General features: G+C 42.6%; 1 protein-coding gene and 1 non-coding gene across 2 annotated transcripts; one reads left to right on the forward strand and one right to left on the reverse strand.

Annotated features, from left to right (window-relative positions):
• Window positions 1–4,278: 4,278 nt before the first annotated feature.
• Window positions 4,279–97,286, reverse strand: LOC126259524 (carboxypeptidase B-like). The gene is made up of 9 exons (XM_049956390.1): window positions 97,206–97,286; window positions 80,371–80,580; window positions 72,630–72,726; window positions 60,480–60,785; window positions 49,744–49,831; window positions 43,612–43,757; window positions 22,786–22,842; window positions 22,615–22,699; window positions 4,279–4,601 (listed from the first exon to the last, which is right to left on the reverse strand). Exons 1-9 carry the CDS (start codon window positions 97,280–97,282, stop codon window positions 4,411–4,413), a joined length of 1,257 nt encoding a protein of 418 aa, XP_049812347.1. The 5' UTR covers window positions 97,283–97,286; the 3' UTR covers window positions 4,279–4,410.
• Trnas-uga (transfer RNA serine (anticodon UGA)) lies at window positions 23,576–23,650 on the forward strand. Its single transcript has one exon. It is a non-coding gene; the product is annotated as a tRNA-Ser (tRNA).
• Window positions 97,287–108,720: the final 11,434 nt, after the last annotated feature.

Raw genomic sequence — 108,720 nt, forward strand, 5'->3', positions numbered from 1 at the left:
ATTGGCACTTAGTAAGCATACATATGACGTCTACGCTATACAATGTTGTTCAGCACACATTAAGTTGTCTAGACGCCTGCCGAATTTACTTCTGAGAAACGCTTGTCTGATGTCCTCCACTGTCTCTTTCGACACACTACGACGTGCATTACCAGAATATTTCAGAACACTTACAGATGTCGGTAACTTACAGTATAATTCCTTAACTGTTTTACGTTAGGTGAATCACATCCATACAACCTACGATAATTTCTTTGTACGATAATCGGCAATTTTGTTTCTGCAAACTATACTAGTGCTTGCTCGCGCTGCTGCTGAGTCGCCGTTTTCACGTTATGCGACCATGCTGCACTCTGGCGACGATAGCTGGCAGTCTGATTGATAATCTAAATTGTTTGAGATTGTCTAACTTATGGTGCACTTTATTATCATATCTACTGTAGATTTTTTTGTGGACCTTTGAAATGTACGTGGTTTGAAATCGACACCATGTATTATTCCAATACTTGTAGAAATACTACTGACGGAAAAAATTCAATCATCAAAAAGTAACTAATGAAGAGTAATAAAATTTCTAAAATATATTTGCTTAGGTAACATATTTAAATGATTAGCACTGCAAGTTCACGAGTTAATGTAAGAGCGAGAAAAGCCATTGCAAATGTGAAATGCTGGTGCATCAATAATTTGTGAACCGCCAGAATATTCAATGCAAGCATGCAAGTACATATGCATTGTGTCATACAAATGCCGGATGTCAGTTTGTGGGATGAAGTTCCATGCCTGTTGCACTTGGTCAGTCAATACAGAAACCTTTAATGCTGATTGTGGACGACGCTGGAGTTGTCATCCGATGATGTGTAATACATGCACGATTGGAGACAGATTTGTTGGAAAGTACCATAAGAATGCTGTTCATGAATTCCAGCAGAGTAGATCGAATCGCCAGACTGATTCACAGATTTTCAGTCAGGGTGCTTGCTATAACAACGAGAGTACTCCTACTGTCATTCATCACGCTCCAGACTATAACTCTAGGTGTATGCCCAATATGTCAGGCAATCATTGTGGGCCACACCACCCCCTCCTCCTGCCTACTGGATCTCTACCACACCATCTATGGTCGCCCCATTGCCCTCACTCCCATCCTCAAGTACCTTGGCATCACCCTCGACCGCCACCTTTCCTGGACCTCCCATCTCCAGACAGTCCAAGCCAAGGCACGTAATCTTCTCAAACTCCTCTCTGGTCGAACATGGGTATTAGACCCTTCCACTGTCCTTCATACCTATCAGTCCCTCATCCTCCCCACTCTATGCTGTACCCGTCCCACTTCGATCTCTGCCCCCTCCCCCCTCCACACCTACTACAAGTCCCTCTCATCACATCCGTTTCCTGTCCCTCACGCGGATCCTCTATGATTTGATACCCTTCCCCCATCTCCTCCTGTTCCTTGAATGAACACGAATCCTATAAGTCTCCTGCAAACTGGATCCTCCCAATCCTTTGGTTTCCCCCGTCCTCTCCCACCCCAGCCCACTGCTACGCCTGTACCACAGTGTCCCGCCTGGTCTCCATCTTCACACGCTCCATACCCTTGCCCAAGGTGGCTTCCGCCAACTTCCCCTCCCAGATAATGTCCTCCCGCCTTCCATATACCCCTCCTACTAGCTTTTATGTCCCCTTCTTCCCCCCTCCTCAGGGCATCCTCTCTCCCACCCACTCCCCCCTTCCCTTCTTTCTCCTTTTCCCCTGCCACCTACCTTCTTTCTCTGTTCCCCCCCCCTCCGGGCTTCTGGCTCCTTTCCTTCTCCCCTCCACCGCCTCCTCCTCCCCCTCCTGGTTTCCTCCTGTCTCTCCTCCTCCCTTTTCTTCCCCCCTTCCCTTCAAACGGTGATAGGTCCCCCTCTTTGGTGCAGTGATTAAAAATCCTTTTTTGTTGTGGTGTCAGTGTTTCTCCAGTGCCGTGTGCAGTGCTACGTTACATCGCCACCAACAGTGTTACTTAATTGTGTTCCCACTGTGGTCCTTCTTTGTTTTTGCTTCGGTCTACAGTGCTCATTCTCCGCATATGTGTGTGGCTCTCGTCTGTTTTTTAATCTACATTTCATACTCGTCTGTCTTTGTTATCGTTTATTCGCCCATTTTTACCATTCTCGTTTATGTATTCTTTTCTCATGTGCTTATGGTTTTTGTAAATCTCTTGGCTGAAGAGCGGAGTGTTGTGTTGCTGCCAGCCCACCCCATTATGGGGAGTGAAATAACAATAAAGAAAAAAAAACAATATGTCTGGGCTTCAGACAGTTGGTTGCAGGCTCTCGTCTGGCCATCCCTGGCAACGAGGCAGAATCGGCTATCATCAGAAAGCACAACAGACCTCCACTTTGTCCTCTAATGAGTTATTATGTGACACTACAGCTCACGAAGTTTCAACGATGTTGTGTAATAGGGAGTTGTTTATACCCCCTCTCAATTTCAGCTACTATTTTAAAATATTGAATTTTATTTTTTTATATTCCTATGTATTTTTAAGTATTTATGTTTCAAACTGGCACTTTTTCCAACATTTGTTGAAGGATAAAATTGTTACACTTAATTGAAACCATTATCCTGAGAGATACAGGTTTTTATTGTTAAAAAAACATTATTTCACTTCATCAGCAATAGCTAATGTTGTCCCCTTGGGCTTTATCAAATGACATCACAAACAAATAATGTTACATGTCCATTTCATATTGTGATGCACGTAGCGATGTGGAAGAACACCATGTGATGGTTGCTTTACCAAGAATTCAGCATAATCGAAATACGTACAGGCCCAACTGGTTGTTTCGTTGGTTTGGGGGAGGGGATCAGAGTCGACCGTGCCATTTCAAAGGAACCATCCCGGCATTTTCCTGAGGCGATTTACACAGGCAGAACTATCCTAGATGTAGTCTGAAAAAATTACAACCTATAACCTATAAGAGGGTGTTATTAGCGTTCCAGCATACACACAACCTTAAATTAGGTCAGCCTAACTGTTGAACGGAAAGCACACAATATTTTAAAAACAAATGGGATACATGTCAACGAATTTACTATTACTATTTTTGGGGAAGGAAGTTTGATAACTTGTTGTATTCATGTGACGTAGTACTCAGTGTTTATGCACAAACCATTGTGTTAGAAATTAGTTGATGTGGCAGCAAGTGAACGGGGATGGAGACGTGCTAGAGAAAAGGAGGCGCACTAGTGAATGATGAACAAAACATATTGGTATAAGTTGGAAACTTTAAAGTAAAACGAGGACATTTTGTCCAAATGTATTATTTTAACACTGCTACTTTTCTTGTTCGAGTACGTCTGACAACTATCATCATCGACATTATAGATTAGCCCCACTGAATTGTTCCGCCTGAGAGCTATTCACGCCACCTTTTTAAAGAATTGACAGTGTTCTTTTTTCCTCTACGATTACATTGCATGCAAGCTTTGTGGCTGCGAGGGGTAGCCGCGCGGTCTAAAAGCACCTTGCCACGGCTCACGCGCCTCCTCCAGTCGGAGTTTCGAGTCCTCCGTCGGGCATGGGTGTGTGTGTTGTCCTTAGCATAAGTTCGTTTAAGTTAGATTGAGTAGTGTGTAAGCCTAGGGACCGATGACCTCCGCAGTTTGGTGCCATAGGAACTTACCACTACAATCACCAAGCTTAGTGATTCTATTGTTTTCCTTACGTTGAACATGATCAGCGACAAGAATCGTAAGTATTTCCACATTTAATTTAGAGCTTAGTACGATCTAGGTGTGATTATCGCGACATACATCGTGAGAAATCTCATTTAAGACCGTTCAATTTGTCTTATTTGCTCAAACGTTGGACCCCAGCTTTTGCTTCATACAACAATAACGGTAGAGCAACGATCGGTTTTCCGTTCGAACCTTACGTTTAAAAGTTCGTTGCATTTTGCCACAAAAATGCATACATCTTTCAAACTTGATTTCAACATCATCTGATTTTGTATGCTTAAGGCAATACCTCAAATATTTAAATCCACTTATTCTTTCCATTAGTTACAAACAGTTGCTCCGATTGACGATTTGAGGTCGGTCAGACTGACCATGATAACGAGACTCACGAAATAAGTAGTGACTGTTAACACAACTTTTTGTACGTTGAATAGATGCTATATAACAGTTAACTTATCAACTAATATCTCGGGTCCATAATACAGATAATGTTTATTTACCTTTACTTAGCTTGCTAACTAGGGTGAGTCAGGAGAAATGTGTTACACTGTAGACGGGGTGGCGAAAGCTGCGTATAATTTATTATTTGCCTTTACACTGACAACGAGAATATAATACAGGAAATTTTATTTATCATAAAGAATCATATCTCACTCATAGAAACTGCTTCAGATACGATCTCCGTCATCCATAGTTGTCAGCAACATATTGGCCGAAGACGCGTATAGCCTCAAAGAACGGTGTCACAATGCTGAGGATGTCGGATGCTGGAGGATCGAAACCCTCGTCCCCGCCACCAGGCAGTTCAAGGGTGAAGGAGAGGTTCACTCCAGCCACACCTTTCACCCAGTCGCTGCTCACGCCAGACGCCGTGTCTGCGAAAACACAGGTAGTCCCATCATTTGGAAACATATATGCCAGTCCACAAGAATGGAGAACAAAATCTTAGAAATGAAAAATAAAAGCATAGTCTTAAAAATCGTGAGGCTCTAGACTCTCGTGTTCAACTACATACATCAAAAATGTTTTGTGTCACCCCGGTTCTCAGAACTCCTGAAGATAGACGTTGACTGTGGATGTTGGATCACAGACACAGTCCCTTTGACTGTTCAGAGATGTCACTAAACCCGCCCAAAAATGTAAACAACAGTACATGAGCAACACCTATCAGACGGAGGGGATCCGACAGCCAATCAGTTGCAGTCATTCCACAAGGAGGGAGGAACACGGCTCGAGTTGTCCATAGTTCAACGATGCCTATACGGTCAATACCGCGGTTCGATTGCGTCCGCATTGTTACTTTGTGCCAGGAAGGGCGCTCAACAAGGGAAGTGTACAGCTGTCTCGCAGTGAACCAAAGCGATGTTGCTCGGACATGGAGGTGATACAGTGAGACAGGAACTGTCGATGACATGCCCCGCTCAGGCCGCCCAAGGGCTACTACTGCAGTGGATGACCACTCGCTCCGGATTATGGCTCTGAGGAACCCTGACAGCAACGCCACCATGTTGAATAATGCTTTTCGTGCAGTCACAAGACATCGTGTTACAACTCAAACTGTGCGCAATAGACTGCATAACGCGGAACTTAACTCCCCAGGTCCATGGCGAGGTCCAACTTTGCAAACCACGACACCATGCAGCGCGGTACAGATGTACAGATGGGCTCAGCAACATTGTGAATGGACCGCTCAGGATTGGCATCACGTTTTCTTCACCGATGAGTGTCGCATATGCCTTCAACCAGACAATCGTGGGAGACGTGTTTGGAGGCATCCCTGTCAGCGTGAACGCCTTAGACACACTGTCCAGTGAGTGCAACAAGGTGGAGGTTCCCTGCTGTTTTGGTGTGGCCATTACATGGGGCCGACGTACGCCGCTGGCGGTAATGGAAGGCATCGTAACGGCTGTACGATACGTGAATGCCATCCTCCGACCGGCAGTGAAACGATATCGGCAGCATATTGGCGAGGCATTCGTCTTCATGGACTACAATTCGCGCCCTCATTGTGCACATCTTGTGAATGATTTCCTTAGGATAACGACATCGCTCGACTAGAGTGGCCAGCATGTTCTCCAGATCGCTCGACTAGAGCAGCCAGCATGTTCTCCAGACATGAAACCTATCTAACTATCTAACATGTTTGGGGTAGATTGAAAAGGGCTATTTATGGACGACGTGACCCACCAACCACTCTGAGGGATCTACGCCGAATCGCCGGTGAGGAGTGGGACAATCTGAACTTGTGGATAGTATGCCACGATGAATACGGGCATGCATCAATGCAAGAGGACGTGCTACTAGGTATTAGAGGTACTAGTGTGTACATCAATGGTACAACATGCATTGTGTGGTTTTCATGAGCAATAAGAAGGGCGGAAATGATGTTCATGTTGATATCTCTTCCAATTTTCTATACAGATTCCGGAACTCTCGTAACCGAGGTGATGCAAAACTTTTTTTTTTAATTTGTGTATTAAGTAATAAATGAGCCTTCATTCGCGTGTACTTCTTGATCTACGTTTACTTATGTATTCCAGAAGTCACTGCACTGTATTAAAAATTCTTCCTTTACTGGCAAATGGAGGGCATGAAAAATACGAAGGTTAGTCATAAAATTTTAATTACGACATCCGAAAAATAAAGTAACATTTTCTTTTTAGTTTCAGCCGCATTCCTAAAGTCCTGGTACACCCTGTAATCCCTGTGCCATAGTACCGTACTATACTGATAGCGGAAAAACAAAAATGGCCTAGGGCATTGATAAAGTGTATTATCGTTTGGCAGTTCGTTTCCTGCATTGGAAGGGACACAATGCCACAGCAGTTGATGAAAGTATGCAGCAGGAACTGTTGGGCTAGGTCAAATGATAGATAACTTTGGAGTTTTAAGTAAGTATTTTGAAAAAGAGGATCCTACTATGATTCTCGATGGACCTGAAAACAGTTTGAACTGGGATATCGCATATGTAGTAGATGACTACCTGGACAAGATAGTTTCCCTGATTCGTGACATCAATGTTTACTTTGTCGAGCTGTTCCGATGTCATGGTCGGCTATGCCTCAATGGAGCTTTGAGCCGAATTAATGAGTTAGGAACTACACTGTTGGCAGCCGACATTGCGCATATTGCTCTGGTAACACTCGGGACTATCGATAGATGGGATTTAACTAGTCACAGCCGACACCTAAACTGGACTGGGAAGGGAAAATTGGTACAGCTGATTCATGGGAGTGTTGGGGGTGGATCTCGGGCCATGCGTAGCCAATACCTGTTGTCATTGGTAGCAGAAGTAGATCCTTTTTAGAATAAATTCAGATAACAGGTTACTCTGCCTAAAGAGTATAATCAGCATCTTTAAAAATTCTGCTATAAGCACTGACAATATAGATCTTAACACAGCAAACGGTACACATACTGCCTGTAATAAAGGAAAAGAAATTATTGGAAAAAGTAATGGGAACATTTCATAGACTTAGCAACTCGCCATCAAAATGTAAAGTCAATAAAAAAAAAATATAGCAATGTACTGTTGACATCCAATGCAAAGAAGAAATTCAATGCACTCTGTGATATCATGAGACAGTAAACAGGGGGATATAAACAACACATAAAAACAACAACACATAAAAACATACTGATAAGGATGGGGATAAAGCAATAAGTGATCCATACACCACCTAGCAAATTAGGTGACTGACCATTTTTCAAGTATTACAGAGAAATTACAACAAAATTACCAAAAACAATTACAAACTCTAAAAGTAATTGTGCAATGGAGTTACTACCAACCACAGAGCATGAAGTCATAAAAGCTGTTGAAAATCTAAAGAATAATAAGTCAGTAGACTTAAATGAAGTTCCAATGTGGGTGCTGAAGCAATGCATTAGGAGTTTACAAGCTCTCTTAACAAACATGATAAATGAGTAATTCACACCATGGAAATTTCCAGAGTAATCAAAACAGGAAACAGTCGTGTTTTTGCTAAAGAAAGATATCTCAGAAGCTCTCAGTGGCTCGGCATTCGTTTGCTGGTTTTGGGTTGGTGACGTTGGTGCTCCTGAGCTGAGGCTTGGTACGCGCCGCCAGTCCCCTGTCACTGTAAGCTCTGGGCATGCTTCAGCGATCACTGTACGGTGCGGCGGTGGAGTATTGTATGGCTTGATTGCCCGGATCCCGAGGATGGCAGAAACCTCTATGAAACCCTCAATCTCAAGGTGCACTGTGACCCGATGAGAAGAGGCGGAAAGTCATTAGCCGGCAAAATCTGAGGAAACTACCCGACCTCAGTTGTATAAGCCTGACACACGCAAGTGGGACTGTGTCTCTGTGGACCCTTATTTCCCTACCTGCTCCAGTAAAGGCAGTCAGTTACCTATAGCAGTGTTGTTGAATCAGGGGTGTTGAATCAGGGGTGTCATCCTGTTCAGTAGGAAGTCACTGAGGACCTTCATTCGAGTGACCACTCCCCTCTCCAGATTCACCTACTGGATGAAGCTCTCTCTCAACCTATACAGCCATGAAGGATGGTTAACAGAGGCAATTGGACTTTGTTCATCCAGCCAGCTGTTTTTGGAGGCCGCAACAGCGCCAGTAGTAGGTGGACCACATCAATCGAGTGGCATACTTGTGGTATGACACCTGATCATGACTAAATCCGGTACATTATTCTGGTGGCTTCTCCATCTCGAAGTACTCAGGTCATCTTGGTGTACTGATGAGTGCCTTTTAGTAACTCAGGTCTGGTGAGCGGGTCTGCGACGGTTTAAGTGCCGCCCTACAACGGAAAACCTCGCACCCATTCGATTAGCGAGGACCAAGGCACGACACGTAATTAAGGAGACTAAGAATAGGTCATGGCAAGCGTTCATGGATTCTCTAAATCGCTCCATTTGTTCTACGAAAGTATGGAAAACCATCAGGAGGATTTCCAGTAAACGCAGTCGGTTACCTATAGCAGTGTTGTTGAATCAGGCGTGTCTCAAAACAACACCTGGAGACATCGTGCAGGCAGTGGCAGAGCATGCTGGCTACTGCCACTGCCAACCAGGCTTCGGTATTCTGTCGTTACCGTGCCACCATGCGGAGTGTCGAATCAGACTTCTGGTCCATCAGTTAAGAGTCCTACAGCTGCCCATCCTTGCTATGGGAGCTAGATTCGGCACTGTCCGACGCTCGTGATGTGGCACCTGGTCACGACTAAATCTGGTACAGCATGCTGCAGTTTTTGCATACGGTGTCAAAGGACACCCCCTTACAATATTTTAATTCAGTATGGCTGTCAGGTGAATTTCCCGACTCGTGGCGGGGGGTAATTTTGATACCACTCCTCAAACTAGTAAAGGACCGAACATACCCCAATAGTTACCGGAGCATCGTCTTAACAAGCTGTGTGGGAAGGGCCGTAGAGTACCTGGTCATCCATTGTCAAGTCTGTATATTGAAAACCAGGCAGCTCCTCAGTATGGATTCAGGTGATGTTGATCAACTGTCGATGTCCTGGCCCTGCAAGAGGCTAAAACCCAGCAGTCTTTCCTCCGTTAGCAGCGTTATCTAGGGGTATTTTTTGAGTTCAGTAATGAGTACGGTACTACTTGGAGGCTCAATATTCTCAGACAGCTACACCATGGAGCTTTCGTGGTCACCTTCTCATCTTCACTCGGTCCTTCCTCTCAAGATGCCTTTTTAGGTACAGAGTTACTGATACACGGTCAGATAGTTTTGCGTAGGAAATGATGTTCTACAAGACAGTGTTTTAAATGTCACCCTCTTTTTCCATAGGTATTAACAGTGCAACACCCACTGAAGACATCCTGTTCAGTGCTCCTTATTTGTGGACGATTTTTTAGTCTTCTGCTCGCCCTCTAGTATCGCAGTAATGTGTCATCAATTGCAACTTACGGTAAAGAAGTTGGAGGTGTGTGCTACATAGATTGGTTTTACACTTTCTGCAAAGAAATGTGTGTGTGTGTTCATTTTCATCGTTCTCATCGTCTTTTTACCTTACCTGAGTTACGTATGTGGGACACCGTTCTCCCTTTTAAAGATACTGTGAGGTCTCTTGGCCTTAGTTTTGACTCCAAACCGTCGTGGTTACCGGACCTAAAAGACCTGAAGGCAAGTGCCCAGAAGGAACTGAATTTCTTGTTGTGTCTTAGCCACAGGTCTTGGGGAATGGACAGGGCATGTCTGCTCCAGTTTTATAGGGCCCTCTTGTGATCGCAGCTGGACTATGAGTGCACAGTGTACGGATTAGCGAGGCATTCTTACCTGACAATCATGAGGAGATCTGGCTGGCCATAATCGCTTTCAGGACCAGCCCCATACCCAGTCTCTGTGCCTAGGCTGTTGAACCACCACTTACCGTCCTACGCCGGTGGTGCGTCCGACGTGCAAGTTCCTCGCTACGCTCAATTCACCAGCATACGTTACGGCTGCTCGTCCATTTATGGAAAGTCTCTTTATCAATCGTCCATGAGAAACGAGATAATTTGGGATCTGCATGAAGTTATGCTGACGTCCCTTGGTGTGGATCACAAGATACATCACAAGACATCCCAAATCCAAGGTTTCAATGCCTGCAACACTGGTTACTGTAGAGGCCCAGGGTAATTTTAGATTTAGTGCACTGCAGTTAAGGTTGCACCTCTGCATATGTATTTAATAAATTCCTTTATAACATTTTAACTGCGCTCTAAAACTCTAAATTGCAGGAGGCTCCGTTGGTTACTCTCTTGTTTCCCGCGATCGTGTCCTCAAGATCCGACTGAACCCAGACTTTAGTGCCATCGACGCAGAATTATTCACGAACTTCCAGGCACTGAAGGAGATGAAGTGTATTTAGAGTCCTAAATTCGCTCTCTGCTCTTATTCCCTTCACTCTCTAAAATGCTTGTACCCAGCAGATAGGTAGTTCAGAATATCCAAACGTCCTCCTCCAGCTCCAAACGCTGGGCAAGGAGGTGTCTTTTTGTTGCGTGTCGAGTCACTCGGCTACTGCAGGGAACGAAAGGACAGATGTAGCAGCCAAGGAAGACTGTAGCGGTCCTCAGTTAGTTCAGTGTGCTGTCCCCGTGCATACTATCATCTCGCTGTTGAATTGCCGAGTCATGTGTGGGCGGGAAGCAGAGTAACTGGAAGTGACAGATGCGTCTGGTAAAGCCTACATCGCGGCCATGGTGCACCTCCTTCTAGCCACGCAGTCGGGATGAGCTTCTTTTCACCCATCTTCATATAGAGCACAGATCTTGGGCGCATGGCTTCTTGTTCTGGCGGGAGCGTCCTTCGATGTGTGGTGCCTGTGGCGTACAAATCACTGTGCCCCACATTTCGCTACACTGAGTTTTTTTTTTTTTCGATCCAGAGGGCAGCGGCAGATTTGCCGACAGATCTGGCCTCTATTTTAAGAGACATTTAAACAAATGTGATTAGAGTTTTAACGTTCTGTGATGTGTTTGCTAAAATTTGAGGGAGATGTCGTAAATGTTTTAACAGAGTTGTTGGCTCACCCACTGTTTTTGTAAGTAGTCAGCCAGTGCTGATATTTTAGCTCCTGTGTCATTTTACTTACGTTTTAATCCCACGTTTAACACCATTCGCTCCCCCTCTTGTCGAAGATGAGTGTGTCAAAGGCATATTTCTAGAGCTTTCTAAGGCTTTTGGTACTGCTCACTGTAAGATTTTACTAAGTTAGCTGGAAACACTAGGAATAAGAGGCGCAGAGTGACTGTGTGGTCATCACGAGTGAGGTGGCAGTGAGTGAGTAACTACGAGGGCAGTTCAATAAGTAATGCAACACTTTTTTTTTCTGAAACAGGGGTTGTTTTATTCAGCATTGAAATACACCAGGTTATTCCCCAATCTTTTAGCTACACAACACTATTTTTCAACGTAATCTCCATTCAATGCTACGGCCTTACGCCACCTTGAAATGAGGACCTGTATGCCTGCACGGTACCATTCCACTGGTCGATGTCGGAGCCAACGTCGTACTGCATCAATAACTTCTTCATCATCCGCGTAGTGCTAGTGCGTCCCACGGATTGCGTCCTTCATTGGGCCAAACATATGGAAATCCGACGGTGCGAGATCGGGGCTGTAGGGTGCATGAGGAAGAACAGTCCACTGAAGTTTTGTGAGCTCCTCTCGGGTGCGAAGACTTGTGTGAGGTCTTGCGTTGTCATGAAGAAGGAGAAGTTCGTTCTGATTTTTGTGCCTACGAACACGCTGAAGTAGTTTCTTCAATTTCTGAAGAGTAGCACAATACACTTCAGAGTTGATCGTTTGACCGTGGGGAAGGACATCGAACAGAATAACCCCTTCAGCGTCCCAGAAGACTGTAACCATGACTTTACCGGCTGAGGGTATGGCTTTAAACTTTTTCTTGGTAGGGGAGTGGGTGTGGCGCCACTCCATTGATTGCCGTTTTGTTTCAGGTTCGAAGTGATGAACCCATGTTTCATCGCCTGTAACAATCTTTGACAAGAAATTGTCACCCTCAGCCACATGACGAGCAAGCAATTCCGCACAGATGGTTCTCCTTTGCTCTTGATGGTGTTCGGTTAGACAACGAGGGACCCAGCGGGAACAAACCTTTGAATATCCTAACTGGTGAACAATTGTGACAGCACTACCAACAGAGATGTCAAGTTGAGCAGTGAGTTGTTTGATGGTGATCCGTCGATCATCTCGAACGAGTGTGTTCGCACGCTCCGCCATTGCAGGAGTCACAGCTGTGCACGGCCGGCCCGCACGCGGGAGATCAGACAGTCTTGCTTGACCTTGCGGCGATGATGACACACGCTTTGCCCAACGACTCACCGTGCTTTTGTCCACTGCCCGATCACCGTAGACATTCTGCAAGCGCCTATGAATATCTGAGATGCCCTGGTTTTCCGCCAAAAGAAACTCGATCACTGCCCGTTGTTTGCAACGCACATCCGTTACAGACGCCATTTTAAGAGCTCCGTACAGCGCTGCCACCTGTCGGAAGTCAATGAAACTATACGAGACGAAGCGGGAATGTTTGAAAATATTCCACAAGAAATTTCCGGTTTTTACAACCAAAATTGGCCGAGAAAAAAAAAGTGTTGCATTACTTATTGAACTGCCCTCGTATGATTTCGTTAGTTTACTTCTAACTGTATGACAACTTTTTTAGCCATTTTCTCCATATTCATCTCTTTTCACATTTGTAAGGGCGCTGATAACCTCTCCGTTGAGCGTACGTAAACTTCACACACACACACACACACACACACACACACACACACACACACACACACACACACACACACACTCATACAAATAGGGAAAACATCGGCCAGTTTCCCTACTGACATCAGTCTTAAAAATAATGGAATCAGTTACGAAAGACAAGTTAATGAATTGCTTGAATAAATATAGCCTTGTAAGCAAATCAAATTTTAGTTGCTGAAGCGGTAAAATTGCCGAATTAGCTATAGTAAAATCCACAAAAGTGGTTCTTGATGCTATTGTCGAGGAAGAGCATGTCACAGCAGCATTTATAGATGTTTGACCATAAGATTCTACTAAATAAGTTAGAATCATTAGGAGTAAAAGTAGTAGCTAATGACTGGTAACTATTAGATAGAGAACAAATAGTAGAGAAAACGCATATCTCAGATAAGACAAATGTTTCAGTGAAACAGTTATGAGAACCAAAATACCTTAATATGAATTTCTCAGGATAGCAGATTAGGACTAATACTGTTGTCGATACACATCAACGACTTTCCCTACAGTGAGAGCCACGGGGAGAAAGTTCTCATTGCTGATGACAGCAATATTATAGTCACTAATAAAACTGGAAAATTCCTTGCAGTGAAAGCAAATGTAACCCTCAAGGAAGTTAACGGTTTGTGAATATGCAGTAATTTGACACTGAAAAAGAAAACAAAGACAGGAATTTCAGTTTGAGGAAGGGAAACGACACTGTTCAGTTGAATGTAGGTGGACCTCTGTAGAACATATACCAAACATAAAACTTCAGGGAATGAATATTGATTCTCAGTTGAAGTGGTATGAACACACTAAGATGGCTGCAAACAGAATGTCATAATTAAGTTATGGCGTTATATTCCTCTCATCAGGCTATAACAGCTACTGTGTTTTAATCACATACTATTAATATGTATGCTCAACTCCTAGATAGGGAGTGTTTTCCTGGTGAACAAGTGCACAAAATAGGAACACAGTTTTCAAACTACACAGAAGGATCAAAAGAATTATAACAAAAAGTAGCAGCCGAGCTAGTGTAAGGATTTGTTCAAGAAACTGGGGATTTCAGCTTTATAATTTGAGTAAATTTATCAATTATTTGTGCCCATCAAAAATAACATTCACAGTTACTGAACAAGCAGCTCTGTCCTTGGCAATGAAACACGAACTAGACTGAACTTACATTCACCAAGATAGATTACAAATAAAACGCAAAACAGCCTTTTTACCAGGGAACAAAACTGTACAATAAATTGTCTGTAGGGATTAAAGAGATTACTAAAACGAAATTCTTTAATATGGCTGATAAAAAGTAACTGTTAAGCAGTACATTGAATAAAGTGAAAGATTACTTAGACAACACAGAGTAGTGATTCGGTAAAAAACGTAACATAAATAAATAATGATAATAATAATAATAATAAAACCGTGGAGGCCCGGGAAAAGAATAGGCCTCCGGTATGTTCTGCCAGTCGTAAAAAGCGACGAAAAGAACAAACCACTAATAGGGCTAACCCCCCTTTTAGTGTGATTAGTTGGTTCAGGACAGACCTAAAGAAGCCTCGGACAAGTGCCGTCATGGTCGGGGACGATGTTTGAACTCTATGCCCGCCCACAATGGTAACGACACTGCTAGCCAACTGGAAAATGATTTAAATCCAAATAGAGGTGTGTTGCAGGATATGCTTCCTGCAACCACCCTAGAAGGAAAACAAAGACAGAGGATGAGATGGTCAGATGAAGTTAATCGACACGTCATGTTCTGTTATTTTCAAGCAACAAACCTAGGAACCAACACAACTGGATACAGATCACAAGTATACACAACATTTATTATCAGATACCCAGAATTAAAATTTTTAACAGAACAACGACTAGCTGATCAGATCCGTGTAATAATAAAAAATAACAGGCTACCCCAGTCAGAATTAGAAAACATCAAACAACAAGTACAACAAATACTGGAACAAAATAATGTGCAATCAGAAGAAGAAGAAAATACAGTAATGGACTCAAACATCCCAGAGCAAACAAACAAAGAACAACACGCATCAATTAAACAATCAGAGGAAAACTAAATCTTAAGACAGCCACCAGAACAAGCACAAATAGAACTCGAAGTAACACACATGTTAGATATAGAAGAAAAATTTCAGCTGACATATATAGAATACAAAGACACAAATACAGACATTAGACCATTCTTGCATAGACCGCCAAATAACCCACAAGTCGAAACAACAATAAAAACTATCAACACAATCATACACAACAAAATAAATGAAAACACAACTATGGAAGAGTTACAACTACTGGTTTATATAGGAGCACTCACTACACTAAATATACACACTAGGCAGAGATCAGAACCAACCAACACACAGAAGAAACCAACAAAACCAGCATGGCAACACAGGCTACAGATCAGAATAGAAAAACTGAGAAAAGACATCGGACAGCTAACACAATTTATAGGAAATGAAATGTCAGAAAAAAAAACGAAAAAGGTTAAGTAAAATCTCACAGCAAGAAGCGATAGAGCAATTAGATGAAAAGAAGCAGAAATTACAAGCATTGGCCAAACGACTTAGAAGATACAAAAAAAGTAAAAATAGAAGGAAACAAAACCAAAAGAAATTTTACCAGACAATAGATAACACACACATTAAAATAGACAATCCACCAAACATAACAGACATGGAACACTTCTGGAGCAACATATGGTCAAATCCGGTACAACATAACAGGCATGCACAGTGGATACAAGCAGAAACAGATACATACAAGATGATACCACAAATGCCTGAAGTGATAATTTTGCAACATGAAGTCACCCAAGCAATTAATTCTACTCACAATTGGAAAGCCCTTGGAAAAGATAAAATAGCAAATTTCTGGCTGAAGAAGTTCACCTCAACACATTTACATCTAACTAAATTATTTAACAGTTACATTGCAGACACATACACAGTCCCTGAAACACTTACACAAGGAATAACTTATCTGAAACCTAAAGATCAAGCACAGCAAACCCAGCTAAATATCGTCCCATAACATGCCTACCAACAATATTCAAAATATTAACTTCAGTCATTACACAGAAATTAATGACACATACAACACAGAACAAAATTATAAATGAAGAACAAAAAGCCGGTTGCAAAGGAGCACGAGGATGTAAAGAGCAACTGATAATAGATGCAGAGGTGATATATCAAGCTAAAACTAAACAAAGGAGGCTACACTACGCATACATTGATTACCCAAAAGCTTTTGATAGTGTACCCCACTCATGGTTACTACAAATATTGGAAATATACAAAGTAGATCCTAAATTGATACAGTTCCTAAACATAGTAATGAAAAATTGGAAAACCACACTCAATATCCAAACAAATGCAAATAATATCACATCACAGCCAATACAGATTAAGCGTGGAATATACCAAGGAGACTCATTAAGTCCTTTCTGCTTCTGCCTTGCTCTGAACCCACTATTCAACATGCTAAATAATACAAATTATGGATACAATATTACTGGAACACACCCACACAAAATCACACATTTGCTATACATGGATGATCTAAAACTACTGGCAGCAACAAATCAACAACTCAGCCAATTACTAAAGATAACAGAAGTATTCAGCAATGATATAAATATGGCTTTTGGAACAGACAAATGTAAGAAAAATAGCATAGTTAAGGGAAAACACACTAAACAGGAAGATTACATATTGGATAACCACAGCGACTGCATAGAAGCCATGGATAAAACAGATGCCTATAAATATCTAGGATACAGACAAAAAATAGGAATAGATAATACAAATATTAAAGAAGAACTAAAAGATTAATATAGAGAAAGACTAACAAAAATACTGAAAACAGAATTGACAGCAAGAAACAAGACAAAAGCTATAAATACTTTTGCTACACCAATATTGACCAACTCATTTGGAGTAGTGAAATGGAATAACACAGACCTAGAAGCACTCAATACACTTACATGATCACAATGCCACAAATATAGAATACATCACATGCATTCAGCAACTGAAAAATTCACATTAAGCAGAAAGGAAGGAGGAAGGGGATTTATCGACATAAAAAACCTACATTATGGACAGGTAGACAATTTAAGAAAATTCTTTATGGAACGAGCAGAAACTAGCAAAATACACAAAGCAATCACTCATAAATACATCAGCTACACGACTGCAATTTCATAACCACTTCTACAACCCTTTAGATCACATAACATCAACAGATACGAAGAAAGTAAATTGGAAAAAGAAAACACTACATGGCAAGCACCCGTATCATCTAACACAGCCACACATCGATCAAGATGCATCCAACACATGGCTAAGAAAAGGCAATATATACAATGAGACGGAAGGATTCATGATTGCAATACAGGATCAAACAATAAACACCAGATATTACAGTAAGCATATTATTAAAGATCCCAGTACCACAACAGATAAATACGGACTTTGCAAACAACAAATAGAAACAGTAGATCACATCACAAGCGGGTGTACAATACTAGCAAATACAGAATACCCCAGAAGACATGACAATGTAGCAAAAATAATACATCAACAGCTTGCCTTACAACATAAACTTATAAAACAACACGTTCCCACATACAAGTATGCACCACAAAATGTACTGGAGAATGATGAGTACAAATTATACTGGAACAGAACCATTATAACAGATAAAACAACACCACATAACAAACCTGACATCATACTCACCAATAAAAAGAAGAAATTAACACAACTAATCGAAATATCCATACCCAATACAACAAATATACAAAAGAAAACAGGAGAAAAAATTGAAAAATACATCCAACTGGCTGAGGAAGTCAAGGACATGTGGCATCAGGATAAAGTTGACATACCAATTATACTGTCAACTACAGGAGCCATACCACACAATATCCACCAGTACATCAATGCAATACAGCTACATCCAAACGTATATATACAACTACAGAAATCCGTAATTATTGATACATGTTCAATTACCTGAAAGTTCCTAAATGCAATATAACATATACCGTACAGTTAAAAGGAAGTCACGCTTGATCAAGGTCCGCGTCACTTTCCATTTTTGACCAGACATAACGTCTGAGAAAGGAAATAATAATAATAATATAACGATAATCATACATTTCACATAACGCCTTCACATTACGATTTTTCTCTCTTTTCTTTGAAACCATACCCCCAAACCTACGCAATGTATCGAGATGTTTTCCATGTCGAAACGCATTTTGAACAATCATACTCCAGACTTCTACAAACAATTCTTGTGTTGTTGGGAAGAATCAAGTGTCCCATTGAAATGTCAGTATATAAAGGAAAGTAACACCATTACCATGTTTCACGATATGAGCTTGATTTTTTTTTTTAATTTTTGAGGTGAGAATTACAATGTCATGGCTACCCCTCGTAGATCACCTGTGGGATGCTGCAAGAAGGCGTATGGAGGTTTTTTAATCGTGGAGTAGATACCAGTATCGTTCGCCGGTGAGAGATGATGGGAGAAATATACACAGGTCTCTGCTAATCTAAAGGAAGAAAGTGACTTTCACATGGTGTGTCATTGCTAAGTAACATAGTTCGATGAAACGTCGTCCATACGTAGAAAGAGCTACTAGAGTGTATTACAGAAGGTAACTGAAACAAATATGTAATGAGACGAACAGGAATGGCAGGTTTATTCGAAGACAATAATTACACTCAAGTCATCGCAATTCGTAATATTTCCTTGTGCATTAGAAAAGGCGGGACGTGGTTGACAGTAGGGTATGTGATTACCACGGACGACAATGCATACTCTCCACTTGCTACAATGGTTACCAAAAGGTTGTTAAGTAGTTCTTGTGGTAGGGCGTTACATTCCTCCATCATCTACATCTACATCTACATTTATACTCCGCAAGCCACCCAACGGTGTGTGGCGGAGGGCTCTTTACGTGCCACTGTAATTACCTCCCTTTCCTGTTCCAGTCGCGTATGGTTCGCGGGAAGAACGACTGTCGGAAAGCCTCCGTGCGCGCTCGAATCTCTCTAATTTTACATTCGTGATCTCCTCGGGAGGTATAAGTAGGGGGAAGCAATATATTCGATACTTCATCCAGAAACGCACCCTCTAGAAACCTGGACAGCAAGCTACATCGCGATGCAGAGCGCCTCTCTTGCAGAGTCTGCCACTTGAGTTTGCTAAACATCTCCGTAACGCTATCACGCTTACCAGATAACCCTGTGACGAAACGTGCTACTCTTCTTTGGATCTTCTTTGTCTCCTCTGTCAACCCGACCTGGTACGGATCCCACACTGATGAGCAATACTCAAGTATAGGTCGAACGAGTGTTTTGTAAGCCACCTCCTTTGTTGATGGACTACATTTTCTAAGGACTCTCCCAATGGATCTCAACCTGGCACCCGCCTTAGGAACAATTAATTTTATATGATCATTCCACTTCAAATAGTTCCGTACGTATACTCTCAGATATTTTGCATAAGTAACTGCTACCAGTGTTTGTTCCGCTATCATATAATCATACAATAAAGGATTCTTCTTTCTATGTATTCGCAATACATTACATTTGTCTATGTTAAGGGTCAGTTGCCACTCCCTGCTCCAAGTGCCTATCCGCTGCAGATATTCCTGCATTTCGCTACAATTTTCTAATGCTGCAACTTCTCTGTATACTACAGCATCATCCGCGAAAAGCCGCATGGAACTTCCGACACTATCTACTAGGTCATATATATATATATATATATATATATATATATATATATATATATATATATATATATTGTGAAAAGAAATGGTCCCATAACACTCCCCTGTGGCACGCCAGAGGTTACTTTAACGTCTGTAGACGTCTCTCCATTGAGAACAACATGCTGTGTTCTGTTTGCTAGAAACTCTTCAATCCAGCCACACAGCTGGTCTGATATTCCGTAGGCTCTTACTTTGTTCATCAGGCGACAGTGCGGAACTGTATCGAATGCCTTCCGGAAGTCAAGGAAAATGCCATTTACCTGGGAGCCTGTATCTAATATTTTCTGGGTCTCATGAACAAATGAAGCGAGTTGGGTCTCACACGATAGCTGTTTCCGGAATCCATGTTGATTCCTACAGTGTAGATTCTGGGTTTCCAGAAATGACATGATACGCGAGCAAAAAACATGTTCTAAAGTTCTACAACAGATCGATGTCAGAGATATAGGTCTATAGTTTTGCGCATCTGCTAGACGACCCTTCTTGAAAACTGGAACTACCTGTGCATGGTTGACAACTGATGAATGGTCAATGGTGCATGTGGACGTGCTTCAATACGTCTCTCCAAAGCATCCCACACGTGTTCGATGGAATTTAAGAGGGAGGAACAGGCAGGCCAGTCCATTCGCTGAACATCCTCTCCACCTAAGAACTCCTCCATGTGCGCTGTTTGTTGTCACTCACTGTCATCCATAAAGATGAAAAGCAGACACGTATTCCCTGGTCATCAGGACTCAACTCGACGTGAAGGTCATAACTGGAAGCAAATCTATTCAATTCAATGGGATTCCGGGCCAAAGACGTATCAGAAGAGTGGTGGAATACCAACCTGACTGTCGCCCACCATATGGCTCGACAACGAGGAGTGATAGTTGACACGTAACAGTCTAATAGAAACTTATTAAAAACGTAAATTTTAACCATAAACAGTAATTTCTGACATAGAGGTGAATGGAAATATGTACTTGTGAGAAAGTTACGAAGAAAACAGTTACGGAATCTTAATTACACTAATGTGTAGAAGTCCGTTAATTGGTAGGAACATTTTATATGATATGAATCTTCTGTAATTAGTAAATATAACAAGTGTATTGTTAACATTTGACACCTAAGCATTTATACACGATACAATTAGTATATAGACTAGAATTAACTCATGTGTTTAATATATAAGAATCTAGGTAACCATTGAAATGTGTCATTTGTTTTAGGATGAGAGTTTTAGTTGTTAATTAATGAAATAATAATTTTAAACAATGCCGAGGATTGTTCGGGATTGTTCAGTAAGTATAAATAGTTAAGCCATTTTGGCAAAGGAAGTCAGTCTGGTTTTGGATTTTGAGCAGTGAGCATGTAGCTGCTCCTTTTGTATTGTAAGTATTGTTTGTCTTTGTAATAATGCTTTACTTTGTTTTGAAAGTATAATAAAAATGAAGAAGCTTAACACAAGATTAAACTAAATTAACTCTCCAGTAGTTAAGTTACAATGGCTGACAATGTACTCAGGACGACGGCTGAGGCATACCATGAGTAACTATATACAACCCCATTATTACGAGTTAACACAAGTTATATAGTCTTGGGTGCCATTTCTTTTCATAGCATGACCGCTTTGGTTGTCATCCGTTGCACACTAACAGAGCAGCGGTACGTCGACGATATTCTACAGCGCGTTCCGTTCACCCTCAGGGCAAGCCATCCTGTGCTTGCATTTCAGCAAGGTAACACCCACCAGCACACGACTAGAGTCTCTACTGTTGTCTTCAAGCTTACCAAACCATACCTTGGCCAACTAGGTCGCCAGTTCTCTCTTTAATTGAGAACGTTTGGCCGACCTCTGTGACAGAGCCGTTCTACGCGCTTCAGTCCAGAACCGCACTGCTGCTACGGTCGCAGGTGCGAATCCTGCCTCCGGCACGGATGTGTGTGATGTCCGTAGGTTAGTTAGGTTGAAGTAGTTCTAAGTCTATGGGAATGATGACCTCAGATGTTAAGCTCCATAATACTTAGAGCCATTTGAAACGTTTGAGAACATCTGAACCATTACGGTCAGAGCCCTCCAAGCAGCTCGGCATTTTGACGACGTAACGCGCTAATTGGACAGAATTTGGCATGTTATCCCTCAGGAGGACATCCGGCAACTCTGTCAACCAATGCAAGTCGAATAAAGGCTCGAATAAGGGCCAGAGGTGGACCAACACGTTGCTGATTTGCTCAATTTGTGAAGCTCTTTGCCTTGAATAAATCATGCACTTCTTCTGAAATTGTAATAATTTGTTTGTCTGAACGTCTGTGTCACATCTGCCGATTTCCGTCCCATTGAGATAATTTTTCCTTAGTGCGTCTTTTCTTTCTTTGCGTTAAAGCGCAAATGGTGCCCTCCAGAATGTCAACTCCGTCGCACTGCGAGTATCCAGAATATCAAGGAGCAGTTACAAAAGCTGTGGACCAGTTTGCCTCAGGAGAGGATGCTACGGAATCACCGAATCAGTACGTGCATCCAGGCCAGAGAGTGTGCAACGTCAGACTGATAGTTGGACACATATTGCAAAGCTCGTTGTATATTTTATTCAATTTTGTTATCACTGAAGTGACATCACATACCCTCTCAAACAGTGAAGTTTCATTCAGTTCTCTCCTCGCCTTCTGGATGTTTCCTTTCTCTGTGAGGCAATCTATTAGTTCGCTGGTGCTGGGTCTGATGCACAGTGTTTCAACCTGACCGTAATAGTGAAACATCGATAGAGAAAGTTACATATAAAAAGACTATCGCGAGTAGCCCCAGTTCCCTACATCAGTGCTGTTCGAAATAGGTGGCTGTAGGTCTACTCACACAAGACGTTGTTGAAGGTGCCAATGGTGTACTCGGGGCCTCCCGCTGCCAGCTGGGCTGCATTTGCATCTTGGGCCAAGGCGTCCTGTGGAAGTAACGGAATTTAACATCTCAGTTCACAAAATCATTTAAAACAACTACTGCTTAAAAAGTACGGTAAGTTTAGCTTACCAGAGTTTCCCAGTCGTCAGGCAAGTCGCCGGTGTAGCCCCAGGGATAAAGTACGTACTGAAAAGAAATTACGCGTTCATTATTAATCTCTACTGAAGACACAGAGTGTATTGACACTCTGATAGTACTTTAAATAAACGTAAAGTGAAAGCTAGAACTATATTAATCACCAGAATGAGATTTTCACTCTGCAGCGGAGTGTGCGCTGATTTGAAACTGCCTGGCAGATTAAAACTGTTCGCGGGGCCGAGACTCGAACTCGGTACCTTTGCCTTTCGTGGGCAAGTGCTCTGCCATCTTTTTTCTTCTTTTTCTTTTTAATCTTATTTTGTTCGTTGCATCTGCTCGGGGCGGACGTCGTAAGACATCCATTGAAGTTCGTTGTTGATCGATTACCTCAGTTTTTTTATTGCAGAGGGTAGTTAACCCTCTGACCGAACACGCCGAGCTACCGTGCCGGCGCCATCTGAGCTACCCAAGCACGACTCACGCCCCGTCCTGACAGCTTTACTTCTGCCAGTATCTCGCCTCCTACCTTCCAAACTTTACAGAAGCTCTCCTGCGAACCCTGCAGAACTAGCAGTCCTGAAAGAAAGGATATTGCGGAGAGATGGCTTAGCCACAGCCTGGGGGATGTTTCCAGAATGAGATTTTCATTCTGCAGCAATATCCTTTCTTTCAGGAGTGCTAGTGCTGCAGGGTTCTCAGGAGAGGTTCTGTAAAGTTTGGAAGGTAAGAGGCGAGGTACTGACAGAACAGAAGTAAAGCTGTGACGACGGGACGTGAGTCGTGCTTGGGTAGCTCAGTTGGTAGAGCACTTGCCCGTGAAAGGCAAAGGTCCCGAGTTCGAGTCTCGGCCCGGCACACAGTTTTAATTTGCCAGGAAGCTTTTTATATTAATCACATTTTCTAAACACAACATGTAATTTCGTCTCAGTAATTTGCAGGTAAATATTGTCTAAATATCACGTCACTGATTAGCAGGAGCTCTCGTTCCATGCACAGTGAGGGCAATCTCTGCCAACACCTGACGTGTCTTCTCTAATTTACGCCCAGGAACACACACATGCAAACATAAGAGTACGGAAGTGTAAAAAAATTCTATTCACAAGGTTGGCAATACAACCTACAGAGTAAACGAATGAATAAATCAAAATACTGTGCTGACTGTGGAACACGTGAAACTACAGTGTTATTTCTCTTGTGAAGTTTACAAGAGTAAAGTGAAGTGGAAAAAACGCAAATGCAGGATAACAAAAAGCAGATTCATAAATGTCGAAAAAATTGTTGAAAGTCAATGTGTAACCCCGTTTGACTTCAACCTCCGCTAACGACGAGGGAAAAAGCAATGCACTTCAGAATATGTAAACAACAGCGTAAAACCCCCCTAATTGTACGCCAAATTTAAAGAGAAATACTGTTTTTAATCTATAAATAGCAAAATTTAGAGGCATATTTTGTATACCATTTCCAGAATCATCACTGATATTCTTTATAAGAGGGGCAGTCAATAAGTCATGGTAACTATGGTATATCGTGCGGACGTGTGCTATCACCGTAATCGTAGTTAATACACTCGAAAGCGGGGAGCAAACACTACCGAAATCAAAGGGCAGATTGCGATCGCATGAGAAGATGACTCCTTATCAGTTCCTGAATCATTCAGTATGAGAATGACAGTGCTACATGATGGATCCCGCCACACCACCCTATTCACTCGACCTCAGACCAGGAAACCATTGCGTGGGAGCGGTTTGCAAGCAGGGCGAACGTCCTCACAGCATTTCGGTGACAGGTGGCACACACTGATGGCATTCAACGCCTTCTGCATCTTTGGCAACATTGTGTTTATATGCACTGGAGGACTATTTTGAAGCGCAGTTGTTGATTTAGAACCAGTTTTGCTCCGTTTGTAGTCGTGCACAGTAACTTTACACAAAGTTCCAATGCGTGTGTTTCATTTCAGCCTGTACCGTAACGTCCTGTACTGGAACCCTATTTTACGTTGGTATTCACATAAACACGACCGTACCGGTTCAATAAACATCTCGGAATTCTCATGTTGACTCACTATTGCATGATATAGTTGGCACTACTTTCGGAACGACCCTCGTAAATACAAGCGCAACGCGGCTGATGAAGAACACTCTTGAACTTCTGTAAGCTTAAGACGAAGAAACCCGTAATAACTGATAGTAATAATGTTTATCATGTAGATAAGAAAAATTTGTGTTTTGCAACTAAATGTTTGTTTTGTTTTCAAAAAAATATGCTTGTCTAGTCATGCTTGACATCACCAGTGGTCCAAAACGTAATGAAAATTATTTACTTATACATATTTTTATGAGTTCTATAGTGTTTCCTGGCTTTGCATTTAAATTATCTAAATATTTACAAATATATGGTTGTGATAAGTGCCTTACTTTCAGTTTTCTGTTCCTTTCGTGTGTCCACTGGTTCCTCTGAAGGCACTATAGGAGCGCACTACAGATTTTCAATTGACAATTTCTCTCATTTATACATTTCACCACACACAACCTTTTCTGCCGCGCAATGCACATACTGCAAAGTTAAATGAGGGATCGTGGGAGCTCGGACAGTTACTGCCAGGTATTTTACGGTAGTTGCCGTTTCCAGAGCTCTCTCGTAAGCAGTGTAATCGAATAGTAGTTGATCTCCTCGCCCGCCAGTTCATGCTCCAATAATCAATCCTCTGTATCTCTCCCTGCAATTCGCTATAGACTTCTGCCACAGGCACCTTCATACAGAAAACTGCATCGTCTGCGAATTGACTCGCGGGGCCTTCGAGACTATCCGCGCCTCAGTACACTACCATCGTTTAATATACATTATAACACCATCTTTATTTTGGCAATTCTAAAACAGAGTTTCTTCTTGTATATTTTCAACCCTTTTATCATGAATATCATCCCGTTTCATTCAAAATTAATGTGAGGTACTGGCACACAGAACGAGTACTCTGTGAGAAATTTACACTACTGGCCATTAAAATTGCTACACCACGAAGATGACGTGCTACAGACGCGAAATTTAACCGACAGGAAGAAGATGCTGTGATATGCAAATGATTAGCTTTTCAGAGCATTCACACAAGGTTGGCGCCGGTGGCGACACCTACAACGTGCTGACATGAGGAAAGTTTCCAACCGATTTCTCATACACACACAGCAGTTGACCCGCGTTGCCTGGTGAAACGTTGTTGTGATGCCTCGTGTAAGGAGGAGAAATGCGTACCATCACGTTTCCGACTTTGATAAAGGTCGGATTGTAGCCTATCGCGATTGCGGTTTATCGTATCGCGACATTGCTGCACGCGTTGGTCGAGATCCAATGTCTGTTAGCAGAATATGGAATCGTTGGGTTCAGGAGGGTAATACGGAACGCCGTGCTGGATCCCAACGGCGTCGTATCACTGGCAGTCGAGACGACAGGCATCTTATCCGCATGACTGTAACGGATCCTGCAGCCACGTCTCGATCCCCGAGTCACCAGATGGGGACGTTTGCAAGAAAACAACCATCTGCACGAACAGTTGGACGACGTTTGCACCAGCATGGACTATCAGCTCGGAGACCATGGATGCGACTACCCTTGACGCTGCGTCACAGACAGGAGCGCCTGCTATAGTGTACTCAGCGACGAACTTGGGTGTACGAATGCCAAACCGTAATTTTTTCGGATGAATCGAGGTTCTGTTTACAGCATCATGATGGTCGCATCCGTGTTTGGCGACATCGCGGTGAACGCACATTGGAAGCGTGTATTCGTCATCGCCATACTGGCGTATCACCCGGCGTGATGGTATGGGGTGCCATTGGTTACACGTCTCGGTCACTTCTTGTTCGCATTGACGACACTTTGAACAGTGGACGTTACATTTCAGATGTGTTACGACCCGTGGCTCTACCCTTCAGTCGATCCCTGCGAAACCCTACACCTCAGCAGGATAATGCACGACCGCATGTTGCAGGTCCTGTACGGGCCTTTCTGAATACAGAAAATGTTCGACTGCTGCCCTGGCCAGTACATTCTCCAGATCTCTCACCAACTGAAAACGTCTGGTCAATGGTGACCGAGCAACTGGTTCATCACAATACGCCAGTCACTACTCTTGATGAACTGTGGTATCGTGTTGAAGCTGCATGGGCAGCTGTACCGGTACACGCCATTCAAGCTCTGTTTGACTCAATGCCCAGGGGTATCAAGGCCGTCATTACGGCCAGAGGTGGTTGTTCTGGGTACTGATTTCTCAGGATCTATGCACCAAATTGCGTGAAAATGTAATCACATGCCAGTTCTAGAACAGTATATTCGTCCAATGAATACCCGTTTATCATCTGCATTTCTTCTTGGTGTAGCAATTTTAACGGCCAGTAGTGTATATAAAATAAATTATATAATACTAACTTAACGCTGGATGTTTCGCTCGTTTAGACTGCATGGCCTGCACAATTTCTTTGTTTTTATTTAATCGAATGTTTATGTTGTTCACAAATTGCTACATCTAAGCTTTTCACGGTAATTAAGGTCATATAAGCATGACCTTTTCTGAATGTATTTGCGAACAAAATACGACTCTGGTAACTGGAGTCCAAAGTTTTCGTTAATCATGCCTTCTGCATTCTTGTGGAGATACTTCCATAGCAAGTTTCATCCCCCCACAAATATTTATTTATATCTAACAGAAAAGTGAAATACCAATGTTCGTAAATTTAGCTTTCAAATATTTTCTTAAAAATTTTCATCCCTTATTGCACTCCCTTAGGGGTTAAATTTTCAGTAATACTGCACTGCAACACGTATTTTTTTATTTCTTACCCAGAAGCCAGATACAATTTTTCACAGATGTAGCCCTAAAAGTACTTTATTAGTTCATTAGCAATTATTTATTTTCAAAAATCTATCACCCACTATTTTACCCCATTAGTGGTTGAATTTCCAAAAATGCTGAAATACGGATTTTTTATTTTCTAGCTGAGAAAACAAATACCAGTTTTCGTATTTGTAGCTTCAAAATCTCCTTTTTAGCGACACACTTTCAAATAGCCTTTTATCACTTCTTTCACGCCCTTAGGAGTCGAATTTCGGACAATATGTTTTTAAACGAAGCCTACAGTATAAGATCCACACCTTCTCCAAACATCAAGTTTCTATCCTATGGGGTTTGGGCTGGGCGATGGTGAGTCATTGAATCAGTCTGATCCTACTTCATCCCCTTAGGGGTTGAATTTCCAAAAACAGTGAAACACGTATTTTTTCATCTCTAACCGAGAAGCGAAGTTCCAATTTTCAAACATTTATCTTTAAAAATGCTTTCACAATGAAATACTTTCATAAAACGGTTCACCCCTATTTCACCACTTTATGGGTTGAATTTCCAAAAACAGTGACATGTATATGTTCTAATTCTAGCAGAGTAACCAAATAAAAGTTTTCATAGATTCAGCTATAAAAATACTTGCACAATGAAATGTTACCTCAGAAACTTTCATCCCCCCTTTCACTCCCACAGGGGTTGAATTTTCAAAAACGGTGAAACACGTATTTTTTATTTCCAAGTGAGAAGCCAAATTGAAATTTTCATAGGTTGAACTTTAAAAAGGCTTTCATAATAAAATATTTTCATAAAGAACCTCATCCCCTATTTCACCTCCTTAGGAGTTCAGTTTCCCAAAACACTGAAACAAGCTATTTTTTATTTGTGTCCGAGAAGTCAAATACCAATGTTCATAGACGTAGCTTTAAAAATACTTTAGTAGTTCATTAATAATGATATATTTTCAAAAAAAAAAAAAAAGCTTTCGCCCACTATTTCACTCTCATAGGGTTCAGTTTCCACAAATCCTGAAACATGTATATCTTTATTTCTGACAGAGTAACCACATTAACCAAATACCAATTTTAGTAGCTCTAGCTTCAAAATTGCCTTAATAGCGAAGGTGTGGTACAGGTACGTCGATGATACTTTCGTGGTGTGGAGCCATGGTGAAGAACAGCTCGGTGAATTCCTGAGACACTTGAACAGCCTCCATGCCAACATAACATTTACCATGGAGGTAGAAAAGGACAGGAAACTGCCATTTCTAGATGTGCTGGTCACAAGGGACGGCGAAAACCTGGGACACAGCGTGTATCGAAAACCGACACACACGGACCGATACCTGCACAAACTGTCAAACCACCACCCGAGCCAGAAAAGAGGCATGATTAGTACGCTCGTAACGAGAGCAGGACGAATATGTGAGCCTCAACACCTCAAACGAGAAATGCAACACCTGGAAACAGTTCTGAGGAGCAATGGGTACTCCACAAATTACATTAGAAGTGTAACAGAGCTAAACACTCGGCGAAGTAAGGAACCAGAAAAAGAAATGTCGGGTACGGCCTTTCTGCCATACATTCCCAGAGTGACGGACAGAATCGGCCGTATATTGCGCAAACACGGCGTAAAGACGATTTTCAAACCGACAAGGAAGATCAAAGAGTGTCTTAGATCGGCGAAGGAGAAAAGAGACCCACTTGCAATGTCGGGAATATACCGTATACCTTGCACATGCGGAAAAGTTTATGTCGGAATGACTGGACGATCCATTAACACCAGGATCAAAGAGCATAAGCGACATTGCAGGTTGGGGCAGGTGGAGAAATCGGCCGTGGCAGAGCACGCACTGAATGAGAGCGACCACGTAATAAAATTCGCCGACACGGAAGTTCTGGCTGTAGAGAAGCACTATCACACGCGCTTGTTCAGAGAAGCTGTAGAAATCCAAAAACACGCGAACAGTTTCAACAAGAAAGAGGAAAGCCTTAAGGTAAACGGATCCTGGCTTCCCGTACTGCAGCGAACGACCGCCGCAGGTAGCAAGAGGAGAACCGCACCGGAAATGACCGCGGAGAAGCCCTCGGACGTTGGCGCGCCAGGTACATATAGTCTGCGGCCGCGAGCTCGCCTCCGGGCACCAGAGCGGCCTGAGCTGGCGAGGTGAGCGCATCGCTGGTGTTGCGCGCTTCGCTTACTCGGCCGCTGAGAGCTCGAGAAGAGGTTTTCTGTGCTGTGGGCGCTGCGGAGAGCAAATTGTCGTGCGTTGTTTTGACAACGCGTGCAAATTGTCGTGTTCCGCGCCTCGCAGCATGGGAAAGAAGCGTACGCAGAGGAAACCTGCCGCTACGATGGGTCCTTCGGTTGTGCAACTCACTGAGTCTGCCGACCGTGCAAGGAACTCCAGAGAAGACGAGTCTTAGTCTGTCCCCCCATTGTACGTCAAGTGCAAAGGCGGGTGGACAGCGCTGTTCGACACCATGACGAGCTGCGCTCGGAACGAGGTGGTCTACGAGTCTGTCGATACAGACTCGCTGATCTGCGTTCGAGCCGCAAACGTGGCCGACCACAGGGCGATCAAGGTCGCAGTGGCCGACCACATCGTCGACGCGCCGCCGGCGCGTGAGAAGGCACCTTCCGTAGGAAGGATGAAGACGACTAAGGCACTCCTCCGGGGGTTGCCTTGGTGCTGTGATGAGGCAGCGGTCCGGGAAGGGCTGCTGCGAGCCGGGTTTGGTAGTGCAGCCGCTAGGTTGCACAACCGAACCAACAGGAAGAGGGCGCCGCTCTATGCCGTGACCGTGCAAACGGTCGACGGCGGGAGCGACATCTTCGACTTGCGGAAGTTGCTGGGCTTCCCGGTTACGACGGAGGCTCTCCCGACCGCCATGGATCCTCAGCCCCAGTGCTTCAGGTGCCAGGGCGAGGGCCATGTAGCGAAGTATTGCCGCAACGCGGCGCGGTGCGTCAAGTGCTCAGGAGAGCACGACAGCCGCGCCTGCGACCGCGGCAGCAACGCTCTGCCGACTTGTGTCCGGTGTGGCGGCCCGCACGTCGCCAGTTGGCGCGGCTGTGCGGCTTTCTCAAGCCGCAGCCGTGCCGGGGGCGGCGAGGCGGCCGCGGCCGCACCGACGCAGCAGCAGAAGAGAAGACGACGTCGGAAACGGCGTAGGGCGCAGAACAGCCCGGTGCAGCTGAGGGAAGGCGCAGCAGCAGATCCACCTGCCAGGGGCGGGGACGGCCGCTCGGAAACGGGTAGCCAGGACGCAGCTCGCCTTCCTGCGAAGAGATGTGACCTCGAACTCGGCACCGCCGTGAAGGAGGCCACAGCAGCCCTCAAAGCCGTCATGACGGCGGAGAGGGCTGCCTTCGCAGCCGCCGTGGCTGCAGAGAAGGAAGAGGCCTTGAGGCAACTGCGTGCAGTTTTCGCCCAAGGCCTCAGTGCAGTCGTACCTGCGAACACTCCTGCGACCTCGCAGAAGGATGTTCGCGCGCCTATCCCAGCTCTTGTTCCAGCAGCAGCGCGGGTGAGAGGCGCAAAGAAGAAGAAGACAACCGCCGCCGCAGAGGAGCCGCTGGCGACGCCGACTGCTACGGGACCAGGCTCCGCAAGGGGACGAGGTGCCAATAGGCCAGTCTTCATTGCAGAAGCGTCGCCGCCCTGCCGCGCCGAATTTGTATGTTACAGGGAGTAAGCCACTGCGGCCGGCCCAGGAGACTACAAGCGAGCCCAGCCGCAGCACCGGACTGCCCCAGCTGACAACCACGCAGTACATAGGTAACGTTGCACGATACCTCACGCTAACCCCCCTCACCTTGCATGCTCTGTCGCAGCTAGCAAGCCGCTACTGCCCTTACCACCCGTCCTACTGTCGCAGAGGTTTTTTTTCCCTTGGCGCTGGCCTTGGCACTTTTTTTTCCTCTGCTCTTAAAACCGCTACCCTTCGATCGTTTTCGACCACTACTATCTCCTGATGGACCATGTTAATGAGTAGTCTTACCCAGACGCATGGATAACATCACAGCCTGCATCCTGTGACGTCTGATTCAAAACTAACATGCTTACGGAGGTGACAGTAAAACTTTTGTGTTGGTCACCACGTTGGTGCGGGCGTGGAGGGGCCCCATCCTTTACGAAAAAAAAAAAAAGCTCGCCTCCAGTTCACCACCGGCAATGGAGGGTGAAGCTTTGACAATGCCAGCCACTCGTGCTGGCGAAACGTCAGAAAAATCATTAGATGAACGTCGGCCGAAGAACCCGAGACAGAAGCCAATAGGCAGTTTGTTAAGTATGACGTGTTTGTAAGACGCTAACTCCCAGAGCGAAAGTTGGACATACACATGTTGTGTGGTGAGTGTAAGAAATGTGCTTTTCATTCGTGTACCATGTACTCCAAAAGAAATGCCAGTAGACGTCAACCTCTTAATCTTTTCAAACAATGCAGATGATGTGATGCGGCTTATTACTGCTGCCTGCGTTGCAATTTCCGCTCAAATGCTAGCATCTGTAAAGCAGTCGTTGCTTGCCAGAATGCAGGCTTGTACTGCCGCTAGTGATCGTCACTTTGAGGACAGGTTTTGAGGCTACGTTGGTTTTTTCGTGTCAGTCCTCACGGAGGTAGCGCATTCACATTTTTTTGTCTTTCGTTTGGCCTAGGCAGTGCCCTGTTTAACAAAACGACACAATTGGAGACGTATGAACATCTGTTTAGGGCTGCACATATGAAGCCTTGTGAAATTCACATTCGTTTGTACTACCACATGGAACAAACAACTATCGCTGTTTACAGTCTTAAAGCTGCGATATCTAGTAAACTACTTGCACTAGACTCCTGCAACAGACACAATTGACATTGTAATTTAGTTTACTGTCATTGTGGTCCTGTCAATGGGTAGTGATCCACTGAAATACTTTTACCTTTGCTAAATAAAAACACGTTCGAAACTTATAACACTCTATTTAAGAGCTACAGAGATGGGTCCCTGGTCACATTCCAATCTGTGAAATCCGCAAATCATCAGTTGCTTCTTCCATTATCAAAATACCGGGTGATCAAAAAGTCAGTATAAATTTGAAAACTGAATAAATCACGGAATAATGTAGATAGAGAGGTACAAATTGACACACATGCTTGGAATGACATGGGGTTTTATTAGAACCAAAAAAAAAAAAAATACAAAAGTTCAAAAAATGCCCGACAGATAACGCTTCATCTGATCAGAATAGTTATAATTAGCATAACAAAGTAAGACAAAGCAAAGATGATGGTCTTTACAGGAAATGCTCAATATGTCCACCATCATTCCTCAACAATAGCTGTAGTCGAGGAATAATGTGAACAGCACTGTAAAGCACGTCCGGAATTATGGTGAGGCATTGGCGTCGGATGTTGTCTTTCAGCATCCCTAGAGATGTCGGTCGATCACGATACACTTGCGACTTCAGGTAACCGCAAAGCCATTAATCGCACGGACTGAGGTCTGGGGACCTGGGAGGCCAAGCATGACGAAAGTGGCGGCTGAGCACACGATCATCACCAAACGAAGCGTGCAAGAGGTCTTTCACGCGTCTAGCAATATTTGTTTTTTTTTGTTCTAATAAAACCCCATGTCATTCCAAGCATGTGTGTCAATTTTTACCTCTCTATCTACATTATTCCATGGTTTATTAAGTTTTCAAATTTATACTGACTTTTTGATCACCCGGTATTTGCGGTGCAAATTTTAAGCGATAAAAGACACTTCGGATCAGTATCTGACAACGTCAAAGGTAAGTTCATGCACATTGTGTGGCAATGCTGTTCATCATTACTGGAAATCAAACCAATAGCTGTGTTTCATTCATATGTGTTTATTTGGGCTACAAATGAAAAAGCTAATCTCCTCATTCATTGGTAATAAAAACAATTATATAACCTCGGACATCAAAATAAACATTGGCTTACACATCTGCACCAAAAGTATATCAAAAATGTAAATACAAATGCCCATAAATTATATTTCCAAAGTTATACTTCAATGTCTTTAGAACTGTGCTACGTAATAACTGGTTTTCAATACGCTGCGAGGGAAGTCAAGGGACTTTTTAATATATGAATTAAACAGGTGCCGCAAATCTGCCTATAAATGCGGGCGCCACAGTGTAAAAGCTCTGGTCCGCAGAGACAAAGTCCGACAACCAGATGCAACGAAACATCACAACACAGTGTGGAAGAGAATCACCGTACCGACCACTATTCAGGCTTGGGACGTCATTTATTGAAACAATTGTGTTTTCCATAAACGGGAGGCAGGTCGCCCATCCGTTTGTTGTGAGCAAGGAGTCCGATAAAGCCACTGCGTATGGCTGCCAGGGAGTTGGTAATGCCACGATCAACAGTGCACGGAGTCCTATGCAAGCAGTCACGTCTTTATGCCTACAAGGCGCAGCTGCTACAGAGACTGAAGCCTAAGAGTAAACCTGAGCGCGAAGGAGTTGGAGTGGATATGCTGGCCAAGATAAATGCAGAAACGTTTTTTTGGGAAGAGTCGTTTCCCCGAGTGTCCTCATGTTAGACTTGAAACAGAAATGTCAGCGTGTGATGCGGATTTATGCTCAGCTGCATCACTGGTCTCTTTTTTTTTTTTTTAACGAGATGTTTAGCTGGACACGCCACAAGAGTATATTTAACTTACATTCGATGAATCTAGCAGCCCATACTGCTGCTTCTTGCTTTTCATAAGTAATCGTTGGGATACATATTCCCAAGGGAACCACTGTATATTTGTTTCACCCTGCACCATCCTGCAATGCGTTCTATGTTCTGTGGATGAATGAGCAATTACAAACTGAATAGTAACTAAAGGATCGGGGTATCATCTCTTATTATTTCTTTTTAGAGGTACAGTAATGTTCGGTTGGCCTCTTGTTTTCGGACATGGCGTATGGTCTGGACTGCACAGAGCCTACGCAGCATCTCGCTTCTTAAGAAGTACGAGCCGTAATTAGCCGACTTGAAAAGAGCGGGGGTTTTTGAGAAAAGTTCCACTGAGTCACGCACCGCTTAAATTGTCCATCGATAGCTCACATATTATAGTTGAATAGTGTGACCAACACCTTAAGTTCCTTCATGTATTCATATAGTCTCTCAGTCTAACCAATAGAATATCTCAAAAGCAGTTCAGATAATACCAAGTCGTACTCTACCCACTCACAGATGTTAGAATCTCAAATGGCTGCCAGCTTCTACGTTCAACCCACTTGTCAGTAGCGAATTTTATTAAGTTCCTGAAATTGACAAAGTATCGTACAGCCACATGCCGTCCTATACCTATCACTCTGCAAGCTCAGATCAGCCAGAACAAACCTTCGTGTACAAGTTACCTCCTAATGGCTCCAAACACAATGACCATGAATGGCCAGATGCAATCCCTTGTATGCCTTTTTTAGCGGTTCAAAATGTGTGATTTGAACAAACTGGAGTACCATTTAAAACACACACAACTGACAGGTGATATGTACATATTGAGAGGAGTGCCTCAGTCGTTGATCCTTCTCAGGCCACACACATTATTTTTAGCCGCATAGTTTAGTCACAAATAATTTAAATACAAATTATGTGCACGTGTACTCAACATTCACAACAGAGAAAACATGGCAAATAATCAGTTAACAGTAAACACAGCGTGTTCATAAGAAGCACCTTTTGGAGTTCTATCCAATGATGGTGTAAGCATTTACATATGTAGCATATGTACATGTATAGTTTGCCAGATCGTGGATGATGGAGTGTAAGAAAATAGGTTTGTGACCTGCTATATGCTAATATTTTTTTCGTCTTATCGTTTGTAACATATTTTGGGACTTTCTTTTATGAAACATATTGATTATCAGCCAGACGAGTATTTAATTAATTAAGCAATAAAGCAGTCTAAAAACTATACATACATTATGTTGAAAGTGGGGAATTATTCAGGGTACAACATGCTACTTTCGTATTGAGTATTATGTAGAGGAATCGATCTTCTGACAGATTTGTGTATTTAAAATAATTGAAACATGATATAAGAAAGTGTGTAAAACAGTGATGTGCGATCTTCTGCGATGGTAGCTGGCATGCTCAACTATCGTCAAACACCTAGACTCTAAATATCGCTCGAAGTGTTTGTGAGATATTTATTTTTAAAGGTTTAAGTATTATTGTTTATATGTTGTTCTGGCATAAAAATGGTTGAAATGGTTCAAATGGCTCTGAGCACTATGGGACTTAACATCTGAGTTCATCAGTCCCATAGAACTTAGAACTACGTAAACCTAACTAATCTAAGGACATCACACACATCCATGCCCGAGGCAGTATTCGAACCTGGACCGTAGCAGCCGCGTGGTTCCGGACTGAAGCACCTAGAACCGCTCGGCCACTGCGGCCGGCTGTTCTGGCATAAGTTCCATAATTTTACAATACAATTACTGTTAAAACAGTTTCCTGATCACCAAGATTTACTTATATTTTTGTTACGACATTTCTGTGAATTACTATACAATTTCATAGTATTCCGATGTAGCCATTACCTGACATACTGTGAAGTCTGCTATCTTTGACGTCTGCACCCTTTGTGCCCTATGCTAACCATTTCACTTCACTTCTAGCATTCTGGGTAAACCAGGAGTTCTTATATACTGAACATACAATTCATCCCCACCAAGGAAGCTCGCTATGCTACGAACCAATGAGCATCTACTCAGGCAAAGAGGTTCTGTAGCAAAAACTTCTGTGTACCAGGAGAAGCTAGCGCCACATTCGACTTGTGAGGAAGTGACGTCAAAACGACATGTCACTCAATCCATCCACGCGACAGACGCCAAACTGATTTGTCGTAGTCCGCAGTGTTGGTATTATAACTTTCAGACTGCCATATCAAGACAATGGAGCATTAAAGATTTCCCACAAAAATGTCACCCTCAGCTGGATTTCTTACAATTAAATGGCAATAATAATGTACCAGTAGCAGAAGCCTCAAGAGACTAGAAGATAAACAATACTGATGTTCCAACCTGAAAAGCCCCGACATAGCGTAACAGTAGTTTGTCAGATTGTGAATGATGGAGTGTAAGAAAGTAGGTTCGTGTCCTGCTTATGCTAATATTTTTTCATCTTAGCGTGTGTAACACAGTTTGGAACTTTATTTTATTTGTGTAATAGATGTATGAATTGCAGTGTTCTATGTCTAAGGTTGTGCTCTCTCGGGAATGGATTACCCATATTTTGTGACTTCCGTCTGATTAGTAAACAAAGAATGAAATCGCTTCGGGTGGGACGACCAGCAATGACATTCCCATTCTGGATTGTCACAAATATTTGGCCGACTTTTTACAATATGTCGCGACTCCTGAGGGTTTGGCTGGGAACGAACCCAAGAGTGCAGCTTAAGATGCTGCAAGTGAAACGAACAACAACGACATATATGTTCTTTGCTTGTCAGAAATATTTGGTTGTTTATTTGCGAATATGACGCAATTTATGACCGTGTGATTAGCCAGGAACCTAAGAGAACAGATAATCTATTGCAAATGCGTATACAGGTGCAGATTCGTCTGTCAGTAGGACTACGTCACGTCGTAAAATGTTTTATTTCTTCAAAATGGTACGTCCTAGTGAGTAGTTTTGGTTGTCAAAATGTATCCATAGGCAAAATTTTGAGTTTCAGTCCGTTTTAGCTCTTTGCCACATAGAAATAGCGAGTATCTTTGCCTGGAAACATTTTACTGCTTGGAAAGTAAGCGCACTTGTAAAACCACCCACACAGGTTCATATTTATGCGTTACCGTCGCTATCTCCTGGCTGTTCTCCGACAGAAACAGGACTACACTCACCAACAGCTCGTCAAAGGAGGTGTTACCTCACATGAGTATTCCCAAGTACCTAATCTATGGTACGGTGCTCATTTCAGTTACACTTATCCCTGATGAAAACATTTTCAGAACCGCTAGCATAAAACGAAAGTTCTATAACCAGATTAATATTTAAATTAGAAACATACAGTACAATCGCTTGGTTCTTTAAAGCTTTTGAGAAGTTAGTTTCATTATTCTGCTGAAAATTTTATGATAAATGAATTTCGTTCTAAACAAAGCAGTTCACTGAAGAGCCGCTGTGGAATGTACCGATGACGTTCGATGGCTGGTCCTTGTTAATGAAGAGGAACGAAACTAAAGTAATATAAAATACGAGGCGTATTCGGAAAGTAAAGAAAGTTTGCATATACACTGTCTGACAAAGAAAAAAAGGAAGCAGCCAGAATACCTGGTCGGATGGCAATGTGATTTCGAACATGTAAACACTACTGGAGGGAACGCAACTGAGTAGAGGTGCAATTCCCAGTGACAGGTAGAATGGCCACCAGAGTGCGTAAGTGCTGTTACCAGGGCTGGTGGGGTATATGAGGGGCGTGAACAGCGTCAGATATTGAGTGACCACTGTGAAGAACAGGGTAATGCCGCAAACTCACGTGAGACAGCGTTATCAGCACCTGATAGAGACTGAAAGGACCATTTGGCAGTCTCGTTAAATCGTGTAATATCCAGATCTGTGGGAAATTCAGTCATGACAGCGACTCGATGTAGGACTGGTTGGGAGTATGAGGGCAGGCATACATATAGCGCACCAAGCGCATCTTAAACCTTTTATGTCTGTGCCTGCCATCTGATAACAATTAATGGACTCGCTGCAATATTATGTGTCGTCTGGCACATTTGGTCAGAGATTATCAGCCTATGAATAGGGAATAACTACCCTCAAGCGCAGGCTGTCGTTAACACTACAACACAAACGTCTGCGTCTGGAGCTGTTCTGTAACTAGGAAGAATAGACCGTTTCTGAATAGCGTTACACTGAATTCAGTGATGAATCACTGCGCTATTGTGGATGACCATCGTCGGAAAATTTGGCGGCAACCTGGGGAGAAGAACCATTATTTCAATATTTTGGAGAGATACAGCGGTGTTAGTCCTAGCGTCAGGTTGTGGGGAGCCATCAGGAGTAACTTCAGTTGTCTGGTTGTAATTGAGGGAACTCTGACTGCACAACAGTATGTCAAGGACATCCTACGTCCTTTCGTATTGTCCCACATGTGACAGAATTGTGGTGCCGTTTTTCAACAGGACAATGCTTGTCCACAAATTGAATGTGTCTCTATAAACAGTCTATTGGACGTTGAGATACTCTCAGGGCCAGTAGTATTCGCAGATCTGTACCCGACAGAACATGTGTGGAATCAGCTCTATTCCACTGCCAGCATCCAGGATATCAAGGACGATTTACAATAGTTGTGGTCTAGCTTGTCTCAGGAGAGGATTACAACAGCTTTATGATACCACTCCGTACTGAATCAGAGCATGCATCCAGACCATGAGTGTGCAACGAAAATCTAATAAGTAGCTGACACTCCTAAGTTTTTTCGAAGTTCGAACGATTTTCTAATCATTAAAATCTCACGTAACGTCTCCTATTGCGTGTTTCAGAAAATGGTTCAAATGGCTCTGAGCACTATGCGACTTAACTTCTGAGGTCATCAGTCGCTTAGAACTTAGAACTAATTAAACCTAACTAACCTAAGGACATCACACACATCCATGCCCGAGGCAGGATTCGAACCTGCGACCGTAGCGGTCGCTCGGTTCCAGACTGTAGCGCCTAGAACCGCACGGCCACTCCGACCGGCTCTCGTGTTTCACTTTTTTTTGTCAGGCAGTGTAGTTAACTCAAGGCAGGTCAGAATAAAATACAACCAAGACATCGAAAATGCATGCCGTAATTCGACTTTGGTGTGTATAAGGACCTTCTGCACTACGACGTGGGACCATAGACTTTTTGCTGTGCCAGTGACAATATTCAGTATTTCCGTTGGAAACTCTTCGACCGCCCACCCTACAGTCCTGGCCTAGCACCCAGCTATAGCTGCACGTGAAACAATGGGTTGATGGGCAAAGTTTTGAAAATGGCGACAATCTTCTATGGTGAGGGACTAAAGTAGATATTTGCAACGTTACGGAAAGTGCTTGGAAGTGAATGGTGAGTACGTGGAAGGACCCTAACTTTCCGAATATATTTTCTAAACCACGATCAACCTCAAGTCTTTGCCTTCCGTGGAGAAGGCTTTCAGAGTAGTGCCTGCATAACCCATGGAATAAAGGGTCTGAGAAATTTAGAGCAAAGTTCGGGATCCAGGTCAATACACAATTTAATCTGTCATGGACCATATTATGCTAATAGTTCACTAGAAGCAAAATATTCAAACCAAGATATGATATTTTTATTGTGTGTCTGGATAGCCACGCGTGGGATTCGGGCAGGTGAGTTGGGTCGAATTCTGCCTACGGATTAACATCAAGGAGCAGTGTGCCGGACAGCCAGTATGTGGTATATAACATCCGTCCAAAGAGATCCGAGACATTTCATCCTGTCGTATAAGTGACGTCAGGGCAGTAACTGTTGTGGCAACGTTAACTAACGACTATCAACAACAGATGTGCAATCGACCAGTCGCTTGTGAGCAGACAGTGTTAGATAGCGGATGTGTGAATGCAGTGTGTCAGCTTCGTTGTGTCACAGTTCGAAATGGAGCAACGAACTGAACATCTCAAAAGGTAGGTAAGTGTGTACAAAGTTTGTCCTACACATCTGGACTACCAAACTAAAACAACGGTGGGTAGACACCGGCCATGACTAGATTGAAATGAAAATGTGGACACCTGTTTATGGAAGTAACCATCCTCGTGTTATCAGTACGAATCTACCACAAAACAACAAGATGCAGAAATTCTCACGAAGTTACAGGGTCTTATGACGTAACCAACGTGTAAGCCAGTGTGACAAATGAGTTGAAAAATATCCCAAAGCAGGTCTTATCTGATATTTCACGTTGTTCTCAGGTGAAGGGACATCTGAAGCATTAAAACCATTATCTTCAATTTTCTCTATTTTTTATTAATTTTATTAATCCAGTTACTTATTTTAAGTTTTGTACTTATGGGGTATGGTGAGCTGTTTCATTTATTCTGTCTCAGCTACAGGCTTTTAAAATTCAATGGTATTCTAGAAATAATACTGATTGTAATAAAATAAATTTTGTCAAGTTGTAAAATTAAATACAGTACGTCGACTCAGTACTTCATGGCTATCTGACAATAACCGACGAGTACTCGATTGAAACATTGTAGTAACTTACAGATTTGACAGGTCTGGGAACTCGAGCAAAAAGAGGGTGGGAAACAGAAGTTTCTAGCTTGGCAGATGGTGTATACATAATTCACTTTGGGACTGTTTGCGATACTTTTGTACTAAATGCATGTTGCTAGATGGCGGATATTTCGTCGCTTTTTGAATCATCGCGCTCCAAGTCAAAATACAATCACACGATAGATTACAACTTTTAGAATAACAGGAAACAAAGTCGCCAGGTCCCGAGAAAATATCATGAAGAAGTGGAAATATCGCCATTGTGAGAGAAGCAATCATCATTACGCCAAACCCCAGCACACGTCAACATGTACACTGTCCTTGGGTAATGAGCTGAGTCTGTGAGAAAATTGTTGCATTTGAATTTGTAAATGTTGAAGTCTTCTAATATAAACACTTTATTTACCAATATCACAACTATTTGTACAGTGATGACTAGTTTGGCAAATTTTAATTGCCATTTTCAAATCTGAAAATGCATAAGATGTAAGCTAAAAGAATTTGTTCGACATGACTATGTAATATTACATGACAGAGAAAGAAGTAAAAGAATTACATACCAAATTACTACAAGCAGTAGCTTCCACATTCAAGTCGAATATTCACCAGCATGTTGTATCTTATGCATCTACATGTTTGAAGACGGCAGCTCAAATTTACTGAAAATAGTCATCACTGTAAAAACAATTGCGATCTTCCCAAATGAAGTTTGCGTATTAGAAGACTTCAGCATTTACAAATACATATCGGCTTCTACAAGGCTGATTACGTTAGGTAATTGAAATTTGTGTTGTAGGAAATCTCCAAGATACGGGTGAAAAAGAACGCCCCCGCCCCCCAAGTCGGCCAATATCACCGTGGACTGGAGCAACTGAACATATCCTTCGCCAGGGCTTTGATTATCTCTCATCATGTATTGAAATGAGGGGTATCCTATCCAAGATCCTCCCCACCCCTGCTAATGTGGTATTCCGCCGCTTACCCAACCTAAAGTACATCCTATTCCTTCCCTAATTCACTCCCACTCTCAATCCCTTGGCACAGGGATCTTTCCCTGTCGCAGACTAAGGTACAAAACAATGTCCAATCCACCCACCCAGCACTTGCTACTACAGTTCCGTCACAGGCTTATCCTACCCCATCAGAGGTTGGGCTACCAGTGAAAGCTACCATGTCATATACCAACTCTGTTGCAAACAGTGCACAGCTTTGTCAGTGTCACTACCAACCACCTGTCCACCAGTATGAATGTCCAGTTTGTTGCAGAGAACAAAGATGACCACCCAGTGGTACAACATGCAACTGAGCATAACATGCTCAGTTTTGATGGCTGCTTCGCAGCCTTGATCATCTTAATCCTTCCCTCCACCACCAACTTCTCTGAAATATGCAGGTGGGTGTTATCCTTACAACATAGCCTTCACTCTCATAATTTTCCTGGCTTCCCCTTCCTTCATCAAGTCATCCCCTCCCAGTTCACATCCCATGTCTCCCACAGTGTGCACTGCTTCCCAATGGCTTCGACAGCCATGCATCACGTGCCTAGTCTGTATACCTGCCACTCCTACCTCTCTCATTCCTAGCTGGCATACTGACTGCCTCTCTCCCATGTGCTAGCCACCTACTCTCAATACCTCTGCCTGCTTCACACTTTCCTCTCCCTCTACCCACCACAATCGACGCTATCTGCACCATAACCTAATCCATCTGCTGACATGCAGCACTGTCGCTTTCAGTCCAGCTGGGAACACTTAGAGGCATAGGTGTGTGTATGCATCTAAAAGTATTTACATGCGAATTTAAAATTCCATCCTGATGAAGCACTGGTGGCTCATCAGATGAAAGATAGGAAGTTTCATTAGTTACACAAATACAACATTGTTTATGAGTAATCGGTGCACCTTCACATAACTGAGTCAGTTAATTAACAGAATTATCGTTTTTACTCCCTGAACAGCCTTGTGGTGTACTCCCCACAACTAACGCTGTGGTGTGTTGCTGCTGTTGGTAACGTAACTGGAATCTTGGAGGAGGACTACACAACAGTGACACTGTGCTCAGAAAACGTTATATACACGTGTCGAACACGGCAATTAAAATTTGCTGAAAATAGTCATCACTGTAAAACCAATCTTGGCAAATGAAGTGTGCGTATTAGAAGACTTCAGCATTTACAAATACAGATGGCGGCCAGAATTGCGGATGTGACTGATGCACACAGAACTTTTTGTTTTGAGAAGGATGCATCCTTGTCGATTGTGAGTAACATTTTCCGTGGACTCTTCATTACTCGTTTAGGTGAATCCAATTGTGGCTTGTTCATTTTTTTTTTGGGGGGGGGGGGGATTTGAAATGGTTTGTCTGTGTTCACAAATCCAAAATTTAGTGGAACTAAAAGCTAGTATTAAAAGAAGTAGTGTGTTAGATTGATCAATGATTATTTGCTTGAGTTGTGAGCAACTTACGGCAGAGAATTGAAAATTGTGTTCAGGATGACAGTCGACACTTCATCGACATAACTTTTCTTAAGTGACACTAGAAATCATATATATACATAGATATATAATGTTTTTTCTTGAAAAAAAAAAATCTACTGCTGTTTATTTGAAAACTGTCCATTCCCCCCCCCCCCCCCCCCCCCAGGTCACTTATTTTTTATTTACGTATAAAGTATAAAGACTGTTCATTTTTTCAGTATTAAATTAAAATATACTGTTTACCAAGTGGTTCGTTACATGTCTTTGGAACAGTAGTTCATTGATTACTTACGGCACCATAGCTGTGGAACGTAAGGTAAAGCTTGATGCGATCTATGTTTCTGTTGATGTGGTTCCTCAGATAACTGGTCTCCACCTCGGAGAAATCCATAGGCCCGGCATAAGTGTCAGAACAGGGGTCGTTACTGGAGCCTGTCTCTGAAAAACCAGAAATGTACAGCTCACAGATTAATACATATCATTCAGTGTGGTCAAGAAAAATCTAATTCGAGTCCACAGCCTATGTCACAAAGGTTATCTACTGACCTGGCTCTGAGCTGGGAGTACACTTGTTTGAATTCTGCTGTGGAAGAAAATGTAGTCAGCAGTAACTGGCCAGGAATGGGAGGAGATAATGACTTCCATATGACCATTCAAAGAGTAGAGGGAGTCTTTGTGTATATGTGTACATACGAGGAGTAGCCACACGGTTTTTATTATTGCTCAAAAAGGTCATGTATTCATCTTTTCCATGTTGATGCTCTTCTTTCTTCCTGTGCTTGCTCAGAAAAATTAGAGAGATATTTCACGTTATGAAGACAGTGTCTCTTTAGTTTTACTTTACCCAAACATATTTCAGCACCTTCGTGCTATCTTCAGTGATTTTTTTTATTTTTCAATCAGAAAATTATTGTGATGTGATAACATTTGCATTTCAGCTTAAAATTAATCGTATTTTGATATGTTAAAGAGTGATAACCAGGCATCAGTTTTTTCATTGATTTACATATACAATTAATAACACACGTTATGTAACTAATACAAGGTATATTATATGTTTATTCTGTGTCGAAAACTACGTCTAGAATACTAGAGTGAACAACAAACATTTATATAGTTTCACTCATCCCTTACATAATGATAAGGAGTTATTTTGGGTTGATAGCTGCACAACTACCATAAACAACAAACCGCTTTCTATTCTTCTACTCCAAAATTCGTTTCCTACCGAAAATCGCGTTATTTAGCATTTTCCTTATGTTTTCGGGTTCTGTAGACTTGTCTTCATTTATTTTTGATCTGTTAATATACTCATTGCCTCTGTTACTGGAAGTTGTGCTAGTTAGACATGCGTTTTTGTTCATTATGTCCAAAAAAAAAAAAAAAAAAAAAGATTTCAATGGACATTTAACATGTTAGTGTGTAAGTATGATGCTTATTTGTTTCATTGTGGGCTTATTAGATGGCCGGCGCTTCAGTTTCTAAGTACTGTTGTTATTCAGGGCACTTACTGTACATGTCTGTGTACGTGTAATGTGGCTAGTTGAGGTGGTGGGAAGCTGAGGTTATTTATATAGTTCTTCTACTCCAGGAAATATTGCTTTACTGTATTACAGAGTGATACTTATTCATTCAGTATGTTTTTCTGAGGTTCATTCTCTTCTGCTGTCAATTTTTGGAGTAAGTTATTGCTAGCATCAAGAACTGTCAGATCTTTTTCTATGATTTTAGGGTGGTTATTCTGTGTCATTAAGTGCTTTGCAAATGTTTGGTGAGAGCTGTTAATTTTTAATGATCTTAGATTTTGTGTCCATCTGGTTCTGAAGTTCCTACATGTTTCGCGCACATATGCAGAATGACAATAATAGCAGGTTTACTGATAGAGACCAGACTGGCTATCTTTATCATTGTTAGTGGTTTATCTTCCAAGTTTGTTCTGTAATGTGCTGCTAGTTCTATATGCTATGATGTGCCCCTCTATGTTTAGTATGTTTCCTACCCAGTACGTGAATTGGTTCTTCTTTGTCATTACGTGCAATTTGTAGCTTACTGTCTGCTAATATGTTGCGTATTGTTTTGTGTCTGTCTGAGTGCATGTTTCATGATAAAATGTTATTCGATTATATACTTTGTTGTTTACTTTATCTACTGTTTTCGTATCACTGCTACTCTCTAGTACCATTTGGTTTAGTTTGTTTAGTTCATCTGTGTAGTCATTATTATTCCTAGGTGTTCAGACAGTGTGGGAAGCGTGTGAAGCTGGGCTGTTAAAATGTTTTGTGTGACTAGATGGTTTGTGTACAGTTCTGTCCAAGATTTGATTTTTTTATGGTTCATAAATATGTTGAATCTTTGACTGGGCTTTGGAATGTACGCCCTGCAACAACCGTCGGAAGGGTCTAGGCTGATTCGCATTCCTTGGTTTATTTCCTCATTCTGGAAGGCATAATGGATCAACACAGGTATGTATCTGTCCTTGGGGAACAAGTCCACCTATACATGCAGTTTGGTTTTTCTTGGCACGATAGCACCTACCAGCAGAATAATGCGACATACAGCTCACAGTGTACATGTCTGGTTCGAAGAGCGACAGGATAAGGTTACTGTACTCCCCCAGCGAGTATACTCCCTAGATTTAAACCTAATGAAGAGTCTATAGGACCAGCTCCATCGCTCTGTTCACGCAATGGATGCTCAACCGCGAAACCCAGTGCAGCTGGCCACAGGCCTGCAGTCGCCAAGGCCCCACATCCTTGTCAGTATGGTTTAGCTTAAGTATTTCCTGTCATTATTTTCAGTTACATCTCTTACTCTGTTTTAACTCCACCTTCCTTATGTACAACGTTTTTAAGCTATTTCTCACTATTGTTAATTTGTATTTGTTTTATTTTATGTTATTAAAATGGTTAATTTCATCTAATTTTTATACATCTACATCTACATCTATACTCCGCGAGCCACCTTACGGTGTGTGGCGGAGGGTACTTATTGTACCACTATCTGATCCCCCCTTCCCTGTTCCAATCACGAATTGTGCGTGGGAAGAACGACTGCTTGTAAGTCTCCGTATTTGCTCTAATTTCTCGGATCTTTTCGTTGTGATCATTACGCGAGATATATGTGGGCGGTAGTAATATGTTGCCCATCTCTTCCCGGAATGTGCTCTCTCGTAATTTCGATAATAAACCTCTCCGTATTGCGTAACGCCTTTCTTGAAGTGTCCGCCGCTGGAGCTTGTTCAGCATCTCCGTAACGCTCTCGCGCTGACTAAATGTCCCCATGACGAATCGCGCTGCTTTTCGCTGGATCATGTCTATCTCTTCTATTAATCCAACCTGGTAAGGGTCCCATACTGATGAGCAATACTCAAGAATCGGACGAACAAGCGTTTTGTAAGCTACTTCTTTCGTCGATGAGTCACATTTTCTTAGAATTCTTCCTATGAATCTCAACCTGGCGCCTGCTTTTCCCACTATTTGTTTTATGTGATCATTCCACTTCAGATCGCTCCGGATAGTAACTCCTAAGTATTTTACGGTCGTTACCGCTTCCAATGATTTACCACCTATGGCATAATCGTACTGGAATGGATTTCTGCCCCTATGTATGCGCATTATATTACATTTATCTACGTTTAGGGAAAGCTGCCAGCTGTCGCACCATTCATTAATCCTCTGCAGGTCTTCCTGGAGTACGTACGAGTCTTCTGATGTTGCTACTTTCTTGTAGACAACCGTGTCATCTGCAAATAGCCTCACGGAGCTACCGATGTTGTCAACTAAGTCATTTATGTATATTGTAAACAATAAAGGTCCTATCACGCTTCCTTGCGGTACTCCCGAAATTACCTCTACATCTGCAGATTTTGAACCGTTAAGAATGACATGTTGTGTTCTTTCTTCTAGGAAATCCTGAATCCAATCACAAACCTGGTCCGATATTCCGTAAGCTCGTATTTTTTTCACTAAACGTAAGTGCGGAACCGTATCAAATGCCTTCCTGAAGTCCAGGAATACGGCATCAATCTGCTCGCCAGTGTCTACGGCACTGTGAATTTCTTGGACAAATAGGGCGAGCTGAGTTTCACATGATCTCTGTTTGCGGAATCCATGTTGGTTATGATGAAGGAGATTTGTATTATCTAAGAACGTCATAATACGAGAACATAAAACATGTTCCATTATTCTACAACAGATTGACGTAAGCGAAATAGGCCTATAATTATTCGCATCTGATTTATGACCCTTCTTGAAAATGGGAACGACCTGCGCTTTCTTCCAGTCGCTAGGTACTTTACGTTCTTCCAGAGATCTACGATAAATTGCTGATAGAAAGGGGGCAAGTTCTTTAGCATAATCACTGTAGAATCTTACGGGTATCTCGTCTGGTCCGGATGCTTTTCCACTACTAAGTGATAGCAGTTGTTTTTCAATTCCGATATCGTTTATTTCAATATTTTCCATTTTGGCGTCCGTGCGACGGCTGAAGTCAGGGACCCTGTTACGATTTTCCGCAGTGAAACAGTTTCGGAACACTGAATTCAGTATTTCTGCCTTTCTTCGGTCGTCCTCTGTTTCGGTGCCATCGTGGTCAACGAGTGACTGAATAGAGACTAATAGGCTGTTTTATCCCGTCTATATCAACTCTTCTTCTGCTGACCATAATGTTTTGCTCATGTTGTCCTCCACTCTCTCTCTCTCTCTCTCTCTCTCTCTCTCTCTCTCTCTCTCTCTCCCCCCCAAACCACACACTCACACACACACACACACACACACACACACACACTTTTTTATGTTTGGTCTTAATGTTTTCCGTGTACATTTTCTTTATATTTACAAAACATTTAATTTTAACGTTTTCAGTTAAGTCACGATTCCAACACCAAAGAAGAGATTTACTTTATATTTGCAGCTCACTCTGCAAGTGTAATATATTTTTGAATATTGTTCAGCAGTAATATATACTATATGATCAAAAGTACCCGGACACCCACAAAAACAAATGTTTTTCACATTAGGTGCATTGTGCTACCACCTACTGCCAGGTACTCTATATCAGCTACCTCATTAGTCATTAGACATGGCGAGAGAGCAGAATCGGGCACTCCGCAAGACTCACGGACTTCGAACGTGGTCAGGTGATTGGGTGTCACTTGTGTCATACGTCCGTACGTGAGATTTCCACACTCATAAACATCCCTAGGTCCACTGTTTCCGATGTGATAGTGAAGTCGAAACGTGATGGGACACGTACTGCACAAAAGCGTACAGGCTGACTTCGTCTGTTGACTGACAGAGACCGCCGGCAACTGAAGAGGGTCGTAATGTGTAATAGGCAGACATCTATCCAGACCATCACACAGGAATTCCAAACTGCATCAGGATCCACTGCAAGTACTATGACAGTTAGGCGGGACGTGAGAAGGATTTCATGGTCGCGAGGCTGATTATAAGAGAAACATCACGGCGGTAAATGACAAACGACGCCTCGTTTGGTATAACGAGCGTAAACATTGGACGATTGAACAGTAGAAAAACATTGTATGGAGTGACGAATCACGGTACACAATGTGTCGAATCGATGGCAGGGTGAGCGTATGGCGAATACCCTGTAGTGAACGTCATCTGCCAGCGTGTGTAATGCCAACAGTAAAATTCGAAGGCGAAGATGTTATGGTGTGGTCGTGTTTTTCATGGTGGGTGCTTCCACCCGTTTTCGGTTTGCGGGACACTACCACAGCACAGACCAGAATTGATGTTTCAAGCACCTTCTTGCTTCCCACTGCTGAAGACCATTCGGCTATTGCACCTTTCAGCACGATCGAGTACCTGTTCATAATACACGGCCTGAGGCGAAGTGGTTACACGGCATTAACATCCCTGTAATGGACTGGCCTGCGCAGAGTCCTGAACTGAATCCTTTGGAACAACTTTAGAATGTTTTGGAACGCCGACTTCGTGCCAGGCATCACCGACCGACATCTATACCTCTCCTCAGTGCAGCACAGCGTGAAGAATAGGCTGCCATTCCCCAAGAAACCCTCCAGCACCTAATTGAACGTATGCCTGCGAGAGTGGAAGCTGTCATCAAGGCCAAGGGTGGGCCAACACCATATTGAATTGCAGCATTACCGATGGAGGGCGCCACTATCTTGTACGTAATTTTCAGCCAGGTGTCCGGATACTTTTGATCACATAGTGTATCTTGTTTGAAAATGACAGCCAGTTAAGCTCTGACAGTCGTTTTGTAAGTGGAAAACAGGTTAACGCAATAAATTAATGCTGTACATTATCCACAATTTTGTGCTTTTCATTTGTAAAGCCAACAAAGAATTCCCCCTGTGGTCCATAGAATTAGTGTTTAGTGTGTTTGAGTCGTAGGGAATAAAATGAAAATTCAATATGCTGTATGAAATTGCTCTTACCATTCCAGTGAAAATTGAAGTTCCTGTTACCGTCCACTCCAACGCATGTTACGATTTCGGTCGATCGGGTCTTCCTCCACATACGCTCCTGCGACAATAAAAATGCAAGTAAGTAGAGATACGTATATAAGTCTACGGGGCGTGATTAGAAGCAGTTGCGCTCACTAATGGGGAAATTTTAATGCATTTTTCTTATAAAATACTGATATTCACTATAGAAGGAAATATAATTACAAACGTTGCTCCAGACCTTAGGATAGATTTATGCAGTAGCAGCCTTTTTTTATGATTACAGCGTGCCCAAGGCGTTCAGTAACGGCGCTACTGATGTAAATAAACAGGGTTAATAACTGTGATTGCTTGCTGTTTTCTTCTTTTCAAGAATGAACTTGTATTTTGTACACAGCCATTTTCTCAGAAAAGTGGTTTCGATAAAATAAGTTTTTATTGCAAATGCTACTGATACTGAGGCGCTACGTTTCTTTGTGATAGTACAAATACAGAAATAAAGCATTAGGTTTTTGACAAGTAGAACTGTAGTCAACAAAAGACACTTTTAATATCTTATAAATTGGACTCCAAAGAGAAGCTCAGTTTGACACGAAGGCCATGAGCGAGACTAAGGCATGTTTCAATGGATTTCTCCATGGTTTGGCACCTGGATCAAGTCTGGAAACATGCAACAGAGTTCCGAGAACACAATAGCACTGAACACGAGTAAAAAAGGCTCCTAGAATGTTTTTCGTTTCTACCCTTCATACGTATACAGATAAACATACAATCTTGGTGGAACACGATCATGTTTCCAGCGACCGACCCATTATCTGAATGGTCAGCGCGTCTAACTGCAATGCAGCGGGCCCAGGTTGGATTCCCGACCAGGTCCGAGATTTTCTCCTCTGGGAGACTACATGTTTTGTTGTGCTCGTCGTCACTTCATCATCATCGACAAGAAAATCGTCCTTGTGACGTCAACTGAAAAGACTTGCAACCCGGCGGTGTAACTTGTCAAGGTGGGGACTTCTGGCCACCGATGTAAGACGATCATTTCATTTCGTGATTTACTGGCGTGATAAGAAGAATGTCCAACATATCGGGTCAAAATTATACAGACGCTAGAGAATCCTAAACTGAAAATTTTCATACAGGAAGTCAATAGTTTAAAATTAACATTTCAAAATGACGTCTTGAATGACGAATGCATATGGGACACGAGCATGTAAAATGCGTAATTTTATAGTAAACAAATCCCTGCCTGATCGACGTTGGTAGTGCTGTTTAGTGAAATAGTAATCACGAATCTGCGATGGAGATCTACAGTAGCGACTGATTGTCAAAGACTCGTTACAGAAATCTGTAAACGTGCGTTTAATGTATGATGGGGATGTAGCTCCAGGAAAACAGCAGGAATGTGTTTTTGTTATCAGTCTTCTCAATGGTTTGTTGCGGCCCGCCACGAATTCCTCTCCTGTGCTAACGTCTCCATCTCAGAGTAGCACTTACAACCTCCATCCTCAATTATTTGCTGGATGTATACCAATCTTTGTCTTCCTCTACAGTTTTTGCCCTCTACAGCTCCCTCTAGTACCGTGGAAGTCATTCTCTCATGTCTTAACAGATGTCCTGTCCCTTCACCTTATCAGTGTTTTCCACATACTCCTTTCCTCTCCGATTCCTTACCTTACCAGTCCACCTAATTTTCAACATTCGCCTGTGGCAATACATCTCAAATGCTTAGATTCTCTTCTGTTCCGGTTTCCCCACAGTCCATGTTTCACTCCCATACAATGCTGTTCTCCAGACGTACATTCTCAGAAATTTCTTCCTCAAATTAAGGCCGATATTTGATATTAGTAGACTTCTCTTGGCAAGGAATGCCGTTTTCGCCATTGATAGTCTGCTTTTGATGTCTTCCTTGCTCCGTCCGTCATTAGTTATTTTACTGCCTTGATAGCAGAATTCCATATCTTCATCTGCTTCGTAACCATCAATCCTGATGTTAAGCTTCTCGCTTCCCATTACCTTCGTCTTTACTCCCATTCCATACTCTGTACTCATTAGACTGTTCATTCTGTTAAGCAGATCATGAAATTTTTCTTCAGTTTCACACAGGATAGCAATGTCATCAGCGAATCGTATCATTGATATCCTTTCAACTTGAATTTTAATTCCACTTCTGAACATTTCCTTTATTTCCATCATTGCTTCCTCGATGTACAGATTGAACAGTAGGGGCGAAAGGCTACATCCTTGTCTTACACCCTTTTTAATATGAGCACTTCGTTCTTGGTCGTTCACTCTTATTATTCCCTCTAGGCTATTGTACATATTGCATATGACCTTTCCCACCCTATAGCTTATCCCTATATTTTTCAGAATTTCCAGCATCTTGCACCATTTTAATTGTCGAACGCTTATTCCAGGTCGACAAATCCTATAAACATGTCTTGATTTTTCTTTAGTCTTGCTTCCATTATTAACCGCAAAGTCAGAATTGCCTCTCTCGTGCCTTTACCTTTCCTAAAGCCAGACTGATCGTCATGCAGCGCATCCTCAATTTTCTTTTCCATTCTTCTGTATATTATTCTTGTAAGAAACTTGGATGCATGAGCTGTTCAGCTGATTGTGCGATAATTGTCAGCTCTTGTCGCCTTCGGAATTGTGTAGATGATGCTTTTCCGAAAGTCAGATGGTAAGTCGCCAGACTCATAAATTCTACACGCCAACGTGAGTAGTCGTTTTGTTGCCACTTCCCCCAATGATTTTAGAAATTCTAATGGAATGTTATCTATCCGTTCTGCCTTATTTGATCTTAAGTCCTCCAAAGCTCTTTGAAATTCCGATTCTAATACTGGATCCCCTATCTCTTCTAAATCGACTCCTATTTCTTCTTCTATCACATAAGACAAATCTTCCCCCTTATAGAGGCTTCCAATGTATTCTTTCCACCTATCCGCACTCTCCCCTGCATTTAACAATGGAATTCCCGTTCCACTCTTAATGTTATCACCATTGTTTTTAATGTCACCGAAGGTTGTTTTGACTTTTCTGTATGCTGAGTCTGTCCTTCCGACAATCATTTCTTATTCGATGTCTTCAAATTTTTCCTGCAGCCCTTTCGTCTTAGCTTCCCTGCGCTTCCTATTTATTTCATTCCTCAACGACTTGTGTTTCTCTGTTCCCGAGTTTCCCGGATCATTTTTTTACTTCCTCCTTTCATCAATCAACTGAAGTATTTCATCTGTTACCCATGGTTTCTTCGCAGCTACCCTATTTGTGTCTATGTTTTCCTCCCAACTTCTGTGATGGCCCTTTTTAGAGGTGTCTATTCCTGTTCACCTGTACTGCCTACGCCGGCCGCGGTAGTCTAGCGGTTCTAGGCGCTCAGTCAGGAACCGCGCGACTGCTACGGTCGCAGGTTCGAATCTTGCCTCGGGCATGGATGTGTGATGTTCTTAGGTTAGTTAGGTTTAAGTACTTCTAAGTTCTAGGGGACTTATGACCACAGATGTTGAGTCCCATAGTGCTCAGAGCCATTTTTTTGTACTGCCTACTGAGCTTTCCTTATTGCAGTATATGCAGCCTTAGAAAACTTCTTTGCGTATTGATTCTTCCTGTCTTAATCCTCAGCCTAATCTTCATCACTACTATATTGAGATGTGATTCTATAGCTGCTCCTGGGTACGTCTTACAATGCAGTATCTGATTTCGGAATCTCTGTCTGAACATCATGTCATCTGACTGAAATCTTCCCGTATCACTCGGCCTTTTCCAAGTATACCTCCTCCGCTTGTGATTCTTGGAAAGAGTATTCGCTATTACTAGCTGAAACTTGTTACAGAACTCAATTAATCTTTCTCGTCTCTCATTCCTTGTACCAAGCTCATACTTTCCTGTAACCTTTCCTTCTATTTCTTCCCTTACAACTGCATTTCAGTCGCCCATGACTATTAGATTTTCATCCCCCTTTACATACTGTATTACTCTTTCAATATCCTCATACACTTTCTCTATCTCTTCATCTTCAGCTTGCGACGTCGGCATGTATACCTGAACTATCGTTATCGGTGTTGGTTCGCTGTCGATTCTGATAAAAACAACCCTATCACTGAACTGTTCACAGTAACGCACCCTCTGCCCTACCTTCCCATTCAAAACGAATCCTGCTCCCGTTATACCATTTTCTGCTGCTGTTGACTTTACCCAATACTCATCTGACCAGAAATCCTTGTCTTCTTTCCAATTCACTTCACTGACCTCTACTATATCTAGATTGTGCCTTTACATTTCCCTTTTCCTTTTTCTTGCTTCCCTACCACGTTCAAGCTTCTGACATTCCACTCCCCGACTCGTAGAATGTTATCCTTTCGTTGATTATTCAATCTTTTTCTCATGGTTACCTCCCCCTTAGCAGTCCCCTCCCGGAGATCCGAATGGGAGACTATTCCGGAATCTTTTTCCAGTGGAGAGATCATCTTGACACTTACAGGTCATGTGTCCTATGAATTCAAGTTACGTGTCTTTAATCCGATGGTTGCCATTGCCTTCTGCATGTTCATGCCGTTGATCATTGCTGATTCTTCCGCCTTTTGTGGCAGTTTCCCACACCTAGGACAAAAGAGTGTCCTGAACCTCTGTCCGCTCCTCCGCCCTCTTTGACAAGGCCGATGGCAGAATGAGGGTGAATTCTCATGCCAGAAGTCTTCGGCCGCTAATACTGATTATTAATCAAATTTTAAGCAGTGGCGGAATTCGAATCCTGGACCGTAGACGTTTTGATTATGAATCAAAGACGCTACCCCTAGACCACATTATTTTACGTACAGTATTATTTAAGATGGTGTCGCATCGCGTGGAAGAAGATTCATTAACAGCACGCATCGAAAAATAAAACCGAGCGAGGTGGCGTAGCGTCAGCACATTTCGGGAGGATGACGGTTCAAACCTTCCACCTGAATTTAGGTTTCTCGTGATTTCCATAAATATCTACAAGCAAGTGCAGTGGTGACTCATTTGAAAAGCGCACAGCAGGTTTCCTTTTGTAATCTGAGCTTGTGTTCCTCCTATAATAACCGGATTGTCGACGGTGCGTTACACTCCATTCAGGCCACCTTTCCTGATTACGAAAAATACTGCGTGCAGAGTACTATTGGAGTGGCCCGTCCGGCTAGCCGGTCAGTCTAACGCGCTGCTTCCCTAGCGGGAAGGCGTGCCGGTCTCCGGCACGAATCCACCCAGCGGATTGGTGTCGAGGTCCGGTGTGCCGGCCAGCCTGTTGATGGTTTTCAAGGCGGTTTTCCATCTACCTCGGCGAATGCGGGCTGGTTCCCCTTATTCCGCTTCAGTCGGCGATCGCTGCGCAAACACTGTCTCCACGTACACATACACCATAATTGCTCTACCGCTCGAACATTTGGGGTTACACTCGTCTGGTATGATACATTCTCAGGAGGGAGAGGGGGGGGGTGGAGTATACTGGGGCCGAACCGCACAGTAACGCTGGGTTTGGTGTGGGGTGCGGGTGGGGTGGGTGGACTGCTGTGGCGTGTTGTGGGTTTGTGAACCACTGAGGGGTACGGCGGGACGAAGCCTTTCTGTCGTCTCTAGGCCACTGGTTTAAATACACAATACTAATGGAGTAGCAACTACACCCTGTCATAAGCACCTACATCCACATATTTACATACATATTCTGAATCCACTGTGAAGTGCATGACGGAGAGTACTTAGCATGACACTACACTGATGAGCCGAAACATTATGACCACGTGCTTAATAGCTTGTTTATCTATCTTTGGAACAAAATACATCACTGATTGGTCTGACAGTTTGATGGTAAATTTGTGGAGATATGTGACATTAGATTTCTACCCACAAGTCACGTAATTCGCGTAAATGACGAGCCGCTGATTTGCGCACTTGGTACTGGCAGCCGATAGCGACCCAGAAGCGTGTTATAGGATTTACGTCAAGCGAATTTGTTCACCGAGACATCAACGTGAGTTCATTATAACGCTCCTCAAGCCACTGTGGCACAGTCTCTGGCTCCGAGACACAGATAGTTGTACTACTGAAAGATGACATCGCCGTTAGGGGAGACATCAAGCACGAAGGCATTTAGGTGGTTCGCAGCTGTCAGCGTGTATTCGATTACTACCACAGGTCGCATGCGGGCGTAGGAGAATGTCTGCCACAGCATAACGCTGCTTCCAACAGCCTGCGTCCTTGACGCGCTACACGTTTCGAGCCGCCGTTCTCCTCGATGATGGCGTTTGCTGAGACGGCCAGCGACCTAGTATAGCAAAACTGTGATTTACCAGAAGAGCTGACACGTTTTCATTGACTGACAGTCGAATCCCAATGCTCCCTTGCCAACTGCATTCGTAACTAACGATGTCGTTAGCTCACTGTTGTGTACATAGTTCCGCATAGTCAGCGCGTACACAACTTTCCCAATAGAGCGCGCCCCGCTAAGCACAACAGCGCAGGCGCAGCGCTCGTCCGTCTCTGCACTACGAGATGGCGCTGTCTTAGAGACGGACCAAATTCTGCTTCCGCTGATCCGCGTATTAATATGTAACGCAGCCAATGAGATTGCTGCTAACGTAGAACCTTTTCTCCTCGCGGATCACACTCGCACAGTGATACCTGAACGCTCGAGGTATTATAACGGGTGTACAGACCTCCGATTAGTCAGTCTGCATTAGTCTGTAGTCAAGTTTCAGTCTGCACCTAATAAGATTATCATATTCCTGTACATAGCCATGAAGATAAATGAATAAACACTTTGTCAAGTATCAGAGATATGTGAGAATAAGATTAACGTACCAAGACCAAAGGAACTTCAGATTGTCAATTGTAAACAGCATCCAGAATCAAGTTAAGTAATTTCTATGCTTTTTATTATTTTAATATATGTGTGTGAAAATTAATCAAGTTCTGTTTAAAGGTGGTCACCGTCAGTCTGCTACTCTAAGCGTGCAAGTGGCATTTCTATCATCTGACCTAACGGCAGAAGATAAACACGCCAGGAAAGACCACGAGACATATTGCTGACACTCGCCTACTTCGTTAGAGCGACAAGTCAAATAATCTGATGGTGTGTGTACCGAAGGTCTTACAGTACGCACCCCACACTCACCATGTGTGCAGAGAGCTCCACGTTCAACAACGTACGATGAACGGCGTGCTCCGAAACACTTGTGCGCGCACCAGCTTTGTGCTCTATCGGCAGAGATGCCACAGGTCACCACCTATCCTACTTTACAGAGCAGACAAGCCTTGGAACACCACTTTCTGTGAAGAGTCGTGGTAGTCTACATCTACGTGATTACTCTGCTATTCACAATAAAGTGCCCAGCAGAGGGTTCAATGAACCACCATTTAGCGCCTAGTGGTAGCTTCACTGTCCTCCTATCTCTGTCCATAGATGATCACGACAGTAGCACGTTAACATTCCACTAGCTTCGCCGTTTTCGAGATACTCGTTCCAGGCTTTGCGTTACTCGTTCCAGGCTCTGCGTAATGATAATCTGCCCTTTGTCGGAGTCGTTTGTTTTAATGGATTTCCCGGTTGCAGCCCATACCTTTGCTAGGGTGATCCACCGTCCGTGTCACCTCTGCTTACATGTTTTTGTGTCACGAGCCCTCAACGCCACCAGGCGGCATCCAACGTCGCGATGGGCAGTGGTCGAAATGTTTTGTCTGATCAGTGTCTGTGCTTTGGTTCCTTCCCGTTGCTGTCGTGTTTTTGAGCGTGGTAAGGATGACTGTTTAAATGTCTCTGGGTGTACTGTAAGAGGTCTCACCTTGTCTTCACGGGAGCGATAAGTAGGGGATAAAGAGAATACCTGTACTTTTCGCTCAGTACTGGTTTTTGAAACTTTTTAAATAGACGTTCGCGGAAAAATTTGTATCTTTCTTCAAGCGTGTGCCAATTCAGATTTTCCAAAGTTTCCGTGACGTTCTATCGTTATTCAAGCAAACGATTCATGTCGCCGTTATTTGCATACTTGTAATATTTCCTGTTAGTCCTATATAGTAAGGGTTCCACGTACCTGACGAATATCCTAAGATCGGACGCACAATTGATTTGTAAGTATATTGCAAACAGAGTCTGACACGTCCTTTACATGCAATTAAGCCTATGTGTTTGGTCCATTTCATATCCATACGAACCCTTTCCCCCAGTTATTTACATGGGCTGTGATACATTGATATTGTAAACACCTTATACCACACTCTAATACAATAAATAAATAAATAAATAAAACAATTTTTAAGGGATATCAAATTCGTCGTTGACTTTAGAAGCTATTATTATCACAATTGCCATTTCGGCCTTTAGGCCATTTTCAAGTGGAAGTGCAAAAGAGTTTGCTTCACCACATGACAGACTTATCCTATATAGTAACATCAGACGAGTATTTCTACAGTGAAAAGCCTATTTTTGACGATGACATGTATACATGACGGAGGCTTTTAAAGTTTGCCATGTGTTGAAGCCAGATCTTTTGCAGTACCACTTGAAAATGGCGCAAAGGCCGAAAATCCGATTGTGAAATAAATAATTTCTACAGTCAACGGTGAATATGATGTCCTTTAAAATATTCTAGAAGAATTTGGACCGCGACCATGAGAAAAAAGATGATTTTCGGCAGTATGTACCACCTGACCGATTTACGTCATGCCACATTGGCAATAGATCTGAAAATCAGATTAATTATAGCGTGCACAGAGGAGCTTTAGCGGTCATTTCTCCCGCACGTAGTACTCAGTAGGAATACGAAGAAAGCATAACATTCAGTACGATGCTAATTACCCTCATCCATGCACTTATCTGTGTTTTACGGAGTGAGCATGGAGACGTAGGTACAAATGTCATTCCTAATGGAATCTTCTAGGAAAATTATCGTCTGGGAAGACACTCTTTTCTGAACAGTTTGTATAATGGGAAAACCGTAAATTTCACTGTAATTGCACTAAACAAACATTGATTATCAACTATGCACCACCGTCTACGAAACTTAAAAAAAGAAAAGAAAGAAAGAAAGAAAGTCCACGCACCACCAAGGAATTATCCCTATGGGACGGAAATCGGTAGATGTGATGTATTTGCACAGGAAACAAATTATAACAGATACGAAAAAATTGGATGATTTATTTAGTTTATTCAAAAGAAAGAGCTTCACAAATAGAGCAAGTTAATAACGGATTGGACAACGTCTGCCCCTTATACAAGCATTTATTCGGCTTGATGATGACTGACATGAAGTCAACGGATGGCCTGTCGAGGGATACCGTGACAAAGTAGGACCAATTTGAGCGTTAGATCATCAAAATCTCGAGATGGTTGGAGAGCTCTGCCCATAATGATTCAAACGTTCTCAATTGGCGTAAGACTTGGCGACCTTGCTGGCCAGTGTAGGGTTTTAGAAGCACGAAGACAAGCAGTAAAAACGCTCACCTTGTGTAGGCGGACATTATCTTAAAATGTTTGAAATTTACTCAGTGATAAAAAAATTTGTTAAAATTAAAATATAAAACAGTCTTGATAGCAATTTTTTTTATTGGAGTGAGTGACCGGTTTCGACTCTTTCATAGAGTCATCTTCAGACTCTGTAAAGATATATTGCCAAAGTAGTGTAGACGTTATAATAAGCATATAAAAGATGTATAAAAATAAGATAAGTAGTAATAAATTATACCCAGATCGGTGGATGGACACTGCCAGACGAGTTTCGTCGACCCTCGACGCTCGTATAACTGCTGACTGTTCATGGAAGGAACGGGTATTAATAGGCCTGGACACACACACCGTTCTGAGTATGACATCATAAGTAGCCAACCAAAAAACACGTGCGTGTGTCCAGGCCTATTAATACCCGTTCCCTCCAACAACAGTCAGCAGTTACACGAGCGTCGAGGGTCGACGAAACTCGTCTGGCAGTGTCCATCCACCGATCTGGGTATAATTTATTACTACTTATCTTATTTTTATATATCTTTTGTATGCTTATTATGTCTACACTACTTTGGCAATATATCTTTACAGAGTCTGAAGATGACACTATGAAAGAGTCGAAACCGCTCACTCACACCAATAAAAAAAATTGCTACCAAGACTGTTTTAATTTTAATTTTATGACATTATCTTGCTGAAATGTACGTGCAGGATTGTTTGTCACGAAGGGCAACAAAACGGAGCACAGAATATCGTCGACGTACCGCTGTGCTGTAAGGCTGCGAGTGACAACCAAAAGGATCTTGCTATGGAAAAAGAATTGGCACTATAAATCATTATCCCTGATTGTCGGGCTCTATGGGGGTGACATTCAGGTTGGTATGCCACCGCTGCCTGTGGCGTCTCCAAACACGGCTTTGCTGGTTATAAGCAGGTCCCTCCAACCATCTCGGCCTTTGACGATCAAAAGCGCCATTTCAAAATAATTTGGCACGATACCCTTCAGGAGGACAATCAACAACTCTATCGATCAATGCCAAGCCGTGTAACTGCTTGCGCAAGGGTCAGAGATGGACCAACCCGTTATTGACTTGCGCAATTTGTGTAGCACTTTCTCTTCAGTTAATGATCCAAATTTTCTGAAATTGTAATCATTTGTTTGTCTGTGCACGTACATCACATCTACCGATTTCTGCCCCATCGGGATAATTTCTTCGTGACGCCTCTTAAAGTGTATAAATATAAGTTCCCCTATAATTTATGGAGTCTTTACCGTTGTGAAGGTGTACTCGTAACCATCAGGGTTGATCACGGGGATGATGTGCCAGTCGACGCTTTCCGTGAGGGCGCTTTCTTCAGCGTTCTCGACCAGCTGGTTGATGACGTAGAGGGCGGCAGCAGGCGCGATCCACTCTCTGGCGTGGATGCCCGCGTCGATCAGGATGATCGGCCTGGTGTCGTCACCTCCGGAGGATATCTTGATGATACCCAGGTCGCGGCCCGCATAGCTATTCCCGATGGACTCTACTGTCACCGTGTCGGAGTAGTTGGAAGCCAGATCCGACAGGTATTGTAGAATCTGTAATGCCATGGTGCAGAACCGAAACCACTCAGTGTTAAATTAGAGTTTAATATCTGATTAAAGAGGTGTTGTTCGATTGTAATTATGCTATTTGTGTTGGTACATAACCACAGATCTATGTTATTCTAAGACATTGCAACGAAACATTGTTGCTTATTACGTATGAATACTGTAATGTTAGCCAAATAGCCATAAAACATCACACGTTAAACTTATAATCATAGGAGCAATCGACACAGTTCTTTCCAACTAATAAACAGACATGCAACCAAATAAGATGAGGGAGTGCAAAGCTCGTTGCCTTCAGTGAATAATAAGAGAATGATCGTTGAGTTTTTCCACTATGGACAACTATAATACCGTCACAGTGAGATCAATAAGCTTAGGTGTGCAACTGATTATACTTATTATCTGTGGTTGCCTAACAACGGAAAAGTTGTAGGACAGTTTAAATAATCAAGGCCGAGAATAACAGATTTTCATTTGCTCCAGTTATTGGATATCGGTACAATGCACATGTAGTTTAACAGGGAGCATCATTTTCTAAAAATTTGGATGAATGCACTCAAAAAAGACGCTAACACTGTTGGGAAGTACGAAATTATATGGTAGACTGCATGGGGAAAACGCAACAATTTACCGTTTTCTGGGCAGCTCACAAGTTCAACGTCCATGTGACAAAATCATAAATTGTAATCAAATGGGCAATTCTAGGTGAGTGCCAGAAAAGTAAGAAGCTTGCTGCTCAGGGTACAGATTGTACAACTGCAGAAACTTACGTTTCGCCAAAGTCATCAAAGCATGCACCTATCAGCAGCAGATGGCAGGGGGGGGGGGGGAGGGGTGCCAAAGCCGAAGCAATGGAAATGGAAATGAACGTTTGGCGTCATTGGCGGGGAGGCCCCTTACGGGGCAGGTTCGACTGCCTTGGTGCAGGTCTTATTACATTCGACGCCACATTGGGCGACCTGCACGCCAGATGGGGATGAAATGATGATGAAGACAACACAACACTCAGTCCTTCAGCGGAGAAAATCCCCGACCCAGCCGGGAATCGAATCCGGGCCAGTAGGACGGCAATCCGTCACGCTGAGCACTCAGCTATCGGGGCGGACAAAAAGCCGAAGCAATAAGAACACGAATGTCTTGGAACTTCGTTGTCTGTCCTCAACCCTCTACTTTCAAAAAACTCTCCATGGAGTTGGCAATGTGATGGCTGACAATATCGCTTATTTCATGAAAAAAAAAAAAAAAAAAACCAAGGAAATGCAGCAGAAAATTTGTGCCCTCGGTGTACAAAACCTACATTAACAAACATAAGTTTGTTAGTGGCCAAGATCAGCGTCTTCTTAATTGGTCGCCCTCTTTGTACCAAGCACAGTGGCGGGTCTACTAAACCCAACTGACTGAGCAAAGTTTTGGAGCAAACAACCTTCTTTTTCACACTGTCTGGCTGGCGCCATGGCGCATCGACCTTCAATGTTTGTCCAGACAAGGTAAAAACATCATACTCAGTTATTCTCAGCACGGTATGCGCTGCCCTCAGATAGGCCTTTCACTGGCTCTGCCCATCTGCCCGTCTGGGCAAGCTCGCCCCTCCTAATAAAATTCACTGACTACCTTCTGCCGACAACAGGACTCTTAGACCACACTTGGAGTGCGCCTAGCCAGCGCGAAAAATGCAAAGCGTTCCTCCCAAACCCTACATGTCCAGTACTATCAATAAAATAATCACGAAAAAGTGGTGGAAAATGAAACAATATAGCTTATCTATATGTGGCAGTAATGTCACAATGTGCTCCGTACGTTCTATTGACGCCTTTGACTTGCAGATCAATGTGGGAATCGATGAATATTAATTGTGAATGGTGGTAAATCGTATTTTACATCATTTCTGAGAGAAAACTCAAAACTATTTGATTTATGCTGCAGATGTGTGACAGGCACTCAGTCGTTAGCCTTATATAGACATTATAACACACAAATAGTCAAAGAAAAGTTTTCATTTCATGCCCATGGTCATTAACCCAATCCTAGATATTTCCAGCCAAACGAGCGCTGGTGATATTATGTTGGAAGATGCAAACCGCAACTGAGTAAAACTTCCGCACCAATGAGAGACCTTTTTGAGTGGCCAAAGTTTATATAAGTTTACAACGAAAAATCTTGCTATCCAGTTTTAAGTAGTAACATCAATAACAGAAAGAATATATGTAACATTAACGTTCAGGTTGAGTTCAATATTTATATGGCACTGGTAACTGCATAAGTTTCCGAACAGTAAATTCATTCTACATAGTTTTTTTGTCAGTTTTATTAGTTAACGTTCCAGACGGATTTTTGTATACGTATTAAGTATTCATCAGAACAGCGTACACCTGTTACATATCGAATTAGGAGGTTTGCTATAAGACGACAAGTTCTTTACCACAACGTTTTTCACGGATTCGATGTCTCACGAAGACGGAACAATGTCTCTATAGCACCCACATCTGAGCCTGCCCTCTGATCAAAACACAAACCTTTTGTCTCCTGCTCCCTGTTACTGTCAGTTGATCTCCTTGTAGCATCGTCTTAGTTTCACTCACTCTTTCCTTTTACTGTGGGTGTTTGCTGTTTATATCATTAAAGTCTTCCGTTGTATTTTGTTGGAGGGATGCCTTCAGGTTAATTTTGATACCTTAAATATTTCCTGTGTTGTCGTTTTCAAAACCGGTTTGTACTATTGTTTACATATATCCATTTGTTTCAGTACGACAGCGCACTGGTGGTGAATGCTCGGGGTAGCGATGAGTAGATGTCAAACACTGTTGACAGCTTTTGATGACCGAAACAAAGACCGTTGTTTTTTAATGTCAAACAAAACAGCGCTCCAACTCTTACTTAAAGGATATCCATTATCTATGTTAATAATATTGTCAGATAGCTGTATTTCAATAACTTCTTTTATTACACAGTCCTAAAAACACGATACAGGGGCAACCACCTGTTTCTTATCACACAACATCTTATGTCCTTCAGTAAGCCATATTTGTAATTTTTCCTTTATGAATGGTCAGTTTTCCGAGCGATTAAAGTACTCAGCAGTAAAGCCGCCTTATAAAAAGGGAGAAAGGGATAATGTAGATAATTTTAGTCCTACTTCTATGTCATCAATTTTTGCAAAAGTTATTGAAAAGGTTGTCTATGTAAGAATAATTGATCATTTTGTATCACACGATTTGCTATCAAATGTACAGTTAGGCTTTAGAAGTCGTTTAACAACTGAAAATACTGTATTCTCTTTACTCTGTGAGGTACTGGGTGGGCAAAACAAAAGGTTTCGAACACTTGGCATATTTTTTGATTTAACTAAGGCATTTGATTGTGCTGATCACAAAACATTGCTCCAGAAGTTGGACCATTACGGCATACGGGGAGTAGCTCACAGCTGGTTCATCTCTTACTTTAGCAACAGGCAGCAAAAGGTCAATATTCACAATGTTGATAACGGCTGTGATGTGGGGTCTGAGTGGGGTACTGTCAAGCGTGTGTGTGTGTGTGTGTGGGGGGGGGGGGGTTGTCCCAGGGAGCAGTGTTGGGGCCACTCCTGTTCTTTATTTATATAAATGATATACCCTCTAGTATTACGGGTAACTCTAAAATATTTCTGTTTGCTGATAACACTAGCTTGGTAGTAAAGTATGTTGTGTGCAACATTAGCTCGGTTTCAAATTGTGCAGTACATGACCTTCTCATGGGTCACTCCTCCTATTCTGACAAGGAGCTTCTTGAAAAATTAAGCTGATTCTTATTGTATTGTTGATTGCGTTTATTTAAATTTATGGATTGACTTTTTTAGGCTTGTAGAAAATAAACTAACGTTAGATCACAGTAAGACTAAGTATTTACAGTTTCTAACAGACAATTCAACAAAACCTAACGTCTTAATTTCACAGAATGGGCATATGATTAGTGAAACTGAACAGTTCAAATTTCTAGGTGTTCGGGTAGATAGTAAGCTGTCGTGGAAATCCCACGTCCAGGATCTCGTTCCAAGGCTGCCATTTTTACTATTCGAACGGTATCAGAAGTGAGTGATCGTTCGACACGAAAATTAATCTACTTTGCTTATTTTCATTCGCTTATGTCGTATGGTATTATATTTTGGGGTAACTCTTCCCATTCTAAAAGGATATTTTTGGCTCAGAAACGAGTGGTTCGGGAAATAAGTGGTGTAATTTCACGAACCTCTTGTCGACCCCTGTTCACTAGTCTTGGTATTTTGACATTGCCCTCTCAATATATATATTCCTCACTCAGTTAATACTCGGCAGAAATCAAACCTGCATTAGGATCGGACTTCCTTAACTCTTGTGCAGAAAGGTGTGCAGTATACTGCTGCATCCATTTGCAGTAAGCTACCACTCGAGTTCAAAAAAATTAGGAGTAATCCATTCGCTTTCAAATCGAAACTGAAGAGTTCCCTCATGGGTCACTCCTCCTAGTCTGTCAAGGAGCTCCTTGAAAAATTAAGCTGATTCTTATTGTAATGTTGATTGCGTTTATTTAAATTTATGGATTGAATTTTTTGGGTTTCATAAATATTTATTTTTATCTGTTATTACTTTTATGTTGTAATTTCATGTACTGACACGTTCCACGTCCTTGGAGATTTGCTCCTCAATTTGGTCCTACGGAACTTGACGTGTAAATAAAATAAATAAATAAGACAATGTTCCGCAACCGCAGATTTTTTAGGCTGAAATGAGCGCGTGTGAAGACGGTGCACCACGCATTGGTTCTGGACCATGCGAATCGTTTGTCCAGTATAATCTTTCCCGCAGTGGCAGGGCATTTTCTAGACATCGAGTTTCCTCAAACCAAAATCATCCTCCACTGATCCAAGCAGCGATCTAATCTTAGCTGACGGAGTACACTTTTAATATTAAATCTCTTTAAAATTCTTCCTAACGTTGAAGATATGCTTCCAGTGAAAGGTAGGAACGCCACCGATTAGTTTGTGTCTTTTGTTGGTTCCCGCGAAGGTCTGATCTGTAGAGCACGACGGATCTGATTGTCGGTATAACCATTTTGCTTGAACATTGCTGTTAGATGATCCAGCTATCGTGTCAAACTATCTGCATCTGAGATGGCATAAGTAATTTTTACTAATGTATGTGGAACCCCTTTGGGTTGGTACAATGGATGACAACTTGATGAAGGAAGGTACCAGTCCATATGCGTGGTCTTAGGTAAACACTGTGTCCTAATGCCACATCATCCCTCCTGTTGACCAAGATATCTAAAAACAGAAGTTTTCCATCCTTTTCAACATGCATCGCGAACTTACTATTGGAATGCAGACATTTGAAATGATCTAGGAAACGACGCAGAACATCCCTCCCTTGTGGCCATACCATAAACGTATCGTCGACGTATCACCAAAAACAAGTAGCTTTTAAGATCCCCGTCTTCAGTACTGTGCCCTCAAAATCTTTAATAAACAAACTGGCGATTAAGTGGGATAACGAACTCCCCTTAGTTATTCCGTAAGTTTGTTCAAAGCATTTGTCATTAAATAAAAGATACGTCGACGTCAACACATGGCAACAAATCTTAGTTGTTTCTTCACCCAATTTTTCAGCAAATAACTGCAAATAATCATCAAGAGGATCTCTGGTAAAAAGTGATACAGCAGCGAAACTAATGAGCAGATCCGTGGGACTGTCACGTGGGACGCAGCCACACATTTGGGCTGAGTTAGAATGTCGCCTCCGCTCCGGACCCCAACATCCACCATCACTTCTTACTCTGATTCCGGTTGTTCAGTAAGAACAGGCTGCCGTACGCCACAGAGTTTCAGAGACCTCGCAGAAAGTGTCCCCAGCAGAGTTCAGGCGGTCATAAAGGCGATGGGTGGACACACCCCATATTAATGCCCACTAACAGGTGTCCGGATACGTATGATCTAATAGCGCAGTTTTACAGGAATTTCGCCAGAGCATGGGAAACGTCTGCGATGATGTTGGGATTCAATGCATTTTGTATATTGAACTGAAACTTAGAACTGGGATAAATACTACTAGTAGCAAGAAGTCTAAGGTTTGGAGATAACCTTGTCGCCATTGGTATAGCTTGTCTGTGTTTAGTATCATCTTTTCTTATAAGTGTTTCAACAGTATTAAACACTAGTTCGAAATAACGATTAAAGATTTTAAACATCTTATTCCTTCCATCTTTATGCTTTCCATCACAAACTCACACACAATACGGTAAAGATTTTAAGCATCCCAGTACTTGAGCTCGTTTCTACAATTTTGCCAGTCTAGAAATGTTTCGACTACGGCGACAATATCTGCTGGCAAATTGGACATATTGATCACTGGAACAGAGTGCGTGGTTCTATCTGGATGTGAAAGAAATAACGCATGTGCACATGACGAGAAAGAGGGATGCGGCTACATGCTTGGCTCTTCTCGAGAGTGCGACGAAAACAGAACACAGGTGCGCAACGACTAGGCGCAAGGTGCACAAGTGCAAAACCGAGGGTCAACTCCAGGATCTTTGAGAAAGTCTCGCGGATGAGCTTTAAAAGAAAAAAAAGAAAAAATGGTGGGTATTCTTAGTGTAAAGATGGTTAGAATGCCTGACAAAAAATGAAGCACCCAGAAGACATGGTCAGATATTAATGTAACTTGGTACACTACACGGTAGTGGGCATGTAAATAATAAGAGTTGCAGTTCTCTGTGACAGGAGAGACGTCTACAGACGTTAAAGTAACCTCTGGCGTGCCACAGGGGAGTGTTATGGGACCATTGCTTTTCACAATATATATAAATAACCTAGTAGATAGTGTCGGAAGTTCTATGCGGCTTTTCGCGGATGATGCTGTAGTATACAGAGAAGTTGCAGCATTAGAAAATTGTAGCGAAACGCAGGAAGATCTGCAGCGGATAGGCACTTGGTGCAGGGAGTGGCAACTGACCCTTAACATAGACAAATGTAATGTATTACGAATACATAGAAAGAAGGATCCTTTGTTGTATGATTATATGATAGCGGAACAAACACTGGTAGCAGTTACTTCTGTAAAATATCTGGAAGTATGCGTGCGGAACGATTTGAAGTGGAATGATCATATAAAATTAATTGTTGGTAAGGCGGGTACCAGGTTGAGATTCATTGGGAGAGTCCTTAGAAAATGTAGTCCATCAACAAAGGAGGTGGCTTACAAAACACTCATTCGACCTATAATTGAGTATTGGTCATCAGTGTGGGATCCGTACCAGATCGGGTTGACGGAGGACATACAGAAGATCCAAAGAAGGGCGGCGCGTTTCGTCACAGGGTTATTTGGTAAGCGTGATAGCGTTACGGAGATGTTTAGCAAGCTCAAGTGGCAGACTCTGCAAGAGAGGCGCTCTGCATCGCGGTGTAGCTTGCTCGCCAGGTTTCGAGAGGGTGCGTTTCTGGATGAGGTATCGAATATATTGCTTCCCCCTACTTATACCCCCAGAGAAGATCACGAATGTAAAATTAGAAAGATTCGAGCGCGCACGGAGGCTTTCCTGCAGTTGTTCTTCCCGTGAACCATACGCGACTGGAACAGAAAAGGGAGGTAATGACAGTGGCACGTAAAGTGCCCTCCGCCACACGCCGTTGGGTGGCTTGCGGAGTATAAATGTAGATGTAGATGTAGTAGAGTCACTATATTGCATTAGTGTTACTCGTGTCTAGTGTTGAAGAACCATTGTTCTACTGTTTTGAGGAGACATGAAGGAGATATTCCTGGCGACATGGTGTGGGGAATCATCTTGTATGATTTCAGGTCACGAGTGGTAGTGACTGAGGGACCGCTGACAGCGTAACGGTAAGTGATGAACATTGTCTGTACTCATGTGTTACCTCTCATGCCACAATATCGTGGTACGATTTTTCGACATGACAATGTTCGTACACACTTGGAACGTTTCTCTATCGACAGTCTGCCTGATGTTGAGGTACTTCTGTGGCCATCAAGATTCCCAGATCCATCTCAAGGATAACATATGTGGGACCAGCTCGTACATCAACACCACCTCATTGCCAGTTTTTTGGATATCGAGGACCAGTTACACCAGTCTCTGTTGGTCTATCATGGACAGAAGACACCGGCTGGTTAAGTAATTGTCAGTGTCAATGAAATTCACCAACAGCCGTGTAACTTAAGATGTTATTTTATTTTGAAGGTTACCAGTTTCAGCATTTCATTATGCCATCTTCGAATGAAGGACTAGTGTAACGATTGAATTCATCACATCCAGAGATTTATGACTCCATATCACATCTTCGTTTGCTCAGAGGGTTTAGGTTAGCATCTCACTTTTGTAGAGCAGAACTGGAGAAAGGAGGAGTTGCCACATTCATCAGGAAGCGTCATAAATTTGTGAACATAGACGTTCATACATTTTGCCTAGAACAGCATATGGAAGGATGTGCAACAGAAGTAGAATTTCACAAAAAATCTTCATAATATTAAGTGTATATCGAGCACCTGCACGTAACTTTAATCTGTTCATAAACCTCCTTGAAGCTGTACTGGACCATTTAACAACAAAAAACAAAGAAATAGTGGTTGCTGGTGATTTCAATGTAGCTTTCCTTAAAGACTCTCCCAATAAGAGCTTATCTGAGTTAGTAACACTATCATTCAATTTAATTCCCACTGTAAAGTTCCCCACTAGCGTAGCCAATTGCTCACAAACAGCCATTGATAACATCTTTGTAGAAAACTCCAATGACCAAAATTATATTACAAAACCAATAGTCAATGGCCTCTCTGACCACGACGTGCAGTTCCTTCTGTTAAATGTTAATATCGAACAGTATATAAAATCTGTTCAATCTGAGCTCAAGAGGATAATCGATAAGCCAAAAATTGATTATTTTAGGACACCTCTCAGAGACATTCACTGGAGTGATGTTTACCTTGCTCATGGCATGAATGAAAAATATAACACTTTTGCTGATAAAGTGCTTACCTTATTTGAACATTGTTTTCCCCCAAAACTAACCAAGGTTAGAGCAAAGTCTACAAAGAAGCCATGGGTTACTCAAAGAATAGTGGTATCTTGTAAAACAAAAAGAAAACTCCATCTGTCAATACGAAACAGTGCTGATGTTGATGTTGTAGCACATTACAAGAAATACTGCAAAATATTAAAGACTTGCAAGGAAAAGATAGTCATATCAGATAACAAAATAAAGACAATATGGGATATAGTGAAGGAGGAGACTGGTAGAACCAGATATGAAGAGGGACAAATAGCATTAAGAGTAAATGATACGCTGGTAACAGACGTGTATAGTGCTACAGAACTTTTTAACATTTTATAACTGTTACTGAAAAGATGGGGTTGTCAGGTTCTGTAGATGCTGCTATGCAATACCTCAGACCACACAGGACCGATAACCGTAGCAGTCTGGTCCCTTTAATCCCCCAAACCAACCAATCAGACCAGACATTTCAAGTGACTTCCATAATATGAATTTGATCCTCAAAACTCCAGCAGAAATAATGTCCATCATAAAATCTTTAAAATCTAAAACATCTAGTGGGTATGATGAAATATCAACAAAGTTAATCAAAGAATGTGATTCTGACTTAAGTTATATATTAAGCTATCTGTGTAGCCGGTCGGTTATCAGTGGAATATTTCGTGAATGGTTGAAATATGCTGAAGTTAAGCCACTGTTTAAGAAGGGAGATAAAGAAATAGCATCAAATTTCCATCCAATTTCACTTTTGCCAGCATTCTCAAAAATTTCAGAAAAAGTGATGTACAATCGGCTTTATAACCATCTTATGTCAAATAACATACTGCCAAAGTCTCAGTTCGGATTTCTAAAGGGTTCTGATATTGACAAGGCTATCTACACTTACAGTGAAAATGTGCTTAATTCATTAGACAAAAATTGCAGGCAACTGATATATTTTGTGATCTGTCAAAGGCATTTGACTGTGTAAATCACAATATCCTTTTAAGTAAATTAGAATATTATGGTGTAACAGGAAATGCTGCATAATGATTCAAATCTTATATCTCTGGCAGGAGACAACGGGAAAGAGATATGTATTAAGCTATCAGGCATCATCCAACTAGGAACTAATTACATGTGGGGTCCCACAAGGTTCTATTTTAGGGCCCTTACTTTTTCTTGTGTATATCAATGACCTTTCATCAGCAACTTTACCAGATGCCAAGTTCGTTTTGTTTGCCGATGATACAAACATTGCAATAAATAGCAAGTGAAATGTAGTCTTAGAAAGATCGGCTAATAAAATGTCAGCTGACATTAATCGCTGGTTCCTAGCCAATTCTTTGTCACTAAACTTTTAAAAAACACACTACATACAGTTCAGAACTTGTAAGGGGTGTCCCACGAGTATATGCCTAACATATGATGACAAGTAGATAGAAGAAGTGGACAGTGTTAAATTCTTGGGATTACAGCTTGATAATAAATTCAACTGGGAGGAGCACACCACAGAACTGCTGAAGCATCCTAACATATCTCTATTTGCAACGCGAATTGTGTCAGACACAGGGGATATAAAAATGAAAAAGCTGCTTACTTTCATTCCATAATGTCATATGGGGTTATTTTTGGGGTAATTCATCAAGCCAAGCTAAAGTTTTCCAGGCACAAAAACGTGCAGTACGAGTTATATGTGGTGTGAACCCAAAAACATCCTGCAGAAGCCTATTTAGGGAACAAGGATACTAACTACTGCTACCCAATATATTTATTCCTTAATGAAAAAACATTAAAATATATCACTTTTTCAAACCGACAGTTCAATTCAAGGAATCAATACTAGAAATAAGAATAATCTTCACAAGGATTTGAAGTCACTTACTCTTGTACGAGAAGGTATGCATTATTCAGGAAATAGGTGTGCATTATTCAGGAACACACATTTTCAATAACTTGCCAGCAGCCATAAAAGGCTTAACAACCAATGAAATTCAGTTTAAGAGAAGCCTAAAGGATTTATTGGTGGCCAACTCCTTCTACTCCACTGATGAATTTCTCAGTAGAACCAACTTCTGCACAATTTCGGTGAAGTAATGTGTTCATTGTAAATAAGTATTATAGTAGTTCTATTACGTGTTTATTACCTTATAAATAAAAAACTTTTTATTTTAAATTCAGTTTATCAGTGTTTGTAAAATGATTTTTTCATATAGTGGTCATTAAAAAAATGACGATCATTCCACTTGGTTTCTGTGGAATGGTACATTAGCTTATTTGTTTGAGCTGTAAATATTTGTTACGTATTGTTGTTGTTTTGACATGTTCTACATCCTGGAGGACCTCCTCACTATGGATCAACTGGAATGAAAGTAAATCTAATCTAATCTAACTAATGTATATGGGGCATAATGAAATGCCGAAACTGGTAGCGTTCAAAATAAGATAAAATAACATCTTAAGTAACACGACTGTTGATAAATTTCATTGACAATGACAGTTACACTAATAGTTGGCCAGCTTGCTTCAGGAAAGATACGACGGTTTTATGACACATTTCCCAACTGATCAGTGCACGCATCCAGCTAGATGGGGAGCAACATCATTATGATAAGAGGACTTATATTGCCATATTCTTTGTACAATACACTCGATTTCGTGATCACTGAATAACATCACATACCTTTTTCTCCAGGGAAGATTCATTTGGTTTTTTCCTATGTTTCCGGGTGCATCACTTTTTTGTCAAGTAGAGTAATTTAAGTTACCCACGTTAACGTAGCGGCACACTACTGCGTAAACTTGTGATTGTGAATTTGTACTTTTGCCTTGTGGTAACATACCTCATCATACTGAAGGTACTCGGTGAATGATATGCGAGACTCGGGGTTTTTAGAGACTGCTCTGGTCTGCGCCCGTTGTCGCTCCTTTTCGAAGACCCTGCAAACCGACACTGAAATGTTATACACAGACTACAAATCGCTTGATGCAAAAATTGCATCGGAAATGATAATTTAATCATAATGTCTACGATACCTATATAGAAACACCATAGCCCTTAAATGACGATTATACATAGAGGACACAGGTCATTAATATCCAAATTCGAGGTGAAAATTTCCTGTTAAAACATTATAGGTCCAGTCTTTGCCAATCTTGACGTTCCAGTCTGGGCTGCGGGGAAATTATCCTACTGAAGGGAAGACATTGCCTGACGTACAATTGGTTGGTTGGTTTGGGGGAGGGAACCAAACAGCGAGGTCGTCGGCCCCATTGGTATAGGGAAGGATGGGAAAGGAAATCTGCCGTGCCCTTTCAAAGGAACTATTCCGGCATTTACCTGAAGCGATTTAGAGAAATCATGGAAAACCTAAATCAGTATGGCCGGACGCGGGTTTGAACCGTCGTCCTCCCGACTGTGAGTCCAGTGTGCTAGCCACTGAACCAGCTCGCTCTGTCCTTATGTACGATCGGCAGCAAGGCTGTTACCTGACCTAGCTCCATGACGCTTCACAAATAGATTTTCAGTTTAATGATGGTCACGAATACATGTACTAGTCATCAGGAACACCATTGCCTCGTCTGGCGAAATTACGTTAAGAAAATGTTATCAACCATCGAGATACCGGTCTCCCGGGGAAAGAATTGGCCTAAATCGTGGAACGCTAAAACCAGCTAACTCTAACTGGCAATGAGAATACTGTTCTCCTGTTCTCTAGAATCATCAACATAGTCTGTGGAAGTATAGCTAGTAATGTCGTTAACTCCCTAGTCCGGAAATCATGTAAAATTATCTAATTTGTTACGTCACTCAGTCGTCATGTTTCAGAACACTATTTATATGGGTGAGAAGCAAACTATCGTTAAAGATACAATATGGTTTTTGCGCTCAGATCATTATCTAGATTATCGCAATAATTTTGAAATTTGCAATATGTATATGAGCTGAATTAAATACATTATAAGCATGACAGAAATATAATACAGCATCTAGTACAATCGCTTTTGAACCGTATAAATGTCCGTAACAGTCATATCATCCTCTATCATATTTTGTAATTGCACAAAGAACTGGAAGACCAGTTGAACGGAATGAAGTCTCTCCATCTATCGCTCCCGCATGGATCGAGAGGACCAGATCAGATTACTTACAGCGCACACAGAGGCATTTGAACATTCTTGTACGTGAATGGAACGGGAGGAAGCCCTAACATCGGGTACAATGGGAAGTACCCTCTGTCATTCATTTCACAGTGATTTGCACTGCATGCATGTAGAGCTAGATCTAAATCAAGAGTATTGGGATGTAGTGGAATATAATCTGGTGAAGGCGAGTGAATTGGATCAGAAACTGAGATACTAGAAGTAGTAGACGAGGTTCGCTACTTGAGCATCAAAATAGGTAACGATAGCAGACGAGGAGAGGACGTAAAACGTAGAATAGCAAGAGCAAGAAAAGAGTTTCAGAACGAAAAAGAGACATTTGTTCACACCGAATGCAAATTAAGTATTTCTTCGTCTTTTCTAAAGGCATTTGTCTGAAGTGCAGCCTTATACGGAAGTGAAAGGCGAACGACAAGCAGTTCAGACAATAAGAAAATAGAAGCATTTAAAATGTGCTACCACAGAAGAATGGAAAGTGTCAGATGCGTAGCTCGAGAAACTAAGGAGGAGGTACTTATTCGAATTGAGCTGTCAAAAAAATTTGTGGGACAACGTGTACAAAAATGGGGATCAGTTGATAGGATACATATTGATGCATCAAGTATTCGTCAATTCGGAAATGGAGGAATGTGTGTGCGGGAGAGGGGTCAAAATTTCAGTCGGAAACCAAGGCTAGACTAAAGTAAGCACCTCTCCAGCAGTTATTCAGAGATGGGGAGGCTTCCACAGTGTAGACTAGCGTGGAGAGCTACATGAATCGTTTTTCGGACAGAAGACGACTCCAACAACAGTTCTACAATCTAAAGAATATAGATAAATAGATTGTTGACTCGAACATCCACGAAGCGTTTTTAACGCAATGAAGAAGGTGTAATAATTCCTATATACGGCTGGGCAGGTAATAAAAAGGATGGTTGTTTAATAACGGAAGAGTATCAGCTCAATTATTATAAGCGTATTTACATTCCATTGGCCTGAAGAAATGGGAAACGAATATACAGTAACCTTCCTTCGTCTGTTTCTTCCGTTGAGAAAAGGAAGATAGTGTAGGAACGGACGCATTAATAAAATTGCCATCGGAATTGTGTAGCGAATATACCTGAGAAACTTTTTTTATAAAAATTATCTCAGGTGTGTGTGTGTGTATTGAACCGGGGCCTAGAAACGACAGAGAAGCTTCGTCCCACCATAGTCCTCAGTGGTTTACAACCCCACAACAGGCCACAGCAGTCCACCCACCCCATCGCCGCACCATACCGAACCCAGGCTTATTGTGCGGTTCGGCCCCCAGTGCCCCCCCCTCTTTCCACTCCCCCCCCCCTCCCCACCTCCCGGGAACCTCACATACCAGACGAGTGTAACCCCAAATGTTTGCGTGGTACAGTAATTATGGTGTGCGCGTATGTGGAGACAGTGTTTGCACAGCAATCGCCGACATAGTGTAACTGAGGCGGAATAAGGGGAACCAGCCCGCATTCGCCGAGACAGACGCAAAACCGACTTAAAAACCATCAACAGGCTGGCCGCCACACTGGACCTCGACACTAATAAGGCGGGCGGATTCGTGCTGGGGATCGGTAGACCGCGTGGCTAGCCGGGCGGGCTATTTTCTGAGTTACTTCATGTTCAGTTGAAGTCAGTTCTAATGGTTTAAAGATCTTCCTACGGTTGTAGAGAACTTCGAAACAACTAAGAAGATTGTGAAGCATAGGGACGAAATATTAAGAAAAACCTGTGCATTTATCACAGTGTAAAGACACTTGTTATCAGATTTCTCACTTATAGTAATTATACTCTGACATGGCGTTTCTAATCTAGCTCCACTTGTTTGAATGTATGCGTTGCATAGCCTAAAGTTTGTGTCATGCACTTGCGTTTGATCAGCGTCGTCAATTTGTCATTTATAACACTTATTTCCTGAGGTGAGTTGTTGCACTGTAGCACCATTTGTTTGAAAGCACTTCCTGTGTGTCTAACGCTTGTTTAAAGCAAACATATTTGAACCGGTTCGAAAATGTGAATTACGTGATATGATTAATGGTCTACATGTGTCGGAAAGAGAAGCTGTTGTACTTAAATATGGAGAACAAGGTACCTATTAAGTTGGATAAGGCTACTCTGCCGATCTGACTGCATCTATAAAGATGTGATTAAGAGCTATTCACTACGACAAGACCAATTTTAAGGTTTTCCCCAGCTATACGGTATGTGAACTTCAACACAATCATCACATATTGTATAAACTGTAGAATGACTTCTTCTGCATCTGACGATAATCTGTGTTATTTTATATTCTTTATTTGCGCCCATCTAAATTTAACCTACTACCTAATGATTAGGACGGGTTTGTTTGCACAATTTTAAATTGTACACATACTTAAAACGAAGCTAGTTTCGTTTTTTCATATTCTAACATGTCTTACCAGCAAAAGGAAATGCTTAAAATTAACGATTTATGTATTAAGAATGTAGGAAGGTAGGAAAGAGTTCATATTTGTAGACTACCACCACCAGCGCTGCCTAGGAGGGAGTACTCAAGAAAAAAAAGACATTGAGCCTCTCGCTCCTGGGCAGCAACTGCCCGATCTGCTGCAACTGCTCGCTGTTCTAGGGCGAGAATCACAGGTAGCGCGGTTCCCCATCTAGGTTAGTTATATTGTCGAAATACTGTCCCAAGAAGGCAGTCGGGCAACTTAGCCTAGTGTCGCTTATGTAGGATGACCTGTGGGATCTTCTTCTATGTTAATATTACAGCTGATCGCATCCAAAGCGCACATTTTTATCTTCACATGCGATTCAGGTGATGTACATTCTCACAAGTCAATATTTTCAAATATGTTTCATTGCTGCAAATAAAGCACAGTACGCACCTTATATGTTATAAACTATATGAGGGTAAACAGATTACATTCTCTTCTAGGGTTCATTTCTGGAACAGACTGTACTTTATGAACCAGTGTACAAGATCTACACAGCCCAGAATTAAAAAGTTAAGCACCCAGAAGACTCGGTCGGCTGTCGATGTAACTTCGAACACGTACTACCCATCGGCGGATGTGTAAATGATTAGAGTTGCAAGTCTCTGTGACAGACAGAACGGGCACCAGAGTTAACTAATGTTGTTCGTGTTTAGCGTTGTTACCAGACCTGGGAACATGTGTAAAGATGTATGAGTGTCGGGATAAACACCAGACGTTTTGATCACGGTGAAGAACAGGGAGACATCGCCTACTCGTGATAGACTGTGTCATCAGCACCTGACAGAGTTTTGTGGGACTTTCGTATGTGGCACTGGCCTGATGGTGAATTGCATGGAACTTGCGGGCAGGTATAATCGGAGTCAAGATTGCAATCGTTCACACCTGACCACCACAAGGCTGGATCACCTTGTTGTGCACAAAACACAAGTTATCCCTCTGACGTCTGCGCCTGTCATCCAAGAAGAAGTAATAGACTCCCCATAAGATTCTGGGTCATCCTGCACCATTGGCCGGAGCCTAGCGGCAGCCAGACTAGAGAACAACTGTGCCACCTGTTGGCTGCTGTAAACACAACACAAACGGCTGCGGTTTGAGTGGTGTCATGACCGGGACCCAAACACTGTTGTTACATGGCGCCGCACCGTGTTCAGCGATGGACCGCGGTTTTTGCATACCCCAGATATCCGTTGGTGAGTATGACGGCAATCTGCGGAGGGGTCCCAGGGGTCCAATGTTTTGAAGCGGCGAGGAAGCACAGCGGTGTTTCTTCAGGTACCATGGTGACTTCAGTTCGCTATTGGTAGTGATTAGGGGAACAACGGTAACTAATTGACACCATGTGTCCTCATTTATTGCCTTTCATGCGACAGTATCGTAGTGCCATTTTTCAACAGGACAATACTCGTCCGCACATGACACACATCTGTCTGAACTGTCTGTGTGACATTGGGGTACTTCTGTGGCCAGTAAGATGGACAGTCTGTCTCCAACAGAACATGACACAAAAGCCCCAGGATTGTCGATCTTTTACAGAGCGGGCTTCAGTGCAAGATGTTTATAATTGTTCCCACAACGAAACTTTATCTCGACACCAGACATAAAATCCAAAGAGATTCTGGTCATATGTAAAGTATACTACCGGCAGGGCGCAATCAATGTCCTATCTGCGTGATTGGAGTGGGAATAATATCGATGACAGTATTGCTAAAGCAGAGCTACTAAATAAAGCTTTCCGAAATTCCTCCACCAAAGAAGATGAAGCAAATACTCCAGAATCCGAATCAAGAACAGCTGCTAACATTAGTAACTTAAAACTTGATATCCTCGGAGTAGTGAAGCAACTTAAATCACTTACTGAAAGCCAGCCTGTATACCAATTAGGTTCCTTCCAGAGTATGCTGATGCAATAGCTCCGTACTTAACAATCATATTCAACCGCTCGCTTGATGAAAGATCCGTATCCAAAGATTGGAAAGTTGCACAGGTCAGACCAATATTCAAGAAAGGCAACAGGAGTAATCCACTAAATTACAGGTCCATATCATTAAAGTCAATTTGCAGCAGGATTTTGGAACGTATTTTGTGTTGGAAAATTATGACTTACCTCGAAGAGAACGGTCTTTCACTGCCTGTCAACGCGGATTTAGCTAACATCGTTCTTGTGAAACGCAACGAGCTTTTTACTTCCACGAACTGTTGAGTGCTGTTGACAAGGGATTTCAAATTGATTCCGTATTCTAGATTTCCAGAAGCCCTTTCCACTGTACATGACAAGCGACTTGTAATCAAATTGCATGCTTATGGAATATCGTCTCAGTTATGCGACTGGATTAGCGACTTTCTGTCAGAGAGATCACAGATTGTAATAACTGATGGAAAGTCATCTAGTAAAACAGAAGTGATTTCTCGCATTCCGCAAGGTAGTGTTATAGCCTCTCTGCGTTCCTTACCTATATAAACGATTTAGGAGGCAATCTAAGCAGCCGTCTTAGGTTGTTTGCCGATGATATTGTCGTTTATTGTGTAGACAAGTCATCAGAAGATCATACCAAATTGGAAAACGATTTAGAGAAACTATCCGTACGGTGTGAAAATTGGAAACTGACCTTAAATAATGAAAAGTATGAGGTCATGCAAATGAGTGTTAAAAGGAAGCCGTTAAACTTCGGTTACACGATAAATCAGTGAAACATAAAGGCCGTAAATTCAGGTAGATTCTTAGGAATTAAAATTACGAACAACTTAAATAGGAAAGAACGCATAGGAAATGCTATGGATAAAGCGAACCAAAGAGTGAGATTTATTGGCAGAACACTTAGAAGATGCAACAGCCTACACTAAGCTTGTCCGTCCTGTTTTGGAGTACTGCTGCGCGGTGTTGGATCCTTGCCATACAGAATTAACGGAGTACATCGAGAAAGTTCAAGGAAGAGCAGCACGTTTTGTATTATTGAGAAATAGAGGAGAGGATTTTTGTTTAGACATCATTAAAACAAAGGTGTTTCTCGTTGCGGCCATATGTTATCACTAAAATTCAATCACCAACTTCCTCCTCCGAGTGTGAAAATATTCTGTTGACGCCGACCTACATAGGCAGAAATGATCTTCGTAATAAAATAAGGGAAACCAGAGCTCGCACGGAAAGATGTAGATGTTTGTTTTCTCCTCGTGCTGTTCGAAACTAGAATAATAGAGAATTATTGTGAAGGTGATTAGATGAACTCTCTGCCAGGAACTTAAGTGTGATTTGCAAACTATCCATGTAGATGTAGATGTAGATGTAGATGTGTGGAATCAGCACGGACGTGAACTCCGTCCGAAGACTGACATCCACGATACCAAGGACCAGGTACAACAGTTGTGGGCCAGCTTGCTTCAGTAACAGAGCCACACAAACGACATATTACTTGGTTCTCCGTACTCTCCCAGTTTTCCAAACAACTGATGTTTCACCCATACATTAGTTACCGTCCCCTGCACTCTTGGTAAGAACTTTAAAAATTAATATAACCTTACTGAGCAAAGAGATCCATTGTTTTCGCTACTAATTACGATACAGAACCTGTACAAATTATGTACTATGGGCGCCTTTGGCATCCCCTCGTCCTGGCGCCCCAAGCGGCTAGCTGTGTTGCTTGGCCCTTAAACCTTCTCTGCTTAGGTGAGGATACGCCGGCTTCGTGACACCCTTTCAAACCGAATGCATGCATTCAGGCCAGAGTGGGGTACAACGTTGCACTGATAAGTGGGCTCGTGCTGCTAAATTCTTTGTAAATTTGATTCTATTTTCCAATCATTGAAATAACTTCACATGGTCACTTAACTTGTAAAATTTCATTTTTTCCTCCCCTTCTGGGTATTCCACATTTTTTGACAGGAAGTGTTGTGAACAATCTCAATCTGTCGGATGAGAGCGAGTGTGAGAGAAAGGAAAACTCACTGTTCGAGGTCGTTGATCAGCAGCTGGTGCTCCACTCTGTGGTGGTAGAGATGCGCCTGGAATTCTTGCTGCAAGTGTGGGGGGACCCTCACGTCCACAGGGTGGCCGGCGAGGTGCGCCTTCGACCAGAAGTCGATGCCAGCACGCTGCCGCCACTCTGCCACGACGGGCAGCTGCTCCTCCGTGGGCACCAGTCGGTACACTTTGTGTCTGTACGAAGAACACAGCCATTAGAACAACGTTCAAACGCTAAGCACGATGAAGAATTTAAGGAATATTTCTGAACAGCGAAGAGACACAAGGTAAACATAGCACACTTAATATTAGTCACCACGAGGACTAGGTTCAAATGGCTCTGAGCACTATGGGACTTAACATCTGAGGTCATCAGTCCCATAGACTTAGAACTACTGAATCCTAACTAACCTTAGGACATCACACACATCCATGCCCGAGGCAGGATTCGAACCAGCGACCGTAGCGGTAGCGCGGTTCCAGACTGTAGAGCCTAGAACCGCTCAGCCACTCCAGCCGGCCAAGGAACAGACTCCACTAGTTTTTTCAGGTATACCATATCCATTTGAAGCCACAGATTCATTACTAGAACCAGTGACGCTGCCAAATTGTTGTAGTATTGGTTGCTACGTTTCACTCGCTGTTACAAATAGCCCCCGAAATTTTCTGTGATACTGAGATCAGACGATTTAGCGGGCCCGTCGACTTGCGAGAGGGTGCCTGAATGTCCGTCAAACCGGGAACGTATAGGTGTTGCGCTTTAACACTCATGTTGTCGTCCTGGAACATCGCACGGTCCACAGCTTACTCGTCACGGGGATGTAGAAGTAAAGACAACATTTGGTCACCTGGAAAGGTGGGTGAATAGGACCAAGTCATGATAGGAAAAAACACCCCAAAATGTCACTTTAACAACTCCGGTCAGACCAACACACATACACACTGCAGGTTAAATTTATCTTTGAGTGGTCGATACTTTCCACGTCTTACATCTCTAGAAGAGGAAAGTAGTCAGACCAGACTATATGCCAACAGCTAGCTACTGTCCAGCTGACGTGTTGTCTGTTTCCGCCGAGGCCGATGTGAATGGGTAATGTGACTAAAAAAGAAGGAAACACGCAACAATTGCGCTCTTGGAAAGTCACACACAATGCTGCGGACCTCATACATGTACCTCCGTCCGTTAACCCCTTTCCTTCAACCACCACCTAAACTGTCAGTCGCCAGACGTTGATCCGTCTCGATGCTCCCTTACACCAGGTCTCCAACATCACCAAACTACAATCTTTCAACGGTATTATGGCGTACCAGGTGGTATGTAACTTTGATTCCTGTCTCAGTCATCACGAATCATATGTCAGGGATAGTCCTGAGACGTGGTTGCTCACTGAGCTAAAGAAACTTTCATGGAGGGTCTATAAGCTTTACAGCAGCATCGTCCCCATGACAGAGTCAAAGGAGAATTATGATTTGTACAAGAACGCTGTTGACTGTCATATTTGTGGGTTGACATTAGATTGGAAAGCGTAAACTCCCCATAAGGACCATTGCCACCTAACGGCAGCTGCAGTGCAGCTCACAATGCATGCAACCTGAAGTATCAATTACAACTGCACATACCAGTTTTCTTCGATAATTTGAGTGGCTATGATGCTCGCTTTATTATTGAGCACTTCGCCGATTTTGGTGTGAAAAGTGAGCATCAAGAAATATATATTATTCTCCAAACAAATGACGTCTAGAATTATGATGCACTTCCTCGGGTCGCTACGTTCTATGCAGGTAACAATCCAGAAACTGGTTGAAACAATGTATCAAGGTGATATACACATGATTCAAGGTGCATTTCCCTATGATACAAAGTTTCAGCTTGCGACTAAGAAGGGGATTTTCCCTTACGAGTATCTGGATAGTATGGCAAATTCGATGAAACAAGACTATCCGGTATAATTGTATTTTCCAGTAATCTCTCGGGTAATGTCATAACGGATATAGAGTATTAGCATGCTGTGAATGTCTGGAAGGAATTTCAACTTTGGGTGAATACGCGAAGCTGTGCATGGACAAAGACGTACATTTGCTTATGGACGTTTCTGTAAAATTCCGGAGTGTATGCATTACCACATACAAACTCGAATTTGCCTTTTATTACACAGAACTGAGGTTTTCTTGAGATGCAATGCTCGAGAAAACGAAGGAAACCATCAGACTATTGATCGATGTGGACATGCTTCTTTCCTTTGAGCGACGGATCCACGGGGGGTTTGCCAATCTGTCCATATGCACACCAAGACAAAAAACCCACAGATGGGTGAGATGTTCAGTGCATCCATTGAGTATAGTTATATCACGTACTTGGATGCGAATAACTTAACACGCCATGCAACAATCGCTGCCAATTGGTAGGTTTCAATGGATGCCTGAAGAAGATCTCAGTGGACTACGTGAGATATTTAGAAACGGGGCACGTCAGATGATTCTGATGTAGGATATGTTGCGGACGCAGACCCCGCATACCCTGTTAATATGCACGATGCATATGCTGATTTGCCCTTGTGTCCAGAGTGACTAGTTCTGCGAAGCACAGGTTCCATCTCGAAGCTGATGACAACGCTGGGGACCATGCAGAGGTATGTTATTCATTACTGTAACCTTCAGCAGTATCTTCGGTTACGGATGGTTCTGGCTGGACTTAGATATGTTAACTCCTTCAACCAGTGACGCTGGCTGAAGGAGTGATGATGAAGAGGTCCCATACTCTGAGGAGCATTGGGGACGATGCGGGAGACCCGCACCGCCGACTAGGCAAGGTCCTAGCGGAGGTGGTTTGCCATTGCCTTCCTCCGACCATAATGAGGATGAATGATGATGATGATGAAGACGACACAGCAACACCCAGTCATCTTGAGGTAGGGAAAATCCCTGACCCCGCCGGGAATCGAACTTCCTCCGACCGTAATGGGGATGAATGATGATGATGAAGACGACACAACAACATCCAGTCATCTCGAGGCAAGGGAAATCCCTGACCCCGCAGGGAATCGAACCTAGGACCCCGTGCACAGGAAGCGAGAATGCTACCGCAAGACCACGAGCTGCGGAAGGAGTACGTTGATCTAATTACCACACCGAGGGCTCCCGTGGCGTATGATTTTGAAAAAGACTTTTTTAAATTAATGAACAATGCAGTTTTTGGCAAAACTATGGTGAATTTAAGAAATCACTGAGATATTCTAAATAGGACAGCATGGGAAGGGCGCTATGGCGTAAGGGAATACATCGCCAGACCAAATTTCAAATGGGTCAACATATTCAATAAGATCTTTTTTTCTGTGGAGATGGCGAATGTTGCTGCAGAATTCAAAAAAGTTATCTTTGTGGTAATGTGCATACTGGAGCTATCCAAACTCCACGTGTACCGTTTTCATTATGAGTTAGCGAAAACTCATTCAGATAGTATGAAATTATTTTATATGGATACATCTATTGGGTGAACAACGGCAATCCATAAGAAGTAATTATGTACCACGTCAATGAATTCGACACATTCTTACACACAGCCGATAAACATTATGGTATTGTTCCAAGGAACAAGAAGGTTATCAGACTAATGAAAGGAATTTTGTAAACGCTCGGGTTTACACATCGATAAATTCTACATAGAGCAAACCAGTAGAAACTCCAACATAAGATATAAAGAGCACACCAAAGAAAGTGAAAACAATCCACTCACATTTTTTCAATATTTACAAACAGAAAAACACAACATAAAATCCATAAACGAAACACTAGAAATTCTCCATATTAAGGAAAAGGGGGTCATCATCAACATCCTCGAGGAAATAGAGACATATTGAAACGCATACAGCAACCCCATATATTTACTGAACGAAAAAACTGACATAAAGAACAGAAAGTTCACAGAAAACTTTATTCACATTAAAAAATAAGAAGACGGGTAAGGAGATAAATCAGAGACACTAAATAATACATCCCCATACTAACAGCGATAACAGCATGAATAGTATACAACGAAGACATAACGGTAAGAAAACATTACAAATCATAGACAGTAACAAAATTATTACAGAAAAATAAAAACGTAATACAAAAATCTCAGCTAAATCCAAAACAAATTTCAGGAAAGACATAATTAGAACAAAACATATAAAAATTATAAAAAAACAACCAATATCCACACACCACTTACTTGCAATGGTAACTATGAAACATGTAATATCGCTGATCCACTGTCATCCAAGTTGTTAAAAGAAAAATAGTATACATAAAAACCGACTAAAGTGGGATATACATCTCCAACTTACATCTAAGCAGAAACTAAAAATTCTACAGAAAGGCAGTACATAGCAGCAACGATATTACGTGTAAGGTAAAAACACCAAACGAATTTAAGTCTTTAGAGGACATATTTTGCACTGTAGGCCCCAAGAACAGAAGTCTTCTTCTTGAGTCGATGTAGAGCAAGGTACACTTTGAATTCCACATTTTGAATAGCATAAAACATGAAGATTCAACGCATCCACATTACCTCCTCGCCTTTGACATAGCTGAGGGTGTTCGTGTGGTCAAATAATCGAAGCATTGCCACCATATATTTTAGGGTATATCATGATCATCCCAGTGAGTTCCATGGTAGAAATGTTTTAACCACTTTGCACTCCTCCATATCTTAACACACTCCACATCGCCGCTGCGCGGAGCGGCCCCGCGGTTTGAGGAGCCATGTCGCAGATTGCACGCCATCTCCTGCCGGAGGTTCGAGTCCTCCTTTGGGCATGGGTGTGTGTGTTGTCCTTAGCGTAAGTTAGTTTAAGCTAGTTTAAATAGTGTGTAAGTCTGGGGACCGATGTCCCAGCAATTTGGTCCCTTAGGAATTCACACACATTTGAACATTAGAACTTCACATCCTTGAAAGACCTTGGTGATGGAATGCATGCTGAGAATGTCTCTGTTATACCAGCATCTTCTGTGCACACTACGAATGAAACATCTGTAAATATGAACTGTCCATTCTCTTCATCACAGAAATTCTTAAAGTCCTCATTGATGTTTACATCTTGAGATGCCATGGTGTAATACTTCAGGTATGACACAGCACTTGCTCATTGATACAGCTCATCGCATAACACCAGTGATTGGGCAACGGTTAATCACACTCTACTCTGGTCCGGCAGAAATTTTCACCTGTTACCATTGATACATTTCAATTCCCAAATGTGACTAACATCATTGAAACCTTTGAACAAAGACTGATTTATCAGCCACTACATCTGCTACCTGCGGACTCTGTGTATGGTAAGACACTCCCAAGAGCGAAGTGAAATTTAGGGAAACTCGAAGTTTATATAACTGTGTTCAATAATTCCAATCCTTATTTCGAACACTTATTTGCAGTCAGAAGTTGAACATGTTTTCAACTCTGGTAACAGATGCACACACATATCCTTCTGTAGTATTTTAGATCTCTATGAACTAACCCACGCCATTCACAGTATAGTCTCCGCAAATTTAAATGATTTGGTCACATATGCATCAACATCGAATACCCAATCCAAATTCTTTATGCTGGTTGTCAATATCTTAGTTCATTGATTTCAGTTATTGTTAAATTTGTTTCTTGAGAGATCTGAATACTTCCAAATAATAAAGTGATGTAATTGGTCTCCGTCTGATTTAGTGGTCAGATTCATTCCTTAATCATTGATTTGATGAGTGATAGTGTACTGCTACTAAATATTGCAGGGCCACATTCAGTCATTTAATTAAAGTATCCACTTAAAGAACTCCACCCACTCATAGGCAAAGACAACAACCCATGTACATGGGCCATCAGTCTACTGACTGGTTTGATGCGGCCCGCCACGAATTCCTTTCCTGTGCTAACCTCTTCATCTCAGAGTAGCACTTGCAACCTACGTCCTCAATTATTTGCTTGACGTATTCCAATCTCTGTCTTCCTCTACAGTTTTTGCCCTCTACAGCTCCCTCTAGTACCATGGAAGTCATTCCCTCATGTCTTAGCAGATGTCCTATCATCCTGTCCCTTCTCCTTATCAGTGTTTTCCACATATTCCTTTCCTCTCCGATTCTGCATAGAACCTCCTCATTCCTTACCTTATCAGTCCACCTAATTTTCAACATTCGTCTATAGCACCACATCTCAAATGCTTCGATTCTCTTCTGTTCCGGTTTTCCCACAGTCCAAGTTTCACTACCATACAATGCTGTACTCCAGACGTACATCTTCAGAAATTTCGTCCTCAAATTAAGGCCATTATTTGATATTAGTAGCCTTCTCTTGGCCAGAAATGCCTTTTTTGCCATAGCGAGTCTGCTTTTGATGTCCTCCTTGCTCCGTCAGTCATTGGTTATTTTACTGCCTAGGTAGCAGAATTCCTTAACTTCATTGACTTCGTGACCATCAATCCTGATGTTAAGTTTCTCGCTGTTCTCATTTCTACTACTTCTCATTACCTTCGTCTTTCTCCGATTTACTCTCAAACCATACTGTGTACTCATTAGACTGTTCATTCCGTTCAGCAGATCATTTAATTCTTCTTCACTTTCACTCAGGACAGCAATGTCATTAGCGAATCGTATCATTGATATCCTTTCACCATGTAAGACCTGAGTTTCTCCTGGCGCATACAACTTTCAAATAACTTCCGGGAATTCAGCCAGGTAACACTTTCAGCGACCGCCGATATTTCGGCGGGAGAACACCCCGCCATTTTCAAGGCAAACTGCCTTGCCTTGAAAATGGCGGGGTGTTCTCCCGCCGAAATATCGGCGGTCGCTGAAAGTGTTACCTGGCTGAATTCCCGGAAGTTATTTGGAAATTTCACCATGTATTTTAATTCCACTCCTGAACCTTTCTTTTATTTCCATCGTTGCTTCCTCGATGTACAGATTGAAGAGTAGGGGCGAAAGGCTACAGCCTTGTCTTACACCCTTCTTAATACGAGCACTTCGTTCTTGATCGTCCACTCTTATTATTCCCTCTTGGTTGTTGTACATATTGTATATGACCCGTCTCTCCCTATAGCTTACCCCTACTTTTTTCAGAATCTCGAACAACTTGCACCATTTTATATTGTCGAACGCTTTTTCCACGTCGACAAATCCTATGAAAGTGTCTAGATTTTTCTTTAGCCTTGCTTCCATTATTAGCCGTAACGTCAGAATTGCCTCTCTCATCCCTTTACTTTTCCTAAAGCCAAACTGATCGTCACCTAGCGCATTCTCAATTTTCTTTTCCATTGTTCTGTGTATTATTCTTGTAAGCAGCTTCGATGCATGTGCTGTGTTAAGCAGATTGTGCGATAATTCTCGCACTTGTCAGCTCTTGCTGTCTTCGGAATTGTGTGGATGATGCTTTTCCGAAAGTCAGATGGTATATCGCCAGACTCATATATTCTACACACCAACGTGAATAGTCGTTTTGTTGCCACTTCCCCCAATGATTTTAGAAATTCTGATGGAATGTTATCTATCCCTTCTGCCTTATTTGACCGTAAGTCCTCCAAAGCTCTTTTAAATTCCGATTCTAATACTGGATCCCCTATCTCTTCTAAATCGACTCCTGTTTCTTCTTCTATCACATCAGACAAATCTTCACCCTCATAGAGGCTTTCAATGTATTCTTTCCACCTATCTGCTCTCTCCTCTGCATTTAACAGTGGAATTCCCGTTGCACTCTTAATGTTACCACCGTTGCTTTTAATGTCACCAAAGGTTGTTTTGACTTTCCTGTATGAGTCTGTCCTTCCGACAATCATATCTTTTTCGATGTCTTCACATTTTTCCTGCAGCCATTTCGTCTTAGCTTCCCTGCACTTCCTATTTATTTCATTCCTCAGCGACTTGTATTTCTGTATTCCTGATTTTCCCGGAACATGGTTGTACTTCCTCCTTTCATCAATCAACTGAAGTATTTCTTCTGTTACCCATGGTTTCTTCGCAGGTACCTTCTTTGTACCTATGTTTTCCTTCCCAACTTCTGTGATTGCCTTTTTTAGAGATGTCCATTCCTCTTCAACTGTACTGCCTACTGCGCTATTCCTTATTGCTGTATCTATAGCGATAGAGAACTTCAAACGTATCTCGTCATTCCTTAGTACTTTCGTATCCCACTTCTTTTCGTTTTGATTCTTCCTGACTAATGTCTTGAACTTCAGCCTACTCTTCATCACTACTATATTGTGATCTGAGTCTTTATCTGCTCCCGGGTACGCCTTACAATCCAGTATCTGATTTCGGAATCTCTGTCTGACCATGATGTAATCTAATTGAAATCTTCCCGTATCTCCCGGCCTTTTCCAAATATACCTCCTCCTCTTGTGATTCTTGAACAGGGTATTGGCTATTACTAGCTGAAACTTGTTACAGAACTCAATTAGTCTTTCTCCTCTTTCATTCCTTGTCCCAAGCCCATATTCTCCTGTAACCTTTTCTTCTACTCCTTCCCCTACAACTGCATTCCAGTCGCCCATGACTATTAGATTTTCGTCCCCCTTTACATCCTGCATTACCCTTTCAATATCCTCATACACTTTCTCTATCTGTTCATCTTCAGCTTGCGACGTCGGCATGTATACCTGGACTATCGTTGTCGGTGTTGGTCTGCTGTCGATTCTGATTAGAACAACCCGGTCACTGAACTGTTCACAGTAACACACCCTCTGCCCTACCTTCCTATTCATAACGAATCCTACACCTGTTATACCATTTTCTGCTGCTGTTGATATTACCCGATACTCATCTGACCAGAAATCCTTGTCTTCCTTCCACTTCACTGACCCCTACTATATCTAGAGTCAGCCTTTGCATTTCCCTTTTCAGATTTTCTAGTTTCCCTACCACGTTCAAGCTTCTGACATTCCACGCTCCGACTCGTAGAACGTTATCCTTTCGTTGATTATTCAATCTTTTTCTCATGGTAACCTCCCTCTTGGCAGTCCCCTCCCGGAGATCCGAATGGGGGACTATTCCGGAATCTTTTGCCAATGGAGAGATCATCATGACACTTCTTCAATTACAGGCCACATGTCCTGTGGATACACGTTACGTGTCTTTAATGCAGTGGTTTCCATTGCTTTCTGCATCCTCATGTCGTTGATCATTGCTGATTCTTCCGGCTTTAGGGGCAATTTCCTACCCCTAGGACAAGAGAGTGCCCTGAATCTCTATCCGCTCCTCCGCCCTATTTTACAAGGCCGTTGGCAGAATGAGGCTGACTTCTTATGCCGGAAGTCTTCGGCCGCCAATGCTGGTTATTTGTCAAAATTTAGGCAGTGGCGGGGATCGAACCCGGGACCGAAGACGTTTTGATTGTGAATCAAAGACGCTACCCCTAGACCAAGGGTACTACCTCGCATTTGCCCTAATTCTGTAAAAATGCGACATGACTACCAAAATGAATAAAGATTTTTTTTAAAAAAGGCACCTTTGTGTTTCTCATGTAACTTTCGACCTGTTTTAAATGTCACAAGACCTCCACTTGAAAATTACGAGATAGACCCAAGATGGTGGCTTCCGAAGTAGTCACCATGTTGGTAACATAGACTCACAGTTGTTTGGATTTCAGGTCCGCTTGTTATGCAGACAACTGTTTTTTTTATCAAAACCCAAACATTTCTCAGGACGTTTATACTGTAGTCAGAGGGTTCTATTTATTCAGTTATGTAAAATGTACTTATGTTTTAAACAGTAATTATTCTAACGAAAGAAGATAATAGAATATGAGGAGACCGTGCGATGCCGACACTGCCATGCAATGACGTCTGGACAAACGGTCACAATGGCCACTACTTGTGATCACAAGCAGCTGTCCACCACGCCACCAGTTCCAGCCAAATGGAGCCCACAATCTGAAGATGGCCCATTAAATGTGCCCAAGTCGGTCATTTTAATAAGTGAGATATTCTGCGATCTTGACTGTTTTTCCTAAATGATTCACTTGTGTTATCTTTTTATCTAAAATGCTGCAACGATGGTAGGTTTAGTGGTCTGCAGTCAAACGATAGAGATAATAGTTATCATTTGCTGAGCACCTTTTATCAGGACGAATACGGCAATTAACAGCATTACTGAGTACAGCTTCTTACAGCTGGCCTACAGCATTTAATAGGTTTTGAGGACAATTACAACAATGACTTGGTTATAGCAACTTTTGCTCTTTGTATGCAATGAGACCCGTGGTCTAGGGGTAGCGTCATTGACGTCTTCGCCCACGGCAATTAACAGCATTACTGAGTACAGCTTCTTACAGCTGGCCTACAGCATTTAATAGGTTTTGAGGACAATTACAACAATGACTTGGTTATAGCAACTTTTGCTCTTTGTATGCAATGAGACCCGTGGTTCAGGGGTAGCGTCATTGACGTCTTCGCCCACGGGTTCGCACCTTAACAGTGCTTAAATTTTGAATAAAAATCGTCAGTAATGGCGGCCAAAGACTTCCGGCTTAAGAAGTCGCCATTATTCTGTTAACGGCATGTCAAAGAGGGAAGAGGAGCGGACAGAGGTCCAGGGAAGGCTCTTGCCCTTGGGGTGAGAAACTGGCCCTAAAAGGCAGAAAAATCAGCAACGATCAATGGCATGAGGATGTAGAAGGCAATGGAAACACTGCATTAAAGTCTTGTAATGTATATTCACAGGACATGTGGCCTGTAACCGAAAAAGTGTCATGATGGTATCTCCAGTAGCAAAAGATAATGGACTAGTCGCCCTTTCGGATGTCAGGGAGGAGCTGCCAAAGGGGAGTTGACCATGAGAAAAAGTTAGAATAACCACCGAAAGGATAACGTTCTACGAGTCGCGGCATGGAAGAAGTTGAAGGTGGTAGAGACTCTAGAAAACGTGAAAAGGGAAATGTTAACGCTCAATCTATACATAGCGGGGATCACTGAAGTGAAGTGGAAAGAAAACATGGACCTCTGCTCACATGAGTATACAGTGATATCAATAGTAGCAGAAAAAGGTATATCAGGAGTAGGATTAGTTGTGAACAAGAAGATAGGGCAGAGACTGGGTTATCAGAATCGACAGCAAACCAACACTGAAGGCAATAATTCAGGTTTAAATTCCAGTGTCGCAAGCTAAAGATGAAGAGACGGAGAAAGTAAACTAGAATATTGCATGGGTAGTTCAGTAAGTAAAGGGATATGAAAATCTAATAGTCAAGGGGGATTGGGTTGTGGAAGAATATAGGTTGATAGTAGGAATGAGAGAAGAGAAAGACTAATTAGCTTCCGTAATAAATTTCAGATAGTAGTAGCGAATACTCTGTTCAGGAATGACTATGGGAGGAGGTATACTCGGAAAAGGCCAGGAGATACGGGAAGAGTTCAGTTCGATTAGGCATACATTCAGGTCAAGCAGCGATTCCGAACTCACATACTGTATTCAAAAGCGTTCCCAGGAGTAGATTAAAGCACAGATCACAATTTAGGAATAATGAAGAGTATGCTGAGGTTTAAGAGACTAGTCAGAAAGGGTCAATGTTCAAAGCAGTGGGATACGGAACTACTAAAGAACGAGGAAAAACGCGTGAAGTGTATATACAGCGATAGTGAATATTTCCTTAGGCAGTTCAGTTGAAGCGAAATGGACGTCTCTAAAAGAGCAATCACAGAAGTAGGAAAGAAGAACTTAGGTACAAGGAAGGTAACTGTGGAGGAACCATGGGCAACAGAAGAAATACTTGACTTCATCGATGAAAGAAGAATGTGCAAAAATGTACAGGGAAATTCAGGAATACAGAAATACAAGTCACTTTGGAATGAAACAAACAGGAAGTGCAGGGAAGCTAAGGCGAAATGGCTGCATGAAAAATTTGAACTCGAAATGGAAATAATCATCGAAAGGACTGTCTCAGCATAAAGATAGGAGAAGAAACAGCAGTCGGTAGGGTAGAGACAGTCGATCCATTATTAGAACCAGAATTTAAAAGAGGTTTGGAAGACTTAAGGTTAAATAAGGAACAAGTGACAGATAACATTCCATCGGAATTTCGGAAGTAACGGGGAAGTGACAACAAAACGACTATTCATTTTGATGCGTAGAATGTGTGAGACTGGCGATATACCATCAGAATTTCGGAAAAGCATCATTCACTCCATTCCGAGGATTGCAAGAGACGACAAATGCGAGAATTATCGCACAATTAGCTTTGTAACTCATGCATCCAAGCTGCTGAGAACAATAACATGCAGAAGAATGGAAAATAATATTGAGGATCTGCAAGATGACTATCAGTTTGGTTTTAGGAAAGGTAGTTCTGACGTTGAGATTGTTAATGGAAGCAAGAATGATGAAAAATGAAGACACGTTCATTGAATTTGTCGACCTGGAGAAAGCTTTCGACAATGTGAAGTGGAGCAAGATGTTCGAAATACCGAGAAGAATTAGTGTAAGTTATAGGGAAAGACGGATAGTATACCGTATGTACAAGAACCGAGAGAGAACAATAAGCCTGGATGATCAGGAACGAAGTGCTCGGTTTAAAAAAGATTGTAAGATACGGATGCAGTCTTTCAGCACTACTCTTCAGTCTATACCTCTAAGAAGCTGTTATGGAAATAAAAGAAAAGGTCAATAATGCGATTAAAAACAGAGGTGAAGGGTCATGTATGATAAGATTTGCTGATAACATTGGTATCCTCAGTGAAAATGAAGAAGAATTACAGGATCTGTTGAATGAAATGAACAGTCTAATAAGCACAAAATATGGACTGAGAGTTAATCGAAGTAAAATAAAGGTAATGAGTAGTATCAGAAATAAAAATACCGAGAAACTTAGCATCAGAATTGGGGGTCACGAAGTAGGTGAAGTTAAGGCATTCTGCTACCTAGGCAGCAAAACAACTCATGAGTGACAGAACAAGGAGAACATAAAAAGCAGACTAGTACTAGGAAAAAGAGGCACAAAGGGCAGTCCTGGCCAAGAGAAGTTTGTGAGTATCAAACATAGGCCTTAATTTGGGAATGTACGTGTGGAGCACAGCATTGTACGGCAGTGAAACGTGGACATGGACTATAGGAAAACAGGGACAGAAGAGAATTGAAGGATTCGGAATGTGGTACGACAGAAGACAGTTGAAAATTAGGGGACTGATGAGGTAAGGAATGAGGAGGTTCTGTACAGAATCCTCGAGGAAAGGAACCTATGGAAAACACTGACAAGAAGAAGTGGCAGGTTGACAGGACATGCGTTTAGGAGTCAGGGAATAACCTCCATGGTATTGGAGGGAACTGTAGAGGGAGACAGAGATTTGAATACATGCAGCAAATAATTGAGGACGTAGTTTGCAAGTGCTGCTCGGAGATGAAAGTTGACACGGGGGAGAATAATATTGTCGGAGCTAGCTCTAAGGTGTGCCTTAGAAATACAACCAACGACCCAGTATGGCTGAATCTTGTTTCATATGATTTGCTAGCTTCGACCACAGTAGTATAACACATGTTATAATCCACCTGTACTCAGTTACGAGATTGAAATACTGCTACTCCACTCTTCATATACATCCCCTGACACAAGCACGATAACCGTTGCATCTTGGTGGTTCTCCACAGTTGTAAGAGACACTGTGAGCTTGAAGGCCGTCAGTTTGGCTAGACAGTTTGCTCGTGAAGCTATTGAGACTCTCTCGTATAACGAGAGATGGAAAAGTTTTCGGTGCGACAAACGTAACCAAACTGTTAGAATAGCGGTGCGGTTGAACCTGAAAAGTATACTGGTCATGTCAGACCCTGAAGATCTGTCTTTATAAATGTCATAAAAATATTTCAAAAAAATCAAAGAGTGAAGACTAAAGTATGTCAACAAAAAGGAACATCAACACATGAGAGGAATACGGCTCACATTTTAGCAGCGATAACACCCAGGCTGCATGTCGCTTCGAGGAAACTTAATGTGCTAGTGGGATCAGGCATGCGAGTGTTCTGTGAATACTACACCCCACTGAATTTCATCCTATCCACATTTCGCTCCATGCAAAGCTCCGTGATAGTGAACTTCTAAACCTGTTACAGTTCTCCGATTGCCGTCTACGACAAATGCGAAGTGATGCAGCGTTCCTATATTAGATTTTTTTGCGCATGAGACATTGCGTACAAACCATGATCATATTAATCTTCAGATCAGTTGAAACTGGCTTAGAGAAGTGGATAAACAATGACCTCCGAGCGTTAACGTGTAATATAAGTTTTTGAATAGGTGGTTTCTTATTTCATTGATGGGACTCTAAATAACAAGTAGCTTCAGGTCCTAACAGACACGCTGCTGCAGTATTGGAAGACATCCACTGTGCGTAAGGCAATCCTTGAGGTACAAGCATATAAGATTGCTCATGCATTACGCGCAGATAATTAGAGACCATGCGTACAAAGTTTTGACATCGTTTGGTCCATCGTTCGGGAAACACAAAATCGCCTACACTTCTGGACTTTTATATGTAAGAAAACCTAACAGATCTAGAAGGAAACGTAGACGACTTCCGATGATGTGAAATATGGTGAAACACTGCTGTGATCCGCGAGTACTGTCTGTCCGAAATCGCTTTCAGAGGGTATCAATGACCCAGATCAACAATTTGAGCATTTGATGTGTCAGTCGTAATAAGAAACACAATACCTGAATTACATATTGTTCACATTTAGAACAGTAGCACAGATTTTTGTGAGACAATTTTTGCTGACAATGAGACAGGGCTGCGGCACTATTACCTTGCTGCTATTCAGTCAAGATCTAGACATAGTAGGCCCATAACTCCTCTTCGAAGGCTCCTATCAGTGCAACAGGAAACGTATACAGTTCCATGAAAGAAGTTGAGCGTACTTCGGCCGCTATAAATTCGCGATACTCTCCGCTGTAAGTTATCTAAAACCACAGCTAAAAATATTTAATCGTTTGGGATGTGTTTTGAGAGTCTATCCTAGTTGCATTAACATACGAGTACTTCTTCTTTGACCCATTGTGCGTAGAACGCATCACTTAGCTGCCCTGTTAGGTGGATACCTTTCCGGTCACCTCGAGTGCGGAGGCAACAGAACCCGAGGCGTATAGCTGAAAATTTTCTGTTAAATGTCTTTCGTTAGTAATGGGGACGAAATGTGTGTTTCATGTTGCGTTAGTGATCACCCGCTTGTAACCAGACCAAGAATCTCATCGTTATAAAGTATTTCGGAACCGTTGGTTTACTCTCTTCAACAACGCGAAAGAACTAGAACTGGAAGGGTGCAATGCAAGGAAAAAGTGGCAATTAATATAGCAGTTATATTAAGCATATTACACGGAAGCACTCAGAATGAACTTTCTGGAGGAAAACATGATTTATTGTTTAAGAAATGCATGAAACTCTTTTCACACAATAACCTCATTTTTAAACAGCATGGGTATATCTCTTCTCTTCACACATTACAAGGATCTCGTTGCGATGGCTGATAGCAGTATCTGAATCGATAGAAATCAAACGATATCAATCGGTGTCGACTTGCCCCTGATCGTTGTCACCGTTAAATAGCAGAAGACGCTGGGTTTAAGGTGTCGTCTGTTAGCTAAATTTGTCAGGTAGCGAAAACCAATCAAAGTTAGTCGATTTGAATAGATTCAAGAACTCCCATCAGCCATTTGGCTGAGAATATTCTTTGAAGGTACGAACAGCAACGAAGTGTGTCTTAAGCCAGTTTTACGCGAGCGACTTCCTGACTAAAGTCAACTCACAGTACTTGCGCCTTTCGTGCTTGCGCGTAAATCGGCAACCAACAACGACAAGAATGTGTCTGCGACTTCAATGAACTATAGATAGTGCCGAGTGTGGAGTTCTAAATTTTCGAGTATGCTGAACACTGTGCATGCGCAGAGACAAGGGACTACGCCGGCGTCTGCTAAGTTCGAAAGTTATAACGTATTCTGGTAGAGCTCACGCCTATTATGGAAATGGATTTTATGCTTTTTGGTCTTCTTAATTTTTATTGTGTTGTTTGCTGCGTTTTCGTGGCACATTGAAAAGTTACACAAGTTCCTGTTCTTTTTTTCTTGTTTGTTTTTTTCCTGCGAGTGTTCTTTCTACAAGAGAGACGACGTGTCTGGAAGCAATTTTATTTACATTTTACAGAGAAAGAAACCTACACTACGCATAAATAAAAACGTAAACAGATACACATGTTTGAATGACAATTATTTTGACAGCGAGAAAGTTAGTTATTGGACGAGAAATATAATGTTCGTTGTTATTTGGCATTTAGCAAGGAAACATGATACAAAGGTTAAAGCAAACAGGTGCTTTTTAGTGAATTCTAGATATTATCTGATGTGTTTGTAAGTACATGTTTTCTCGAGTAATTACGTGTATATGTTCTGAAATGTTTGGATGACACTTAACCTATTCTTTTAGTTCTCAGGAGAGTGAACAATTTACCAAACAATCTTTGATAAGAACTTCCACAACGAATTTTTCTTTGGTCATTAATAAATTCTATTGCCATTGCTTGTTCCTACATTTTATTTCTAAGTTTCGATTTTTCCGCAGTAAGATATCCCCTCATAACCTCACTTTCACCATTGAGTTGCCGAAGTGCACAGCAGACAGCTCTCGCAATATCGGCCATTCGGGTGCAGACTTGTAAACGAAACTGACTACTCAAAACAGACGAGACTCAGTAGAGGAATAAAACGGCAGGGGCGCTGCAGTAGACGCACATGTCTCGAGAAGTCGACTGAGATAAGAAAGTCGATAGTGTAAGAGGGGCTTTAGACGGACCGCCGCTGCAGGTAGCATAACATTTGCGAGACTCACCCGCTGTATGAGACGGCTGCCAGCGCAGGCGCTAGAAGCGCAGCCAGCGGCAGCAGACACAGTGCAGAGGCGCGCATCCTGTCGTGTGGTTACCTCGCCGCCCGCTCTCCACATATATACCCATCCTTATCTCGTTCCTAGCCTCTAATTATCCACTTCATTTAGTGCTATATTTAAGAACTCTCAACAACTGATGCAAACCCTCTTCGTATTTTGTATATAGCGATGAGCCGAAACATTATGATCACTTTTCAACGCGAAACTGCGGCCACGCATGGGGAAATCCACTGACCGATGGTTATGACCATCGCTTGCAAACGAGCACCTGGATACGAAGAATCTGTTCCGCTGTTAGTGAGCTACAGTTTTAAGCTTCTGTGGAAAATGGGTGAAGGACTGTGAAACCATGTCTGTCTTCCGATCCTCCTCACAGAACATGGGTGTCGGAGGCTTGCCTGCTCTATAAAGAAGTATGGGCATCGTTTGTGACATACCTGCCGGCAGAGTAGAATTTTGGTGCAGTCACGTTTCAGAGAACACCGGACAGCGCACATGAACATGGATCTACGCATCAACGACTCCTTAAAGTTCCCATGCTCACTCAGCGTCATCGTCAATGAGGACTACAGTGGCCGCAGGATCATCGAGAGTGGACCACAGATCAATGAAAACGAGTGGCCTGGTCGGACAAATCACATTTATAGTTATACCACACTGATAACCGTGAGCGGACACTGCCTCTTTCAGATGAATGGCTTCTTGAGACAATATATTGTGGTACAGACACACGCTGATGTGGATGGTATACTGAGGTGACAAAAGTCATGGGACAGTGATATGCTCATATACAAATAGCGGTAGTACCACGTACACAAGGTATGTCATTTCTACTGAGATAATTCATGTGAAAAGTGTCCGACATTAAGATGGCCGCGGAAATTAACAGACTTTCAAAGTGGGATGGAAGTTGGAGCTAGACACATGGGACATTCCACTTCGCAACTCGCATTCGGGAGGACGACGGTTCAATTCCGCGTCCGGCCATCCTGATTTAGGTTTTCCGTGATTTCCCTAAATCACTCCAGGCAAATGCCGGGATGGTTCCTCTGAAAGGGCACGGCCGACTTCCTTCCCCATCCTTCCCTAATCCGATGAGACCGATGACCTCTCTGTCTGGTATCCTTCCCCAAACAACCCAACCCAACCCCACTTCGCAACGTTAGGAAATTCAATATTCCAAGATCCACAGGGTAAAGAGCATGCCGAGAATACTACATTTCAGGCATTACCTCTAACCACGGACAAAACAGTGGCCGACAGCTATCACTTAACGACCGAGAGCAGCGGCGTTTCGTACAGTTTTTATTGCTAACTGGGTGAAATAACCGCAGAAATCAGTGTGGGACGTACAACGAACGTGTCTGTTAAGACAATATGGAGAAATTTGGCCTTAACGGGCCGTGGCAACAGACGACGGACGCGAATGCACGACATCGCCTGCAGCGCCTCTCATGACCTCCTGACGTGTATCGATTGGATCATAGACGATTGGAAAACCATGGCCTGGTCAGACGAGTCCCCATTTCAGTCGGTAAGAGCTGATGGAAACGTTCGAGTGTGGCGCAGACTCCACAAAGCTATGGCTCTGTGCAAGCTGGTGGTGGCTTCGTGATGGTGTGGGCGCTGTTTACAGGTAATGGACTGGGTCCTTGGAGACCATTTGTAGCTATTCATGGACTTCATGTTCCCAAACAATGATGGAATTTTTATGGATGGCAATGCTCCATGTCACTGGGCCACAGTTTTTTGCAATTGGTTTTAAGAACATTCTGGACAGTTCGAGCGAATGGTTTGGCCCCGAGATAGTCCGGCATGAAGCCCATCAACTTTTATGGGACACAATTGAGAGGTTAGCTCGTGCACAAAATCCTGCACCGATAACACTTTCGCATCCATGGACGGCTGTAGAGGCACGATAGCTCAGTATTTCTCCGGGGAAATTCCAGTGACTCATTGAGTCCATGCTACGTCGAGTTGCTGCGCTACGCCAGGCAAAAGGATTTTTTTATTTTTTTTTATTTTTAATAGATGTGGAGCCCCTCCACGCCCACACCGGCATGATGGCCAACACAAAAGGTCTACTGCCATCTCTGCATAAGGGTTAGTATTCACTAAAGTGAGGTGTCGCAGGATGTGGGTACTGCGATGTTTGCGTACGTCTGGTTAGGATTAACCATTAATACGCGCTCATCTGGAGATAGATTTGTCGAAGTCTGACGAAGGGTAGCGGTTTGAAGGGCAGAGGAAAAAAAGTGCCAAAGCAAGAGCCAAGGGAAAAAAAACCTCTGCGAAAGTTAGGTCGGGCGGCAAGAGCAGTAGCGGTTGTCTTGCTGCCTGCGATAGGTTGTGCAAGGATAGGCTTTGTAAGTAGTGGGTATCATGCATGTCGATACCCTGACGTTGTGCGTTTGTGCTGCTCGGCGGCTGGCGCTGGTTGCTGGTACAGAGTCGTCGTTCAGCGTCCTGCAACCTGCAACAGTTAGGTTTGTTATCGGTCTTGTGTCCGATAGGTCATATACCGGAGGCACAGTGTGAGGGAATGTTGGCAGCTTGTTCGTGCGTCTGTGGGCGAGCTCGTCGGTGTTCCTGCTGTGGCCTGTTGGTCGGCTCTAATAGCAGCTGGTAGTTGCCAGTCAGTGTTGCTGATATGCAGGGGCTTACCGACGTTTGTCGCTGTTTGCGTATGTTAGTTTACCATAGGTGGTTATGCCCTAGCTAGCAGTGTCTTTGGCCGCTTGTGTTTCCACCTGTGGTTGTGAGGCAAAAGGAGGTCCGACACGATATTAAGAGGAATCCCATGACTTTTGTCACCTCAGTGATACGCTGTCATCCAGCTGAACGGCTGTTTGAGACGTACACTATGTGATCAAAAGTATCTGGACACCGCCAAAAACATACGTTTTTCATATTAGGTGCATTGTGCTGCCACCTACTGCCGAATACTTCATATCAGCAACCTCAGATGTCATTAGACATCGTGAGAGAGCAGAATGGGGCACTCCGCGGAACTCACGGACTTCGAACGTGGTCAAGTAATTGGGTGTCACTTGTGTCATACATCTGTACGCGAGACTTCAACACTCTTAAACTTACCTCGGTCCACTTTTTCCGATGTGATAGTGAAGTGGAAACGTGAAGGGACACGTGTAGCACAAAAGCGTACAGACCGACCTCGTCAGTTGACTAAAGGGGATCGTAATGTGTAATAGGCAGACATCTATCCAGACCATCGCACAGGAATTCCAAACTGCATCAGGGTCCACTGCAAGTACTATTACAGTTAGGCGGGAGGTGAGAAAACGTGGATTTCAGGGTCGAGCGGCTGCTCACAAGCCACACACCACGCCAGTAAATGCCAAACGACGCCTCGCTCGGTGTAAGCAGCGGCCGGCCGAAGTGGCCGTGCGGTTAAAGGCGCTGCAGTCTGGAACCGCAGGACCGCTACGGTCGCAGGTTCGAATCCTGACTCGGGCATGGATGTTTGTGATGCCCTTAGGTTAGTTAGGTTTAACTAGTTCTAAGTTCTAGGGGACTAATGACCTCAGCAGTTGAGTCCCATAGTGCTCAGAGCCATTTGAACCATTTTGTAAGCAGCGTAAACAGTGGACGACTGAACAGTGGGAAAACGTTGTGTGCAGTGAGGAATCACGGTATACAATGTGGCGATCCGATGGCAGCGAGTGGGTTATGGTCAATGCCCGGTGAACATCATCTGGCAGCATGTGCAGAGCCGGCAGTAAAATTCGGAGGCGGTAGTGTTGTGGTGTGGTAGTGTTTTTCATGGAGGGGGCCTCCACCCTTTGTCGTTTTTTGCGTGGCACTATCACAACACAGGCCTACACTGATGTTATAAGCACCTTCTTGCTTCGCACTGTTGAAGAGCAATCAGGGATGGTGACTGCATATTTCAGCGCCTGTTCATAATGCACGGCCTGTGGCGGAGTAATTACACGATAATAACATCCATGTGATGGACTGGCCTGCATATAGTCCTCACCTCTATCCTACAGAACACCTTTGGGATGTTTTGGAACGCCGACTTCGTGCCAGGCCTCACCGATCGACATCGATACCTCTCCTCAGTGCAGCATTCCGTGAAGAATCAGCTGCCATTCCCGAAGAAACCTTCCAGCACCTGATTGAACGTATGACTTCTGGAGTGGAAGCTGTCATGAAGGATAAGGGTGGGCCAACACCATATTTAATTCCAGCATTACCCATGGAGTCGCCACCAACTTGTAAGTCATTTTCAGCCAGGTGTCCGGACACTTCTGATCACATAGTGTATATCGTGCCACAGAAACTTTCTGATGGGGGTACTGTTTACTATGTGGGACAGTTACATGGACTTCCGGGGAACCTGTGGTAGTAATCGAAGGCACTATGAAAGATGAGAAGCGTGTAAACACTATTGCGGACCACCAGCATCCCTTTACGCTTGATGTCTCTCTCGTCGGCGATGACATCTTCCGGCAGGATATCTGTCAGTGTCACGAGGCCAGAGTCATGCTACAGTGCTTTGAGGCTCATGATAATTAAGTCGCGTTGTTATCCTGGCCACCAGACTCGCCTGATCTTTATGCCCTGGAATAGATCTTGCACGCCATGCAGAAACCACCGGTCTATATTTATGGGAACTGCGTGACCTGTGCGGTGACATGTTACGCCACGTACCTCCGGATACCTGTCAGGGAGTTGTCGAGTTCATGCCCGCAGAATCGCTGTTTTACAAAGTTGGATATTTACGCTATTATTAACCCTTTGACTACCAACGGGACGTATGTGCTCCACGATAAGTTACCAGAGAACCAAGTGGAATTTGTTGCATGTTGTTGCTAGGTATGTGTCCCACTTTTAAAGGGAAGCCTACTATTGGCTAGCAGATTTTTTATACACTCCTGGAAATGGAAAAAAGAACACATTGACACCGGTGTGTCAGACCCACCATACTTGCTCCGGACACTGCGAGAGGGCTGTACAAGCAATGATCACACGCACGGCACAGCGGACACACCAGGAACCGCGGTGTTGGCCGTCGAATGGCGCTAGCTGCGCAGCATTTGTGCACCGCCGCCGTCAGTGTCAGCCAGTTTGCCGTGGCATACGGAGCTCCATCGCAGTCTTTAACACTGGTAGCATGCCGCGACAGCGTGGACGTGAACCGTATGTGCAGTTGACGGACTTTGAGCGAGGGCGTATAGTGGGCATGCGGGAGGCCGGGTGGACGTACCGCCGAATTGCTCGACACGTGGGGCGTGAGGTCTCCACAGTACATCGATGTTGTCGCCAGTGGTCGGCGGAAGGTGCACGTGCCCGTCGACCTGGGACCGGACCGCAGCGACGCACGGATGCACGCCAAGACCGTAGGATCCTACGCAATGCCGTAGGGGACCGCACCGCCACTTCCCAGCAAATTAGGGACACTGTTGCTCCTGGGGTATCGGCGAGGACCATTCGCAACCGTCTCCATGAAGCTGGGCTATGGTCCCGCACACCGTTAGGCCGTCTTCCGCTCACGCCCCAACATCGTGCAGCCCACCTCCAGTGGTGTCGCGACAGGCGTGAATGGAGGGACGAATGGAGACGTGTCGTCTTCAGCGATGAGAGTCGCTTCTGCCTTGGTGCCAATGGTGGTCGTATGCGTGTTTGGCGCCGTGCAGGTGAGCGCCACAATCAGGACTGCATACGACCGAGGCACACAGGGCCAACACCCGGCATCATGGTGTGGGGAGCGATCTCCTACACTGGCCGTACACCACTGGTGATCGTCGAGGGGACACTGAATAGTGCACGGTACACCCAAACCGTCATCGAACCCATCGTTCTACCATTCCTAGACCGGCAAGGGAACTTGCTGTTCCAACAGGACAATGCACGTCCGCATGTATCCCGTGCCACCCAACGTGCTCTAGAAGGTGTAAGTCAACTACCCTGGCCAGCAAGATCTCCGGATCTGTCCCCCATTGAGCATGTTTGGGACTGGATGAAGCGTCGTCTCACGCGGTCTGCACGTCCAGCACGAACGCTGGTCCAACTGAGGCGCCAGGTGGAAATGGCATGGCAAGCCGTTCCACAGGACTACATCCAGCATCTCTACGATCGTCTCGATGGGAGAATAGCAGCCTGCATTGCTGCGAAAGGTGGATATACACTGTACTAGTGCCGACATTGTGCATGCTCTGTTGCCTGTGTGTAGGTGCCTGTGTTTCTGTCAGTGTGATCATGTGATGTATATGACCCCAGGAATGTGTCAATAAAGTTTCCCCTTCCTGGGACAATGAATTCACGGTGTTCTTATTTCAATTTCCAGGAGTGTAGTTACTGATAGCACCTGTAGGTTGCGCTGTTCTCAACTGTCATTATTAATCCTCGCCACCATCATCTCAAATCATCGAATTAGGTCGCACCTGCAGATAGGCAACCCAATTACCAGATTCGCAAAGTGGGCTGCCTTCGCATCTTCCTGGAGACATTGTGTTAGACGTCGTGGGGTTGGCAGCCAACTCTCATTACAGATGTCGGACGTTGTAGGCTGGGCAGGCTCGTTAAACAGAACAGAGATTAATTCTGGACGGTATACAGCTGTGTCCGAATAAACAGTGCACCGAATAATCCTAACGATGGACCTTCAGATCCATGCACTCCCGATGTTAACACCACGACTGAAATGGGCTCGTGGTCATCGGCACTGTACGTTGGTGCAGTGGCAGAGCGTATGCAACGCTCTGCCACTGCACCAACGTACAGTGCCGATGCAGGTCTGATGAATCCTGATACCCTCTTCATCTTGCCAACGGGAGGAGGCGAATCTGTCGTCTTCCGGGGGAACAGCTCCTTGACACCTGTACCGCGGGACGGTAACAACTTGGCTGCGGCTACATTATGTTCTGCGGAACATTCATGCGGTGGACATACACTGGTCCAGTAGCGCTCATCCAAAGTACCATGACAGCCAAGGAGTATCGTACACTGGTTGCAGGCCATGTCCACCATTTCATGATCATGTTTCGCGATAGCAATGGCATTTTTCAATAAAATGATGCGTCATGTCACAAGCCTAGGCGTGTGATGGAGTGGTTCGAGGAACACAGTGGAGAGTTCAAATTATGAGCTGGTCCTCCAAACTCGCCAGATCTGGACCCAATGGAACACATCTGGGATGTGGTTGAACGTAGCATCAGAGTTCACCGCCCCCCTCTCCGGAATTTATGGGCATCAGGTGACTTGAATGTGCAGATGTGATGACGACTCCCTCCAGTGAACTACCAAGACCACATTTCTTCATGCCTTGGCGTGTCGCCACTGTTATCCGAGCCAAAAGGTGGACAAACCAGGTTTAGGTAGGTGGTCATAATGTTCTGGCTGGTGTCTTTCAGTTACTACTGATCAATTACGCAGAGGAAACCTAAGCACACGAGCCATCAGTACACACAGACTGTCTGAAAATAAAGAAAAGAGGACAAATAATCTGTTTGTGGAAGAATCTGTGTGTGCGTTGAGTTCTGAAAGAAGTAATTACCGAGTTCACCTTCAGCTAGCATGCATCTAGTTTTAAATTTCTACTGGAGGTGAGCAGTTCAGTCTAATGTCCGACGCTTGATATTAACGTGACGCATATTAGAATGTTGTATCGAAAAATGGGTACGGGAAGAATGCCTCATCATATCGTCTGATATGGCTAACAGTCACTTCTCTTGTTAGACTTCGCCCTGCTAAACGACAGACACATTAATGATAAGGCTGTAGAAAAACTAATGAAGTTCAAGGCTCTAAATAATGCTATTAACGGCACATAAAATGCTAACTCATATCTCCTCGTCAAACGATGCCTTTGGTTAAATATTTGGTAATTTGAAGAAACCTTTATCTCAACTATCAAGCTAAATTACGTACCAGATAGTTTTTACTGAGAGAAAGTTACGTTCAGAACAAAGTGGGGTACGAGGAGCTCGCATACTGAATCCATTACTTACGAAGTTTTTGCAGTGTGTAACGACTTTGCCTTCAACATATGATGAGTATATTTACTGATGGAAATCAAGAAGAATCACTAACTGCATTTTTTGTTTCAAGTAACTTAAGGCTTGAACAGCAAATCAAACAAAAACATGTGTTTACTAACATCGGTCACAGATACATTAGTATGTGCAGGGCGCCTTTTTTTAATGTAATGATGTCCACAATGAACTTTTTAGGGCGTTACCCCTCTGTTCCCTTGGTATTGCTACGATTAAGCGAGATTTGACTGTACTTTGTTCATCGTTATGATAATACTGATATAAACATTACGCTATTTACGCTTCTGCGTTTTGCGTTATCTCAGTGTTATTTACTTCCCGCGGAGCGTAAGCCATACCATCAAGAGTGAAGTCAATAACAATAGTGTCCTTTCCAAATTATGCAAGCTCTGTATCATGCAAGGGATGTGAGAACTTTCTACCACCGACTTCGCTATTGCAATTTCTTGAACAATCTTCGGAAAGCAAGAGAAATATTCAAATATCTTCTTTTGTAAAAATGTTGATCGTAATCAAAGTTTTTCGAGGAAACCTTTGTGTTTGTCCTTGGCCGTTATAATCTTTTCTTCCTTCCCTTGGAGGCTTTCGTTTAAAATACTTAGGTGGTTAAAAAGAGCAGCGATAAATGCTAAATTTAGTAGCCAAACAGCGTCACAAAAACAGTTCGTATATTCTGATTTAGAATCTTGTAAGAATATTAACATTTCAGCTTTTAGCTCCAGAACTCGTGTTAATGCCCTTTCTTTGGAAGGCCACCGGACCTCTAAGTGATAAAGAAGGTTTTGATGGAACGAATCTGTGTCATCACAAATGATACTAAACAACTCAGTTTGAAAAGCTTTACCTGTAATAGAGTTCAGAGCTTTGATCGATTCTTAAAGCACATCGTTTAAATCAGAAGCTAAAACCGTGTCTGACAGAGCTTGTCGATGAAGAAAGCAGTTTGCCCATGAAACGTCTGACATTATTGATTTACATTTCGCACAAGCCCACTTTTATTGCCAGTCATAGCTTTAGCATAATAACTACAAATCACGATACACCTTGCCCAATCAATCTCGCAGTTGCGAGTGCTTTCTAAAAACATGTCGTAATGATACTGGCCGGTAGTGTTCGCAGGAAGTGTTTTGTATAATAAAAGGTCATCCCTGATACTTTCATCTCCTTCAAAGAGAACAAAAACCATGAACAGCGCATAATCTGAAACATCAGTACATTAAACAAAATGCGAAGCAAAATATGGACAGTCCTTTATTTTTTCGACTAATTGTTCTCGAATGTCATCAGCGACATCGTTTATTATGCGTTCAGTGGTATTGTAACACCATAGCTCTAATACTCTGTTGATATATTTTGCTTTTGTCTTATTTAATATTACATAGTTGAGCTTCTGTAAATGTGTTTGTTTGAATCGATAACACAAAATTTTATACTCCTTTCTTTGTAAAAACTTTGACATCATGGTTTGGTTCTATGCAAAGTAGTGTATCTGTCATTTAAATTCTTTGTCCCATTTGGAGGGAACAAAACTAAGGCCGGTATTACACTATCAAATTTCTTTGTCAAAGATTTGATCAAAGATGTGATCAAATATTCCGTCCAATATATTTGACAAAGACCTTTGACGTAGCGCTAGAAGGGGTATTACACTGTCAGCAAATTTTTCGTCAAAGTTCAAGATGGCTGACAACAACTTGTTATTAACCGCAGCAGTTGCACGTACCGCAATTGAATTGTGTGCACATACGGAAAAGAAGTGGGGGAAAAAAAGAACCATACATACGAGGTTGACAGTCTTAAATTCCTGGGATTACAACTTGATAATAAATTCAGTTGGGAGGAGCACACCACAGAAGTGCAGAAAGGGCCAATAAAACTGTATTTGCAATTCGAGTGTTAGCAGACATAGGCAACATAAAAATGAAAAAGCTTGCATACTTTGTCTATTTTCATTCCATAATGTCATATGGGATAATATTTTGGGGTAAATCTTCAAGTCAAACAAAAGTTTTCAGAGTCCAAAAGCGTGTAATACGTATTATTTTCGGAGTAAATTCACGGACGTCCTGCAGAAACCTTTAAAAGAACTGGGTATACTAACTACTGCCTCTCAGTATATTTACTTCTTAATGAAATTTGTCGTAAATAATATATCTCTTTTTCCAACAAACAACTCAGTTCATACATAGAATACCAGGAACAAAAATGATCTGCACAAGGACTTAAAAGCACTTACTTTAGTTCAAAAAGGGGTCCACTACTCAGGAACACTCATCTTCAATAATTTGCCAGCAAACATAAAAAATTTAGTTAGAAATAAAGATCAGTTTAAAAAGAGCCTGAAAGACTTACTACTGGCCAACTCCTTCTACTCCATTGGCGAAATTTTTAATAGAAACAAATGATGTATTTATTCATACTATTAGTATTGTTATTTCAGCTTAAAAAAATCGACATTTTCCACATCCACGAGGATCTCCTCAGCACGGATCTATGGAACGAAAAACTAATCTAATCTGGGTGAAGCCGTGGGTTTTACGACGACACGATAAAAGCATTCAACAAAACTTGTTACGTGAGCTTACAGCGGAAGACGTCCAAGTCGTACATCAATTACTTAAGAATGGATGAGGATACATTTCTGTATGTGCTCAATGAAGTATATCCTCATATCACAAAGCACAATATTCACTAAAGAACTGCTACATCTTCAGAAGACAGGCTCACTGTAACACTCCGATTCCTTGCTACAGAAGAGGGTTATGTTAGCTTCGGACATCTCTATTAATTTTGTAGTTGTCGGCAGACACCAATTGTATTTACCGGCAATGGTTATAAAAACACTACAGACGACAGAACGCTGCAGCGATGCTAGCGCTCCATGTGGTAACATGTCACATTGCAATGAACAGAAGACAAGCGATTTCTTTGATCAAATATACAGCGAGGCCCTAGATTTGATCAAATATTGGACGACATTTGACAAAGTCCCTATTACACTATCAAATATCTTTGACAAAGATATTGGACAAAGATATTGGACAAAGATATTGGACAAGGAAATTTGATAGTGTAATACCGGCCTTACTATATATAATAGTAATTTCTGTGTGAATAATTTTTGGTAGAAATGTCAATATGTGCAAAGGTTCTGTTTTATTGAAAATGTTTGTTTACTGTTATGTTAACTGCTGATCCTCACTTAGGGCTCTTAGTTATTCTGTATGTAAAACGTCTTGTGGTTCCCCTTGGGAACGGAACTGTGTAGCGCGCGCAAATTGTGGCTGGCCTATGTAGAAAAGGTGGAAATGATAGTCACTCGGGGACGAGCCACGAGTAGGGGACGAGCTACCAAACTGTGCACTGCCATGTAAAAATTGCATATTGAGCTGATTCCGAGAGAGAGGCTTTTCTGCTACTTTCCAATGCCTCGGATG

This window comes from Schistocerca nitens, chromosome 5 (genome assembly GCF_023898315.1).
Source record: "Schistocerca nitens isolate TAMUIC-IGC-003100 chromosome 5, iqSchNite1.1, whole genome shotgun sequence".
NCBI lineage: Eukaryota > Metazoa > Arthropoda > Insecta > Orthoptera > Acrididae > Schistocerca > Schistocerca nitens.

Coding starts and splice junctions, on each gene's coding strand:
- LOC126259524 (XM_049956390.1), bottom strand. CDS start 97,282: ATGCGCGCCTCTGCACTGTGTCTGCTGCCGCTGGCTGCGCTTCTAGCG. Junction 60,786..72,629: donor AGTACCTTCAGTATGATGAG/GTATGTTACCAC, acceptor ATGGCATTACAG/ATTCTACAATACCTGTCGGA. Junction 22,700..22,785: donor CTGACGACTGGGAAACTCTG/GTAAGCTAAACT, acceptor TTACTTCCACAG/GACGCCTTGGCCCAAGATGC.